At 39.1% G+C, this 122,753-nt stretch overlaps 4 protein-coding genes across 10 annotated transcripts in view; 1 reads left to right on the top strand and 3 right to left on the bottom strand.

Moving 5' to 3' along the window:
- Positions 1-1,447: 1,447 nt before the first annotated feature.
- Positions 1,448-64,626, bottom strand: LOC129779919 (227 kDa spindle- and centromere-associated protein-like). 4 transcript variants are annotated; one of them, XM_055787692.1, is made up of 27 exons: positions 63,889-64,626; positions 63,298-63,689; positions 63,080-63,242; positions 62,838-63,020; positions 62,603-62,770; positions 51,513-51,869; positions 51,326-51,436; positions 46,537-46,741; positions 46,341-46,474; positions 46,190-46,267; positions 35,725-35,931; positions 35,532-35,636; positions 35,406-35,468; positions 27,745-27,819; positions 27,061-27,144; positions 26,863-26,994; positions 6,337-6,489; positions 6,168-6,251; positions 5,944-6,099; positions 5,702-5,863; positions 5,461-5,634; positions 3,015-3,169; positions 2,763-2,955; positions 2,568-2,699; positions 2,165-2,514; positions 1,978-2,065; positions 1,448-1,912 (listed from the first exon to the last, which is right to left on the bottom strand). In XM_055787692.1, the coding sequence occupies exons 1-27, from the start codon at positions 64,087-64,089 to the stop codon at positions 1,811-1,813; spliced, it is 4,407 nt and encodes a 1,468-aa protein (XP_055643667.1). In that variant the 5' UTR covers positions 64,090-64,626; the 3' UTR covers positions 1,448-1,810. The 4 variants fall into 4 exon arrangements, with proteins under 4 accessions (XP_055643667.1, XP_055643668.1, XP_055643670.1 ...); XM_055787693.1 differs by lacking the exon at positions 62,603-62,770; XM_055787695.1 differs by lacking the exons at positions 35,406-35,468; positions 35,532-35,636; positions 35,725-35,931.
- A 13,290-nt stretch (positions 64,627-77,916) lies between these two features.
- On the bottom strand, positions 77,917-102,893 carry LOC129779920 (cullin-3). Of its 4 annotated transcripts, none has more exons than XM_055787697.1 (11): positions 102,624-102,893; positions 101,295-101,900; positions 85,663-86,046; positions 84,829-85,584; positions 84,594-84,764; positions 84,362-84,532; positions 84,182-84,296; positions 83,961-84,118; positions 83,674-83,891; positions 78,978-79,116; positions 77,917-78,893 (listed from the first exon to the last, which is right to left on the bottom strand). In XM_055787697.1, exons 2-11 carry the CDS (start codon positions 101,349-101,351, stop codon positions 78,741-78,743), a joined length of 2,322 nt encoding a protein of 773 aa, XP_055643672.1. In that variant the 5' UTR covers positions 101,352-101,900; positions 102,624-102,893; the 3' UTR covers positions 77,917-78,740. The 4 variants fall into 4 exon arrangements, with proteins under 4 accessions (XP_055643672.1, XP_055643673.1, XP_055643671.1 ...); XM_055787698.1 differs by having other exon boundaries at positions 102,660-102,893; XM_055787696.1 differs by having other exon boundaries at positions 102,672-102,893.
- A 13,635-nt stretch (positions 102,894-116,528) lies between these two features.
- On the bottom strand, positions 116,529-117,409 carry LOC129775864 (trafficking protein particle complex subunit 4). Its single transcript, XM_055781028.1, has 2 exons — positions 117,126-117,409; positions 116,529-117,031 (listed from the first exon to the last, which is right to left on the bottom strand). Exons 1-2 carry the CDS (start codon positions 117,298-117,300, stop codon positions 116,553-116,555), a joined length of 654 nt encoding a protein of 217 aa, XP_055637003.1. The 5' UTR covers positions 117,301-117,409; the 3' UTR covers positions 116,529-116,552.
- A 121-nt stretch (positions 117,410-117,530) lies between these two features.
- LOC129775863 (etoposide-induced protein 2.4 homolog) overlaps positions 117,531-122,753 on the top strand; it is a 6,585-nt gene continuing 1,362 nt past the window's right edge. The window contains exons 1-3 of the mRNA XM_055781027.1: positions 117,531-117,792; positions 117,862-118,103; positions 122,600-122,753. The exon at positions 122,600-122,753 is cut by the window's right edge and continues 524 nt beyond it. Coding sequence (XP_055637002.1) covers positions 117,778-117,792; positions 117,862-118,103; positions 122,600-122,753 — 411 coding nt within the window. The 5' untranslated portion in view covers positions 117,531-117,777. The remainder of the gene's footprint in view (positions 117,793-117,861; positions 118,104-122,599) is intronic.

The following is a 122,753-nucleotide window of genomic DNA, read 5'->3' as shown; positions in this document are numbered from 1 at the left end:
CGGAGATCCCCGTCCGGGATATCTTAGGTAGCCGTGATCCTGATCTTCTGCTTCATCTATACCTGTTCCTCAGAAACGCCGATGTCAACGTTTAATGATGTTTCCTTCGTTGTGTCCCCGTTTCATAACCCTCCTATCCGATCGATAAACTTTTACTTAGTCGCGGCAATACATACACACACTCTTTACAGACACACGGGCCAAAGGTTGTGCAGTCCACTGATCATTCAACAAGAGCCAAAGGTTGTACCGCTCATGACAACTCTACACGAACTGATGATTGCGCCGGCTAGTGACCATTCTATCCTGGATTCCTCGAGTCGAAAAAGACGCACCACGCTAGATATGAGGTACAGACTAGGGGGACGTTGCTGATTAATGGTCAGCTGCATCCCAATAGGAAGTATCCCGTGTCGGGCACACATACAGAGCATTGGAGACAGCAACATCCCAATTACGAAAACACTTGTAATACTAACCTCGAGCCAACCGCGAGTAATCGGTTACATATTACTAACATAGATAATAAGAAAAATTGTCAAAGTATTGAACTCCCGGCCCCGTGAGGCTAACGCCATATGAGCCTTTATAAAAATATATATTTTGGAAAAAAAAGAGCGTTTGCACAATATCAGTGTATTTATTGTATAAATAGTGAATAGTCAGCAATTCGACTATAAAGTCGTCACATATTGTAAAACATCCGAAAACAAACTGTATATATTTTTATTTTATTTTTTTGTAACTGACAGTCCCAGTCAGTCAGCACTTCACTACCAAAAAGCTTTAAGATGGCCCCTAGGGACCGACGCTGGGCCTAACGTGTTAAGGGGAGGATATCATATAAATGAAACACAAATTTCTGCATATCCCGAGAGCTAATCAAGCAAAAACAAACCGTATATATTTTTATTTTATTATTTTGTAACTGTCAGTCCCAGTCAGTCAGCACTTTACTACCAAAAAGCTCTAAGATGGCCCCTAGGGACCGACGCTGGGCCTAACGTGTTAAGGGGAGGATATCATATAAATGAAACACAAATTTCTGCATATCCCGAGAGCTAATGAAGCAAAAAGGTAAGCACAAAACTCGAGGAATGAATCGTCATATTTGAGATGTCATAATTTTATTATATTTTCTGTATCAAATGTTTTCCAGAGAAACATGTTATTTGCAAGTGGTTGAAAAAACTTGAACGAGAATTGTGTATGAAAATAATTTGATATCACAATGACGAGTTTTGGTAGAAGTACTAGGAAATTTATAGTAAGAGGAAATTGTAAAGGGTTTATTAGAAGAATTATCAAACAAAAGCTCTGCGATTGGACCAATGAACGTTCGCTTAGCAAGAAAACGTGACTGTTTGAGGGTATTGATAACAAAAAATCTACTTTGGACGGAACGAAGTTTGTCGGGTCAGCTAGTATCATATAAAACTACTATAAATTATGACAAAGTCAATTTTATTTATATGTTTTGAAACATTTGAATACCTGATTTGACACATTGACGCATTCAAAAAAGTGGACAAACCAAGATCATATTCATTTACCTTAATCCTGTTCGAAAAAAAAATCCTATGTGTTATAAGTAGCCTCGTGTAAACTCTTTCATGACATTCAAGTAACAAAATCTTTTGGATGAAATGAAACGTGACAAGTAATATGTTTTTATATCAAAAACCGAATAACTTAGTTATACACAATATAACACAGATAGCACAGGACTATATCAAAAATACAAATGCCTCCATAAACCCTTGAACACGAATTGAACATTTGCTCCAGAGATGCTAGCTTTGGCCCAAGTTTATTTACGTGGCAGAATATCCTTTATTCCCTGACGCCAGAATTCTCTGGTACGGTGTATTCTTTCCCTAGTGTATTGCGTCCGCCGAAATAGTTCATCACTCTGAAACGAAAATTATCAATCGAATAGTTCGACTGGTACACACGGAAGCACAGAAAAACACTTACATCCTTACAATTCGGGTCACTACTCGAACGAACCAACTTGTATGCCTCTGACGGATAAAACGTCTGGTGCAGTGAAGTACTCGTGTTTCTACGACAATACCAATAGCAAATAAAAATCATTATCATGAACTTCAAGTTCATCACAATCACTAATTCAGCATTTCCAACAGAATTGTTAAATAATCACCTCCTCCTGTCGTCATACGCTTGTTGGTCCAATTTTTGATTGAGAATTAACAAGTCCCGGTGATAGTCCTGGAGCTTTTCTATTAACCTAACTCTATCTTCCTTGAGTTGCACGATGAACGCAGTCTGCTCAGCGACCTTCTGTTCATAAATCCGCTCTCTTTGACGAGATTCCACTGCACACTTCCTCGCTTCTTCAATAGTTGTCGTTGCTTGACGCTTGAAATCCGCCAACTTGTTATAATCCATTAAATACCTCTTTGCCATCTGATACTGCTTCGTAACATCTTCATTATAACTCTTCAAATTTCGATATGCCTGGCTGACCTTCCGATAATTTTCTTCAACTTCCTGAAATTAGATTTTACTTTATGTAAATTCAGCGGTGTAAACTATACTCGTACCCCTAAACAACTCGTTTTGGAAGACAAATCTTCCTGAAGTTGCTTCAGCATTTCACAAAGTGCACTTTCTTTCCCAATCGAACCAAACAGTTGGCGATTCAACTCCGTTGTTTCATCTTTCAGTGTATTTTTCTAGAACATCCGGAAAATGTGAAAAATGTTAGAAGAAAAAACCATTATTCCACGAGCCCACACCTCCGTCAATAAACTCTCGCATTTCCCCCGAAGCGTCTCGATTTCCTCCCGGAGCAAGGCGAGCTGGTTTTCCGTTTGCTGCAATTTGTTCCGCTGATCCTGTGAACTTCTCCGGGTGTTGTTTAACTCCTCTGCCAGTTTTTTCTCCCGCACGGTCGAATCCTCTTGGAATTTCTCCAACATTTTGGATAGACTAGAAATAGGGAGAAACTATTGCTGCTGGAACCGAGAATGGACTCTGCTCGGTGTTACCTAGCATTCTTGACCTCCGTGGTTTTAGCAATCTCCGACTTGTCCGCTAGACTCCGATTGACGTCTCGCAGACTTTGCTGCAATCGCTCGATTAGTTCCTCTTTGTGGAACAAGCTCTGTTCTAAGTTGGAGTTCTTGCCCTTCAGTTCGCCGATCTTGAACGATAGAGAGAGAGAGAAACAAGAAATATTATATAAATACTCAACCGATTTGGGCACTCCATAACTATTCGTCACAATGAATAATATGATATATTCTATGAAACTAACTTTCCAACAATTGGAAAATGCAATCCGAATCAGAAATCCCGCGTTCTGATTGGTCCCGCTCGATTACATTACACGTTTAGTAGGAGGTAGCATTCGTAAAATTCAAGTTAACTTTTAGAGGCGAATGAACTCTCAGAAGTTAAAGCCTCTCTTATCCAACGCAAGACAAGACAAGGATTTCATTCACTGCGCTTTGAATATCGAACCCAGAAGGTCGTATCTTAGCACATAGAGTTTATAGTAATTTTCAAACAGATTGCTTGATGCGTGCCAATGTGATGAAGATGCGCGTTTAGATTGTAGTGATTGGATATGAGCCGCAAATATCACGCGAATGAAATCACGACCTACATGCAATCCCTTGAATCGGACACTCGTCGAGACCTTAGAGATAATCGTGTGTAACCAGCGACAAAGGTCATTTCTACTCCACATGCGCTGCCAACTTATGTGTATGTGCTGACCATCAGATTTTTTGGGTTTTCTACAGAATGTACAGATTTTTTAAATACGTACTAATAATAGTTATGACTTGATGTTAATATTTTTTCCATCTCAACTATCTTTGAATTTGTTTAATTCTGATGCAAACATCTGCGGTATCGGTTAGCGTTATAATGAACAAATAATAATGTTTATCTTTTCCTTACTAAAGCACTGAACTAAAGAGAATGATAATTCCAAAAATGCGCTCATACTGTCGCAAAAAATTTGTTTGCTTTGAATTGAAAATATCTAAAAGAATCATCGAGACGTTTTGACGCAGGATTACGTTTTCGGGCAGCAAATAGATAGTACTTTAAAAAAATTATAGGTCGCGTCACAAAAATTGTCAAATTTTGAGTGCTTTATGCTCAAACATTTTATGATAGATTCATGATGTTTTTGAATCAATCGATTCGAACACTTTCTTATTAAACTATTGCAATACAACTGAGAAAAATCCCTATAGTCAATATGTTAAAATAGCGTTGAAAATAACGCTTCCAATTTCTCACAAATTTGGTTAGAAAAAAGTCCTTAGCTTGCAAGAAAAAATAGATAAAAATATAGCGCCTTCTTGTCCACTGAAAAATAAATCCATTTTTGGCAAGTTCAAGATTTTTTAATAAAAGGCTAGTACTCGGGAATTCTTTAAAAAATCATTTTTGGGTAAAAGTGGAAATAAATGATTTTTCGGACCACCCTAAAATGGTAATGGGCACCCTAATGAAAAAATGAAAAAAAAACGGGTCCAATGTTTTGCGATAAAGTTTCGCTCTTTCTCTCACTAAATCGATACGCCCTTTTCAAAAGTTACACTTGAGTCAAGATTTCCCAAATGCTGTGGAAAACTCATATTAACTTCAACCTAAACTGAATACAAACTTTCATTCGAATCAAAAATACAAGTTTATGAAATCTACATTTTCAGTTCTATATTTGGAATTGCACAGACAGGTTGTTCAGAGTATCTTGCAATGAAAGACGACGGGACTATTTCCAGTGATGGAAATGACTTCATCATCTGCAAGTTGTGTCAACATGCAATTTCCTGATGAACAATCGTCCATATCATTGACGTAAAAACTATACAAGAGGGGGCTTAGACAGGATCCTTGCGGTAGGCCCATAAAACATGAAGTTTCCAAACTACCATGATTGAAATTCATGTGTTTTCTGACAGTAAATTGATTTTTTGATTCAATAAACACCTTGAACGACAATTTATTTTCAGTCAACACTGATCTGGCAAGCGATTTAATTTTTATTTTTTTAATTTTTCTAGAAGCATGCACACAAGTATATCAAAGCGATAGATCGACATGACTTACAAGTACTGCTCTCATAAAAATCTCAATAATGTCAGTTTATTCAGGAAAGTTTATGACGAGCTGAACTCGTCATTTCCGTTCAAGGGGTTAATTTCGAATATTCGAACATAAGTTTTCTTTCGAAAAACACATTCGAGGATGATAATAAATTTCACTTCACTTAATGATGGTATGGAATTTTTTGCGAGTTCGACTGAATAAATTTAAATACTTTTTATTTATTTTGCAAGTAAACTGATTGACCAATCCACATGCTAGGTCAGTTCAATGCCTTGTGGTAGATTAAGTTATTCGAACAAGAGAAGATAACCAATTTCTGTAATCAAAACAAACCGTTTAAGAACTAATAAGATTGAGAAATACCTGTGTGAACAGCTCAGTTGTTTGTTCGGTTAATCGAATTCTCTCCGCAACGTATTGATTTTCCAACTTTTTGAAGTCTAACGATTTTTGTCTTAACGCGTCGGCAGCTTTGGTGGCTTCTAAACTTTTCTGGACGAGTTGTTTCTGCAATGAATGCGACACCGGCGTTTTGGCCTAGAAAATGAGAATCCTGTTACATGAAACAAGGTACCATTTTTTCTCCATAAACACCGTAAATTACCCGTTCTTTCACACTGTTGTTAAATCCACATTTGCACATACGCCTATGCAAATTGAAATCGGCCAACAATTTCTCCCGCTCACTGTTCAAACACGTTATTTTATTGTCTTTCTCGCTGCATGACGCTCTCAGAATCTCGATCTCACGATTGAGATTGCCGCACTGTTTTTCGCCATTCCACAGTGGAAAACCAATCATAAGCTCATATTATTTCCAACGACAGTAATTACATTCATTGTTACCTCAAAATTGAACGAACTGAGCTCCTGCTGTAATTGTTCAATGTTCGCCTCGTAAGACTGGATGGCCTTCTGCAGTACCTCATTCTGATTGCTCAGCTCCAGGATTGTGTTTTGTAACGTATTCGATTCTCGCAACAGTTGTTCGTGCTGATTACTCTACACCACAAATCAGATTAAACTTTCGAGCTAGACCTTCCCCCAGTTGTTTCCCCCACACAACTCACCATCTCACTGCTTCCTACTAGCTGAATGCTCAACGATTCAATCTCGTCCCGCATCCGCTGCAGCTCCTTTTGATGTTCCATTTCCTGTATGGGGAATCAAACGTATATATAAACTTTTGGCTCATCAATTTACAGTCTTTCTTTGCGTATCAAGCGATCAAGTGCTTACCATTTCTGCGCACTTTTCCCGGACGAGCGACAAATAGTCACCGTTACATTGTCTGGTGCTAATAACTTCGCTCCTTATTTTAGCCATCTGGGACCGAAGATAATCTGCTTCATTTCGGAGCAGCGCTGTGTACCGTTTCGTCTCCTCAGCCAGCTGCGAAATGAAGAATGACCAATTCTTAACTTTTTTCACCCTTTCGTCGCCCCGTCACCCAGATATGGGTGACACTTTCCTCGTTCAAATTGAATAGGATTTTCAGAAGGAATTTGACAGAGTAGGCACCTAAATGTAACTATAGGATATGAATAAAAATAATAAAATCATAACCATAATACTATACTGTTTATACTATACTTTTTATTAATTTATAGTACGGATGGTATGTACTGCAGTTTTTTGCAAAACCCATATAATATGGCTTTGGCATGTATTATTGTCATCAATTCGTAATCGGTTACATATTACTAACATAGTTGTAAGACAAAAATTGTCAAAATATTGGACTCCCGGCCCCGTCAGGCTAACGCCACATGTGCCTTAAAAAAATATATTTTGGGAAAAAAAAAAATTCGTCTTCAATTGAAAACAAACATTGCTAGATCATCATTCGTCTTCCTAAGCTCGAAGCCGCCGGACGGTTTTATATCGTTATCGTCCATCGTTGAAGTGATACCGTTATTTTCGTGGCTGGTGAAGTGAGTGTTGGACACTAACGGGATTCCCTGTGAATTCATTGGAGCAGACACAACAAGCGAGAGGAAGAAACGCTGCACGCGAGCGCTGAGTGCTGGTGTGTTATCGCCGTAGCACCGTCTTCGACATCATCACCGCGTGGTGCGATACACGGGTTCAGCTGTACCGAACGATCAACACGCAGCACCGTTATAAATAATCCGCACTGGTGTGCATAATAAGTATACTCAAATTAATAGGTTAAGGTTATTAGGTTAAGGAATTATAAAAAAAAATTGCAAAAATTATAAGAAAGTGTACATCTGCCATTTTAAATGGCAGAAGGGGAAGAAAGCGTTGACATGGATATCGAATCCACTGTCTCCCCCTCCCCAGCTACGGGTGCTGGGAAGTCGCTTAAACGCGTTCCCCCCTCAGAAGATGTCTCTTTACAGGAAGAGTTAACTCACCTCAACAAGCCTCCCTCAAGAAAATTTGCAAACCTTTCCTCTTCACCCCCTCATTCTCCCGCTCCCGTTTCCGCTCAACTCCCGAACTTGCCTCCCAGCCCTACTGATCCCGCCCCCGCTCAACAATCGACCTCGACCTCCCCCTCAGTTGCTTCCTCTCCTCGTGTCAAGGTCTATCCAGAAGATTCACCTGGAGCTGGCCCATGGGTTGTTTTTTTCCGGCCCAAACCGAACGGAAAATCCATCAATGTCATTCAGGTTTCGAAAGATCTGGCAAGATATTATTCCTCCGTGGTCGAAATCTCTAAGGTTAGACCGAACAAACTGCGTGTTGTCGTGAGTGATCGGAAACACGCAAATGCAGTTGTGATCGACGAGAGATTCTCCCTAGAGTATCGTGTCTACGTGCCTTCCCATGACGTAGAAATCTCGGGGGTGATAACTGAAACGGGTCTGACGTGTGAAATGATAAAGGAAGGAGTTGGTAAATTTAAAAGACTCCCGTTGGTGGGCGTTAAAATTTTGGACAGCCGCCAACTAGGGAAAGTATCCCAAGAAAAGGGAAAAACTAAATTCACGCCGTCAGACTCGTTTCGAGTAACTTTTGCTGGTTCCGCTCTCCCTGACTACGTCATGGTGGGCAAATTAAGACTGCCTGTGCGACTCTTCGTGCCAAAGCCCATGACTTGCCAAAAATGCAAGTCAGTTGGTCACACTTCAGATTATTGTGCCAACAAGGAGCGCTGTGCCACTTGCGGAGAGCAACATGAGGGGAAATCCTGCAGTGCGACTGAGCATAAATGTCCATATTGCGGGGGATCCCCACACGAGCTCTCAGTTTGTGAAACTTACAAGAGTCGCTGGGAGAAACAGAAGCGCTCTTTGAAGGAACGCTCGAAACGCACTTTTGCGGATATTTTAAAGGGCGCTTCTCCACTGGCCCAACAACAACAACCAATCATCACACAAAATGTCTTCGCCACGTTACCCGTTGACGAAATGGAAGCGGACACAGCTAACGGGGGCACACCGTTCATTTTCCAAGGGAATCCCCGGCGCAAAAATGTGACCACTCCCAAAGTTCAAGGACAAGCCCCTCCGGTTATACCTCCTGTTAGCATGCCTAAAAAATCGAGTGCAGCGGACAAGCAAAATCAGGTTCCTCCTGGCTTCCGTGGGAATAGTTCACCTTCGAACGACCCAGCACTCGAGGGGACATCAAAAACCCCAAATGTCCCTATTTTTCCGTCCAGCTCAACTCCCCAATCGGGATTTATAAAGTTGTCTGACCTTTTGGACCAAATCTTCAAGTGTTTTAATGTTTCCGACTCCATCAGAACCATTGTCATTTCAATGCTTCCAGTATTAAAGACAATTTTGCAACAATTGATGCAAACATGGCCCCTCCTTGCAATGATTATCTCTCTTGATGTCTAATTCAAATAGAGAGGTCGGAGATATCACTGTTTTACAGTGGAATTGTCGTAGTCTTATCCCTAAATTGGATACATTCAAATTTTTAATTCATAACTTCAATTGTGACGTTTTTGCTCTGTCCGAAACTTGGCTTTCTTCGCGAGATGATATCTCTTTCCACGATTTTAATATTATACGCTTGGACCGTGTTGACAGATACGGAGGGGTGCTATTGGGGATCAATAAGTGCCACTCATTTTTTAGAATTGACCTTCCACCTATTGGGGGGATCGAAGCTGTTGCTTGTCATGCAAACATCAGAGGCAAAGACCTTTGTATTGTCAGCTTGTATTGGCCTCCGAGAGCTGCGGTTAGCCGCAAGCAACTTGTTGACATGTGCTCACTCCTTCCTGAGCCACGATTGATCTTGGGAGACTTCAACTCTCACGGAACTGCCTGGGGGGAACAGTACGACGACAATCGTTCATCGATGATATATGACCTTTGTAACAGCTTCAATATGACCGTTTTGAATACTGGGGAAACAACACGTGTACCTAAACCTCCTGCTAACCCAAGTGCTCTTGACCTCTCGCTTTGCTCGAATTCACTATCGTTAGATTGCAAGTGGAATGTAATCCAGGACCCCAACGGTAGTGATCACTTGCCAATCAAAATTTCCATCACCATTGGTTCGAATTCTTCTGAATCTATAAACATGGCATATGACCTCACAAGACACATTGACTGGAAAAAATATGCGGACGCGATTGCTCTAGCCATCAATTCCAGAGATGGTTTGCCTCCATTGGAGGAGTATAACTTCCTTTCTCGTTTGATATATGACAGCGCGGTTCGCGCTCAAACGAAACCCATCCCAGGCTCCACTTTTCGTCAAAGGCCTCCCAATCCATGGTGGGATAGCCAATGTTCCAAGCTTTATCAGGATAAATCGAACGCATTTAAAGCTTTTCGGAAACGTGGAACCATTGAGAATTTTCAAACGTATTTGGACCTTGAAAATCAATTTAAAAACTTGATCAAAGGGAAAAAACGTGCTTATTGGCGAAATTTCGTGGGAGGTTTGTCACGAGAAACGTCAATGAAAAAATTATGGAAAGTGGCTCGAAACATGAGAAATCGCTCTTCATCGAATGAAAGCGAAGAATATTCACATCGATGGATTTTTAATTTTGCACGGAAGGTTTGTCCCGATTCCGTTCCTGTGCAAAAAATTGTTCGAGATATACCACAAGATAGGTGCGATCTTGATTCCGAGTTTTCGATGGTAGAATTCTCTCTTGCTCTCCTTTCTTGTAACAATTCGGCTCCAGGAACGGATAGAATTAAGTTCAACTTGTTAAAAAACCTCCCTGATGTGGCGAAACATCGCTTGTTGAATTTATTCAATCGGTTTCTGGAGCATAATATTGTTCCAGATGATTGGAGACAAGTGCGAATTATAGCTATTCAAAAACCCGGAAAACCCGCATCCGACTTCAATTCGTACCGTCCAATAGCAATGCTGTCTTGTATACGGAAATTGTTGGAGAAAATGATCTTGTTTCGCCTTGATCGATGGGTCGAAACGAATGGCCTACTCTCAGATACACAATATGGGTTCCGCAGGGGCAAGGGGACGAATGATTGTCTTGCGTTGCTTTCTTCAGAAATTCAAATGGCTTACGCCGAAAAAAAACAAATGGCTTCAGTATTCTTGGACATAAAGGGGGCCTTTGATTCTGTTTCAATAGAGGTTTTGTCAGACAAATTACACTCTCGGGGTCTGCCGCCTCTGTTGAATAATATGTTATATAACTTGCTTTGTGAGAAAAAGTTGAACTTTTCTCACGGGGATTCGACAGTAAATCGGGTCTCCTACATGGGCCTCCCCCAGGGCTCATGTTTAAGCCCCCTTTTGTACAACTTCTATGTAAGCGACATCGACAATTGTCTTACACAAAATTGCAGCCTAAGACAACTTGCAGATGACGGAGTGGTGTCTGTCGTAGGATCAAACGAATCCAACCTGCAAGGACCCTTACAAGATACTTTGAACAATTTTTCAACCTGGGCCATTGGGCTAGGGATCGAATTCTCCACGGAGAAAACAGAGATGGTGGTTTTTTCTAGGAAGCATAGACCAGCAAAACCAAAGCTTCAACTTTTGGGTAAACCGATCACTCATGCTATGTCATTCAAGTATCTTGGGGTCTGGTTCGACTCCAAATGTACTTGGGGGGCCCATATTAGGTATCTGAGTAAAAAATGCCAACAAAGAATAAACTTTCTCCGTACAATTACCGGCACCTGGTGGGGAGCCCATCCCGAAGATCTTATAATGTTGTATCGAACAACTATTCTCTCAGTGATGGAGTATGGCAGTTTCTGTTTTCAATCAGCTGCCAAAACACATCTCATTAAACTCGAGCGAATTCAGTATCTTTGTCTCCGTATTGCGTTGGGATGTATGCCCTCAACGCATACCATGAGTCTCGAGGTTTTGGCAGGCCTACTCCCACTAAAAGATCGCTTCAATTTATTATCGCTTCGGTTCCTCATCCGGTGTAAGGTTATGAACCCATTGGTGATCGGAAATTTTGAGCAGCTTATCGAGCTAAATTTTCATTCAGGATTCATGAGCTCATATCATGAATTCATCTCCATGCAGGTTGATCCTTCTTCGTATACTCCCAACCGTGTTTGTTTTCCTGACTACATCAATTCCTCTGTACATTTTGATCTGTTCATGAAGGAGAAAATCCATGGAATTCCAGATTATCATCGATCGGGGATCGTTCCTACGATCTTCAATGCAAAGTATGGGCGTGTCAATTGTGATAATATGTACTTTACTGATGGGTCCTCTATGAATGAGTCCACAGGATTTGGAGTGTTCAACGAAATTTTTAGCACCTCCCACAGTCTTCAGAATCCTTGCTCTGTGTATATTGCTGAATTGGCAGCAATACATTGGGCGCTGGACAGCGTCGCCTCACGACCTGTTGAACACTATTACATTGTAACGGATAGTCTTAGCTCTGTCGAAGCTATCCGTTCAGTGAGGCCGGAAAAGCACTCGCCGTACTTCCTTGAGAGAATACGAGAAAATTTGAGTGCTTTAACCAGACGCTGTTATGTCATTACCTTTGTCTGGGTCCCTTCACATTGCTCAATTCCGGGTAACGAGAGGGCTGACTCATTGGCAAAGGTAGGTGCAATTGAAGGCGATATTTATCAGCGTCAAATCGCCTTCAATGAATTTTATTCTTTAGTCCGTAAAAATACCATCGTTAACTGGCAACGTAAGTGGAACGAAGATGAATTGGGTCGGTGGCTTCACTCGATTATCCCTAAGGTTAGCCTCAAACCATGGTTCAAAAGTCTGGACTTAAGTCGGGACTTTATTCGCACCTTCTCTCGACTCATGTCCAATCACTGTTCGTTAGACGCGCTACTCTTTCGTTTTAATCTTGCCGATGGCAATATCTGTGCTTGTGGCCAAGGTTACCACGACATCGAACACGTTGTTTGGTCGTGCGAGGAGTATCTTGTTGCCAGATCGAATTTAGAAAACTTTCTTCGGGCTAGAGGAAGGCAGCCCAATGTGCCGGTGAGAGATGTGTTGGCTCGGTTAGACCTTGATTACATGTCCCAAATATATGTCTTCCTAAAAGCTATCGATCTTCGTGTGTGATTGTCCTTATATCCTTATATTCTCCTTTTCCTTTTCCTTCGCGAGAAATCAAATCCCTTCTTACTAACAATAGAATAAGGTGAAATGTAAATACATGTTAGATATAAGATAGGCTTAAGAATTGAGTATGATGAATGTGAGTGCGAATGTGAGTGTGAACATTGTCAACATATCCTTATATCCCATCCTTTTCCTGAAACAAAATGTCACCCTTCTAAACTCGAGCAAGCCGCGAGTAATCGGTTCTCTACCTCATTAACATTAGAATTAATAAAAAATGTTTATGTATACTTGTAACTATACAGATAGGAGTTTGGCTCCTTTAAACTTATGTAACTGAGCCTGTAAAAATAAACGATTTAATAAAAAAAAAAAAAAAAATTGCTAGATCATGTGAAAGTTAGCTACAAACTAAGTTTGATCTTCATTTAATAATTAATTCGCAAGTTGGGTCCTGCAAGAAACTCAAAAACGTCGCGTTGGGCGACGAACGTGTTAAACCTCGATGCAAAATTTCGCCAAAAAGGCTGTATAGCCTCGTATGAGTTTCCAAATTGCCTTCAGAAGTTTTGCACGTATGATTGAAGGCATATTGTAATATCATATAACTCCTCTGCTCTGAATAGTCCACAATTTCTGAACAATAACACAAGATTGAAAAAGAACGTTCGCCGTCGATGTAAACTTGAGGAAAAATAAAATAATATTCCTAGCACCGTTTTCCATGTAATGCTTGCAATTTCAAACTCTTCCAAACTCTGGTCCAAGATAAACCGAAATTACAGACGGAACCGTTCGGCGCCAGTTTCCGACTGATGATGAAGTCATTCAGTGTGAACCAGCCGAAAAACGACCGATGACTCATGGAACAAATATAAAATCGTCTGTGGCAACAGTAAGTATCTAGAAATAGAGATACAATCTAGAAATAAGGATACAAATATCGAGTATTGTTCTCACGAGAACAAGAAAGGATCATGTATCATCTTCAGCTGCTTATACAAAGCCACGCAAACTCATTGATCCTTTCTAGGATCCCCAACCAGTTCAAAAGAGAGTTAAATTTTATTTTATCCCAGTATAAATAATAATTCAATACTAATGCTCATCCACTCACACTAGGGTGACAATGAATGTATAGGAAAAAAAATCGACCCTAAAATTTCGAAAAGTTACCATATACAAAATGTTCACCACCTCGAAAAAACATCCTGTGCCTAATATCAGCTCAATCGGACTTAAGGGAGAGTGGCGCAAAGCGGTCAAAGATTGTGTTTTTTGAAAATCGAAAAATCACCCAAGGGGGAAGTAAAGGAAATCGGGGGTTTCGGAAAAAAATGTTGATGCCAATTGTCTTAAAATTGCATGAAACGTCGAGATGTGGTGTCATCTCGAAAATTTTTTTTTTTTCAAAATTCGACACTCTGGGAGTTTTTTTTCGGAATACGAGACGAAACGTATGGTTTTAAGTGCCAATAAAAATAGTTATCTCGATTTTCCATTCGGAACTTGCTGCGAAATGTTGACTTGCACAATAATATACCATATGCAAAATATTCACTCATTCGAACTTCATTTATTAGTGTCACAGATGTTGAAATTTAAGTTTTTTTGAAAAACGAAAAATCATCGAAAATCGGAGTTTTCAAAAAAAAATTGTTGGTGCCAAATGCCTTAAAATTGCATTACTCGTCGATATTTACTGTTATCTCGAAAACAAAATTTTGTCAAAAAAAAAATTTCGTTTTTGCAATTGGTCGTTTTTTCGTCTGAAAAGTTGATTTTTGACCAAAACAATTTTTTTTAGATAACTGTTAGTTTAAAAAATAGATTCGTTTTTAGCCCCAAGTTAACGGTAGTACAACGAATATTTTCAATGGTACAAATTTTAGGAAGAAAAAGTACAGATGAGTAAGATTTTTAGCCCCTCTGGCACAGATTAAAATGTGGCAATACTGCTTGCATCTATATCACGGACTGGACTGGAACTTAAATTCAAATTCAAAAATGAAGGACGAAGTTTCCCAAACATTGCTTCTGATACAGCTGAAGGAACACAACACCATTTCGAAAAACGAGTTACAAAAATGCTTCATAAGTTGAATACAGCAAGCAGGGGTATATTTTTTCTTAACACTAGCTTTTAGGGACACGTCTTCTTGACGCATTTCGAATTGTACAGGGTTTTCCATTTCGGGCTTCCGAAAGTATACAGCCCTGCGCTGACAACCGTTCGTCATAACTGTCAACCAAAGCGTCATATCGTTAGTTGAATGTCTGCCATTTTACAATATGGATCGTTTTAGCATCGCACAACGTGTTAATTTTGTTAAATTATACTATAACAATGATGAAACCCCGGCAAATGTTTTTCGAGCATTACGGACGGATTTTGGTCGTCATGGACGGCCTACAGAGCACACAATCGCTAATGTAGTGCGTAAATTCGAACAAACTGGATCCGTAGCGAATATTGTGAAACCTCTGCATCATCGTAATGTGCGTTCGGCCGAAAATATTGCTGCTGTTGCTGCCAGTGTGGAGGATGACCCGAATGTTTCGATTCCACGGCGTGCCCAGCAATTGGGCTTGTCAAACACATCATTGTGGCGAATTTTGCATTTGGACTTGCACCTACATCCATATAAAGTCCAACTGGTACAAAAATTAGAGCGTGGTGACCATGGAATGCGTCGGGCATACGTCGATTGGGTGAACGAACAACAGCAGCAAAATGCTGAATTTTCGCATCAAATTTTCTTCAGCGATGAGGCACATTTCGAGCTCGGTGGCTATGTGAACACCCAAAATTTGCATATATGGGGCTCAGGAAATCCACACGTGATTGTTGAGAGGCCATTGCATCCGCCAAAAGTCACTGTTTGGTGCGCATTATGGTCTGGTGGAGTCATCGGGCCGTATTTCTTTGAAAATGAGGACGGCGAGACGGTAACTGTGAATGGTGAGCGCTATGGCCGCATGTTAACCGATTTTTTTTGCCACAAATTGAAGATATGGATACGGATGACATGTGGTTTCAGCAGGACGGCGCCACGTGCCACACAACACGACCTAACATGGCCATATTGCGAACGAAATTTGAGGGACGCATAATTTCGCGTTTTGGTGATGCCAATTGGCCGTCCAGATCATACGATTTGAACCCGCTAGACTTTTTTTTGTGGGATTATGCGAAAGACCGTGTCTATGCCAACTCTCCGCAAACTCTTGAACATTTGAAAGACAACATTCGTGAAGTTATGACCGAGATACCGCCCCATATGTGCTGAATAGTCATCGAAAATTACCTGTTCCGGATCAAGGTGTGCGAGGAAGCCCTAGGTGGACATTTGAATGATGTTGTATTTCACACATCATGGCATAAACCAAACATTAATTTGAAATAAAAGTTTCATCGAAATTCGAATTCTAAGTGTGTTTTATTTCAATTTACTTTCGGAATTTAAAGTTGGAATTTAGTGTTGTCCATTTTCTTCAAAATTGTTGAAGTATTGAAATTATCTATGTGGTATACCTATCTCTGCGGATATGCGTCACTTTAACAAGATAGTAAACATGCAAACATCACAACAATAATAAATAGGAATGTACCGACAATACTTCGATCCATTATCTTCGTTATCCAATATCGTTATCTCAAACTAAACAAGTGATAAACAACTGTTGCCGAGAAGCAACAATAGAAAGTATGTCAGAGTGCGAAGAGATTTAAAAAAAATTCAGTTGCTTAGCTCGAGTATTGAAAAATGAAATACTAGAATATTTTTTGAATCATTATAAATTATTATGTTTTTGTACCTCAATCATAAGGTAAGTTTCTTCGTTTTTTTCTAAAAAAAAATAATGCTTTATTCTGCAAAAAAGTTTACAAATTTAATATTCAAAGTATTGCCCATCGCTAGTCACAATCTTTCTGGCAATTCACGGAGCCCTTTGCGGAAATAATCGGCCGGTTTGTCGGCTAACCACGAATCGTGCCAATTGTTTCATCGATCGAAGAAAGTAGTAATCGGTTCCGCCGGTTTCGCGAAATGCGGCCGAGCGTTGTCGTGTTGCAAAATAACTTTATCGTGTCTTTGCTTGTATTGTGGCCGTTTCTCCTTCAGTGCACGTCTCAAACGCATCAATTGTCGTCGATAGAAGTCCACCGTAATGGTTTCAGCTCATAGTACACCACACCCAGCTGGTTTCACCAAATAGACAGCAAAACCTTCTGGCCGTCTGGCAAATTGACGCGTGTTCGTAGAGATAGGTATATAATAAACGTCCGTAAACCTAGTGTTAAGGAAGCTTTTTTAAAGAGGACAATCAATACTAAATAAATAATTATCTTTGCTCTTTGAACAAACCTCGTATGTTCGAGGCTCTGACAAACAGTTCCGCAAATGATTCTTCCATCAGCTAACATTATTATACAGTACCACTATGAAGAGAGAAAAAATCCATACGAAAAATCCTTCAAATATCTAAAATTAATACCGCTTAAAATTTACACAAAACAGACAGTTATAACGAGTGTTCGCTAGAGAAAATACCATTTAAAAAAAACAGTCATAAGTCGGTCAATGATAAGTTTTTTATGTTGATGCATGATCATTGTCATACAACAAACGTTATTTCTTCCTTCACGTTATTTCTTCCTTCACGTTATACAGGCCTAACGATACATCCAACGCCTCCAGACACCAACAATGAACACTAAACAAAACGTTTGGCAAGCTCACTTACTCCTTGTGAATATTTTCTTCGGAGTATAGAAACAAATCAACGTTGTCATAACTGTTAACTTCTCAAAACGGTTTGTTTGGAGGGTTCCATTCTGCACTGGAGAACTGGGTTCTTGGATCAAATAATAAGTCACTGAAAGTTTCGATCTATTCTAACATCTCGATAATATCCTACGAATATGGTGGTCGTTCTTTAGAGAAAGCACAATTTTAACGATGATTTAGATGAACCTGGGTCCCAATGGGACCAATTGAAACAAACTCACGTACACTTTTCGGCAGTAACTTCGAAGATCACAAATATCGATTAGTCAACATGTTGATGGTCACATCTCCATCTCTCCTAGCAAATCATCCGCATCGCAAAAGTATCGGTGATTCGCTTTTTAACATCTGTTATTCATGGTAAAAATCCGAACGTTATTTGGAACGTGTATCACACATCTTTAAACATGAGACATGACAGTTTTCACAAATCACACAAACGATCTTCATGGAACTACGCGCGAAGACAGTACATATCCATCCGGGGCCACCAAGGAACCAACAATCGCAACAGTTGAGTTCTAAACTTATTTGAAATCAATTACACATTTATCCTTTCACTGTATGAAAAATGCAGCAATGTAAATAACCTGTTCCCACTACTGTAACAGGAATATCACAACAAACAAAAATCGATACAATCCACGCTGCCAATCAAGGAGTAATCCGTTTAATTTTATCGTCGAAAATATACACACCTCCCATTGTAACCTTCTTTTTTTATTCGTCGCACCAGCAGTTATGTCCTAATTCGAGGATCTAAACCTCGCCCGCACTGAGGTTCATTAGCTCAACGCGAGACGATAAAATCAAAATCTTCCGTCAGCCACAAATCGGGACCCATTTCCCAGCACATCTAAATCGGAACTAACCGTTTCCATTCGTGCGACCAATGAGGTATCCCACCCGCAAGGACTGCGACTGCAGGTGGTTTCACACATTCTTTTATGTCGTGTTTGATTCGCCCCATGTATCGCAATTTTCTTCGAGCCTCTGTTCCGTCAACATAAATCCGTCTACCCAGACAAACACGCGAGGGGGAAACAACGGGTGGACCGAGCGATCCACCCGCACACCCCACATGCTCGATTAAGTTGTGTACATCAACAACAAATCGTTCGTGTCCGGGGAAGCGCGCCAGCACGTGACTTCTTTCTTCATTTGGCGCAAGTTATAGGCTAACACTAACACTTATATGGCGTTGCATTCGCACAGTCATTCATCACAGCGTCAAATTGGGGCTCGTTAGAATACGACACTGATGTATGTTCGAATACATTTTGGGTTCTAATTCAGTTTCTATCGTCGCAAGTCGGAGCCGCCTTATTATATCCGACTGTGAGACAGTGTTGCAGTGGAAAACTGTCAGGTTTTGTTCTCTTTTTTTCCTTTTCATGTTTATTATGTTTATATGTTTCCGTGTTTCCACTTTTCCATGTTCAGGCCGCGGATCTTCAATTCAAGCTGAGGCGTGATGATTTCTAGAACATCGTGTCTAATATATTCTCATACAAATTAAAATTAAATTAATTACGTATCAGTTATTCACGTATTGTTGGTAACTAGTAGACTTCGTATTGTTACAAATCGAAGAAAAAATGTTATGGAGCTGAATCTCCTATTGCCTTTCCATAGATGCATTAGAAAAAATAACTCAATTCAGAGAAAAACTACATGAAATAATTTTATGGACCAAATTTTCCTTCAATTCTACGTTTGTGAAGCCTTCTTCAAAAATACTCTGGCGGTCTTATCAGTTCTTTGCTTGACGCTTAGTTCTCACTGCCAAATCCACCCGGAGCGAAAAAGCTGAACATCGTGTCCGCCCGATATAGCCGATCCGACATTTACAACATCCTCTCCCTTCTGCAGAAAAGTGAGTACGTTGAACGGAAGCCTGATTCCGGCCGCCCGACAGTGCTTCACGAACGAAAAAAAACAGCAGACGCCGTTCTGCGGTTTGGACCGGAAGGTACGAGCAACCGGTTAAACAGTGAAGATGTACCTGACTAAAATGAACATTTTTAATAGGGAGGGTCAGCCGAGACCATCCTTGCTGGAGCAGCAGATCATCACAACAGACACAGTTTTTCGGCGCAACGTCGTGGTCATAATGGATGACGAGACCTATTGAACACTGGCGGCAGCAACTGGCAGGGAACCGAATAAATTACGTCCCTCACCAAGAAGATAAGCGATGACGTCAAATATATCTTCCACACCAATTTCCCGAGAAAGGTCTTCCAGTGGCTGACGATCAGCGAGAAGGGAACATCCACTACGATGTTCTTTCCTTAGAGACCTATGGTAAACAGGGAAATGTACAGTACGAAGTGCCTGCCGGAAGTTGTCGCCTGGGGTAAGGCCGGACATTTTTTAGAGAAGCTAATAAAAGTATGATTTGAGGAAAATTTGGACCATTGAATTGTATTATGTAGATTTTTTCTATCACCATCCGAAGTCAGACTGTTTGTTTCACAGCAGCGCTCTTAGTGGTCGAATCTGGACAAAAACCCCAGGATATCTGAACAAACAGGACTATGGACTCCAAATGTACAAGCAGAAGAGTCTGAAAAAACGTATTCATTATAGCTCACAATGGACTTGCGAAGTTTCGGCCTGATTTGGCAAGTTACCACCACAGCAAAAAATGTACAACAGTAGTATCGAGACAACAAGGAATCCAAAAAAAAATCATCCACACAACCACTCAATTCCTCAAGAGAGGCCTCTGTTTCAGTTCACTGAGCACTTTTTTGCTTAACTCCAATTGTTCCATCTACGAAAAATGAATCCTCGTGTTCACTACGCTTTACTTGATGTTTGGTAGCCCCAGTATCTTCATGTCAGAAAGGTTTCGGAAACACTTCGTGGGGTGTGGGATACAAGTAGTGCAGAATGCTGCTGTTGGACTTGAAGTACAGTTGCCAGTCGACTTGTTGTCTACAACATCTACCTCTTGAATAGAGATGGATGGCAAAGTCACCCTCGATTGGCCTTGCGTAGACTACGTGAATCCGCTGTGATGGTTTTGATGTTTTAAGCCATATCACTGGAGTGCTATGTGAAGCTATTTGGCTGCGGATTTGCAGTATTGACTTTGGCTCAAAGTCTACAACATGGCCTGGTTCACATGGCCAAAACTGTTCTACTTGGTCTGACAACTTTGCTCGCTGCGATCCTCGTCGCGTCGTACCCGCAAGATTCCCGATGAACACCATTTTTGCTGGATAGTGGTCCGGCATTCCTGCAATATGTCCTGTCCAGCGAACCCTTCAAACATTAACCACTTTATGAATACTGGGTCCACAGGTGAGTTACGTGAGCTCGTAGTTCATCTTTCGCATCCATATGCCGTCTTACCGCTCACCGCCGAAGATGATTCATAACACACGTCGTTCAAAGTGGGCGAGAACTTTGTCCACGTTTCGTGTCCGTAGAGGACAACCGGTCTTATGAATGTTTTGTACAGAACACAATTCGCACGATTGCTAAGCCTCAAGTGTTTGGTATTGCATGTATTGAGTTTTAGACGCATTAATCCATAGCCCAGCTCTCTCTACTTCGTGCTTAAGTCTGGTGTAATGTTTGGCTACCGTCTCAAATGTTTTGCCGACAACGTTTAGTCATCAGCGAAGCAGATGAATCGACTGGACCTGTTGAAAATCTTGCCATGCAAGTTAAACGCCACTCGTCTCATAAAACCCTGTATCGCAATGTTGAATAGCTGGCAAGAGAGACCATCACCTTGGTGAAGTCTCTTTCCGGACTTGAATGAATCAGATAATCCACCCGATATTCGCCGTATTATATCTATCGTAGCCTTAATCAGTCTAGTCAGCTTCCTGGGGAAGCCGTTTTCATCCATGATTCTCCATAGCTCTTTTCGTGTTATTGAATCATAAGCGGCTTTGAAGCAGAGATCCAAATTCTCGCTCAGCTGCGAGATAAGTATTCAGTCAATCAATCTAGTTTCCGATGAGTTTTGCAATGTTGAAATTTTCGTCTTTTCCTTTTGACCTAAAAATCTTTTTCAGAGAGAAAGAGATGTGGGAAAATCTGGGAAGGGATAACCTAGACGTCGAGTGAGGATCTCACCCACAAAAACCAAGCCCTCTTCTCGTAGCCTCATTCCCCCTGGGACCACATCTAGGCGAATACTTCAGGGGGCGGCTGTGCTCATGCACTTCACGATTCTTCAACGCTGACTAGCGTTGATCCTTCCCTTTTTCTCTATGTTCTTATCCACCATTCGTTGCTTTCCGCTGCACTTATGACCGTTTTAAGGCATCCATTTACCCGTCGAGACGTGAACCGATTAGGAAGCGCCCTCCAATTTGACGAGCGCCCCGTCACAGTCACCCTCGCAGGATTTCTCTTCCCAGCGGAGCGCCGATTAGGTAGTGCCCTCCAACATGACGCGCACTCCGTCACAGCTACTCTCGTGGGGTATGCGCAGTTTTCTTCCTTCCATCCACCATGAGGCATTGCCAGCATTTTGTCGTTCCGTCTCGCCAGATTCCGCTTACCCGTCGAGACGTGTACCGATTAGGAATTGCCCTCCAACTTGACGCGCAACCCGTCACACCCACCCTCGCAAGATTTCTCACCTGTCGAAACGTGAACCGATTAGGAAACGCCCTCCAACGTAACGCGCGCCCGTCACAGTCACCCTCGCAGGATTTCTCTTCCCAGCGGAGCGCCGATTAGGTAGTACCCTCCAACATAACGCGCACTCCGTCATGGCCGCTCTCGTGGGGTACTATCCGGTGCTTCAGATCTCGTTGTGGTTTATCTCTTATAGTCAGGTGTTATCCGCAAGCTGGTCGGTCCTCCACTTCCGCTGTAGCATGATGTGGACGATTGCACTGTTCACTGCGTTCCAGGTGCCCTCGTCACGACACATTTCCTCCACGATGTTCCCAGCATGAAGGGTAGGCAGCCCCTCGCGCCTTGCGGTGAATCTGGGACATACGAATACGACGTGTTCCGGTGTTTCCTCCACATCTCCACACTCTGGACAAAAAGGCGATCTTGCATGTCCAAACCGATGCAGATACTGCCTGAAGCAGCCATGACTAGACAAAAACTGCGTTAGGTGGAAATTCATCTCACCATGTTTCCTGTTTACCCAGCCCATTAGTGTCGGTATGAGCCTGTGCGTCCATCGGCCGTTTTGAGGCGCACTCCACTTTTGCTGCCACCTAGCTATCGACTCCACCCTCATTAGCTTCCGGATTCCTCTGGTTCCCCTCCTCCTATAGCACTCGCTGACTTCCGCCAAGATGATGTCGATGGGGGCCAACCTGGCTATGACGCTGACCGCTTCTGTTGATATTGTTCTGTACGCACTCACAACTCGCATCGCCATGAGCCGGTACGTACTATTCAGGCTCCTCGTGTTCCGCTGATTTTCTAACACCGCGATCCAGGCTGGACCCCCGTATCGTAATATCGATGAGGAGACACTAGCCAAAAGGTGCCTCTTGCTGCTGCTTGGGCCAGAATTGTTGGGCATGATTCTTGTTAGTGCATTGATTGTCTTCGTTGCTTTTTTACAAGCGTAGTCGACGTGACTGTTGAAGTTCAGTCGATCATCGATCTGCACCTCTAGGTATTTTAAGTCTCGCTTCGAAGTTATCAAGTGCTCTCCGATGGTGATTTCTGCACGCTGCACCGCCCTGCGATTGCTGACAATTAACATTTCCGTCTTGTGGTGGGCTATCTGCAGTTTCACACTTTGCATCCACCTTTCGATCATGTCTATCGACTCGGTCGCGAGCATTTCGACCCGTTCCAAGGATTCACCTGTCACGAGAATAACGATGTTATCCGCGAAGCCAATGATCTCCACACCTCTGGGAAGATTCAGTTTTAGTACGCCATCGTACATACTGTTCCAGAGCGATGGGTCCAGGATAAATCCCTGCGGAACTCCCGCCGAAGTTTTAATCTGCGCGTGGCCCGTGTTTGTCTCGTACACCAGCACACGGTTCTCGAAGTAGCTTCTAAGTATTCTACACAGGTAGTCTGGGACTCTCATCATGTGGAGCGCAGTCGCGATGGCCTCCCAGCTGGCACCATTGTACGCGTTTTTTACGTCGATCGTTATCTGCGCAGTATCGATTTCCACTGAGCTTCTGTTTGGATGCAACAAGGCTCTTTCGACCACTATGCGAATGGCATCTACCGTGGATCTCCCTTTTCGAAATCCGAACTGACTATCGGACAGCCCACGAACTCCCTCCGTGCATTCCGTCAGCCTATTGAGGATGATTCTCTCCAGAAGTTTCCCAAGAGTGTCCAACAGGCATATGGGTCTATACGATACTGGATCACCCGGCGTCTTTCCTGGTTTGGGCAGTAGTACTAGCTTTTGTACCTTCCTTCGATCCGGAAAGTAGCATTCATCTAGACACTTCTGCATTGCTGTCCTGAACATATCAGGGAATGCTAGGACTGCCGTTTTTAAAGCTACATTGGGGATTCCATCTGGGCCAGGCGCTTTCTTCGTTTTGAGGCGTTTCATAGCTACAACTAGCTCGTCGTTCGACACCTCTCTGCGTTCGATGTTATCCTCATCCTCTCCATATGGCATGGGTGGGCAGGTCGTTGGGTCGTGCTGCACTCTTCTCTGGTGTCTATGCTTGACCGTTGGAAGCGTCTTCTGGCGCTAACGCAGTTGGCCCGAAGCACGCCAAGTGCCTCACTCCACCAGTAGGCTGGAAGTCGCTTATACCTGGGTTCCCTTTTTCTTAGCATTATTATTTCGCATGCTTTGGCTAGCGTTTCCGTCAGTTCATCCGCGTTCATGTTCAAGACGCCGCTCTCCACGCGTAGTGCTTCGATGAAAAGGTCCTTGTTAAAGGTTTGGTGTTTGTCTTCTCTCTTTGTCCCTCACTCTCTCTCTCTCTCTCTCTCTCTCTATCTATCTCTCACTCTTTCTCTCTCTGTCTCTCACTCTCTCTCTCTGTCTCTCGGCGAGCTATTCGATCTATGATCTATCTTCGAAGTCTATGAATAGATGGTGCACAGCACTCTGGAGGATCTCCTGCAACGAGTTGAAAAATGGTCCGTAGTACACCGACTTTCGTTGACAACGTGTTAATTTCCCACGACTCTAAAATATAATCAAGTGTAATGTAATTTTCGTCCCAAAAATTACAAAATAAAGTGTCCGAAATTTGAATTCAATCTGTCCAAAATTTGATTTAGTGGCCGAAGTTTGATTCTTTTTCGCTTCATTTGAAAAGCATTTTATTCGACAATTTTTTTATGTTTTATGTTTATGTTTTTATGTTTCAAACCTATTTAAGGTACCAAAGTAGAAAGCTTATTAATTCAATATGCTAATTTATTAAAAATATCAACCAAATAATACCTGTGCATAAAGTTTAGATCTGTTTTCTGCATCATATGCCTTAAGCGTGCGAAATATGATCCAGAACGGTAATTTTGAAAGCACTTTGTAGGTGGCCTTCATTATGGTGATTGTATGAAAGTTTTCTCAATCTATACCAACGCTGCATCCACCTCTCGGTCACTAAACGATCGTTCATCAAGACACATTTTTGCTCGTTTCACGAAGCCCTTTCGGGGTACATTGAGTTTCCGTCTCATGAAAGCGGCATCGAACCACTCGTTCCACAAGGGTCACTGTGTATTTCATTTAGCTTTTAGAAAATGCCAGTACAAGAAATTCTTCAGCCACTTTTGTATGTATTGTATTGTATTGTATTGGCCACTTTTCAAAAACTCTACATGGCAATTGAGTTGGAATGTTACCAATGATGCATTCATTGGTATTTTTAGACCGGTGCTCAATGTGAACTCCACCATGTACCTGGAATATGTTTTCGAAAGCTTCCTAAAGTCGTGAGTATGTGGCCCACCTGATTTCCTAAATCCGCTGCTTTACCAGACTGCAGTTCGTGCAGAGGATGAAATTCAAAATAAAATCTGTACCGTATTTATACCTAAACAACACTATGATTTTGAAAAGTATGAGAATAAATTGGGCACGGTGTAATAATTTCAATTACTTCCAAAAATCATAAGAATAGCACGTTTATCGGTGTTCAATAAACAACACTGGTTAATTGAAAATAAAACACAACATTTTGATGCAACTTGAAATAATCGAAAAAAGTAGTTCATTGTAGAATTTAAATCTTCAAATTTGAATTGCGAAAACATGGATGAATATGTTTCACACACCTTTACTGCTGAACACGTGCAATGTAACTATTTGTCAAGTAAAAGAAACCACAGAAAAAAAATCAACGCGAATGTCGTCGGCTAGTCTGGTGACGATAAATTCGGTAACGATTCAAATAGATCCATATTGGCAAACAAAAAAGTGTGGAAAACCGAAACGGAACCGCTCACATGTAAGCGAACCAGATTGTGCATGTGTCGGGAAATCGCTTTCGGTACACAAAGTCATTAAAAAGTAATAACTAGAAAACTTTTCCCAATCTTTCGTGCGTCCGAATCAAACTGCTGCAATTGAAAAACTTACGGCATAATAGATTCGATTTCGTTGACTTGTTGCTGGATCCAACGGTTAGAAATGCCAAACATATCAACTAATCACAGAAGACAATCATCGTAACCAATACAGGACGCGGAAGTCAACGATGATCTATCAACCCCATCTAGTGTGTCATTATCACATATTCATTGGAAAGGGTGGGAAATTCACCCCGTCGACCTGATTTCGTCGCCTTTTCTTTAATAATAATCGCTTACCTTCCCACGAGGAGGGAATGATGGATTGCGTGTAACAAGTTCACACTTTGTCGACGAGGATGAGAGAGAGTGGGAATCATGACAATGAAAGTGTAGTTAAAACTTTCTGTCATTATTTCGTGTCTACTGGTGTTTCCTTCTTCCTGCTGAGAAACAGCTAATTTGATCACATTATACACGGGGAATGGCGACTGAAGTTAAAATGGCCGTTAAGATATTTCAAATTTAATAGCTTCATTTACCGGTGAACGATAAAAATACTGGTAATAGGAAACTGATACTGATGTACAAACATCCTTGAAGTAACGGATTGTATTGGAAGCACTCAATAGAGAATGGATTACAGTCAATAAAAACAAGGCTTGAGCGACTAAAATTGACATAAACATAGTCCCGATTTTGTTTACTTTTATAGTTCCCTAATAACATTTCCGATAGAAATTTATGTGCACGATGCTTTGACACTTCCACCTCTGCCAAACCCATCATTGCACGACAATACGCCTTATAAAATAACCAACCACAAGTCACGATGATGACACGTAATCAAGACATATAAAACAATTCTTCTTTTTTTATTGCGAGAAACTAAAAACTCAAAGCGACATTTTCCTCTTCCCGACCTGCATCCCGCGGCAGTAGGTAATAAATATGTGTGAAGCAAATTTATTTCCGGGCCGCGCAAGCTTTGCATAAAACATGCTTCAGTTAGAAAAAATCTTCCTACCTCCCGCCTCACATCCACTAGAGCGGTTATCTCCTTCAGCTGATCGAGATCCTGGCTCATGTGAGATATTTGGCAGCGCAACTGAAGATTCGCATCTCGGCAATTATCCAGATCACTTTCCTTTGCGAGGTTCTACAAGAAAACAAGTATTTAGTATTTGAAACCGGATACGACGAAGTGATGCTGATTGATGTTTACCTCTCGAAAAGCGTAGTTTAACTGCTCACTAAGAACTGCTACCTCCGAGTGCAGTGCTTGTATGACATCACTCAAATGATCAATCTGTTTGCCGAAAGACGAAATTACAAATTAGTCTGACTTTCACTAATTCTATTTTTTTACTGTTCGTCGACTTACCGATATAGTATTAGTTTTTGAAACCAGCAGAATTTGTTAACAATCTTCTGATAGATAAAAAACACACTTTTACAAACAAATTAAGAAATGTTTTTATTTAAGTACATAAAATATTTTTGTATAACAATAATACTGTCATGTTCAAAAGAAAAATGATTTACAAGATTCTGGCACTTGGGTTAAGTTAAAATCATGCAAGATTAGTACGGCATCATGCAACTCTTATAACCTATGGTTCACAATGTGGGAAATGAACTTTTATGAAACTTTTTTTTAATGGAAGAAATGAAACTTTTCTGACAAGGATGCATTTCTTAGAAAAAAAAACTCCGAAGAACTCACGAATCATGCATTACGCGCAATCAGGCACTTTAATGGGAGGAGGTTTTTTCGGCAGTACTGTTCCTGCTAACTGTATTAGTAATTTTGGCTGCTATTTCGGGAGTTATGTCGCTATTAAAAGTTGTACCCTCGTCCCGAGTGATTCGGGCTGGCTGCACTTCCGCGTAAGAAAGGAAAACTCACCGAAGCACTCCCGCTGCGCTTAGTCTCCTCGAGAGCAGTACGCAGATTGGAGATGGTCACTAGCCGATTTTTGCACTGATGGTGACAAGAAAAAAAACAGGATTGAAGTCTCTTCCGAGTTACGAATTGCACGGAATATTCGCCACACACAATGAAAGCATCGTCTATGGTCCCTGTTCCATGCATTACACATAAGATTATGATGATGATGATGATGATGAATATAATAATGATGATAAGTGCGAAATAAGAAAGGCTGTTGTGTGATTTTATTATTAACTAACCCGGCAAACTTTGTCCCGCCCAAAATTGATTTTTTGATATCTTTGATATCAAATTAAAAAATTAATCTACCGAATCATAATTTTCTTAATCAAGTTTGATCCTAGGGCGCCTTGATCATGCTGAAGCATGTGAATACAGTGATCCAATGTACGTTGCAGTTCGTTTAGGAAGGCACTGTTCTTCGAGGGTGTACGAACTGCCTGAGTTCCAAATTATTCAGCATCAAGGTATATTTAGGCCAGTTCATAATTCATAAATATTGTTGTTCAGTCTGGCAGCAAAGATCAAGTTGCGTTGGACTGTATATTCGAGAACTTCTGAGCTAGGGACCAATTGGCTGAACGGGTTGATTTGATCGATCGGAAGCCTTGATAAAGGCTGTAACTCTCTCGGAATGTTTGCAGAGAAGAAAGATGATGGAAAAACAGTACCTCTGACATATTTCTTTCTTCTTCTACAACTATTTATGTATTCGGTGTTGGTCGGCTGAAGCTTCTTCTTATTCTTCTTCTTTGGCAATTTACGAGTGACTGACTGATTTGTTGAATTATAGAGACGCTCCTCAACAGACCGTGTCCGCTTTTAACAACATCAAACGAAGATCTGTTGGGCAATTTTCAGTCAGTGCACATCGCCTCCATAGCGAGCTCGATTGTTGTTGTCGTTGATTTTTCTCGTTTGTGGCTTCCTATGGGTGTGGCATAAGTCGTCGATTTTGTTCTTCCGTGGAGACGGAACGAATGTCGATGAAGAACCAGACGAGAACCACGTCTTTCGCATGTAGTGAAATGTAACATCAAGAACTGTTGCATTAAACCAAGAAATAGTTACTTTTGTACAAATCAACATCAATTTATACCAGCTCATGTTCCACTCAGCTGAACGCCAGATAACAGCAACATGTTTGTTCGAAATTCTATGAACTTGTTGCATATAAGGATATTTTCGATTTATCATTTTAATCAATTGAGTCTTGATGCAATTATCGTTGCTACAAATGTTACAGGACGCCACTTTCAGAGTTCTACTTTCAACAGGGTTGACCGTCAGGTGGCTCCTCTTTCACGGTAGTTAGCAGGTTCAATACTACCTCATGGCGGATCTCACTTGGATGAAAAGCTCAAAACAAGGGACCCGGAACTGGAAACGAAACATTTTGAGTATGCATGGGAATCGTTAGCTGAGGTGTGAAACAACCTAGCAATCGATAGATGTCCCATTAAAGCAGAAAATGTTGAGGCCACCAACTCCCAAATCGATGAAGTGGAATTAGTAGGATATTCAGCCGAGTTATTTGCTAGTCAGTATCTTTCGCAAGTAGTGTAATGTAACGTCAAGAACTGCTGCATTGACCAAGAAATATTTACTTTTGTACAAATCAACATCAATTTATACCAGCTCATGTTCCTCTCAGCTGAACGCCAGATTGTGTGAAAGCAGCATGTGAGCATTAATTTTTTGTCTCTGTTTGTTCAAAATTCTATGATCTTGTTCCGAAGTCACAACTTGCATATAAGGAACTTCTGTGTGAACGTTTGATTCCTACCTGAACAGATGTATGATTTTTTATGTTACTATTTTCATTATACCCAGATTTTTTTTTACGCGGGGGATACGTACCCCGTAAGAAACCGCCGTAATTGTAAAATCCTTCCATATATTCAATTTAGAATTCTATTATTCACGTCCTCCGTATTGTTTTTTGCCATACCCATTATAAAATTGTTTCAATACAAAACGTAGAACGGAAGTAAAAAGTGTTGTTTTGTATTGCTGTTGGACCGTCCAGAGCTAAGTAGACAAGGAAAGACATTCACGAATCGCTGCCCGTAATAATCCCGTCCCGTTGTACCGCCCGGTGAGTTCCCCGTTACTCAACACCTAAAATCCAATTCCAACCCTCCAACGTAAGAATCTGAGTGAGCTGAGGGAGAGATGTGACATTGCGAAGGTCTTTTTTTAAACCGCGTAAATTGGGAAGAAACCGCGTAAAAAACCTGGGTGTACTTAATAAAATCTAAAACATTATAATAATTTTTCAAACGATTTTGACTTTTTGTACAGATTGTGTTAGCGTGTGTAACCTAACACTAGGTTTACGGGACGCGTTATTTTGACGCATTTCGAATTTTGTAAAGAAAATTACAAACCCCCGTTTGCATTTTTATTGTATCTCTTGTAATGACTTTTATCCATTGATCGAAGTGGATATATATTGAATTCAATTTCCTTCGAAAATATTGAAATATCGAAATACTGTATGTGGTATACTTATCTCTACGAATATTTGACACGCTCGTTATGTAGACAACATTTTGAGTAAACATGCAAAAACCAATAATACAGCGTCTTTCAGATTAAACACTCACGCAACAAATTTTAATAATTTCTACAAAAGAGAATTGATTTTTATTTGAAAAATACGAAAATAAAGCTTATTTTAGGAAATTTTCGATGTGACATCCCCTTTTTCCGATAACGCGTTTTAAACGGTTAACAAAATTCTTCATGTTCAACTCTAACATTACGACTTCGATGCTGTTGAAAATAAAAACCATCCGATCAGACTGAACGAGTAGCCGAATATTATCGTCCCGAAATGGGGAATGCAGTGTTACCATCAACGGAAATTTTTATAAGGAGCTATTCGATTATTTTGCGTGAGCGTTTAAGCTGAAAGACCCTGTATGTGAATAATAAATGTATAGGAATGTACCGACATTTTGATCCGCTATTTCCGTTATCCGATGCCGTTATATCAAATGAAACAAGCGATAAATAACTGTTGCCGAAAAGCAACAATAGAAAGAATGGGACCTAGAATGTCAATTGATGTCAGAGTGCGAAGAGATTTTAAAAGTTTCAGTTGCTTAGATCGAGTTGAAAAATGAAATACTAGAACATTTTTTGGATAAGTAATATTATTGTGAAGCTCAATTTTAAATATTTTCATTTTTTACTTATAGTATATAATTAAATTGCTATCTAAGTGTTGTTAAACGTGTGTTGCGTCAAAATGACGCGTGTTCATAAAGATAGGTATATGAGAAACGTCCGTAAGCCTAGTGTTAAGTTGAAGGAGGGTTTATCTTGCGTTACTTGTTGTTACATAGAGGTTCCAAAAACGGCATTTTAGCGTTACGTAATTTGTATACCACGCCTGAGCCAACGGTAGTCCTACGTCTAAAGTTTATATTCTTCTTTGCCTCTCACTCTCTACATGTTGAACCTCTCCATGTATCATGAAGCAGCAGAATCATACGGACTACACGAGACGAATTAGTCATATTCTATTATCACAACTGTATCTGACCTATAGTTACAACAGAAATCTGTCATAAAATGCAACACTAGATCGAACAGCTAGCTACACTCTCACACTGGAGAAAAACATTAGTAAACGCAGCTACCAAATCTTTAGTAACCGAAACATTGATAAAATGTACACATTTTTTGTACATATTACCGAATCCTTGTAAAACTAATGTCAAATGCAATGTACACCCCTACAAACGATTCGTATATTTTACTTCATAGCATGAGTAAATTTGAGTATTTTCATGCTTAGCAACTGTGTTTGTGCATGCGCCATTTCTCTTGAGGAAGCGATGCAATTCGAAGGTGAAGGCGCGTCCACATTATGGTTCGTTATGTAATGTGGACGCCACATCGGGTGCACGAAGCCGAAGTCCCATCGGATGTACGAAGCCGTCACGAACACACGAAGCACATTGTCGTCAACGCTAATTTACTTCGTTTTGTTTTGATTCGACTTTCTCAAACCGGACCCACTTGTTTCGGGTTAGGTTCGGTTTGTTTCGAGTCGGTTTTCGATACGTCGGCAAGCCCGGGCGCAGGGTTGCCAATACTATTTTTCAAAAAACTGGAAGATTGCTCTCAAAAAAACTGGAAGAAAACTGAATCCTGAAGAACCGTTTTATTTTAAGAAGATTGGCTATGAATTATATAAAATAATTTTTTTTATCCATTCCAATGCTAAAGAAATAAAATAATCTTTGAAGCTTCGTGTAGTAATTATATGGAGTTCATAAAACTGTAACTGTAATTACTGTGAAACGATATTTGAGGGACGGTTTTATTTGAGCTAAACTTGAAGAGTCTCGCATTTATCGCTTCATATCCATAGAATCGCTGATAGAAGATCGTCGCAAAACTGCAAACAGTTCGAAACCCAAAAAGGTACGGATTAGCATAAGATACGAGGTAAAATACCAAAGAAAAATGCCATAAACAAATTCCCATAATTTTATTTCTATACTCAAATTAGCACATTCAATGCCAAAACAACACTTCTCAAGTATTACTTTGATATTGAAATTATCAAGTTTTGGTATTGAGAAGCTATTTCTCTCATTTTTTGGTATTATTCATTGGTAATTTACTTCTTATATAAGGCTTGTCCAAACCAAATTTTAGTATGAAATTCAAAATGAGGTATCCTTAAACATTACCTCTTATGGTAGATCAATTGGTCTGAACTTCAAAATGGTTTGGAAGACCTACAACATCTGAAATTTATATAAATTGAAACAAAGTGTAGCACATTGGGTAGGCTGTTAAATAATATAGAAATTGAGTGATAGCCTGTTTTTGAAGTAGTATGATAAGTTTCCAGCATTCGGTTTGCTCTTCGTTTTAGCATTTTCGACAAAACACCGACGAATTAAACGAAATGGGAAGAACCAAACAACAATCTCGCCTGTCACAGAAGTCCATGAGGTACATGAAACACGACTGAAAAACAGTATATTTTCACTAAACGCACTGCGCACTAACCGTATTGAATTCGAAAATGTAAGCAATACTGAGTTGACTATGTAAGAAAAGAGAGATCGATCCAAGGTCGAACGATAAATGTAAACAAAAATTGCTCAAGGAATAGGTAGGTGGAGGGAGAGATAATATTTATCATTGTAAATTTATTTTACATAAAATGGATAAAACTAGAGCACACATATAGAAAACTGGATAAAACTGGACGATATTCCAAAAAACTGGAAGATTTTAGGGTTCAACTGGATGACTGGATCGAAGAAAAAAAAACTGGAAGAATCCAGTTTAAACTGGAACATTGGCAACGCTGCCCGGGTGGTACGTCCACATTTAGTCAGGGGTACGACTAAAACGTCAAATCCCTCATATTGCCAGTGTACCCAATATTGCTGCGGTTCACTGACATTTTGGTTCAATCAATTACTGTTGTTTACAACTCGGTCCGGTTATATAGTCGAATAGTGGCTGACTTTAAACTCCATGTTAAATGTGAACACCTCCATGTGAAACCGAAATAAGAAAATCGCTCATGCAGTCAGAATAAAGCAGCGCATTTTTCGATTTCAATCCTCGTAAATGATATGTTGATAAACAAATTACGCCATATTGATTTTGATTTTGGGTAGCCTATATTCAATTGATGTCTAACCCCTGCATTTAGTCGGCTTTACCGGCGTAATGTGGACGCGTCTTAAGCAGTTCGTGTTATTTTAATTATAATTATACTTATATATTTCTTTTAAGACGCGAAGCTATTTTCGCTGGAAGAAATGCAGGGCCACACAGAATACAGCCCTCAAAAGGAACGCTATTATGTCGCCCAGCAGCAGCGGTGGTTCAAAACGGAGTAGATGTGTTCCGCAGTTTGTACTAGCACTTATTCAATTGAACCTCAAACTCGATAAAAATACATTCCTGCGCCCATCGATGGTGAAACCATTGGCATATCTCTTAAACTAGGTAAATTTTAAACGTACTTATCATTCCCTCGAACGAAACGAAATCAAATCTGTCTTTTTTTTCTTTCTAGGTTAACTTAAAGAGTTTCCGGGAGCCGGTTATGTAAACTTCTTCAGTAAGTTTTCAGCCGGTCCATTCCGTAAATTGCACAAATATTATGCCAGCGAACTTTACGAACAATTCATGTTCTAAGAAAACACCAGATGGCATCGGCAACAAAATACCAGCACAGATATCAATTACAAAATTGCCAATCATCCAGCAGGAAAATTCACGGATCCCTTCGCGAAAATAATCGACCGGTTTGTCGGCTAACCACGAATCGATCCAATTTTTGACTTCATCAAAATTGGAGAAGTGCTGGTCAACCAGACCATGTTGCATCGATCGAAAAAGGTAGTAATTGGACGGAGCAATTTCTGGAGAACCTCCCATTTCCGCGTTTCCACGTATGTTTTGACCGGTTTCGCGACGTGCGGCCGAGCATTGTAGTGCTGCAAAATAAAGTTATTATCGTGTCTTTGTTCGTATTGTGGTCGTTTTTCCTTCAGTGCACGACTCAAACGCATCAATAACCATCGGAAGAGGTCCTCCGTAATGGTTTCATTCGGTTTTAGCAGCTCATAGTACACCACCCAACTGGTCCCACCAAATAGACAGCATAACCTTCTGGCCGAGAATATTCAACGCGGTCGTTGATGTTGATGCATGGCCGGGGTATCCATACGTTGCCCGACATTCAGGATTGTCGTAATGGACCCACTTTTCAACGCCAGTAACGATTCGATACAAAAAAAAACCCTTTCTTTTATGCCGTTGGAGCAGTTGTACGCACGTGAAAAAACGGCGTTCGACGTCTCGTGGCTTCAATTCGTACAGCACCCAATGTCATATCTTTCGTATCATTCCCATTGTTTTTAAACGATCGGATATGGTTTGCTGAGCTACTCCAAGTGTATCTGCATGTCATTGTTGCGTTTATGACCGATCTCGATCGAGTAAAGCCTCCAATTTTTCATCTTCAAGCTTTTTTGGCGATCCAGATTTTTTGATATTTTTATCTTTTTGTGTAGCGGGCAACAATGTCGGGAATAAATGAAAAATAGATTTTCCTCTGTATTCTCAAAGATTTTGTGGGCTAACACAATGTTTTGCTAACCAACACAACAGCAAATCCAATTAACCTCATCAACCCACTTTCATTTGATTCCTAGAACGTTCCTGTAGGACCATTCCATACAGAGATATTTCAGTTTGAATGAAAAATTATCCCGTCGTCTTTGATGATGAATTATTCATTAAACAATTAGTGGCGCAATCGAAATGCAGTTTTGGAAACTCCAATAAATTCTGCAAAGGGATAATTTGTTACTTTGACGAACAAAAAAAATTATTAAATTTTTTGCATCGATTTCAAAAAAGTGCCAAAAAATTATTTTTATAGTACTTTATAAAATCTACTGTAATTCTTCATTTGATATTGATAGATTTCCTGCCACTGGTTGGCATAGAAGAACTCAAAGAGTCATACTGACAGTAGTTGCAAGATTAGGCGAATAAATTTTCAATGTTGAATGTTCGAATGAATTACAATTATAGAGAGGAAAGAATCTAAATCTTACCTCTTCTTCTAGGTAGTTATTCTCTTCAATTAGCGTCCGGTTACTGTTTTCGCTTGTTTGCAACTGTTCACAAGATAAGAAAAGAATGAGCTATCGATAAAACAACAAAAAACAAGTATCCCCTACCATTTCCTTGAAATCATCAAGCTGATGATTGAGTGTCCCATTCTTCTCCTTGAGCGATACAATCAATGTTTCATAGTCTTGGAGCGTTTGCTGCAGTTTCTCCAGCTGTAATAATCCAAACATTCCGCTTTAGATTGCGACAAATCTTGCGCCAACCAAAACTGTTGGCGCAAGAAACTGTTCGCAAGTTTACCTTTCTACTGTAGCTCTGTTGATGTTGCAAATCTTTCTCTTTGGCCGAAATCTGCTGCTCCAAACGCTCGGTGTAGTCAGTTTTTTCTTGAAGTAACGCATCTTTCGCCCCGATTTCCCTCTTGAGGTTCTCGATTAAAAAGTGCAGTGGGGTTGCGTCCAATTCCGAAAATGCACTCAAGGAATCGTCCGACAAATCCTTTCCTATCTGGATAATTCCCATTGTTGTACTATTTTTTTTTTGTAATATTTGTTTCTTTGGTTAGTTGTGGTGGAAGAACGTCTCTTTTGTTCCACATGGAACTTTTTTTCTCCCGAAATTCACACGTCGCACACGAAGTGACTCTTCCGAGCAATATAGCAAAACTGAACTCTGAGGTTGGAAAATTCAACTGAGTTTCCTCTCCCGAGAATTACGGAAATCATGCCCATCAACTGAGACGACATTCGGCGCATCTCACTGTGGACAGTGAACAAAAATTTCAAATGCACACGGTACCATTCGAAAAAACCTTACTAGGGGATAGAGTTTTTTCAGAACCAAACCTTCACTTCCTCACACCGAAACTGAAGCATTTGAGCGATGCGCCAGTCGTGCGGCATCAACACCCGTGTGGAACGGCTACTGCAACATGAAACACCCACCGCCACACGGCTGCCCCGCTAGCTGGTGGAAACCGTGTAGACATTTTCAAACAATCATTATGCTCGATGACGATAAGTGTCTGGCCGCGTAGTTTACAAACAGTCGGCCGAAAGCCGGCCCATATTCGTGAGAGAGCAAAGAGAAAGAACAAATAAGATTAGCGTTAGATTATTTCGAAAGATTTCCACGATTTCTGAGTGGGTTCTATGTTGCATGAGAGCGGTGAAATTATGGATCCAAAAATAGATTATGGCACATTGAAAATAGAGAAGCACAGAAGGAGAAGCGATTTAGCGCTAAATTAATGAATGCTATTGGAAGCTTAATGGGTTCGTTGCATTCTACTCTCATCGGCAGTACGGAAATGTTCAACCGATTTTTGAAACATTATTTTATAACATAGTGCGACTTCTATCAGGGATGTAAAATGAAAATTTAAAAATTCAACATGTAGAAAAAATTAAAAATTTTGAACCCTATTAAAGTGTTGTTCACAAATTTAGCATAAACCTATATAAACTCTTCAAGGGAAATTAAACCACTAAATATCGACTACACCCATACCTCGCTATACTGCCGCTCTTTATACAGCATTTCGTTATAACTGCCCTCTGCAATTCAGGCACGTTTTTGATTTACAGCCTAATATGTTATAACGGCAAAAAAATTGTGGATTGGTTCAAAAATCACTTTTTTACAGGAGTGGAAAAATATTTGACTTGAGCAACATATTCCATGTAACATGAAGTTGTTTCATTTTTGTTTATAGGTTATTGTTGGTTCCTATGTATGTATGTATGTTGTTTGTATTGTATGTTTTGTGTTTAAGTTATGTAGGTATTTTTGATTTAAATGAAATAAATTTAACTGAACTCAATTTTTGATTCAAATAAAATAAATATAAAAAGATAAAAAATACATTTTGAATGATAAACCATGTTACATATTTAACAAATTTTCAATCGATCTGATTGAATTTGTATGAATTGGAATTAGAATAATTGATTCTTTATACGGCTTTTCGCTTTGCGGCCAAATTTCGTGGAACGTATCTAGGCCGTAAAGCGAGGTATGGGTGTATACTTAAACATTAAGCTACAAGTGATTGAAAAAATAAAGTGCCCGCTCATTTTTTTTCATTTCTATCATTTTTTTGTTGGTTAAAATGAAAAGTGAACACATCGTAATCATGTTTAAAATCTAATTTATTATGTTCTTTTTGAATTTCATTCATGTTGCACTTAGAAAAATAAACAATTTTGACGTAGGACTATCTTTTTCATTTCTATGCTAGGGTGTTAGTTCATATATTCGAAAACGAAAGCGTTACATTGGAGAAACAAGATTTTGAGCGTTGATACCTTTTTGCCTGCGAACGAAATGGTATGATAACCACTTCATCCGAAAGATCAAATGTCTACGCGTTATATGCTTGTTACTTATTGATCCAAAAACTTGTTTCAATAACTCAAAAATTGCTATAAAAGCTATTGAATTCATAACAATCTATCTCATATACGACGTTTACATTTGTGCTGATCGGAATATGTGTTCCCGAACACGGACGCAAATTCAAAGCGCCTGGGAAAATCGTAGTAGCAGATACATGCAAGCTGCGATTTTTTTTACTTGCATTTGTGGTGATCGGCATGTGTTCCCAACACGGACGCAAAATCAAAGCGCCTGAAGATATCATCATAGCAAATACATTTAAGATGCGAGTACTTTTTTACTCGTTTGCATTTGTTGTGATCGAAATGTGTTCCAAACACGGACTCAAAATCAAGTCACCTGGGAAAATCGTAGTAGCAGATACATGCAAGCTGCGAGTATTTTTATACTCGCTTGCATTTATGGTGATCGGAATATGTGTTCCCGAACACGGACGCAACATCAACGCACCTGAAGATATCGTCATAGCAGATATATGCAAGCTGCGAGCACTTTTTTACTAGCCTGCATTTGTGGGCATCGTAATGTGTTCCCAAACACGGACGCAAAATCAAAACGCACGGATATATCGTCATAACATATACATGCAAGCTGTGAGTATTTTCTCACATGCATTTATGGAGATCTGCATGTGTTCCCAAACATGGATGCAAGATCAAGGCGGCTGGGAAAATCATAGTAGCAGACGCACGTAAACTGTGAGTGTTTTTTTACTCGCTTGCATTCATTGTGATCGACATATATGTCCCGAACATAGACGCGGGTCTTTTCAGGAACACCAACGAGTTCAAGAGTTGAATTTCATATGTATCCCAGAATATATAATTCCATCACTCACACACTAACAAGAGAAACTTTCAGCGTTCTTTCAAAATGTTCATTCATTGAAAATTAACGGAATTTGGATTCCTCTTTCCATAGCACCTTTTTCCAGTACTCCAACGTCTTATCAGCGTACTCTTTGTTTAATTTGAGCCTTGTTCGCCTTGCTAATGAATGGCCGTTTCAAAGCCATCATGCTGCTGAACCCATGCGCTTCGATGCGACGACGGATAGTCCGATGCGAAACTGGAAGCTGAAACTCTTCCCGGATCTACCGGATGGTAACTTTCGAATTTCCTTCCCGGATAATCTCCTTGTCTGTTCTGGCATCTGTCTCTGGACTTTCCTTTTTTGGGATCAATTTTCGGTTGCACAAAGGAATCGTTTCTGAAATAACTGCATTCTCTATTTTTCTCGATTCCACCAAGTGCGAAAACGTGTACAAATGCTCCAGAGCCAGGCCCGTTGTTTCTAAACGTCAAAATACTCGAAACATAAACAATCGATGGGTCTCACGATGGATTTTCGCAGGGGACACTTTATTTTGTCACTGTTTTTTTTTAAATACAGGTCGGACTCGATTAAATACAGATTTGATTATATATATAATTCTATTACGTACAATTTTGGAATCGATTTTATACAGTTTGAAAAAAAAAGACTTATGTTTTAAATAAGTTTTATTTCAAGAAAAAATGTAACCTTTTAACATCAAGGAGATATTTAAGAGGCTATTATATGTACAGTGGGGTACAAATCGTGATTTTTGAAGATTTTGCTTGAATTATCACCAAAAATTGTTTATATCGATATTGAAGCGAAATTAGGAAACATAAAAGTTGGGTGACAAAAAACAAATTCTAGAGCGGTTAGAGGGCTTTAAATTAATTGATAGAAATTATCAAGTTTAATATGAATTTTTAGGATAAAATTTAAATAATAAATCAAAAATTACTAACTTTTAGGTTTTTCACTTCCAAAATGTTATTTAAATTCACTAATTCCACTAGTATATCCTGTACTAAACTTTCTTATCTTTCAAATGAAAGCAACAGAATCGTCTTCCGTAGCGTTCTTTATAATATAAAGTCAGTTTAAGACAACAGAGTCCGAAGCAAATTTTCTATAAGTATGTTAATGTTGAAATTCGAACATATGCGTAGAAGGTTTGTTTTTCGTCAAAAATGATCGTCTGTCACCTCCTGAGAGATTCTGGATAAATTAATTTTTTTCATGTGAGAAAGGTATTTTCTGACTCTAAGGGGATGAATATCAGAGATTAATCATTGCTTCGCCAACTCGCAAGCAGATCGGTCGAACCTATATTTGATCCGATACAGGTGTTTTTTTTTACATCCGTTACTAGTGTGTATTTTTTCATCTGGTGCGCTGCGAGCGAGTAAAGCTCATAAAAAGTGGTGCGCTATCGAGACAATCCGGCAGCAAGTCACATCATCACACACGCTACACAGCAGCGGGGCAAGTAGAAGTTTATTTTCCTCTTACCTCTTCCATCATTCTGTATAGCTTCTGTGCTCGATTTATACCATTGTTTATCTTTGTGTTTATCATATCGGCAAGCGTTGGCATTAGGGGTGTTCATTTCTTACATCACCGTTGAACATTTATTGGAACTTTTTTCATTTTCAAATTACACATAATAACAAAAATTGAAATAAATAAAATTTTCAACAATAACTAATATAGAAATATAATTTCTTTTACTAATTTATATTTTCCAAATTATTATATTCTGTTCATATCGAACAGTTGTCTACTTCTTCGTTTTTATTAATATGGCAAAGGGCGGGGAGGATCCCCCACCCACGCCAAAGAATATCTCAGATAATGAACCTCCTCCTGAAGAGCAGGAGGATGAAACAGAAGATGAGGAGGAAAATTCTGTGTACGAAATAGAAAGCTCTGAAGATGAGGAAAAAGACGAGAAGCAGGATTTTCGTCTAAAAGAATACCCTGATGGCGCCAAAGGCCCATTTATCGTATACTTTAGACGAAAATCCAAACCTCTTAACGTCATTCGCATCTCAAAAGAGTTGACACAGAAATTTTCCGAAGTTACCGAGATTACTCGGATGGGGCCAGACAAATTACGAGTTGTCGTCTCCAGCAGAACCCAAGCGAATGAAATAACGCGCTGTGATCTCTTTGCGATCGAGTATCGCGTATACGTACCCTGTTGCAACGTTGAAATAGACGGTGTAATAAACGAAAAGGGTTTGACTCGAAAAGAGATACTCGATGGTGTCGGTCGCTTCAAGAACTCTTCACTTAAAAGTGTGAAGATTCTTGCATACGATCGACTGAAATCTGTGTCACTTAAAAATGACAAAATAGTTCTCAATCGGACAAACTCTTTTCGTGTGACATTTGAGGGGCAAGCAAGCCAGCCACAATCTGGCTTGCTTGCGCTTTCTGACCTGGTGGACAACATTTTAAATGCTTTAAATATAAACGACCCTCTTAAAAGCATAGTATTATGTTTGCTTCCGATTGTGAGAACATTTTTGAAAGAAAAATGTGGTTTTTTGGCAGCGTTCATTTCCCTCGATGCCTGATTCAGGGCAAGAGGTCAAGGATTTGACCACTGTAATACAGTGGAATTGCAGAAGCATCATTCCTAAACTAGATCAGTTTAAATTTTTAGTTCACAGCTCTAACTGTGATGTATTTTCTCTCTGTGAAACATGGCTTTCTTCAGCCGATGAGCTGAATTTCCACGATTTCAACATTATTCGCCTCGATCGAAATGACTCGTTTGGTGGCGTACTATTGGGGATTAAAAAATGTCACTCCTTCTATAGAGTCACTCTCCCATCGATGACAGGCATTGAAGTTGTTGCTTGCCAGACACAAATCAATGGCAAAGACCTCTGCATTGCTTCGATATATATCCCTCCCAGAACTACGGTAGGTCGCCATCAGTTCTTTGATACTATCGAGGCAATGCCGGAGCCGCGGTTAATCTTAGGTGATTTCAACTCCCATGGAACAGCATGGGGATCACTCTACGATGACAACCGTGCCACTTTGATTTATGATCTGTGCGACAACTTCAAATTGACAGTTTTGAATACTGGGGAAGCAACCAGAATAGCCAACCCTCCTGCACGGGCAAGCATGCTAGACATATCTCTATGCTCTTCTTCGTTATCCCTGGATTGCATGTGGAAGGTAATCCAAGATCCCCACGGTAGTGATCACCTACCAATAATTTTATCGATCGCTAATGAATCAAGCTTTCGTGAGTCAGTCAATATTTCGTATGACCTCACAAAGAATATTGACTGGAGAACATTTGCGGAAATAATATCTGAAGCAATTGTTTCAATGCATGAACTTCCTCCACTCGAAGAGTATAACTTTATATCGAGTTTGATTTACGAAAGCGCACTTCAAGCTCAAAAGAAACGTGTACCGGCTACCACTTTCCGACGTCGTCCTCCATCACTTTGGTGGGACAGGGAGTGTTCAAAGGTCTACCTTAAAAAATCATCCGCTTTCAAAAAAATCAGGAAAACTGGATTAGTGGAATGGTTTCTAAAGTACCAAGCTCTAGAAGCCAAACTAAAAGGTTTGATTAAAGCAAAAAAGCGTGGATATTGGCGGAAGTTCGTCAATGGTTTGTCAAGGGAGACCGCTATGAGCACTCTTTGGAATACGGCTAGGAAAATGCGTGGCTGGAACCATACAAACGAAAGTGAGGAATACTCTGACCGTTGGATTTTTAACTTTGCAAGGAAGGTTTGCCCCGACACCGTTCCTGCACAAAACGTCGTACGCGACATTCCACATCAAAGCGATTATGAGAATTTTTCGATGGTGGAATTCTCAATTGCCCTTCTCTCATGTAACAATTCAGCTCCGGGGTCGGACAAGATTAAATTCAACTTGTTGAAGAATCTTCCCGACTTGGCAAAACAGCGTTTGCTGAACTTGTTCAACAAGTTTCTGGAGCTGAATATTGTCCCGCATGACTGGAGACAAGTGAGAGTGATAGCCATACGGAAACCCAACAAGCCGGCTAGCGATCACAACTCGTATAGGCCGATTTCAATGTTATCCTGTATTCGTAAATTGTTAGAGAAAATGATTCTACTTCGTTTGGACAAGTGGGTCGAAACGAACAATTTGCTGTCAAATACGCAGTTTGGCTTCCGCCGAGGTAAAGGGACAAATGATTGTCTCGCGCTGCTATCTTCTGAAATCCAAATCGCATTTGCTCGCAAAGAACAAATGGCTTCCGTTTTTCTCGATATCAAAGGGGCATTTGATTCAGTTTCCATGGAAATTCTCTCAGAGAAGCTTCATAATCGTGGACTTTCACCAATTCTCAATAATTTCCTGTACAATTTACTGTCAGAAAAGCACATGATTTTCTCTCATGGCAGCTCGAAATCTTCTCGTTACAGTTTTATGGGCCTACCACAAGGCTCCTGCCTAAGCCCCCTTTTGTACAGTTTTTACGTCAATGATATGGATGATTGTCTAACTAGAGACTGCACGCTGAGACAACTTGCAGACGATGGAGTTATTTCCATCACGGGTACTAATCCCGTCGTTCTGCAAAAGTCGTTGCAAGATACCCTGAACAATCTGTTCACGTGGGCCCTCAAGCTGGGTATCGAATTCTCTACGGAGAAAACTGAAATGGTCGTTTTTTCTAGGAAGCACGAACCCGCCCAATTCCAGCTTCACCTATCCGGCAAAACGATCCAACACTCTATGTTTTTCAAATACCTGGGTGTATATTTTGATTCTAAGTGTACCTGGGGGAGACACATTGCGTATTTGAAACAGAAATGCCAGCAAAGAATCAATTTTCTCCAAACAATTACCGGAACATGGTGGGGTGCCCATCCAGGAGACCTCATTCAGTTGTACAAAACAACGATATTATCAGTGTTAGAATATGGCAGTTTTTGCTTCCGATCAGCTGCCAGGATTCATATTCTCAAGCTGGAGAGAATACAATATCGTTGCTTGCGTATAGCCATGGGGTGTTTGCATTCGACACATACGACGAGTCTCGAAGTTTTGGCAGGAGTACCCCCGCTTAGTCTTCGGTTCACAGAATTATCCTACAGATTTCTCATCCGTTGCAAGATCATGAATCCATTGGTGATTGATAACTTCGAAAATCTACTCCAACTGACTCCTCAGTCAAGTTTTATGTCTTTATACCATGAGTACCTTACCCACGACGTGCACCCTTCACCAGGCACCTCCAACCAAGTTTGCTTCCCATACTTCTGCAATTCCTCTGTCATTTTTTATCTGTCCATGCGACAAAAAATCCATGGAATCCCAGATCACCTACGCTCCGATTCTATTCCGCCGATATTTTCGGCAGAATATGGGAAAGTTAGATCTGATAAAATGTTCTTTACTGACGGTTCATACATAAACGGGTCCACTGGCTTCGGCATCTTCAATGAAAATTCCAGTGCCTCTTTCAAACTCAAAGATCCTTGTTCCGTGTATGTCGCTGAACTGCGTGCGATATATTACGCATTAGGGATCATTGAAACATTGCCCATCGACCACTATTTTATTTTTTCAGACAGTCTCAGCTCAATAAAGGCAATCCGCTCAATGAAAGTTGATAAATGCTCATCTTATTTCCTAACAAGAATAAGACAACTATTGAGTGTTTTGGTCGAAAAATTATTCAAGATTACCTTAGCATGGGTTCCCTCTCATTGCTCGATACCGGGGAATGAGAAAGCGGACTCGCTAGCTAAGGTGGGCGCTTCAGAAGGCACACTTTTTGAAAGGCAAATTGCTTATAATGAATTTTTCCACATTCCTCGTCAGAATACGCTCGTAAGTTGGCAGCGCATGTGGAGTGAAGATGAGTTCGGTCGTTGGTTACACACGATTATCCCTAAGGTCTCGACGAGTGCATGGTTCAAGGGATTGAATGTAGGTCGTGATTTCATTCGCGTGATATCTCGGCTTATGTCCAATCACTACAACCTAAACGCGCATCTCTATCGCATTGGGCTCGCAGCAAACAATCTTTGTGATTGTGGCGATGGCTACCACGACATCGAGCATGTTGTCTGGTCGTGTATCCGGTTCCATGCTGCTCGCTCTCAGCTCTCTAGAGTACTGAGAGCACAAGGCAGACAATCGGATATCCCCGTCCGGGATATCTTAGGTAGCCGTGATCCTGATCTTCTGCTTCATCTATACCTGTTCCTCAGAAACGCCGATGTCAACGTTTAATGATGTTTCCTTCGTTGTGTCCCCGTTTCATATCCCTCCTATCCAAACGATAAACTTTTACTTAGTCGCGGCAATACATACACACACTCTTTACAGATACACGGGCCAAAGGTTGTGCAGTCCACTGATCATTCAACAAGAGCCAAAGGTTGTACCGCTTATGACAACTCTACACGAGCTGATGATTGCGCCGGCTAGTGACCATTCTATCCTGGATTCCTCGAGTCGAGAAAGACGCACCACGCTTGATATGGGGTACAGACTAGGGGGGCGTTGCTGATTAATGGTCAGCTGCATCCCAATAGCAGGTATCCCGTGTCGGGCACACGTACAGAGCATCGAAGACTGCAACATACCAATTATGAGAACACTTGTAATACTAACCTCGAGCCAACCGCGAGTAATCGGTTACATATTACTAACATAGTTGTAAGCAAACATTGTAGAAAAATTGAACTCCCGGCCCCGTTAGGCTGACGCCATATGAGCCTTAATAAAAATATATATTTTGGATAAAAAAAAACCAGCCTTCGACTGAAAACCTCTCTAATAAAGAGTTAAACTCTTTTTTTATACTAAAAAAAACGAAAAAATATGCATAAAATAAATAAGAAAAAATTTACTCCATTATAAACAGAGGAAAGAAATCTGAGACTGTATATATTCGAGTCCGTCCTGTACATTGATTTTGGAATTGTTTTTTCCTATAAGAAGAACTTTTATTTTTCTCAGTGTAAAATGAATGAAACTTGAAAAGCACATAATAAATAAAACTTCAAGAAAGATTTCGATGTGTTTACTTTATGTTTTAACCAGAAAAGTGAAAGAAATAAAAATAAAATGAGTGGGCACTTTATTTTGCCAATCACTGTGAATTAGTATTTTTTCTGCGAAATTACATTTACATGGGCATAACGCAATCGAAACACAAAAATGTATTTTATAACAGATAAAACAGAAGAATGATAAAAACAAAGCAAGACGACCAAACATTGGGAATTGCAAAATAAAATGCAAAAACAAAATCAAGTTGCAATCGAACGAATCATGAAGTGCAAGATGCTAAAAATAGCAATATTGTACTCCAAATGTGGGTTGAATACAATGCTTACGCACGTTCATCCCACCTAACTGATTGTTGCAGTTCCAATAACGTCCCACCGAGGATCCGACAGTACAAGTGTATGTTTATATCTATTTAAATTACACTCTTCCCTAAATAAACAGTACCGCGTGGATAAACGATAGCAAGGAGCTGAAATACTAGATGTAAACAGGTGTAAACAAGTGGTCATACCAAATTGGAGATTTCCTTCGCCACATCGCGAAGAGTCTGTTGCATAAGCTGTCGCTGTTGGGTGAGTGTTTCAGACGCCTAAAAGAACAAGAGAAAATAAAAACAAATGGATATAGTAGGGGAAAGCGGGGTCTACTTGAATGATTCATACAATCTCACCGCTAGACATAGTCATGATATCGGAATCAATTGAGGTTTCCTTGTCTTCCGCAGTACATTCCGATAGATCGCGTTTTTGAAATACTTCAATGAGATCTTCACAGCGCCTTTTTTCTTTTTGTAGTACTGTTGATAAAATTGAAAATGAAACACCTGTTCTTGACACCAGCTTCAATATATCTTTTTACCACTAATCTCTTTCTTCCTGATATCTAACATTTTGTTGATTTCGCTTTTTTCTGCGTTTGCAAGAAGACAACCCGCCGTTATTGCTTCCATGTGTTGCTTCAATGATCCAATAACCATTTTGTCCTGCTCGAAAACGTTCGCCGGTAAGTCGGTCCCGCTGATGGAATACGGCGGAGAAACGAATTCTTCCACTGGTTTGAGGTTCTGTTTTTCATAATTAAATGATTTTTTTTTTCCAATTAATACACATACATGTGATCATAGCGCATATCGCCAGTTAATCGCAAACGGCGAACCTTTTAATGTATGTAAATGTACTAATCTGAACCCATATCGTACCGAGTGTTCGAAAAACCAAACAGCAACTTCGATAATTTTTCATGGCATTGGAAGACAACTGTTTTCGCCCAGATAGGTTTCTAAGCGAAGTTCCAGGGATGAGTAGAGATTAGAGTAGACTGGCTACCCGATGATTGAATAAAGATGAGATCGAATATAGCCAAAGCTGACCTATACTGATCGATGATGTATTTGCGACTGACTGATACTGACTAAACTTAAATGCATTTTTATTCAGATGTTTTGCTATTTGAATACATATTTTACAGTTCAAGTGACACAGTCTGGGCTTTACATCTTTGGTTCAGCTTTTGGATTTAAAATCATATAGTTGAGCAAAAGTTCCTTATTTCAAATTTGACAGTTGTTCACCATTTTAATGGTATTGTTCTGACTGATACTGAACATGCTTTGCCCTATTTATACGGTCCCGCTGTCCTTATATCTATAGCTTCTTTTGTTTGGGTTGTGTCTCGAATATTCGCTATAAAACTGTTGGGTTTGTATTCTCCGTTTCCTATAGCGATATTGTTCCTGCCTCTGACAATTCGCTTTGTTGTGATTGTTGTTTTGTGTTGTGATTGTTGTTTTTGTTTTGATTTGCTGAATTGTGAGTGGTAAGTACTGTGTGTTATGTATTGTTAGTTCTTGTACAGATAATTGTTGCGTGAGAAAAAGGTAGGTGAACAATGAATATTATTGTTAATAATTTTGATAATTGTTATTGTTTTCAGGTGCCGTTTTTTTTTGTAAAGTGTCTGTAGTGTATTTGTATATTTTTTTGTCTATGAAAATAAAATGTAGAATACAACATAAAATAAAATAAAATCCGTTACAGTTATGGTGAATTCAAAGATGGTTTATAATTTTTTTAATAGTTATTGGATGAAATGAAAAAAACATGAACTCCGCTTGCGAATGCCGGGTCCCTTTAAAAGCATGTCCGAAAAAGAACCTGAACCAGAGCAGAGGGTCCAAAGCCCCCAAGGAGGATTGTTGTAATAGTTGTTATCCATGGTTATTATGGAAAAAAATAAATGGATAAACTGCTAATCACATCACTCACCACAGTGTTCCATCTGCTGGGAACTGTGGGGTGAACTGTATAGTTTAAATGTTGTTACAATCATGGAGACAACGGGTGCGTGGAAGAACTCGTGTTCCTCACGCTTTATTCGACAGGTGGGAGCCCTTGTGGCCCCGCTCCGTTCTGTGAAGGCCTAACCTTTGAAAAACATGTTCAAACACAATTCATATTGATAAAAATGAATTAATTCAATATTTCACAACAATTCTGAATTTCCACCGTGGAATCGAGATGTTGGTGAACTCACCATAGTTCACCGACTTCGGTGAACGTGAACGTGAAAACAGTGGTGAATATAGACGTCAAAATATTTCCACGTTCATGTTCACGTTCGAATGTCTCAAGGCATTCTGAAAATTATTTCACCGCGAACTGTAAAAGGATATGTTTAGCAATTCTCAAGTTTTCAATGAAAATTTTGATATGGATGCAATTTCAATCAATCGGATCTCTGCGCGGGTTAAAAAACTTCGTTGGTTTGGGTTGATTCGTGAACAACTGTATATTTTATCCGAATTACTTTATTGAAGATCGATGTTTATTTACTTCACGTTCACTGTTTAAAATGGACGTGAACGTGAACAAAATCATTCTATTCGCCACGACTTTTTGAATTGTTTGTTCGCAATGTAGTTCACCGTGAAATGATCGTCCTATTCCACCGCCTGTTCAAGTTCACGTTCACGGGTACTCTAAACCGGCCTTTATTAATGTTATTAATAATCATTGAATGCTAAAATATACATATTATTTACACTTATGAGATTAATGCGCATGCGAATGCGGCATCAATCCCCTGCTGGTGAAATTAACTGCACTACTGTAGAAACTCTGCTGCTGATGTTACTGGTACTCTTGTAATAAGCTGCTACTCTGAATCTGAAAAAGGGGTGTGGACTTACGATTCAAGTTTTTCCCCTCTCTCTTTCTGTTTTCAGTGCGTTAGACGGACTGAACACCACAGTCAATCCTGATTTTTACCTCCCCCTCACTAACACTATCCCTTCCTTGATAAACGCTAGGGAACCAAGCTATAGAGGCGACCCTTCTGTACTTCGGACGACGAATATCATACTAGCATTCCTTCCCTCCCCCTGGTGAATGTAAGGACGTGGCCGGTTATTGACTATAGTGTTCAGGAAGAAAAGCACACGATATATCCTGTGTTTGAAAATTGTCTCAGAAAGTGTTTATTTGAGCTTATTTGATTATTCTGATAAGGCTGTCATTGGACAGGGCTACGTTTACTGTATCGCCAAATTAACGAATTTTGTTCCATTACCAACAACCCTCAAAACCACACTCACGTCTAAATTTGCCGAGTTGCTTAGCTCCGGCACCGTTCTTCAAAATTGCCCTTTCCCTTGTAATTTCCCGCTATCCGCCTAGATGGACCAAGTCGCTTCGTACCAGAACGCACAAGAACGACCAGTTGTGATAGCACGTCAGTTTTTGCTCCGGAAGTAGCATAAGACAGCGGTAGCAAATCCAGGGCACCTGTTCTGGACATTACACAAATATTCTTGCGAATTTGTTTCCCTTTTGTAATCACAGGCAGGGCTGGGCAAAGTCATACTCAACTGAGGACTGTCAGGGGACTATGGAGCTATCAGCCTTCGCATTCAATAGGGAATGAGTTTCTGCTTCTTCCATCAGTTGTTTTGTCAACATGAATCAACAGTCATTCGACCGTTTAGTTGCTATCTCCTCTTCGTGCTCATTTCATTCTTCATCTTCACGACTTCGCGGCATATTGAAGTTACTTCCACCAGACTGAATTCATTTCTCTCTCTCTCTCTCATGTATCATGTATGCATGTATCGATGTTTGAGTTCACAGTGAGTTAACAATAGAGATTGAAGTCAAGTTGAATGAAGAGGCAAATTAGTATTCATTCGTCACGTCAACTAAAATAACCATTTGCTAGAATTGAATTGACTAGAGATGATTTGACGAACATTAAGAGCGAGGATACCTGATGAATTAGTCATTTTGGCGGCGAATGCCGGAGTAGTCCTACTCGATGCGACTGAGAGAAGAGTCGATTTTCATGCTTGGTCCTGGAAAATGTTGGACCCTGATCACCGTCCACCGTCGGAGAAAATCTGCCGTTCTGATCGTTATCAGCTGATTGAGTATAGGCCACGAAAGAAGTAGTTGAATTTTGCCTCAAGCGTACGAATAAACTTTCTAACAAAGCAATTGTTTGTTCCCATAAATTTACGTAATGCTTTTTCCAAAAACCACATAAAAAAAAGTTCACAAAACCTCTTCGGTCCCATTTTGACGGTTAATATGTATTAAATTGACAGATTATTTTATGTAACTTTTTTCATCGTCATGACTTCTCCGCAAAAAAAACAAGAAAAATGCTTCTTTCGTCCCTGAGGGGTGTTGGTGGTTACTTCAACCATGTATATTTGGGCCAAAACTTCACCGGACCTATGTGAGCCTGAATAAACAGAATAAAACGTTTCTGCAGGCCCTCTTCCCTATACATTTCGAGTTCATTTTCTTGTTTGTGACTGTAACGTTGTTTTTCTGTCCACAGCTGCAAATCCTGTGCCAAATCAAAACTTCCGGGCAAATTTATCAGCCAAAAAGAAATTAAATTTTCTGGGGAAATCTCCTTTGGCAGTAGTCTTATAGAATTTCTTTCTTTTCTCGAACTTTTCGTCAACCATCAGCATGCATTCTTCGTACTTCGTCAAAACCTTGTTGTACAACTTTCGAGCCCGTCTTTTCACCGCTAGATTTTGCTTCAGCGGGCTGTTTGGTTGGTTCAAGGCACGGAAATTACGATAACTTTCTCGCATACGGATTTTCTGGATAATACTTTTGTTAGAGCTGTATTTTTTGACGATGTCGTAGTCTGAGAGTCCCGGGTTTGCTTTAATTGTTCTCAATACCTTCAACCTCAGCTTCCGATCGTAAGTTCCACTACAACGCGTCCTCTGATCCATCCGAACAACAGTTGTACGTACACGGAAACGTTTCAGCATATCATACACGCTCAATATAGTCTCTGTTATAAAATGAAGAATGATTCCGAATTCTAAATGATTGAATTTCCTGCGAAAAAGGAACAAACCGGATTTTGGCTAATTTCCGAATTTTCGTCATTTTCCGGAGAATGGAAGATTGAAAAAAAAATCTTGAACATTGGAGTTTCTTTATCGTTAGTGATCAAAATTACATCAATGGCTTTCGTCAAAGAAATATTTTTACAGCTCGGTATGATATGGATTAATTACATTACATTATTTCGAATAATATAAATATTCAATTTTTTAGCCGCTGAGAATATCTAAAGAGCAGACTGGAACAATATGAATGTCATGCATGGGTTCTATTGAACTCACCTGAGGCAAATGAAGTTGACCTTTCAAGCTTTCCCGAACAGCCTTGATAAGCTTCACGATCTCCGTTCGTATTAAAAACAGCATTTTATTGTTGTTCTCATACTCATCGCGCTGAAATATGACAAATTATGATACCACGAAACTATGATCGGCTCGAAAGCATCTTTCGATTTACAAACAAGCGTACCAACACTTTGATTTCGCTTTCTTTAGCATCCAGTCGAGCGGTTAGTGCAACAATGATATCGTTCTGTGCTTGTTTGGTCGCATGAAACCGTTCCAACTCTTCAGCCATAGCATTCAACTCACTCCTGAGACACTCTATCTGTTCTGTTTCGGCATTGCTGTCTTTCGCTAAACGATCGAGACTGGATCGCATGCCGTCGACGCTTGCAGAAGAAATTACCGGTGCGGCGATCACTGAGACGACTGATGAGCCAGAATTGGCACTGCCGAATGAGCCAATAGATCCGGAGGAATGTGACTCCTGCACTGCATTGGACGAGGGAGCAGTGCTGTTGGCACATGTCTCTTTAAGAGAGCCCTGCGGAAAGGAATACACGAAGGAGATAATTAGGGAACATATCAACGTCAATAGCAGAAAAAAATCAATACAATTAAAGCGAAACAAATGATAATACATGACATAAAATTAAACTGAGACTTTGATTAACCAGATGAACACTATGATTGGAACTAGGATTAGGTGATCTCGGATCAATTTACAGAAGATCGATCTTTTCCATTCTGATTTCCGATTTTTTGGATCGATCTTTTGTACTCTAGAAAGTCGTTTTTTTTTGCTTTTGACTTTTTTCGATCTTAAATAATGTAGATTTGTTTTTCATTTTACATCGTTCCTATTCTCATCAAAGACCACCTAAAAATTTTTTTAAACATAATGTTAACATTTCAATCGCACATTCTACGATTTACTTCCGTACAAATGTTGATAGAGGCAGAACTGGCGGCAGCTACTGAGGGGATTCCAGGCGATAAGTGTTGTTTTAGAACTGGTGCCAAAATCAAGAATTGGTTTCGACTAAGTGACAGACTTTTGGCACGATTGGCTTTCATTCGTTGTCAGCTGAGTTCTGGACAGATACCAGTTGACGGCACAAGATGAATGCCCTGGAAAATGTTTTTTTCTGGACTTTAAATGCACTCATGCTGAGGAACAGAATGCTTTTAATGTTTGAATAGAAACATGAATTCAAAGAAAAGACGACACACCTATATAATAAGCAGGTAAATTGTAAAAAAGATTTTTATTTTGTAAAGATCGATTCGACAAAGATCGATTCTTTGGTATCGGTTTAAATAATGGATCAATCCTTAAGCCGTTTACAAAATCGATTCGACAAGATCGATCTTTTTATAAAGATCTCCCAATCCTAATTGAGTGAACCGAAAATGAAATACCGTGATGCTTCCTTATTTGAACAAGGTACCTAATTTCTTTCACTTGACATCAAAAACTGTGGGATCAGGCCCACATGAAGTGTATACAACCTTGCATACAAATCATTTCCGTAATTGATTTCCGTTCGTGATCAGGCCTTGTATTTCACACTGACTAGCTGATTTCTATTGATAAATAATGTTACAGCTAATTGAAAATAGAGACTCAAAACGAGATGCGAATGAACTGAGGAAGTTTAAAACCGCTATAATTCAACACATTATAGTCACCACCACCACCAATCAGTCCGAACACACGTTCCACCACCACCATTAGCTACATTTGACAATGCATAAAATCAATAAAGCTAACGTGTGGTTCAAGCATACCCAAACACACATATTAAAACCTATCTTTTCATCGATTCTCCATCGGAGTCGAGCTTTTTTTTTCTCTATTATAGTGACTTTCAACACATTTCGGCTGGTTCGTCACTTTTACTTCCATTTTTGGAAGAATGTCGGGAGTGAGAATTGAACTCGTGATCTCTGCGAGAGAGGTATGGATGTTACCACTACGCCAGATCGCCTCCAGATCGGAGTCGAGCAAACAAAAGTTTAAAAGAGACAAAAATTGCACTGCGGAGTGATTTCTTTCATTCACAACCATCTATCAACACTTCATCGGGCAAAACCTCCGTGTGCGGAAGTTGACTGCTCGTTGGCTGAAGCAGGACTAGAATTAAATTGTAGACGATACTACTTTCATACGTGTCTAGTTAATATTTCACTTCCGCTTGCTGCAGCGCATCAGTGCAAGCTCTGCACTATGCTTGTTTCGTGTATATTCTGAGGAGAGGCGGTAACAAAACAGAAACTGGGGTTGGCCAGGGCGAGCACAACATTAAGAGCCCCCGCACACTGCAGACTTTTTTTCAGCCGATAGTTTAGTCGGATTGGGTTGCTAGTGCGCACATCGAGCCAACCAAACAGTCAGGTTGGTCAAGAGTGCGCACACTAGCCAACTGTCGGCCGAATATTCTCGAAAGACAGTATTTAATGTGTATTTGACAACGGAGAACGAAAATCAAAAAGAGATTCCGAGAGCATTGGGTGCATCTCATTCTCAGTGATTCGTACGGCACGTATGTCGGATGCCAAAAATGAGAGCGAATTGAGCTATCGGCCAATAAGCAATCGTCGTGAGTGCGTAGATCGATGCTACCCAGTACTGATTAAACGGACGGTCGATAGTTGACCGACCGAATGGTTTGAATGCAATCGGGAAGCCTATCAAACTATTTTATCGGCCGGTACTGAATCGGTGTAGTGTGCGCATACGCATACGCTCCATACTGAATAAGTCGTCCGACCAATCTATCGGCCGACTAAAGTTTGAAGTCTACGGGAGTTCTAATAGTACGTTTTCTGCCAGCCGACGAAATGCATCAATCGCCGACCAATCACGTCTGAATGGATTTTCAACCAAGTCAACACGAATGAACAGTCAGAAGTGCAACAAAATACTTCAGAATTATTTACTGCTGTTTTTGCAACAATTTAATCATTGGGTAATTTGACATCAATTCATAAAATCTGGATGGTCATGACATGGTTTAATGAATAGGGGCTTCAGATTCTGGAATGTTCAGCTTGTTTATCAAATCAAAACCCTGTCAGGAGCTAATGATGAGTGATCGGACGAATAGTAGATGCAGCTTACAAGCCGTATGAGTCATTTGCCAAAGTCAAAGCATAAATTCAGCGAATGTTGTCGAGTAGCAACTGCGTGGACACTGATGCAGCGTAAAACAAGAGAAATTCTCAACGGTTGACGAACTTTATCTTTCTCGCAATTGTTAAGGCCTGCGCTAGGGAATATGCAGACAACACAGAGAATAAGCATTTTAAATTTGCTCGTCGTTTATATAAAACACATACATAGAACCGAAGGAGCCATAAATTTATTAGCGCTTGAGAATGAATTGAATAATGAAATGTAAACATGTATATCTGTAAATAATATTTAACAATAAATTGACAATGAATTGACAAAAAAAAATTGAAGAGCTTAAACGGACAGTATCCTCTGCGTAGAACGAGATACACACTAGATCATAGCGCAGCTTGATCAAAACCACCCCAAATGGGTTATTTGAACTGATTGAGAACTAAAGATAACCTACGAATTAGAAACTTATCGTAATTCATGTTCAATTGACGATAATTTTGTAAAGGAGTGAGTGTTTTTGCATCTAGTTCTATAGTTATGAAACACTGGAATTTTAATTTTTTGAATGTTTCGTGCCTGAACACAACAATAAAGTTTAAATGGCCAGTCTTATAAATAAAGATAGATATTATACCCTACACCATGTACTTCAATTCAACCGACTTCTTACATATCTCTGCAAACTCAGAAAAAAATAAGTAGTTCTATAGTTGTGAAATGCAGTGTTTTAACAAATTCACCTTTTAAATCCACACATTGGTCCTATGACCAGTGTTTGTCGACTGGCCGTTTCACTGAATAACTCACTTTCGTTTGTTCAAATATGATCTTGCAGAAGTCATTTCCTCCAGTGACATTCTTTTGTTGTTACATGCTACAAATCATGACACAAAAGAGAACGAAATATCTCTGCTTCGATTCGCGCTTCATGATACACGAGCATGCGAACCAAAACCGTCACGATAGGTTTCGGTGCAGAAAGTTTATGGTCTTCTTTCTCATTAAATATCGAACCTCTCCATGCATCTCCATGCGAAATTCACAGAAGCTCTTTTCCAGCAAAAAAAAATGTAAAAATCATCGCTTTTGATTACTTCGGATATTAATTTAGAATGCATCGAAATTATCAAAAATACTCAAGAGAAACTTTTTATTCTCAAAGTATTACATTGACTTTGAAAAAAACTAGAAGTGGGTTATATCTTTGATATAACCGCAAGGTGAACATAGGACTATCACTGACTTAGCAATCAATAAGTGAAAAGCATATAAATCATAGACATTTCATCTTTCAAATAAAGTGATTACCATACCACTCCGTTCAGCCGGAAAAGAGGTACCAACGTTCAAAGCCTTGCAGCCCAGCGTCACTCTCTCGTTTTCGAAACTTTGAACATACACCCGGTACAGAAATGAAAGACGTAGTCAAACGTCAAAAAACTTTTTAATCGAAAGTTTGCGTGGTTTTGTAGAATCAGCATCCACGATTCATCATCTGAATGACTGATGAATGGTGAATGCTGTGGAATCACGAATTGCTTGTTTATACTCTATAAATTGGAAAGGGACGGAGCTTAAATTGCAATATTTTTCTCTGTCCACGTTGCGTAGAACGAGAACGAATGCTGCATTTGCTACTTCTATTTCATAAAAATGTGCCCTGCTTTCTAATTTAGTACACTTACTGATAGACGTAGTCCAACGTCAAAAAGAAACGAAAGAAACGTCAAAAAGAAAGAAGTTTCGAAAACGAGAGCGTGACGCTTGGAGTGCAAGGTTTTGAACGTTAATAACTATTTGCCGATTGAACGGAGTGGTATGCTAATCACTTCATTCGAAAAATAAAATGTCCAAGAGTTATATGCTTGTTAATTATTGACCCGTAAACTAGTTTCAATAGCTTAAAAATTGCTTTGAAAATAGACTATCGAAATCAGACAAATCTATATATAAACAAATACCCGCTCGGAAATCCAGATTTCAAAACTAATGAGCCTGGGGAAATCGGCGTTGCGGGTACTTTTGTACACGCATGCATTTCTGCAGACCGGAATGCGTTTCCCCAACACAGATTTCAAAACCAATGAACCTGGGGAAATCGACATTGCCAATTTTTTGTATTCGCATGTATTACTTTCGTATTCGCATGTATTACTGCAGACCGGAATGTGTTTCCCTAACATAAATTTCAGATCTCATGAGCCTGGAGAAATCAAGGTTGTAAAACAGATGCAAGGTGCGGGTACTTTTGTACCCGCATGCATTTCTGCAGACCGGAATGAGTTTCAAAACCAAGTAGTCTGGGGAAATCGGCATTGTATGAACACTATGCTTTGGCTCGGTTATTCAAGACTGCATTGGAAGATATCCCTTAAACTCACTGAATTTCTACGTATACCGTTTGGCAAAATGTTGATAACAATTTGATGCGATAACGTCGATAGAACAATATGCGTTCATCTCACGAGGGCAGTCCAATAAGTACATAGCCTATAAAAAAAATCAAATTTTTTGGAAAAGTGGCGATTTATTTCTCAACACAGTCTTCTTTTAACTCGGTACTCTTGATCCCGCGATGCTCCAACTTCATTAATCCATCTGAAAAATACGTTTTCTCGAGGTCTGCAAAGTAGACCTCCGTGGCGGCGATGACCTCCTCATTCGACTCAAATTTCTGCTCGGCGAGTGACTTTCTCAAGTTTGGAAACAAAAAAAAAGTCGCACGGGGCCAAATCTGGAGAAAACTGTGGATGGGGCAGCAATTCGTAGTGCACTTCGACCAATTTGGCCGTGGCGACGGCGGAATTTCCATTTTTCTGAAATCCGCGGATACGCCCGCTTCCACACACGGTCGAAACAAAACTACGATACTACTACGATTCGGTTGAAATTTTGACAGTAGCCGTTTACGAGAATGTACTACACGATAAGTAATCTCTCCTGCGATACTGACACCATCGGGCGATGAGGCTAAGTACTTATCGGACCGCCCTCGTACATGTCAAAATCAAAATCAATCAACTGAAGTACATTAAATACAACAAATTTTTCGGTTCGAGAACTACGAACTACTTGTACACTTGAGATGCAAAAACTCCAGAAGGAGATGTTGATTTCAAAACTAATGAGCCTGGGGAAATCGACGTTGCAAAATAGATGCATGATGCTAGTACTTTTGTACTCGTATGCATTCCTGCGGATCGGAATGAGTTTCCCCATTACAGACTTCAAATCCAAGGCGTCTGGGGACTTTTGACATACATGTCAAAATCAAAACTGAGTGTAAGTGTAAGTTGATCAAATCAAGTAAATTTGAAGTTCGAGAAGTACGTACACTTGGGAGATGCAATAACTTCAGAGGGAAATGTAAAATACATTGATCGTTTTGTAAATCTTCCGTTCACATATTTTGAAAGCCCACGATTAATGAATGTAATGAAAAAGGAATCATGCCATACATTAGATTTCGGACGAAGAACGTAATCTATCACAATGCATAGATTGACCTAAATTGGGATTTATTCGCTATTGAATTCGGAAATTGTTTCATTCAATCACTGGTTTAATCAATAATATTGATTAAATTATATCAGTTATATGGGTATGCCCCAAGGCTCATGTCTAAGCCCTTTTCTTTATAACTTTTATGTTAAAGATATTGACAGTTGTTTGGCAGAACAATGCACGATAAGACAGCTTGCAAATGACGGTGTGGTTTCCGTCAGAGGTCCACATGCCGAAAACTTGCACACCATTGCAAAATTCCTTATGGCGGGTTTACATTAGGGAGATCTATAGCTATAGATGGATTTATTCACGTGAAAATAGGTGTAAACGGGTGAGAATAAATATGATACACTTATTCGAGGTATATATAACTTGAATAAATTCAGCATATGTAAACGCTTGTGAATTTCTCACTGGTGAGAAATCACTAAAGTTGGATGCAGTTCTACTTCAGGTGAATAAATTCACCGAAGATATGAATATATTCATTGATGCGATTTCTATAAATCTCATCATATTTCTTCACATGAATATATCACTAGTCTAAACCCACCCTTAGATACCTTGTCTTCTTGAGCAAGGAATTTAGAAATCGAATTTTCGTCGCAGAAAACAGAATTGGTAGTAATGCAAAAATGTCAATAGAGAGTCAACATTCTCCGTTCGATTTGCGGCACATGATGGGGAGCTCATCCAAGAGATCTCATATGGCTTTATAAAACAATTATTCTATCTATTCTCGAGTACGGCTTTTTCTACTTTCTCTCAGCAGCTAAAAGTCACCTTCGGAAATTGGAATGAATATCATTGTCTGCTGGCAATGAGAATGCGGACATTCACGCAAAGGTGGGTGCCCAGGAAGACGAATTGTTTGATAGACAGATTTCATACGATGAATACGAGTTGGCAATCCGATTGGGACACTAGAAGTCTTGGGCGGTGGTTATATTCAATTATTCCGAATGTTTCTTCGAGAGCGTGGTTCAAAGGTTTGGACGTAAATCGTGACTTCATTCGTGTAATGAGAAGACTTATGTCCAACAACTAGTCGCTAGATGTATATCTCTACAGAATAAATATTGTCCAAAGCAATGTCTGTCGGTGTGTAAACGATTACGGTGACATCGATCACGCAGTTTGGCAATGTGCGGATAATTACGCGTCTTTTAAATACCCTTGAGGCTCAAGAAAGACAACCCTATGTTTCTATCAGAGACGTGTTGGGAACTCGCGACATCTGCTATATGCAGACGATCTGTATTTATGAAACGGTCTAGTATAAGAATTGATTGCCTTTGTGTTCTTCTTTTTCGTTATTAATTTGTTTGTCTTGTCACCTCATCTCACCGTCGCCCACTTTCGACAGCCAGTCGAACATCAGATACCTCATCTCTGGTCCTAATGCACAATGCTACAGTTGTGTTGTTGTTCTCCCCTTAACCTCGAGTAAACCGCAAGTAATCGGTCGAATCCTTCTAACTATAGATTTAAGATTAAATAATGTAAACAAAACTTAATTAGCGGCTCCGCAAAACTTCTGCGATTGAGCCTTACAAAAAAAATTCAATACAATCAAATGATTACTCAGCCAACATGTTAATAGTTGCGTAAAATGATCAAACATTTAAAAATTAGTTTCTATTTCTCTTGTTACAAAATCTGTATAAAATCTGCATGAATATCCAACATTCTGTAATCTGTATATACAGATTCTTGGTAAAAAACTTGCTTCTGAGAACTTCAACAAGATTACCCACGGCTGAGAACGAGATATTGTTTTCCACTGCCCACGAACAGAATTTCACCTCCGCCTCCATGACTTTTTGGGGGATAGCATATTTCTCCATGCTTTCTATCGACTCATTCAAAATCCTCAAAACAGCTTTCTGATGCCTTTTTGTTTGCAGGTGAGTTGTCAGGTTTGATTTCCACCGCGTCCAAAGTCTGTTTTGCCATTTTTTCCTGAATATCTTGGTTTAATTTTTGGAATAACTTCACAAGCCATGACAGCGTTCGATGAGTAAATTCTCGCGGGAAACTAATGTCATTCATTGGCACAAGGGGGCTTCCATCACTACTATCATCACTACTGTATTTGACACATTTGACAGAAACCAAAATAGTCCAAGGTAGTTCAAACTGTTCGAATTTGTCTGATTAAGTTTGTTAATTGTTGCGTAAAATGATCAAACATTTAAAAATTAGTTTCTATTTCTCTTGTTACAAAATCTGTATAAAATCTGCATGAATATCCAACATTCTGTAATCTGTATATACAGATTCTTGGTAAAAAAAATGATGAAAATCTGTATCATTACAAAAAAAATCTGTATGTGTGGCAACACTGGCTGTGACGATTTCCCAAGGCGCCTTAATTTTGAAGTCTGTGTTAGGGACAAACATTCCGATGATCGTATACACGAAGTACCGATGCTATGCTTCATCTATGGTCTTTTACCAAGAATATTTTGGACATGTCTAAAAAAATCCTTTCATCGATCCAGCCATAATCACCAGATCATAGGGCGTTCCTCGAGGGCCATCTAATGTCCATTATTCACATAATATCCCAGCCTTGAAAAGCAAGTATAATGGCAACAGTTTTTCGGTTTCACTACCGCAAAACATAACGAAAGTGCCAGTCTTAGTGATCCCAGATAATCGTTCGATTAATCGATTAATCGAATACTTCCCACAGAAATCGATTATTATTCGAACGAATACTGCGCAACCAATAATCGAAGCGAACGAATAATTTACGTCGATTAATCGATCCAAACCCAGAGAAAAAAACATACGGCTGCAGCAGTTTTATCCTGAAATTCGATCATTATCTTTGACGCTCCCCTAAAAACGCAAATGAAACTCAATGCAGTCAGCGCGAATTGAGCTTCGTTTACGAGTTTAGGGGAGCGTAAAAGATAATAATTGATTTTCAGACGGAATGAACATTTTTCATTTTCTAGCAAATGAGAAATATTAGTCCAACTAATTATTTCTCTCAGTTTGACGATTAATCGATTAATCGATTAATCGATTATTTGGAGCGATTAATCGCATAGAATAACAATCTGCTGAAAAGTATTCGATTAGCTGATGAACGATTAATTTAAAAAATTGGGGATCACTAGCCAGACTTACTTTTCACGTTTTCAAAATATCTTAATCTTGTCGTAAGCTACATATATATCCGCAATCTGGACACCCAAAAATTGCAATGAAACAGCCAATTTTACTTGTTATCCTTGCTCGGTTGAAGTGTATACTAGGTTTTTGGTTATTACATACAAATATTTTGAAATGTGGTAGAGGGTCATATTTGATGAGAAATATCGTTCTATGCAGAGCCCAATTTATTACCTTATCAAAAGAATATGCTTCTTAGAACGATTCTGTTGCATCATTTCAAGGATGACACAATTTAGTATAGAATGAAGTTGTAAGCATTCCAATTGTGGAATTGTTCTTAATTAAAAAGTAAAAACATAAAAGTTAGTATTTTAGAGGCTTTTATTAATTTTCTCCTAAAATTGTATGATAAACTTGATTGTTTATATCAAATTACACTGATTCGTGTCCGCTTTAGCTAATTCGTTGAAAGCGTATACAAATCGGTTGTAGATTCTCCTAAATTACTGGCAGTGACCGGAAAATCTGTTCCGCAAATGGAATTCCTCTCGGCACATAAGTTTACAATATTTTTCTATTGGGTGAAATGAGGCTTATGATTCTTCGAGCTCAAAATTTGATTTGTTTTGGTTCCAATCTCCATATTCCTAGTCAGACCGCGAGCTTTTTAGGAAATGTATCAGCAAATCCAAATAGTTGCATCTCCCCGGTCCGTGACCTTGTAGAATTTTTGCTCGAGTAGCTGTCCATAATCCACCTTCACGTACATTTTCTTGTCCGTTATAAAGCATATAAGGCAACTTCCGGACGCGTGTTTTGAACGGTAAGTACTACTTCAACGTACGATTAAGATATTTGCTGACGTGATAAATATGACAAATTTTCTCAGATGAATCCTCAAGACGATACATATGCAATTTGTGTTTGCATATTTTTTCCAGCTTTCATCTGTCACAACTTTATCAAATCTAAATGTATCATATCAAAACTTTCACTGCCGAAAGAGGAGTATTTTTCAAACAAGCTGCCGTCAAAATTTTCCAGAACATGTAAGAGCGCTCTTATGAAATGAGCTATGCGTAAGAATTCTTATTGAAGCAAGCTTTTGTAGCAATTTTGGAATAATCATAAGCAATTAAAGATTTAGTGTGAGTGTATTTCAATCGAAAAATAACAAGATAAATAAAACTTCTATTGCCTCATTTTATATTCAGTAATAAGATAAATAAATAAAAATGTATCAGCTAGGCTATTGCTACATGTCACCAATAATTTCGTCTCCATGCGATTTTCTCCTAACTCGATTTATAATCGATTCTGAATTACATGACTCCTTGCTAGAAACGCTTTCTGAATTAAAACTGTCACCGTATTCAATAAATTTTCCGGTTTGCTTCAAAATCTATATAGAAAATGTAATACTCTGTTAGTTCACCCTACTCAAGCCATCCAAATAAACACAAACGATTAAACCGACACCAGTTAAGGAACATGAAATTGCAATATACCTTTTTAATGTCCTCTCGAAGTTTCTCGATCACACAATCTCTGTGCTCCACGGCGGCATTCGCCTTCCGTAGAGATTGTTCATACTGTCGCAATTTGTTCTCGAGCCGACGATTTTTATCATAGTGATCTTGGACCTCGTTAACCAGAGACTGGCTATCGACACTCGACTATTCATACGGGACATACAATCGATTGCATACCAAAGGTGAATGTTTATGTAACAAAAAAACTCACCTGGTCGCCGACTTGATTCTTCAAAGTGCAGATTTGCTCCCGGAGGGCTTCATTTTCCTTCAACAAAGCCTTGTACTGATCTGACTTAGCCCGCGAATTATTTTGCAGCCGCTGCAATGATATCTTGTTCTGGGACTCTAAACTATTCAGATCATTCAAATAGCGGTCAACATCGATGTCTACCTATAGAAACGAAGAAATTCACAAAAGTTTAAAAAAACATGAGCCTAATGTAACGCTACCTGTGACAAATTTTCACGTGACTCAAGTTTAGCCTTCAACATGCTTAATCCCGTTCGCAAGTTATTGATAGCATCATTTTGTAGTTTAGCATCCTCAACTTCCATTTCTGAAGAGCGCTCACTAATCATCTGATCCAAAAGAAACTCCAAATCAGCTATCTGCCTATCGAAAGATTTCAATTCAGAAATATACAAGCATTTATACATAATTTTCATACCTGTTCTTCTCTTCCAACTCCCGGTGTAGCTGTTCCATTTGAACATTTTCAATGTCAAAATTTGATGAGAGCGCAAGGCTGACCGCTATTGTTTGTCCATCGTTGTTACCGTTTTCACTGTGGGTTGATGCGCTTCCCTCGCCAAATATTTCATGGATGGAAGCATCATGAAACTGAACTCCGCTGATATCCCACCGGTTTGTCTTATAGGCTTTCCTAACAATGTCACGCAACTTGTTCCTATCATGTTCCGCACGACGGAGTGATGCGCGGATATTTTTCGACAATAGCGGTATCCTATTCTGGAAGGTAGTTTCCATTTTCTTGATAACTTCTACCATTTCAAGATTGATCATTCTCAGGTTAGTCACCCAATCCTCATACACATCAATCTGTGAAATATAAATGTTCACCGTTTAATTACTGAAGTATATGGTCATCGAAGCACGCTTGATTTGTAATATTTCTGCCTAATTTGCGTGAGAATGCGCGAAGCCTTGCTGATGCCAACGGCACCATCCAAGGTTCTTCCCCCCAATGAATTCACCTGTTACTTCTCTTCAACCTGAGCTGACCCTGACTCATACTTACTTTCGCATGGTCCTTGTTTCCATTGTCCCGAACATACTGCAGACGATTTTCAAACAGTTCGTTGACCTTCTCCACCAAAACGGTATCGAGCGAGCGGGTTTCACCGCATATGGTGCAATCGCCACCGTTCCGTTCGGGACAGCTGACATGACTTTCTTCTGGCCTGGGTGGCGCGTCGCGCGTTGCGGTCGGATTTTCCATCGGAGAATGTTGCACAGATGATGATGAAAGGCAGATATGATTTGATTCGAACGTTAATCACGACTGTTTAGCTCGAAGATCGAGAAGAATAAAAAAGTTGAGTTTGATACGATAAAACTGCAGCCTACTTTGTTTACGTTTGAAGTTTGTTTGGCGAAACCAGACTTTGAGACGAGATTTCTGCTGTATGAAATCAGGTTTGTATGCGTGTAAAGGTGATACTTAAATGTGATTGATTCTTGAAATATTGCTGCTTCAAATAAAAGTAAAGTAGTGTAGCGTATGAGAATTGCGCATGTTAACCCTCCTGTGTCATTCGGTAATCGGTAGTCATTCGTATCGGATGTATTTATTGATAGCTCCTGCGGTGGTTAGAACGAAAACGTCCATCATCGTTCTTTCTTAAGTCAAAGTGATTTCTTTTGTTGTGGTTTCTTTTCTTTCGCATCAGACTGTGTTAGAACAATTGAGTTGGTGAATTGAGTTAGCCAGTGGTGCGTTCCGTACACGAAAGCGAAAACGCGCCCCGACTGCGTGCACCGGACCACATACGTGAATAAATGGAGTGCGCAAGCAAATCTCAGTCAACGAGAGGAGAAATTATTCCACAGCGAGCGCTGTAATCTTTTGTTCGTGCATCGGCATTGATTGCCCGTTCGACACCAATACACTGACGATAGTGTGGAGAGCGTGGTCAGCGGAAGCAGTCATTGAATCATACGCACTGTGTGCAAATTTAGGTATAGTCATAAAAAAATAATTATAAGATATAGTTTTTTTTTTGTTTTTTTTCATTATTTTTATTTCATTATTATTTTCTATATATTATATACAAAAATCATAATTAGAATTAAAGTTCCACGTAATGGCAGAGGGTGGTGGGGAGTCTCCTTATATGGAGATCTCCGACATGGAAACAAGTGACTCCCCCTTATGTATGAAAAAGGAAACAGGAAGAGCACTCAAACGCGATAACTCTTCCGGGGACGAGTCAACTCACCCTACTAAGCCCCCCTCGAAAAAACTCGCAAGTCTCCCTCCCCAACTTTCCGATTCTCCCACTCTCCCTCCTCAGCCCTCCAATACTCCCACTCTTCCTCCCCCTCCCTCGGTTTCGCTTCCTCCTTCTGATATTACCGTTACAACTCAATCCTCGTCCTCGTCTTCTCCCTCTGTTGTCTCCGCTCCACGTATCAGAGTCTATCCAGAAGATGCACCTGGAACTGGCCCGTGGGTTGTTTTCTTCCGGCCAAAACCAAATGGAAAAGGCCTTAACGTGATTCAGATCATGAAAGATCTGACCAGATACACTTCCGTAGAAGAAATTTTCAAGGTCAGACCGAACAAATTACGAGTTGTCGTGTCTGAACGGAAGGATGCAAACGAGATTGTTGCTGATAAGCATTTCATCCTCGAATATCGCGTATGGATTCCCTCCAATGACGTAGAAATCGGGGGGTGATAACTGAAACGGGTCTGACGTGCGAAAAAATTAGAAGTGAAGGAGTTGGCAAGTTCAAGAAGCTCCCTTCGGCGGAGGTCATAATCTTGGACTGTCGCCAACTCGGTAAAGTCTCCCAAGAAAAGGAAATAACAAAATTCACGCCGTCCGACTCGTTTAGAATAACTTTTGCTGGTTCCGCTCTCCCGGACTACGTTATGGTGGACAAATTGAGGCTACCGGTGCGACTCTTCGTGCCAAAGCCCATGACTTGCCAAAAATGCAAGTCAGTCGGCCACACTTCAGCTTATTGTGGCAACAAGGAGCGCTGTGCAACTTGCGGAGAGCAACATGTGGGCGAATCTTGCAGTGCGACTGAGCATAAGTGTCCATATTGTGGGGGGACTCCACATGTGCTCTCAGCTTGTGAAACTTACAAGAGTCGCTGGGAGAAACAGAAGCGCTCTTTAAAGGAACGCTCGAAGCGCACTTTTGAGGAAATTTTGAAGGGCGCTTCTCCACTGGCCCAACAACAACAACAATCAATATCGACACACAATACCTTTTCCACGTTGCCAGTTGACGAAATGGAAGCGGACACAGCTAGCGGGGGCACACCGTGTATTTTCAAAGGGAATCCCCGGCGCAAAAATGTGACCACTCCCAAATTTCAAGAACAAGTCCCCCCGGTGAAAACCCCTGTTAGCTTGCCTAAAAAATCGAGTGCAGCGGACAAGCCAAATCAGGTTCCTCCTGGCTTCCGTGGGAATAGTTCACCTTCGAACGACCCAGCACTCGAGGGGACATCAAAAACCCCAAATGTCCCTTTTTTTGCGTCCAGCTCAACTTCCCAATCGGGATTTATAAAGTTGACTGACCTTGTGGATCAAATCTTCACGTGTTTTAATGTTTCCGACTCCATCAGAACCATTGTCATCTCAATGCTTCCAGTATTAAAGACAATTCTGCAACAATTGATGCAAACATGGCCCCTCCTTGCAATGATTATCTCTCTTGATGTCTAATTCAAATAGAGAGGTCGGAGATATCACTGTTTTACAGTGGAATTGTCGTAGTCTTATACCTAAATTGGATACGTTCAAATTTTTAATTCATAACTTCAACTGTGATGTTTTTGCTCTGTCCGAAACTTGGCTCTCTTCTCAAAATGATCTCTCTTTCCACGATTTTAATATTATACGCTTGGACCGTGATGACAGATACGGAGGGGTGCTATTGGGGATCAATAAATGCCACTCATTTTTTCGAATTGACCTTCCACCTATTGGAGGGATCGAAGCTGTTGCTTGTCATGCAAACATCAGAGGCAAAGACCTCTGTATTGTCAGCTTGTATTGGCCTCCGAGAGCTGCGGTTTGCCGCAAGCAACTTGCTGACATGTGCTCACTCCTTCCTGAGCCACGATTGATCTTGGGAGACTTCAACTCTCACGGAACTGCCTGGGGGGAACAGTACGATGACAATCGTTCATTGTTGATATATGACCTTTGTAACAGCTTCAATATGACCGTTTTAAACACTGGGGAAACAACACGTGTACCTAAACCTCCTGCTAAACCAAGTGCTCTTTACCTCTCGCTTTGCTCGAATTCACTATCGTTAGATTGCAAGTGGAATGTAATCCAGGACCCCAACGGTAGTGATCACTTGCCAATCAAAATTTCCATCACCATTGGGTCGAATTCTTCAGAATCTATAAACATGGCATATGACCTCACAAGACACATTGACTGGAAAAAATATGCGGACGCGATTGCTCTAGCCATCAATTCCAGAGATGGTTTGCCTCCATTGGAGGAGTATAACTTCATTTCTCGTTTGATATATGACAGCGCGGTTCGCGCTCAAACGAAACCCATCCCAGGCTCCACTATTCGTCGAAGGCCTCCCAATCCATGGTGGGATAGCCAATGTTCCAAGCTTTATCAGGATAAATCGAATGCATTTAAAGCTTTTCGGAAACGTGGAACCCCTGAAAATTTTCAAACGTATTTAGCCCTTGAGAATCAGTTCAAAAATTTGATCAAAGGGAAAAAACGTGCTTATTGGCGAAATTTCGTGGGAGGTTTATCACGAGAAACGTCAATGAAAAAATTATGGAAAGTGGCTCGAAACATGAGAAATCGCTCTTCATCGAATGAAAGCGAGGAATATTCACATCGATGGATTTTTAATTTTGCACGGAAGGTTTGTCCCGATTCCGTTCCTGTGCAAAAAATTGTTCGAGATATACCACAAGATAGGTGCGATCTTGATTCCGAGTTTTCGATGGTAGAATTCTCTCTTGCTCTCCTTTCTTGTAACAATTCTGCTCCGGGATCGGATAGAATTAAGTTCAACTTGCTGAAAAACCTCCCTGATGTGGCGAAACATCGCTTGTTGAATTTATTCAATCAGTTTCTGGAGCATAATATTGTTCCAGATGATTGGAGACAAGTGCGAGTTATAGCTATTAAAAAACCCGGAAAACCCGCGTCCGACTTCAATTCGTACCGCCCAATAGCAATGCTGTCTTGTATACGGAAATTGTTGGAGAAAATGATCTTGTTTCGCCTTGATCGTTGGGTTGAAACGAATGGCCTACTCTCAGATACACAATATGGGTTCCGCAGGGGCAAGGGGACGAATGATTGTCTTGCGTTGCTTTCTTCAGAAATTCAAATGGCTTACGCCGGAAAAAAACAAATGGCTTCAGTATTCTTGGACATAAAGGGGGCCTTTGATTCTGTTTCAATAGAGGTTTTGTCAGACAAATTACACTCTCGGGGTCTGCCGCCTCTATTGAATAATATGTTATATAACTTGCTTTGTGAGAAGCATTTGAACTTTTCTCACGGAGATTCGGCAGTAAGTCGGGTCTCTTACATGGGCCTCCCCCAGGGCTCATGTTTAAGCCCCCTTTTGTACAACTTCTATGTAAGCGACATCGACAATTGCCTTACACAAAATTGCAGCCTAAGACAACTTGCAGATGATGGAGTGGTGTCTGTCGTAGGATCAAACGAATCCGACCTGCAAGGACCCTTACAAGATACTTTGAACAATTTTTCAACCTGGGCCATTGGGCTAGGGATCGAATTCTCCACGGAGAAAACAGAGATGGTGGTTTTTTCTAGGAAGCATAGACCAGCAAAACCAAAGCTTCAACTTTTGGGTAAACCGATCACTCATGCTATGTCATTCAAGTATCTTGGGGTCTGGTTCGACTCCAAATGTACTTGGGGGGCCCATATTAGGTATCTGAGTAAAAAATGCCAACAAAGAATAAACTTTCTCCGTACAATTACCGGCACCTGGTGGGGAGCCCATCCCGAAGATCTTATAATGTTGTATCGAACAACTATTCTCTCAGTGATGGAGTATGGCAGTTTCTGTTTTCAATCAGCTGCCAAAACACACCTCATTAAACTCGAGCGAATTCAGTATCTTTGTCTCCGTATCGCGTTGGGATGTATGCCCTCAACGCATACCATGAGTCTCGAGGTTTTGGCAGGCCTACTCCCACTAAAAGATCGCTTCAAATTATTATCTCTTCGGTTCTTCATCCGGTGTAAGGTCATGAACCCATTGGTGATCGGAAATTTTGAGCAGCTGATCGAGCTAAATTTTCACTCCGGATTCATGAGTTCATATCATGAATTCATCTCCATGCAGGTTGATCCTTCTTCGTATATTCCCAACCGTGTTTGTTTCCCTGACTACATCAATTCCTCTGTGAATTTTGATCTGTCCATGAAGCAAGATATCCATGGATATTCAGATTACCAACGATCGAGGATCGCTCCAACGATCTTCGATGAAAAGTATGGGGGTATCAATTGTGATAATATGTACTTTACTGATGGGTCCACTATAAACGAGTCCACAGGATTTGGAGTGTTCAACGAATTTTTTAGCACCTCACACAGTCTTCAGAATCCTTGCTCAGTGTATATTGCTGAATTGGCAGCAATTCATTGGGCGCTGGACAGCGTCGCCTCACGACCTGTTGAACACTATTACATTGTAACGGATAGTCTTAGTTCTGTCGAAGCTATCCGTTCAGTGAGGCCGGAAAAGCACTCGCCGTACTTCCTTGAGAGAATACGTGAAATTTTGAGTGCTTTAACCAGACGCTGTTACGTCATTACCTTTGTCTGGGTCCCTTCTCATTGCTCAATTCCGGGTAATGAGAGGGCTGACTCATTAGCAAAGGTAGGTGCAATTGAAGGCGATATTTATCAGCGTCAAATCGCCTTCAATGAATTTTATTCTTTAGTCCGCAAAAATACCATCGCTAACTGGCAACGCAAGTGGAATGAAGATGAATTGGGCCGTTGGTTTCACTCGATTATCCCTAAGGTTAGCCTCAATCCGTGGTTCAAAAGTCTGGAATTGAGTCGGGACTTTATTCGCACCTTCTCCCGACTCATGTCCAATCACTGTTCTTTAGATGCACTACTCTTTCGTTTCAATCTTGCCAGCAGCAATCTCTGTGTTTGTGGCCAAGGCTATCGCGACATCGAGCACGTTGTTTGGTCGTGCGAGGTGTATCTGGTCGCCAGATCGAATTTAGAAAACTCCCTTCGGGCCCGAGGAAGACAGCCCAATGTGCCGGTGAGAGATGTGTTGGCTCGGTTAGACCTTGATTACATGTCCCATATATATGTTTTCCTTAAAGCTATCGATCTTCGTGTGTGATTGTCCTATGTCCTTATACCCTCCTTTCCTTCCTTTGCGGGTAATTCGTCCCCTTGCTATAAATAGTATAATAAATTGAAATGTAAAAACACTATAGATATACAAACAGATTTAAGAATTGAGTGTTCATTAACATTGTTACAGTTTTCTTATACCCCATCCTTCTCCTAAAAATATGTCACCCTTCTAAACTCGAGTACACCGCGAGTAATCGGTTTTCCACCTTACTAACCATAGATGTAAGAAAATTGTTTATATATATAGTTTTAAAATTATATTTAAGAATTCGGCTCCTTTAAACTTAAGTTACTGAGCCTGCAAAAATAAACGAATTAATAAAAAAAAAAAAACCCTCCTGTGCTCGCGTGCAAAATCATAACACGTATACTCGCGCACGGTGTCACAGACCGAAAATTGAACTTCTTTGTAATGTTGCCATTGTGTATTTTTCAGGCTTCGTTGGCATTTATTTGAAGAAGAGGGTATGATTGAATGAAAAAACTCCAAAATATATGTTTTCTTCGTCTTTGTTATGTTTTAACAGTCATCTAATTCAGCCTCTTCAAAATAAAGTAATTTTTGATACTCCAACACAAATAACGAAATTCGAATTTTTCACTGTTATTAATTAAAAGTAAGCAACTGAATATAATTCATGGAAGTATAAAGAGCTATTAAATAACATAAAAACGTATTAATCGATTGTGGTTTCATTGGAGTAAGAATCAGAACATAGCATAACTGCATGCTCGAAACAAACATATTTTTTACATTTCATTCAGTTGTTGCGTGTTTTTCGTGGTCTTTTGTCGAAGAGAAGAATGTATAACGACCTTCTAGATAATTACCAGATGATAAAGGTTCTGGAATATAAAGTTTGCATATTTCTAATATTCTTTGTCTCTGTATTCTTGGTAAACTAAGAAGTAATGCCTTTTTTTAGATGGGGCATAAAAAGATGATATAAAAGGATTTCTAGGAACTTCTTTTTCTTTTTCTTGTTTTCTTGTCGATGTCGAATGGACAATTCCATTATAAGAAAAATATCCCCGAAAATGTAGCTGTTAAAAATTACCATAAACCACCGATTAGTTTATAGTTTACTGTTTACAATTTTTCCACAAATGAAATTCTTTCACAAATGTGTATATGTATGAGCACCATATTTAGCGAATAACTAAACGAAAGTTTATATTTTTATTTTGCTTTTGAACGTAGTTACAATAGGGACTGAAATCAAAAGAGAATAGTCCGGTAATGATCTTATGCATCATATTCATTAAATATTACACGTCACTAACATTAATTTATACATTTCATTGAACAATATCCCAAAATAGGAAAAAAGGTTCTTGTCCAAAAAAGTTACACCTACACTCACGTCGGCGTGTCATACCAAAAGGGTTAAAAAATATGGTACGCGTCCCTTTTGTACCAACACATGCGATACGCTAAACGACGACGAACGACGAATAACGAAGCTAGAGAGAATCGCAAAATCGTAGTGTTGATATTTTCTGAGAAATGGACGAATTATTGATTCTTCGGTCTGACAGACCAATGCGCGAGTATAGGAGTGTTAAAATGCTGCTTGAAACGTTCATTGTGACTATGATTTTGTTAGATGTTTTTCAATTGATTTATTTATTGCAGATTTGGCTTCCTTTTTCTTCAATAATACCATGTAGGGGAACCGCGAGTAATACGAATAGTGGGGGTAATATGGACAAGGTGTTGATTTGTACAGTTACATTTTGAATTTCAGATTTATGTTAATGAGAACACCATCTACATGTTATTCTACAATATTCAAGCCATCCTTCAGTCTGTTTATTCAATTCCTAAGGAATGTAACCGGTAGGTTCCATCCCAAATGTGTCTTCAACACATTACAGCACACCCACATCACAACACCACACCATACACCAAATACATCGTACAAGATAAACACTGCAGCGTGTCAGGTCCGCACAGTGGGCCTTTTTTAATATATATATATATATATATATATATATATATATATATATATATATATATATATATATATATATATATATATATATATATATATTCTAAAACAGGTCGACATCAACTACCACTTTCTGGGCAGAAAGTGCAGAGAGCCACCAACGAACTCTGGTGAGCCGCTTTTTCGTTGTTGTTAACTGCAGCCAGCCGTATAAATGTCAAATTCATGAGATTTTCTGGTACTCATTCAACGCGCGATTGTCGGTTTATTCTTTATTTTCCTGTATTTGCGTTCCCGAACGGAACAATGTCTGACTTAGTTCGCATGCATCTTTATAATGTCTCAATTAAACCTCCAAGTGTCGGATGTGTAAAGTCGTTTATTTTGTTTACGATCACATAATCTGACGGGCCATGTTAAGAGTAAAGTGGGTTTTCGGCGGAATTTTGGATGGGCACGGATAAACGAATGATTTCTGACTTTTATACTGTGCCGGTAGATCTTTTCAAGTTTTTTTAGTGACAAAATGGAAAACTTTCATTTAATACATCCTCAATCGTCATTTGGAATTTTTACCTGTCCATCTTACCCCCACCCCATCACAAAAATAGTCTATTTTTCGGTGTTTCGAACTGGTCTGTTCGGAAAACACTTTTATGTGGAACATTTGACCGATTCGAGAAAATATTGAAATGGCAAGAAACTGTACTTGAGTTTCGAGAAACATAGATTCACAAAGGTACAATCCAATCTCCGTTTTAACCCCACCTCTACTTCTTTTCTATAAACATACATAGCTAGCATAGGCTAGCGTTCAGATATCAAAATTCATTTGTACTAAAAAAAAATGTGTATGTGATTATCTCTAAACTATGGTTTGGCAGGAAGCGTGAGCCATCGCCAGCCTTTGAGAAAGTTGGAAAACGGCTGAGGGTTCTGTCCCTTGTACACTCCCAGAAATTTTACCCCGAGCTCCCGATTGACAGCTTGATGCTGCCGGTGAGTGCTGGGGGAACGACTCTGTGGTGAGAACGTCGTGCGTTTTGAGCTAGACACTCACGAGTAACAAACAGGAAGTTACAGGAATGTCCTGCGTCTATAAATGGAAACTAAATTCGCCAAATGTGGACTGTTTAAAAGCTGACTGGAACCAAAAGCAAAATAGTTGAGGGTCTGTCCGTTTATACTGTCTAAAAACACGAACTGCATGAGCGATTTTCATATTTCGGTTTCACTTGGAGGTGTTCACATTTAACATGGAGTTTAAAGTTAGCCTCTATTCCACTATATAACCTGACCGAGCTGTAAGCAACAGTAATTGACAGAATCAAAATGTCAGTAAACCGCAGCAATATTGGGTATACTGGCAATATGAGGGATTTGACGTTCTAGTCATACCCCTGCATTGATATGAGCAATCCGTCTAAATACCATCCATCGTGTATGGATGAGAAGGTGGATGTATGTGTGCAGGTACAGTTGAAAGCAGAATGAATAGAGAGAAAGAATGCGTGTCACGGAATGTGGAATGACATTAAAACTACAGTCAAATTAGCCGGAATCAAAGGATGGTAACGAATGGTAGAATGAAAATAGCGTATTTTCACCGCTTTTCTGTGTACGTTCAGAAACAGAAAACATATAAACGTCCAAATGATGATCGTGTTTGCGGGTATGCATTTATTTCTGATGTGACTGTTGGAACCGAGCAATGCATTCTTGGTCACATTCATAGTATATATTGAGCCGTAACTCTCGCGCAAGGGCAGTATGCGATGGTTACTAAAAATGCCGACCGTTTACAACACTGGTCTGGAGAGCGAGCCGGACAGTCCAAAATATTAAATTTCTAGTCCTTAATCCATTGTTGACTCAAAACAAAAGCACAACAGCTTTGGGCACACATTAAACTACGTACATCGACCAATGGAATTCCTCAGAACATTTTCTACAAGACAGTACATCGTACATCGTCATCATCAGTTGACTCAGCAAAATTATTCTCGTCCTTCTTTCGAAGTGTGTTGAGTAATAACTCGCCACCTTCATCTGAACGGTACATGAATAGTCTGCAGTCATAAAGCCTGAACATGCCGCTTATTTCATTCACCGAAGGAGACATATACAGGAAGCTGAGCTGCCTCGAAAGGAGCCGGACCGGATAAGCTGCAACCTTCTTCCATCAAGGCATGCAGCTCTTCGTTGGCTTTGCCGTCTACCTTGCTTTTCAACCGTTCGCTGAGAGAAGGGCATTATGGAAAACTGCATCGATAATCCCTATTCATAAAGCAGGTGACGTCCACGATGTGCAAAACTACAGAGGAATATAGATTCTGAGCAGCATCCCGAAAATTTTTGAAAATGTGCTACTGGATCTCATTAACCCATCTGTCCGCCACATCATCGCAAACTAACAACATGGGTTTGTTAAAAAACGGTCTACTACAACAAACCTCATGGGCTACGCGTTTCAGCTAATTGAAAAAACAGGAAGTGGGTTATATCTATGGTATAACCGCAAGGGTGACGTACGACTATCGTTGATTTAGAGATCATTTGTTTGGAGTTGAATCTAAATCCATTCTGAATGAATGAATAAATGAATATTTGGGGGACTTCGAAAACGAGAGCGTTACGTTGGAAGCTCAAGGTTTTATGCATCCAATATTGCATACAAAAATCCTTGTTCTGAAGAATAATCTTCAGAAGCTTTTCTGCTAACTGCACTTCATTGACAAATCACAAAACCAAATGTATGGGTCGCAGTATTATATGGATATAAAACATTAAAATAAACTCGCATGAATGTATTTTTCAATTACCAGGGGAACTGGCAGATTATTTTTCAGCAACGATTAGATCTTTCCGGAATTTTCTCGATGCTGAATGGCATCCAAACGAAGCGTTCCGCGCGTGTATGTGTGTGTGTGGTGGCTGCTCCAATCTCTTCCCGGGGAACCGTTTGTGGCATCACTCTCCTCCTGGTGGATTCCCTTCTGGCCTAAGGTGCACAAACAGGCTCTTGGTGACAGCGTTCATCCGCGCTTTCATGATAAACGAAGAGCTTCACCACAACAGCGACAACATGCTCCAATCGCTGTTCAATTATAGCTGAGTGGGTTTCCGAGCGGCGCTCGCTTATATACCGATTGGTGATTTCAATAGCCTGTTTTGAAAGCAATTTTAAAGCTATTGAAACAAGTTTTTGGATGAAAAAGTAACAAGTATATAACGCGTAGACATTTTATCTTTCGAAGTTGTTTAGAAGCTATTAACGCTCAAAATCTCGGTCTCCAGCGTAACGCTTCCGTTTTCGAAACTTTGATTTTACACCCCGGTTTAGAAATGAAAGACGTAGTCCTACGTAAAAAAAAATTAAGAAAAGGCAGCAGGGTTGACGCCATTTATGTTGACTTTTCGAAAGCCTTCGACCGCGTTCCTCACATCCTTGCTATGGAAAAACTTAAGTGATACGGGTTTCCACTTTCGTTAACCGATTGGATTAATTCGTATCTGACTGATCGTTGTGCATACGTACGGATTAGCTCGGCAGTTTCATCGCCCTTTTCAGTCACCTCCGGCGTGCCGCAGGGCAGTCACTTCTATTTGTAATCTTCATTCGCGATATTTGCGCTGTTCTTAAATCGCCTAAGTTGATGTATGCAGATGACCTTAAATTATTTGGAGTAGTAACATCATTGATGAACTGCTGTGCTCTTCAAATGGACCTAGATGCTCTGCTGGACTGGTGCTCAATAAATGGCATGTAAGTGAACATCAGGAAATGTCACGCGATAACATTTTCGCGGCTTTGACCTATCACCTCTGAATGTACAATGGGATCGATCGAAATGGAAAGAGTTGCATCTGTCAAAGATCTAGGTGTCGTGCTCGACAACTAACTTGAATTTACGGAGCATATTGCAACAGTTACCGCTAAGGCTTTTTCCGTTCTCGGATTCATTAGACGCCACATTCAGGAAATTTAGAAATGTCTCAAAGCGTTGTATGTGCACCCGTGGCCGAGTGGTTAGCGTCTCACATTGTCATGCCGGGTGTTCGGGTTCGATTCCCGTTATGGCCGGGGTCACGCGTATTCTAGAGCTTGCCCCTCGGAATACATTCAAGACGTGTTATTTGGCTTAAGAAATCTTAACTAAGTATTAATAAATGACGCTAGTTGATACCTACGTTGAGACAACAAAAGTTCCATATGGAAAAATTAACGCCATTCAATATATCAAAGCGTTGTATGTATCTCTCTAACGCAGTATATTGGAATACGGTGTTACTGTTTGGGCCCCATACCACGCTGTTCACATCACTCACCTGGAACGTGCCCAGAAAAGTTTCATTCGATATGCTCTTCGACATCTCCCTTTGCGTAGCGACCTACATCTGACCTCATATGAAGAACGCTGCGCGCTGATTCACTTACCGACACTGCAAAAACGACGTGAGTTTCTCAAGAAACTGCTGATTTTCGACCTTCTCAGCAATAATCTTGACTGTGGAGAACCTTTGGGCAAGCCTCGAACCAACGCTCCAGGTAGATCAACCAGACAATCTGTTTTCTTTCGGCAAGCATCGTACTCTATACGGACAAAATAACCCTTTGGATGTTTTTTGTCAACGTTTTAATGAAGTGTTTTATTTGTTTAAATTTGATATGACCAGAAATGTGTTTAGCATAAGGATCAATAATTGGTTTCAGTCTGCTCAGCATTTTTTTGAATGAAGTACATAACCTCATCATACATCCTAACAAAAAACAAAACCTTCTAAAATTCGAAAAATTGTGAAATTTTCTTTTTGTGATGAAAGATCACAAATTGTGATGTAGGGAAAAAAATCATTGGATTGGACCTCTTACAGGAACAAAAATGTAGGTTTTGGCCAATGTTTTTGTTCGGCGATTTTTCGATGTTTTGTTATTTTCCGGAAAACGGAAGAACAGAAGAAATTAATTCTTGAAGATTGGTGTTACTTGACGAACAAAAAATGAATTGGTATCTATTGGACTGTCCTCTGAATAGCCGCAACCGGTTTGATGAGCCTTATAAACTGGCGGGAGTTCTACAAGTGTTTGTAGTGGACCCATTTCAACCTATGATTTTTTTTTACGTAATCTTGGATATATTTCTTGTCATCGTACGTAGGATTTTTTCAAAATATTGATTTTTGATGAAATAGCGACATTTTTCGTAAAAAAATGCGTTTTTGCCTCAAAAACCGGGACAAAAATATTCAGAAAATAATTATTTTCCCAAATATCCTAAAAATCCTATGTACGATGACAGAAAATTTAGTGAAGAGTCTGGGAAAAACTATTTCATCAAAATCGGATGAACCGTTACGGAGGTAGAACTCACACCAGTTTGTAAAACTTAGTTTCAAGAAAAACGTGTTTTAAATTTTGGATCCGCGCTCCTTACGCAAAGACCTAGGTCCATAAATTGGTTTGTAACTTTGAAACGGAGCATCGGACAAACTTGGGACAAAAACTACAGTAGACATCCCAGAGAACATTTTAAGCCAGAAATATTTTAATGAGTTGTATATTTTAATGGGTTAAATTATCTGTTGTCGTTTTTTTTTATCGCCATCCGCAAGTGTTATTTTATGTCAAGTGAACGGGGAATTAGACACTGATCGAAATAAGGGAGCATGAAAGTATTTTATTTTCGGATATAATATTGAAAAGCAACCCATAATATAGTGTTTTTTCCTCGTTTTGTGTATATTCTCTATATTTAGCAATAGGGGTTCCAGTTTCTCAAATATAATAATTAATTTACTTTAATTACTATATAATATGCGTTCTTCTTCTTCTTCTTCGCGTTTTTAATCCTGTGGTGCGCAAAACCATTTCATTTTTCAATTCAACGCCCTTCTACTCATACTCTACTGTTAATCGGCCGAGGATTGGAGCCTCGATTTCTGTTTCTTCAGTTCACAGTGTTACCACAATTCAGGCTTGCAATCCTTGCGTTACTGCTACTAGAGCAAACAGGCATTCGAGTAGCCTGAACAATCTCTAACGCGCCAGGAAAAACTGAACACAGTAAAAATAATGAACGACAAGTTGATTTTCTTTGTACAAACCCAAGTTTATATAGACAAACCGTAGTTCGCTTCAATGTATTCTTTTCTCTTGCCCCAGATGTATTGTTAAGATTCATTTTATTTACGATACATTGACATTCATTTAATTTGTTTGGAAGAAAACGAAACAAACAATTTGACAACAAAGCAATGTTACAGAGACCATCAAAAGAGTTTCAATTAATTTCTGTCTATCTTCGATAGGGATGCATCGAGACAAGAGCATCATCCTACAGCGCGATCATTTTCAAATGCTGCATGCGTCGGGGAGTCTAAAAGGATACTCCAGTTAACTTTCATTATATAAAGAGTGATTTTAATTCAATCGCTTTGTTTTTGAATCATTTGGGAGTGGTTTGAATGGGTGTATGGTTTAACAGCAGGGCGATTCCATCTACACTTCACTTCGAACCCTCTCACACACACACTTGCAGTTTAAGCTAGATACACATAAACTTTCCTATCATCCGGCGTTCGCGCCAGATACTCGCGCTCGATGAGTCCCTCTATTCTCTTTTTGATGATTACCGGTGAGGGCATAAACCGACTCTTTAGCTGGGTTGTAACATCCGACACAAGCAAATTGTGCTATAAACAGTTAATAGAAATATGACGTAAATAGTTGGGAATAAATTAATTTGCTATTGTTAAGCAGCAGGTGCAACTACTTACAGCCATTTTCTTGCGCGCCTTCATGATTCTTACGATCGCGGCTTCTATCTCATGTTTTCTATCTTCGTCCACCTTGCTTCGGGTTTCCTTTCGTTCTGGCTCTGATTCACCCTTCGCTGCAACCGTCTGAATTTTAATCCTGGATGGAGAAAAAAATGTGGTTACTCATCTTTTTCGAATTAACAATCGAGATAGTAAACTATATGTTTGTGGTATAGGTTATCACAACATGTATCGCATATGTATGGTTTGTACGTTCTGCCAGGAATTTGTAATTTTAAATCTTTCGAACATTTCCATTTTTTTGAAAACCGGTTCTATTGTCAGTGATCTTAATGTCAATTTTGAGCGCGATCTGCCATTTAGTCTGTTTACAACGTAATTAAGATAAAGTTTTTTTTTTTTGCTCTGCGATTTTTGATATGTATAATTCTATCGGTCAAAAATATTGTGTGAAATTTTGGGTTGAAAATGGTGACCCTTCTTGGATGGCACTAACGTTCCCAGTAGGTATTATTTGCATCATTTTTATTAGTAGTACTTAGTTGATGTGTGACGCTAATCACTCGGTCACGGGAGCACTGAAAATGGTGACTCAACTATGTCGAAAACACGGGTGTATGAATTTAAAGGCATTCGAAGTCGTTCGAGAAAAGATGAACGATTCGCCAAGTCAAGTGCAACTATCCACCTCTTCAACTGATGAAAAAGATCGACAAAATAAAAGGACTGGTGTTCGGAAATTAAGAGGGCTAGCCCGTGAATTAAATAGTTCTCACGAGACCTTCCGCAATATTATGGTTGATGTTTTAAGCATGAGAAAAGTCGCAGGACGACTAGTGTCAAATGAGCCCAATTTTCTTCAAACGTTTCATCGCAATCAAGTGACTGAAGACATGCTTGAACGATCAAATTCGGATCCCAAAGTTCATCCAAAGCATAATTACTGGCGATATGAACCAGTGTAACTTTTTCCTATTTCCGAAACCTAAATTACCGCTTCGTGGGACCTGTTTTGACAGCATTGAAGCATAAAAACGAATTCATTGCGTGAACTGAATTCCTGAATACAGCTATAAAAAGTGTTGTAATGACCGGATACACGATGCTTTTTACACTGATATGCGACTTGACCCGACAATGCTATATAAAGTGAATAGAATGTGCGTATATAATACTGCATACCGCGATACTAGGATGATCGTCATACCGATATACGACTTCCAAACTAACCAGGCAAAAGAAGGCAACCAGTGGAATACAGGTTTGCCTGCGAGAGACCGCCGCTTCCGACGCCGGGTCGGCAGCCGACATGGATCGTGTCACCTAAGTATTTGGTCTGTTCGATAGGAATGACTTCCCACCAAACATTAAATCGTATAACTTTGCACATGCTAAGTCGCACATAAATTCGTATCAAATTACAATCGTATAAAATATCAATCAAAACATCTGAGACATTTTATTCATTTAATATAGCATTGCCTGATCATATCGCATATCAGTGTAAAAGCATCGTATATCGTAATATACGGGTTTATATGCGTATGAAAGATGGCACATACGTATATCGCCTCCACTTTTACCAGTTTTATTCATCATAGATCATCCAAATGTGTCTTGGATGTATGTATATCACCTCCAATTATGGCTGTTCATACGATTTAATGTTTGCTGGGTTCCTTTTCCTTAAGACACAGTTGAATAGGAAAAATCGGCAACCAGAAATTGTGTATCCTGAAGCTTTCTTTTCTAGAACTGGAACTACCTGCAAGATTTCGACTAAATTCCAGACGCATGACACGGTTGGATTCAACGACATTATTGTCAGCGGAATTCTAGATGAATATCAGTTGTTCAATTTCTAATAATAATTTTCAATAAATTCATTTAATTTCATAATTCCTTGACTGTACAAGACGAATGCCCTGAAAAATGTATTTTTTCTGGGCTTTCAAGTTTTTTGTGACCTTTATTTTGAGAATCAAAATGAAATGTTTTTGATGTCTGAATGTCAAATGTTTATTCCATGTTTAACGAAAAGTAAAAATTTATATACTGCCGTTCTACGCACAGTTGTCCCATGTTACTTTTTGACAATTTTCTGGTTTGGAAAAACGAACTAATTCTCAAACAAACGAAAAAAAAAGTTTAACAGAACACGTGCACACCTTGTTACCGAATCCCTAATAGCAATGAGATTTATATTCTGTAAAGGAGTTACAGTTCACTCGCTTCTTCATTAAACGATGTTTTTATGCATAATCTTTCGAGAAAACACAAAAAAAAAGTGTATTCCCAGTTTAATTGTCCCATGTTGATATTCTAGGCATAATTGTCCCACCATGAATTTTTAAACCCCTAATCAAGCTTGATTGATTCGGGTAAGAGAAACTCTTCACACTTCATTAAACAATAGTATCTTGCATATAAAACACCCGGTGTATTGCTAAATTAAAATCCATGAAGCTTCCAGTGAACAAATATGCTGGGAATCTTTGATTGCGTTTTTCTCAGTTGCTAATTTTGAAACATGGGACAACTATACTTAGAACAGCAGTATACTGCCGTTCTACGCATAGTTGTCCCATGTTCCAAAATCAGCAACTGAGAAAAACGCAATCAAAGTTTTCCCGCATATTTGTCTACCAAAAGCTTTAGGCATTTCAATTTAGCAATACACCGGGTTTTTTATAAGCACTATACTGTTGTTGAATGAAATGTGATGAGATCCCCTCACTGAACCAATCAAGCTTGATTACGGGTTTAAAAATACATGGTGGGACTGTTATGCCTGGAATATCAACATGGGACAATTTTATGTATTTTTCCGTAAGATTAGGCATAAAAACAACGTTTTATGACAAAAAGTGAAAATCGTCAAAAAGTAACATGGGACAACTATGCGTAGAACGGCAGTATAGGTGTGGGAATTTCTTCAAATCATGGTTCAATAGTTTTGAATTGAAATGAATGATTTATTTTGAAACAAAAAATAGCCGGGCAAACGTGTGCCGGCCGACGCACGCTAAAGCTAAGTCGGACCTTACTAAACGATCGTATCCTAAGTTTAAAATTACCCAGTCAATCAGTGGAATACAGGTTTGCGGAAGATTTGAATCGCGTCACCTAAGTATTCGGTTTGTTCGATAGGGTATCCGATTGCATCTGTTCCGTATCATGTGAATATTCGTAAGACAATAGTCCGACATATTTATCCAAACCAATTCACAAGCCTTTGTCATGAATGTATATCTCTTCCATTGTTGCATGTATATGCTAGTTAGGCGCATCATATATCACCCTAAATATGGGGTATATGACGACGTATATGCGTCAGTTATACCATTTAATGTTTGCTGGGTGGTACGGGCTGAAACTGGCCCAATTTGTTTCAAAAATCCTCAACTCTCCAATTGTCCTCAGCTCAGACCAATTGAGAAATACTGGGCAATTATGAAGAGAAAATAGAAGTCGAATGGTAAAGTGACTAAAAACATCACTCAAAATAATATATAGTGGAATAAGATGCCCAAAACAATAGACGATAGGATTGTGCGCCACTTAATGAGCGTGAAAACTAAGAGAATTCCTCCGAAACCGTGACAATTTTTTTGAAACCCCAGCAAATGCTCCGTTATTACTAAGCCGATATCTTTCGACTATAGGCTGGGAGGTACGGATCTTCAACGAGTAGAGTATGTTCGAGACTTAGGCGTGACGATGGATCAATCCCTCACGTTTAACTTCCACCTAGAACGAATAGTCCAGGAAGCGTTGAAACTATTTGCTCTAACCCGTCGCTTTGGACAAGAATTCACTGATCCCCATGTAATTTTGTGGATTTATACCCGCCTTGTACGGTCCAAACGACTTTGCGAGTGTGGTATGGCGACCGCATTACGATCTGCATATATAAAGATTAGAGAACGTACAAAAAAGTTAATGAAGTTTGCGCAAATACCTGCCAGCATACCAAGATCTCTGCTATTTGGTAGTCCTGGATACTGTCAGAAGCAGACGCAGAATCGCGAATATCACATTCTCCTATAAATTGTTGAGAAGTCTGTGTCTCTACGAACGGATCAATTTAAATACCAGCCTCGTTTCTCTTCGCCGCCGGAGGAAGTTTGATCCACCCCTGAGGGCCAAGAATTATACCCAGCACGTACCCACAACTAGATTCATGCGTGAGTTTAACATGCTGCACGACGTGATTTCTATAAATATGACACCAGAAGAAATTCAAGTAAGACTAAGATTATATTTAAAAGGACAACTCAATGTATAAGTAGATAAGTGTTTTTATGTTTCCATGTTTAGTTTTTGAGCTGAGTTTATTCCTTTGTTTCCATGTTTAGTATCTAAGAAGGATAACGGGCTTACTGCCTATAGTCTAATAAACATAAACACAGATTCCCGAAAATGTAAAGAAAAACGAAAAACAGTTGAGAATAAATGCGTCAATTTAAATCCAAAGTACATGTAAATGTTGTTCTTCCATTACTAACCCCAAGTTGCTATAAATCAACTTTTGATAAATAAATATAAAAAAAATGGATAAGCGATAAAAAAGGATGTGGGATAGCTCATTCTATTCGACTCTCGAGACACTCTGTTCACGTTCAAAAATTATACGATTTCCCCCCGAATAGACACGTAGCCTAGTCGCCCGCAAGATTGTTTGTATACTCACTTGTGGAATTTGGAGACGAAAGCATCGTTCACGAAGAATATGTTATTGGGCTCGACATCCTTCGTCTTCGGCGTCCGCAGCAGCAAACGCTGCTGCTGTTTGCCCATCGCAAGCGATTGCAACGCCCGTATCAGATCCTTTCCAGGAATGTCCGTTTCCTGCTGGATCTCCTCGTAGGATAGAGCTTCGCGATTATTGAACAGCATCAGAACGCACATCTAAAATTGGGATTTAAACGACAAGTGTGAGCGGATAACAGTACCCCATATGATTCATATTGAGATAACCTGATAAGTAGAAAGTTGCAGGACATGTTTTCTGGCGGCTCCCATGATCATCGGAGGTGGCACCGTGGTTGACGCCACGGTGGTGCTGCTGGAAGCACCATCGGCGCTTTCCTTATCGATTTTAACACCGTAGAATTCTGCGTTCATGTAGACTGTGCCTGTTGAGGAGAAGCAAAATTGTAAAAAAACATCCTTTCCCCCTCAACGATTTCATGATCTACCCAGTTGTGGTTGTAGTGTGAGCTGTCTACCAGAATGCTTAGCCAAGTAAAAACGTTTGAACGTTTCGAATGCTCGTCTGGGCGCTACTGGTATATTGCAGTTTGGCGTTGCCGACTGGAAAAACATGATTGGATAAAAACTTACAAATTGTATCACACGAATCTAAATGAGAAAATAACCTGCGTTGGCCAGAAACCAGTGGTGAGAATTCTCACCGACAGTTCTACTCCATCGAGGGCAGACGCATCGTTACTTATATGATTCTTGAATTCTTCCATTACAGTGTTAGAAACGGACATATCCTTGAACATGCCCTCCAATTTTGAGGTAAATTGACAACCGCATTCAGTCTGAAAGACAGGAACAAAAAGTGTTAGCCCAAATAATCTTATCACTCGCTAATAGTTGCACCTTTAATTTAGATATCATATTCTTCTCAGAATCATCGCTGACCGATTTGTTTAGCAACAAACGTTTCGCCAGATGTGCCTTGTAATATCGTTCAAACACGTCCTTTTCGAGTAAATATCTGAATAATACCATGGTTTTGTCCAGAATCGTCTCGATTTCTTGTTCAGACATCTAGAATAGAATGGTGAGAATTGGTGAATTACCTTATCTATCTTTCCCAGAGGGCAACACTCACTCCTTTGCATCCCTTCTTCAGTTTATCATCGATGAACAGCGATAAATATTCCGGCGATTTACTGTTCAAGTTAAGGAAATGCTCGAAGTCTGACGATATCATGTTCTTAAAAATCTTGTCATTATTGAACGAATGATGCAGGAAATGATCGAACCGGTCTTTCAAATCCAACAAATTTTGCACGAACGTGATCGGATTCGTTCCACTCTCTTCCTCCTTCACCAGATTCTTGCCCATCGCACGCAGGTGTTGGGACACGCAATCGGCAATCGTCTTCAGCCCACCGGTGACCCTCGAGAACAACTTATACATACAGGCCAGATCCTCGGTTTTGGTGTTCTTCAACATATACACCACGCCAGAGTTTTCCATTTCGACGATCGTCCGCATATGCTTCTTAATGAGCTCGTCCTCGACGACTTCAACGATACGAATCTCGGTACTTTCGTCCAGATACAGTTTAGCCCGCTCGGCCTCCTCTGTGATGCGAACCTCGACTCGCCGGATGTAAACACTGGCACTGTTCTCCGAGAGGAACTTTTGAGATTCGAGCTTATAGAAAGCGGCCGACTGCGTCAGGAACGGTCGCTCAAAATCCTCCTCGTAAACCCAGCGACTATTGATGCCGAGAACCATCAACATCTGGCAAGCATTCTTGATGGCGATGTGATCGATCGCCTCACCCTTTCGCTCGCACATTACCATATTCAAAAGTGTTTCGCGCATGTGGTCCCGAATGCGTCCAAATCGAACCACCTAAAACGACAACAGACGAACATGTGTGAGGATTAATAATACCTCAATAATACCTCAATGTGAAATACTTTGCCCTACCTGATCGCGAAATATTATCAGCCCCAAATTGTAAACATTGTCGACATCGTTCTGCTGCACATACACCCGGTCCATGTACATCAAGATATCCCGAATCATCACCATCGACGTTTGATGGTCGTTCCACGCCTGGTTCAGTGTCTGCAGGAAGTTACAGTTGAAACTTCGCAATACTTCCTCCCGCACTTTCGTCTCCAAGTGTTGCGTCACGACATCCTTCAGGCCGGTATATAGCCGTTCGCCGTGTTTGTGCAGAACCATGGTGTATGCATTGCGGTACAGTTCCTCGAACGAAAGGCCCGAGTTGTTCTTTTTCTGGATCTCCTGGATGGCATTTTTCAGCAGCGACCAAATGGACTCGACATATTTCTCGTCCATGGTCATCTGGAAAGAGATAGAAATCAAACAATCGCTATGAGTAAGGGAGGACGCTCGCTAAATGCAGTTGGTTTGTACATAGATAAATGGAAATTCGCCGAAAATATCTGCCCAAATTAGATGCGAGTAATTTAGCGCGATACTAGTGTGCTTGGTAGATAGTTTTATCATATCCGTAATTTTTCGACCTTTTCCCATTGTCGCGGACACACAGTAGGGAATGCATTAACGTGCTAGCGATCGAACAAGAGCTTTAATTTTGAGGTTTGACAAATTTGGGGTAAAACAAACTTGATAAATAAATTTATACTAGAAGTGGAAGCAGCTGTCAGAAATCCTGTGCATCGGAGTAGGCATATTGGAAAATCTCGTGTGCGAAACAGGGGCTCTGTGATTCGTGATTTTTTTTTTCGTTTAAAAGTATTAAGTTCTCTACTTTCTTATGGACGAATATGGCCTGTTCGGTAAGCTGACCCGACTCATCTAGGTAATGATGGACGGAGTGAGTGAGGCAGTGAGACTTGCCGATAGATTCTTCTGACTACCACTCAACGCGGTGCTTTAACGAGTTGCGCGAAGTCCAGTCAGTTTATCAGTTCCATCGATGGGGTGGAAATTTTCGAAAGAACATTGCGAAAAAAGGCTCACAAAGAAAAGGAATTCAGGGTAGAACCGACACCCTCGAACTTTTCCAGTTAAAAGTTTTTTGCAAATTTTCCAATGCCACTTTTGTAGTGCTATGTGCTACGATATGTTCACGTGAACACGTTGAAAAAATATTTTAAAAAACACTTTTGTATTTAACAATATATGAAATCTATTCAAGAAAACTATCCGTATTTTTCAGTAAAATTGTGCTTTTCGTTCGAACATTCATATTTTTGACGTAGAACTACGTCTTCCAGGAAGGGTGCCGAATCAGAAAACAGGTCACGTTTATATGAAATAAAGTTGACGTTAATAACTATTTTCACTGTGAACGAATTCTCATGATTTGCATACCAATCGAATCGGAAATTCTCTACGATTTGTTTGATATGCTATACATTACAATTCGCTAATCTCTAAACGGTTTAAATTTATGAAAACTGGAAGAACTTCCTTTTTTCCCATACATTTGTTCTGCCGATTTGTGAGCTTACTCTACCCGTATTTCGAATGCTTATAACTCGAACATTTCTTAATAGATTGGAAAGATATTTGCATCAATTGATAGGAAATATTTCTACGCGTCTATCACAACTAATAAGATGTTATTTTTCATGAGATGAACAATTGAATAATTGTAAAATGTCAAGCGTTATCTAAACGCCCCAACTGCCAAGGGTTGATTTGCCCGATTTACGGTTTCCCCAACACAGACTTCTAAATCGACGTACCTGTGGAAATCCGCTTTGCAAATATACATGCAAGTTGCGGGTATTTTTGTTCCCACCGAGCTGTGTTTCCCTAACACGTTGAGGTCCGTTGTGCCTGGAGGAATCCGCTTTGTCAAAACATGCAAGTCGGGGGTATTTTTTCCCACTGAGCTGTGTTACCCTAACACGGACTTCAAAATTAATGTGCCTGGGGGAATCCGCTTTGCAAACACATGCAAGTCGGGGGTATTTTTTGGTGTTGAGTACTTTTGTACTCGTTTGTCGTTGTCCATCACTTTTCTTCATAAAACGATGTTTTTATGCCTCATCTTCAAGAAAACCACAAAAAAAGTTATTGTTTATTTCCAGCTTCTCAAAAAACAACATCAAGCTCAATTGTGCCATGTTGATATTCTAGGCATAACTATCCCGCTATGTATTTTTTGTAGATGCATAATAAATGAATCGATTTAGGTACAAGAATTTGATGTTACGCTTTCAGCAGGGCTAATGTACTGATTTCTGGTTGGAAGAACGAACTAATTCTCAAATAAATAAAAAAAAACAGAACACCTGTACACCTTGTTAGCAAATGCTCAATAACAATGTGATTCATATTCTGCAGAGATGTTGCAGATCACTCCTTTCTTCATAAAATGAAGTGTTTATGCATAATCTTTCGGGAAAAAATCTTATTGTATGTTCCCAGTATTTCGAAAAACAACATCAAATTCAATTGCCCTATGTTGTTATTCTAGGCATAACTGTCCCACCATGTATTTATAAACCGTAATCATCCTTGATTGATTCAAGTGAGGGGAACTTTTCAGATTTCTTTAAACAATAGGTTACTGCATATTAAAAACCCGGTGTATTGCCAAACTGAAATGCTTAAAGCTTCTGGTAGACAAATATGCTAGAAAATGTTGATAGCGTTTTTCTCAGTTGCTGATTTTGGAACATGGGACAACTATGCGTAGAATGGCAGAGAGGTGAATGAACTTTTGCGGTTCGAGAACTACGTAAACATGAGATGTGCAATAATTTCATAGTAAAATGTAATACACAATGATCGTTTGACAAATTTTCCGTTCACATATTTTGATAGTCCCAGATATCATATCAAACGTAAAAGGACGTTCATCAAATTTATTTGTAACGAAGAACATAATCTATAACAAAAATTTCGATACATTCTAAAATAATATTCGAAGTGGTAAACAAGTGAATTGCATAACATAGTTGCGTAGCTCTACGTCGAAAATATGCGGTCGTATCCCAGATACAATCCCTCACAATTTTTTTCATATCGTTGAACTTCTTTACTGAAATGTGTATTCTTGGAGCAAAGCACATGAACCGAGACCGATCGATTTGTTTTCATCGGTTTTACAGAATCATACATTCTGGCGGAATGAAGACGCCACCAAAGTATGTTAGAATGTTATATTATTAAAAATACACGACATAGGTTTCTTATCTGCGGGTTTCGATTCAGCTTTCAGCGATTCAGTCAAATTTTTTGAGAACTCCTAAGATTTTGCGGAACATGAACAAGAAATTCCTTCATGGGTATCTCTCGACAAGTGTTTTAGCAGCGAAGATGATCTTGGTTGAAATGAAATGTAATACTGAAAGGTAATAATTGGTGCCACCGATAAACAAATCGTGACGCTGATCAAGAATAATCAGACGAATAAGCAAATCCATTACAAATATTTTTATTAGGGTGGCAATGGATGTACCCCCAGGTTTTTTACGCGGTTTTTTACAAGACATTTTTTACGCGGATTCTCCAATTAATGCGGGTTTTTTTATGCGTATACCCCGCCTAAAAAAATCCCGGGTGTATGGAAAAAATCATCATCGAATTTCTAAAACCGACCATGTACATTTTGTTTATTGGCCCAAAAAATGACCTGTGCAAAGTTTCAGCCACTCAGGCTATGTCCCAAACAGTCGATTTTCAGCCAAAAATTTTTTTTCGAGTTATTGATATTTCCTATTAAAAAAGTACGCTATCTTCATTTGTTTGTCATTCTTTCTGGGGCAAACATAAAAAATGTTTTTTGGCTACTGGGGCTATTTTGAGTGGGGTTAAGATATTGCCAAGTTCTGCATCGCAAAATGTTAGTATTAATAAGCTCTAAAAGTCTTTGAAGACAGTTTGCATGTAGAATTTGAGCTTGAGCTTGAGCTTGGGTAGACTGTACAATTCGTAGTTGCTCTCCGTGATTGACCTGAACCAACCAAATTGCACAAAGAACACACAGAATGACGCTTGGGACTAGCAAATCATTCTCGTTGTGCAATTTTCGGTGATTCAAGCTTTCAATGGTCAAAAACGACGCCGGCCACGTCCTTACAGTCACCAGGGGAAGGGAAGGAATGTTAGTATGATATTCGCCGCCCGAAGGCCAGAAGGGTCGCCTCTATAGCGTGGTTCCCTAGCGTTTATCATGGGAAGGATGTGTGTTAGTGGGTAGGGTAAAAAATCAGGATTCACTGTGGTAGGTGATGAGATGTGTATGTGTATGCGGACTTTCAACCACTCGACGAAGCGATATCCTGAAAATCGATTATGTTTCGATTACCCGAAGGCCCAACGATATATTTTGGGTTCATTGTGTGTCTAACTTTTCAATTATTCATATATTTTGACACCCAACGACGGAGGTTATCCATAAGAAACCTAAGAAGGCACCGGAAAAACCTATGTACTAAAGCAAACATCGCATACTTTCTGATTCTTCGAATTTTTCATACTAGGAGACGAGGAATCCATGAGAAACCTGAGAAGGTCACCGGGAAACTCCTCTATAATAAAAATGAACTTACAATACACCTATAGTTTCTAATTATGAAATATTTTTATTCCCGACGACGGAGGATTCATGGGAAACATGAGAAGGTCACTGGGAAACTTCTCTACAATAATGCTAACCTACAATATATTTCGTGAACGCTCACGTCGCATATATTCTATTTTTTTACATATTTTTATAACCAATGACGGAGGATCTAAGAGAAACCTGAGAAGGTCAACGGAAAATACCTCTGCACTAAAGCAAACATTGCATACTTTCTGATTCTTTGAATTTTTCATACTAGACACGACAGTTTGCATGTAGAATTTGAAATATAAAAGTAAGAGCAAAAATAAACAGTTTTTTTTTCATGGTGACCCTAACGCAACCTAGAAAAAAGGCGCTGTATCGGTTATTTCAAGAGATAGCAAAAAAAACTTTGATGTCTCAAATAACTGGCCCTACAATATTGTCGAACTATGTTCACCTCTATCTATAAAGATAAGAAAGTTATATTTTGTCTTTCATCGACATTTTTAGTCACCCTATGTTTGATAACATAAAAATGAACACTCTATCATATGTAACAAGTTTGTGGAAGACAGTTTCTGTCTAGAGAATAACTGTCGAGCTCTAAATGCTAATTTCTACTCAAATGCACCCCCTGGACCATTGTGCAGCGTTTTATTCCAGGAACCAAAAAATTCATGTTATAATTTTCCTTCGTGTGATATCTTTCGAAACAGTCCCTAACTGTGTTGCTGTTTGAGTAAGGTTAATGAATAAATTCAACTAGAAAACGAAGCCAATCTTTCTAATGATGTTTCCCTTCGTACTGTTGATTAAAGTTCGATTCATTCAGAATCCGGAATCACAAAGCAGTTGTATTTCGGGATTGATTAAAGGTACAGAACAAGCTTCAGTTCAATAAAAAACAAGTTGAGCAATAAAAATACAGATAATTTATTGTTCTTTCAGAAAAAAAAAATTCAAAAAATTATTCCTTTGGACTTTGAAAATGTGTACGTTATATCGAAGTTCCCCTGTACCGTATCTATTATCCATAGGAGCACCGTTTTGATTCGTGAACAAGTTCACTAAATATTAAAATTCATTTAAAAAATGGATGGATTGATATATTGTTCCATAAAGTATAAGATTAGTATACTTCCTTGCAGTGGTGGCTGAGCAAACGACTGCAAAGGGTTAATCTTCTTATGCAAAAATAAATAAATGACAAAAAATATTCAAAATGAAAACAAGAGATAGAGAAATGTGTAGGAAAATGTTCATACCAAATTGAAAAAAAAAATCGGTTCAGTAGAACTTGAGATATCGTGTACGCCAGTTTGGAAAAAGTAGTTTCGAGAAAGTAAAACGTGTTAGATCCAAAAACGTGACGCAATAGCCTCACTAAAATGGCTATTACTCGGTAAATAATGAAAATCCTTCTAAGGACATATTCTGCAATGTCTAAACTTCAAACATATGAAGAAATAATATTTAGATTTTTTTGAATTTCTAGAATGTATGGGAACAATTTTGCATAGGGTATATTATCGTGCAAATCAACATTTCGTAGCAAGTTCCGAATGAAAAATCGAGATAACTATTTTTATTGGCACTCAAAACCATGCTTTTAGTTTCGTATTCCAAAAATAACTAAGTCCCAGAGTGCCGTTTTTTAACAATTTTTTTTTCGAGATGTCACTAGGTTTCGACATTTCATACAATTTTAAGACAAGACATTTAACATTAAACAAAATTTTTCGAAAACTCAAACTTTGACCGCTTTGCGCCACTCTCCCTTAAGTCCGACTGAGCTGAAATTTGACATAGGTTGTTTTTTCGAGTGGTGAACATTTTGTATAGGGTAACTTTTTGAAATTCGAGATGACCATTTTCATTGGCACCCTAATATACACCCTCAGAAACTTAAACCCGAAAGTCATCCGTCTCCAATGGGTTGCATCTCTATGACCAACTCGTTTTTTAAACGCAACGAAAACTTGTAGATTTGAGAATATGGAAATATGGAATATGCTATTCAATCGGTTGCGAAGATTCTGTGAATATATCATATCAAGAATGTAACGAAACCACAGGGCAGTCTCGTTTGACAGCTGGATGAGTTCCGCACAACCCTGTTTTTTCATGCCAAACGTCAAGCGGTGCATAGTAGAGAACTTCATTGAAACGTGACAAAGTGCAGATAGAGTTTGAAAACGTGTTACGACTTGATTTGAATAATTTCGTTTTTAAAAATTTGGAAAGTTTAGTGACATTATTTTGTTTGTGGTAATCTTAAAGTGAAGTTTACTAAAGTCAGTAAAGGTAAACAATCAAGTAGAGTCAAGTTTATGCTAAAGTCTCATTTTATTTCTGTTAGCAGTTCAGTCATTATCATTTCAAGTAGATAAGACTAGTCAGATAGTCAGAAAATAAGGTTTCGGGTAGAATATTGGAAAAGGAACACGACAATGTGAGTGTATAAGTTTATCGAGAAAACATTGAACCAAAACAAATATATTTCAGCTTTGAAGCTGCGTAAAAACTGCCATCGAATTGCGTTTCGTCTGCCTGAAAACCTATCCGAACAAAGAACCTGCCACTTTTGTGGGGAAATAATAGTCATAAACTAGATCACATTTGGCAACTCCGATGTTTCACGTGATTCGTTTTCATTGTTCTTTGCGCTCGGTAGATGAAAAAGGTAAAAGAAGCAAGCTGCAGGTTTTTTTTTCTGAGAATGAGAATAATAATTGCACAACTCGGATAGGCTCCAAAAAATTTTTTTATAGACGCACGTTTTTTTATCCTCAAAATATTCACCGAGCGGCGTAATAGTAAATCTGAAAGCGAGGGAAGTAGTGACGACGAAATAGTGCGTAGCGTTAGAAGAAAAGTTTCGAGTATTACGTGTTCTGATTCGGATATTCAGGAACTGTACGCAAGTGAAGACCTGGACGATATGTTAGAAGAACTTACTATAGACGACATAAAGATATAAAAGTTTTTAATATTATTTTTGAGAATGATTTTTCAACAGTACATTCAAAATGAGATTTTTCTCAAACGGTTTATTGATTTTCCAATAACATGATTTTGAGTTACAATTTTTTGAAAGAAAGATCAAATCGGTCATATAATAATAAAAATTGTGATTTAGGTAGTTTTGTACCAATTTTCAAAAAAATCGTAGATGTCTGGATCAGCCGCTTTGGGCTGGAATTGCTCTGTACGAGAGCTGTAGAAATAAAATTAATTGACAATTTTGAATTCAGATTTTTCATGATCTAATGTGCTTACAGGGGGTCTCCGTAGCCACATTGGTTGCGCGTTCGCTTAGTAAGCGATCGATCGTAAGTTCAAAACTCAGGGCCCCCATTGACCATCTTTGTGTTGTTACAGAATAACTACGTCCACGCAACAATCATCAGCGATGGAGATCGATCCACGGTCGAAATAAGATCGATTCATCCATACAACTGCTCTGCTCTGCAAGAAACATCGGGCTACTGTTCTATAAATAACTCAACAATGGATCAACGACTGTCTGCGCTGTCCAGTCTTAACTGGATAATGGAAGAACAGATAGAAAACTCTTACGCCTAAATGGCTACTGTGTAAATTTGTACCATTTGCAATGGTATAGAAGGGAATACTCTAACGCCGAAAAATGGCAACTGTGTAATGTGCTAATTATAGATATGATAAATATGTGACATGTACACGATTAAAATTCGGCTCTGTTACAGCTAAAATGCCAATGAGCCTAAAATAAACAAAAGGGATAAATAAAAAAAAATGTGCTTACAAGTCAGGCTTTTTTCACTTGAAATCCATATTAATGAGGTTTTGAAAAAAAACATATCGCCATTTTGGATTTGCATTTTCACAAATAACTATGTTCTACTAGTCAAGCATTTTCGTTTGATACCCATATTGATGACATGCGTTGAATTGTTGACCCAGATCTGGGTGACGGGGCGATGAAAGTGTTAAAGGAAATTTTGACGGCAGTAGGACACAAAAAAATGAAGTCCGATTGAGCTGATATTTTGCACAGGGTAGCTTTTCGAGAGAATCAACATTTATAAGAATGTTCCGTTCAAAAATTCGAGATGGCCATTTTCGTTGGCACTCTAATATGAACCTATCTAGATATATCGACATCGAAAAAAAAATTTGCCGTTATAGTGAAACATTTTAGGCCGTAAATCGAAAACGTGCCCTGATTCAAGAGGGCCGCTGTAGCGAAATGCCGTATAAAGAGCGGCCGTATAGCGAGGTATGGGTGTACTCTTTTCAAATGCACATTAGTCTACCCTCCCGTTCACCAATAATTTGCGTTAATGCGTCATGTCATTGAAATAGTACACAGGAAACAACTCGAATTAAACTATCTACCTATATTTTACTGCCGCGATCGAGGCTTTAATAATTGCTATTTGAGTGAAAAACGAATGATTTTACAGAGACACCCGCTGACTCAAGCAAAAGTTCTCAATTCGATTCTCTCACCATCTAACGTCATTCCGAGAGGCAAATGAGGGAATTCAAAATTCTCTGAGGATAGATGAGCGGAATCGAGACAGTATTTTTCCGTTCAAATCGAGAATGAACTTTGCGAAGATGATAGGTGAATGTTTGATGAAGTGCTGTTGAACGAATTCCGATGCGATTTTGCTCATACTTGTAGTGGTTATTATATTAACCATTGTTAGTATGTAACTTGACGAAGTTATAACGGATATTTGTGTTTCTTTTCTTAAGACTATGACTTATTGTTTTCTCCTTTACTCGTCGACTTAAGTTTAACTTTAAACAATAGTTTGAGCCCGCGCACGTTGACACACATAGAGAAGCATGAGATTGAACATAAACAAAAGCGATTTTCCGCGAATAACATAAAAGCATTCCAACGGATTTAATGCGGCAAGCAGAGTGAAACTAGGGATAGCTCATCCGGAATACTCGTTAGGCGTCGTGCACAAATTGCGTAACGCTAAAAATCCGGATTTTGGACGCCCTCCCTCCCCCTACGTAACGCAATTTCCTTTCTCTAATACACAGAAAGTAACACAACCTCGACCCACCTCTCCCCCCTCCTCTTATCACGTTACGAGATTTGTGCACGATCTTCTCAACAGATAATTGTAACGAGATATTTCTGTGTTGTGGCAGATATCATTGCAGATTCAGGTTGATACGTTTTTACTCCAGGTTGAATGTAGGGCCTGAAGTATTGGCTGGAATTAGGCTTAGGTTCGCTCAGCTGTCTAGTCTCGAAAACGATTGTTAGGTATCAAGTAGGGCAGCCACGGGTAAGACGGACAGTGGGGGTATAATGGACAGGTGGTTGATTTGTATGGTTGCATTATGAACTGTAAATTTCTGTTGATGGGAACCCCTCCTACATGCTATTCTAGAATATTTAAACCATCCTATGACAATGAATACTGATCGAAAGTGAAAAGGGGAAACAAAACCCGAAAATCAATCATGATTCCGCGTGTGGATGTATTTTTTGCGGCTTCGATATTAAGCATTTTGAGTGGTTTAGTTGCAAAATTGAATTCGCTGATGGTTATATTTCGGTTCGTGAGTTGACAGAAAAGCGATATTAGGTATGTACGGAAAACTAAATTCATTCGTAAGTGGTAAATTTAAATTATTGAAATAATTGCACTGGTGGGGTTGAAATGGACAGTCACATCCATAATCACATCCAATATTCCTTTTTTTTGTTCTATTTCAGTTACTGGACGCCTAACACTTAGAGAGTGAAATTATTCCTCTCGCGAGCGATAAACCTCTACGCTTCGTATATTATGAACCTGTCCATATTCCCCCCACTACATGTCCATTACACCCGCATCGATAACAATGTTCTACTTTTCGGCTTGTTTTCATTTCAGTAGAAAACATTAAAAGAAGACGGTGGGTAATGTCGGGGACATAACCGGAAAGACGTAGGACTACACCAAGGGGTGTCCATTATTCGAATATCATGGAGCACAGATCCCAGAATGACCAACTTTTCATGTACAAAATTACAGAAAAAAAATCAAAGGATAGAATAAAACCTCAGCACTCAGCAAACACTCAAACGTTTAGATTCAAATACGAATAAAACAAAATATGTCGTGCAAATGTCGTGCGGTGCAAATGTTTTAGGGGACAGGGCACGGCATAGTCATAGATAACTGAGGATAGTCGGCTGACTAACCGACTGACTATAACCGTAGTCAATTAGTAAGGGCTTTTGGCTTCTTCACGCAATTTCTCCGCCAAAACGACTGAACAGTCAGTCGGTCGTTTAATAGCTTTCTCCCTCTAGCGACTCGACTATATCATTTCATTCTTCCCAGTCAAATTGTCCTCATTGCATTTTGAAGTGACTTCCCCCAAAACGAATTCGTTCCTCTCTCTCTTTCCCACATATCTTTATGCATGCATCGATGTTTGAGTCCACCGTGGTTTGACAAACGCTACAGGTGAGCTAGATTTTTTTGTATCGTACACGAAAATTACTCACACGTATAAAATAGCGTGCTGTGTATGACCTATTTTGCACGCCTAACTAATACTAACGCGAGGAGCTTTATAGCATACTTGATAAATGTCTAAGTTCGTTGGTTTGAGTTCACGATGGGTAGAAATAAACCGTCCATTGATGGGGTAACTTCTTTTTTGCATCAGGAGTCAAGTTTTCGTTCCTCTTTATATGGACGTGCGTACGCGTGTACAAAATAAGTTTCAGGGAAAAATGGAAATGTGGATTGAAGTCAGTTGAATGAAGAGGCAGATTTGTATTCATTAGTCGAGTCAGTTAAAATAACCACTGACTGCACTAGTTCACCAGTCATCCTCGCTAGTCAACGCTAGTCAATTCATTTTCTAGTCAAGTCATTTTTTTGCTGGCGGTGACTGCCGAAGCAGCTCTAGTCAAATCGGAGCTACTGGGAGTAGAGTCGGTCTTCATTTTTCACCGTCGAAGATATCGGGCCCTGGCAGGGGATGTTGTTCAGCCGGCAACGAACACACACTTGATGGCAATTATATCGTAATAGGAATTTACCGTCTGGTATCGTGATATAATTAGGCTTTGTACTCCTCATGAATAACTATATTCTACTAGTCAAGTCCTTCATTTGAGACCCATATCAATGGGGTTTAGAGAAAATATGTAATCCGCCATTTTGTGGTGGCGGCCATTTCGGATTTGCATTTTTCATAAATAACTGTGTTCTACTAGTCAATCCCTTTCATTTGATACCCATACTGATGGGGCTTTGAGAAAAAATGTAATCCGCCATTTTGTAGCGGTCGCCATCTTGGATTTTCAAGATCATGAAAGACGCAGTTTTATAATAACTGCAGAGATGTGTGTGTTCCAAATTTCAGATCAACCGGTCAACAGAAAAGGGGTCAAATTTCAATTAATGTGGTAACGCGCCATAGACAAACATGTTACATACAAACATTCAAATATGTCACAGCTAAATAAAACCGTTTGAAAACTCCAGCATACTATCAAATCGAGCGCGATTAGCCACTCATTCACCTGGCGCGACGCTTCCACCGCTTTCAACACACTTCGATAGGCTCTCCTGCTCCACATCCCATTGAAACTCCTGTCTCTCACTCTTGCGGTATCGCGCCACTTACATCCCCGGCAAATACAGTGATATCTCTTATGCTGAAAATCAATTTCAAGATAGCGTCTTTCCTGCTTGAATAGCTGTTTGCTGCGGGAGCATAGACAAAATGTATGGGAAAGTAGGGAATTCTTTCTTCCAATTTTTCATCAATTTGAACTTTATATGAGCCCAAAAACCGTAATGTGTAGCATATAAACAATTGCTGAGGATATTTCCTATCAATGTGTGTATTTGGAAATAAAATCCATTCATTAATTGAGGAGGAGGCGTTCAAAAATTGGACACTTTTTCACACCGAAAAATATTTAAATGGGCCCCTATATTGAAAGGTTAGGCGTAGTTCTACGTCAAAAACACGTTTTTATAAAACATTTGGCCAGTTATTTCGAAAACCAGTATATTGAACTGTAAGAAACTGCTTTTAAATCGTTGAAAACATGAGTTTCCAAAGATACAATTGAAGTTTTCCTTAACATGTCCGTCTTACCCCCATCTCCCCTATTATGTTTTGAGTGAAACCTTTTTTATTGAAGCCCAAAGTTTTGTGAGCATGTAGATAGTAGCAGTTGGATCTTTCAACTATTTTCTTTTAGAGGTTTTGTTGAACTGGTCACGGTTTTTGTGTTTTGTCTCGATATTCCAAGTTAATTCCAAGTAAAGTAATAAATATTTTCACAAAAAAAACTTAAGGATTATGAGGCTAACGCTGCAAATGTGATTCACAAATGTCGGTGGCTCATAGAGCTATTTATATTTTGTCATTTTGTTGAAACAGAAAGTTGAAATCAACTATGAAACACTACTGGTAGATCTGATTAAGAAAAGCATATCCAAACACCGAAATATTGCTAGAATATTCGATTGACATCCACTTCCAAAAACATGCTGAACTATGTGATGTAGAAATCCAAGCGCTCAGAAAATTTGGGTTGCAGAGGGAGCTCTTGCGTTTCATACTCGTGGCTCGTTCTTCGGCACTTGATGTTTGATGACTCTGAAACCGTCAAGCAATCTCTTGTGCTCGTAAAAAGACAGAAGCCCTTATCTCCGGTGTATTTTTGCCGCATGGATCACTCAAGAAATATGTTATACAGTCAACTCTCCCTAACTCGATGTTCTGTATCTCGATATTTTCCCTAACTCGATGGATTTCATGGCACCTTCGATATTACAAGCATTCTTCTCTCTATAACACGATACCTCCCTAACTCGATGCCTCTCTTACTCGATGTGTATTGATTCATTTTTCCATGGATTTTCACCTCCCTAACTCGATTGATTTTCGCGTACATGTTTTTGTGCGTTATTACCTCAGATTTCAATTGCCCTTGAAAGTGAAGACGGAGTGTTCGTGTCATCAAATAATTTCTTTTCAAGTATGGAAAACCACGAGAAACCTTTCAAGCGAACAATCAAAACGCTAACCATTGCGCAAGGTTTGAGCATCATCGAGCAGGTCGAAAAATATGGACGGAAGGGGTCTGAAGCTGCAAATAATTTCAGTATTGCACAAAGTGCGGTATCAACACTACTCAAACTAAAGTAAAAATGGAATCGGAATGGAAAATTGTATCTAGACCAAAAGCATATAAGGTTGGTCAGAATCGAGAAGCTGGAATTCAATGAATTTTTGTCTTGTCAAGCTAGACAAAATAATTTACCCCTCTTCTATTCTTCAGGATATGGCTTGAGAATTTGTCCAGAAACTGGGAAATCCTAACTTTAAAGCACAACCAACATGGACGGGAGTGATATTCCGCTGGCATAATTAATGTGTCGTGAGCGATGTCGACGGTACAATACCGTTCGATTGCTCAATGTCTTTTAATAATTAGTGCAAAAAGGACCAAAACGTGATTTGCTGTGATCTGATGCCAGATACCGATATACTGGAAAATGTTGAAAAACCTGAGAAAAACGCTGAAGATAGTAGTTCTATTGAGATGTTAATTCGAACGTTTAATCAAACCTGAAGAATATGTCCGGAATATTGAAATCAACTGAAAATGTTCCTGTGAAACTATTCGAACATTTCTTTGTGATTGAACAGTTCCTGCGTGATCGTTACAATTCCGTTTGAGTAACATACTTAATCAATATTTTCATTGTTAACCTAGTGCCTCATGCAAGTCGGACTCGATAATATACAAACTCGATTATATATGATTCGATTATTTAAAATTTAGGACTCGATTGTATACAGTTTGAAAAAAAAAAGTTTTTTTTATAATTCAAATATGAATAATTCCAAGAAAAAAAATTAACCTTTCAGCATTAAGGTGAAATTTAAGTGGCTTTTATAAGTACAGTGGGTTAAAAATCGCGATTTGTGAAAATTTTTATTGAATCTTCATCAGGAATTGTTTATATCGATATTGCAGCGAAATTAAGAGAGATAGAAGTTGGACGTCAAAGAACAAATTGTAGAGAGGTTAGAGAGTTTCAATTTAATTGATAGAAACAATCAAGTTTAGTATGAATTTTTAGGATAAAATTAATAATTACAAATAAAAAAAAACTTTTAAATTTTCCACTTCAAAAATGTTTAATCCACTAATTTAGATGTTCCACTACTATATCCTGTACTAAATTTTCTCATCTTTCAAATGAAAGCAACAAAATCGGATTACGTAGCATACTTTTCAATGTAGAGTCAGTTTGAGCCAACAGAATCCGAAACAAAGAAAAAGTTCTATAAGTCTGTCATCGTTGAAATTCTAACATATGCGTAGAAGGATTTTTTTCGTGAAATATAACCGTCTATCACCTCCTGAAAGATTCTGGAAAAAAAAAAATTTTTATATGAGAAAGGTGTTTTTTCACTTTAAGGGAATGAATCAAAAATTCAAATTCATACCATAATTGGGACACTTACCCTAATATATGACAATTTGAGACATAAAAAAAAATTAGGAAAAAATGTTCTGTATCTCGATACCTCCCTAACTCGATGGTCCCTTTGGATATCGAGTTAGGGAGAGTTGACTGTATTAATGAATGTTACGTATTTTTCTTTATTTATATCTCAAAAAATCACAATGGTTTGGTCATAATCGTAACTGTGACAGGTGTCCTAATAAAACTCCGACCAGATGGTATCCCTACCCATAACACTCCATTATTAGCAACACACAACAAAGAATTTCAAAAAGTTAATAAATTTAGACAAAGAACAGGCCAGTAATAAACCTTTTTTGTGTGTGAAAATCCTCCATTGCTGAATATGAAACTGACCATGGAATCAAACCAAAGCAATTCCCAACTTGTTTTGACACAAACCTAAGTGTCACAAAAAAGGAGGAAAATAATGAAAATTGTCAACCGAAGGTTGAAAGTTCTCCACGAGACAGCTGTGCAAAACGATGGCTCTCATTGCGGCGTTATTTCAATCAAGCAAAAGTTTACAATCACATCACACTTACCGGGAAGGCCCGAATCCGCATTTTGCCTTCTTTCTTCTGCGTCGATATGCGACTCATTTTGAAAGCAAATCTCCTCCTGGTCTCCGCCTCCTCCGTTCGATTTCACCTTCGTTGCGACAGACGAGAAAAAGGCCGACACGAAAACGACGTATGTGCACTAACCGCACAGACGGGAAAATCTGCCCGATGTTCCTTTGCTCCTCCACTAGCAGCAATTAGTGTCTTCTTGCTACCGCACTTCGCTCACCCCCTTTTTTCTTTGCTCTTTAATTCGATTATCAATCAATTTGCATCTGATTTTGTTTCTTTTTTCCTCACTTCACCACCACCACACACACATTCACAAGCGAGCGGCAACACTGCTATTTCGGCGAAACTTGATTACCCTCCACACTCGGACAATTGATCGAGTCGGCGGAAGGGGTAACTCAATGTTGACGATTATGATTGTGGTGCATTGCTGTGTTGATTACCACTACTCTGTGAATGAATTGCTGCTGCTCGCTCTCGATTAAATACATTATTTCACTTAACATTGCTTTCACGGCACGACTAGTGTCGGTCTATTGTTTATGATCTTTCAATGCTTATTTGCTCCATAAGTAACTTTTTTTTGAGGAAAGGATTCATAAAAAAAAATTAAATCTTCATTAATTGCTCTTTGTCATATCTGTTCTCGACACACAAGATTATTATATTGGAAAAAAAAAAAAAGATTCAAGCCATGTTTCAACATTACTGTGAATTAGATAACTAAAATAATACGAAACGACGAATAATGAGATGTTCTTTTGTGTCACATATTTCCTTCCGTTTTTTTTTTAATTTTCGCTTTTGTTTCATACAGCTGGCACTGATTTCGCCACCGGAACAAAATAGAGAATCTTGACCGCCAAACTCGGAAACCTCGAAACCTCAAGGTGATGGCGGATTCAATCAGAGATTGGTCGTGGCTTGTTTGGTGGCGAAACACGAAACAATTCGTGCATCCAAAAGCGAGTGCCGAAGTAAACACAAGAGCGGTGCCAGATGTAATGATGACAAGATGAGTTTCCAAATACAGTCGTACGCGCACCGAGAAAAGAAACAGAAGAAAAAAAACTTTAACACGTATGTAACTATACTAGACGGAAGAAATCCTCATTCAGAAGCGCAAGGTCTCCCAAAAAAAAAATAAACTCGTCGCATTTTAGCTATTCTATCACACTATTGCTTTAGCAATCATGCGGAACCCAGCCAATCAATCATTGACCAGCGGATGACGGCATCGATGACGATGACGATGATCGTAATATGGCACATCGAGCCGAATTAGTGGAGAAAAAAAACCTTTTCCAATCTTCACACAACTGAGACGAGACGAACTGAAACAAATACCCGATTTTCAATGGCCAATTCCGAACCCAGTGGGGCCCATTCCGTCACGATAACACTCGCAAAAAGCAAACCGAGACACGGCGCGTAGAATTCACCATGAAAATTGCATAATTGGAAAGTTTTCAGCACGATAGAACCGTAAAAGACACTGGATTTTATCAAACTCCGATCGTACTCTCGTTGTTGCCCCGTAATGGCGACCATGTATTTTCTATCTCTGCTCGTTGGTGTACTGCCAGCTCGAATCGGGAACCGATGGATGTCAAATAGCGCAATATTCGAGTACTTTTGACAGATGATGTTGAAAAGAAGAACAAAAAACAAACGAGAATTCAAATACAGGGTGTTTCTACACGCAATCGAATACAAAATTACGACTATGTCTAAATTGAGGGAGTTTTTGTAGCCTAAGGGTGCGCATACACTGTTTGACCGAAGCCAAATATTTGACTCTTTTTGACAGATAAAATTTGGTCAACGTGTACTGATCAAATATATTCTACACAAAACACGACAAGCAAATATTCAATTATTGGATGCCTAAAATATGTTTTCAGTCTGTTCTTCGAACCTGTCGGTACATGGTTAGGTTACCTTGAATATTTCAGTTGATTTTTTCCATGTTCGGTGTTTGATATTGTTTACTACTGTTGAAAATTGAAGAGTGGCAAACAAAATAGTGTTTGTACAAATATCAAATCAAACCTTATCTGTCAAAAAATATCAAATATTTGACCTCCGGGCAAACAGTGTACGGCCACCTTAATTGATAGCGTGTTCGCTACTAAGGGGCCGTCCACATACCACGTGGACAGAAAAGCATGATTTTAAACACCCCCTCCCCCTCCGTGGACAAGCGTGGACATTCCTTATACCCCTCCCCCTGTTGTCCACGTGGACATTCCACCGGTTTTGAGGAAGAAATTCTATTTTTTTCGCTTAAATTTCATTTCAAGTTTATTTCTATTTTCTATTCCATATTTTTATTGATAAAAATTATAGCCTTACCAATGGTAACGATTTGCCTTGAAATCTGTCCGGGAGCTCATTATTTTCTTCCGAATTCCATTTACGTTATCTCCATATCCATTTTAAAATATCGATAGTGAACTTATTCTCGATTATTTTTATTAAAGCTGGCTGGCTGTTTGAGTTTTCAAAAAATCAGACATTGAAATCAAGCACTTTGTTTGAAAACAGAATTTTCTCGTCTAAACATCAATAACTTTTGCTTTCACAGGTTCGGTAGTGTCTGATGGTTCTAATGAACTTGGTAATAACAAAACATCTGCAGTATCATCGTGATCGATGATTCCGTTGACCTGCAACTCTTAATTGTTAAATCATGCTAAATATTGTCCTGAAAAATTCGTGCCGATTCTAAGGAAGAAACCAAAAGCATATTTTTGTAGACATACATCTTTTCGATCATAGATGCACCGTTTTTTCCTGAATATTTCAGCATCTTTCATGGAACTTGAGAATTCCATTCTCTCAGAATTTATGCTATGCAGTAAGTTGAAGTTCTTACAAGAATCTTAACAGTTAATAATCTGAAGATGCAATATCTGGTGAGTAAGGCGGGTGGAGTTTTAGAAGTGCCCTGGAAGCGTTCTGGATCGTTGATTTTAATACGTTCAGCTGCTAGCAGTACTTGTTGGAATTCAACGAAACTAGTTGCTTGGTAGAAGCTTTGATACAGATTTTCTTTCAGTCCTATCAGACCCAGCCATAACTTTCTTCAAGCGAAAACCTGCTTCGGGGTTCCATTCACTTGCTAAGATTTTTTTAAACTTAACATTCTTGTGAACGATTTGCTTTTTTACAATTCGCTACAAATATGTATTTTCGTCGCGTTTATCGCAGTATGAGATAAGTGCCTTCAAGTGTTTCTCGGTAAAATAAACCCTTATTCCGGAATCTGCTCGGATTTGAAATTAGCACAATGTTGCGTTCTTTAAGAGGGAATTCTAGTCTAGAAATTTGAAAAAAAAAATTCTTCATATTTCTCTAATTCAGACATTTAAGAATATACCATAGTAGAGACTTTTCGAAAATCTCATTATTTACCAAGTTATAGCCATTTTAGTGATGCGATATCTTATCTAGTACGGCCATAACAATTAACTTCAAACGCGTTTTTCTCGAAACATGTTTTTTCAAACTGGCTTACACGATATCTCAAGTTCTACTTATCCGATCTATGTTTATATGAATAAAATCTATATGCATCTCTCTATCGTCGCATGAACCTATAAAAAATAATAATTTCGTAACTTTACTATTTTGAAAAAATCAAGAAACTTAAAAAAAATGTTTTAAACAGCATTTTTTCTTCAAATTTCCGCCATTTTATCAAAAAAACACGTCTTTGACTTGTCCGAAGTTCATGCGATAGTGGCATCTTTACTGATTCAGAATCTATTCAATTTGTTTGTTTCAGATAACCAGAAGGGCTGGAATCGTGTACGCCATGGCACAACTTTGAGTACTCAGGGCGGGCGTGAAGTTCAAAAAATCGTGTAAATACAAAACAGATCTCATTCAATTTCGACTATTAACTTGAATGTTTTACTTTAAAAAATACTTAACGTGTCCACGTGGACATTATGAAAACCTCCTCCTCCCCTTATCGTGGACAAGCGTGGACATATTCGTAACCCCTATCCCCCCTAAAGTTGTCCAAGTGGTATGTGGACAGCCCCTAAGCGAACGATCATGAGCTCATAACTCAGGGCCCTCAACTGATTATCTTTGTGGGTTATTCTAGCTACTACGTCCACGCAACAATCATCATGTAATGGTGATTCCAGCCTTTCACTTCACATATAATCTGCTGCATCGGTAATTGGTACTATTAATAACACAACAATGTCTCACATCAAGGCTAGGCGCAAATTGAGACGCGTATAGCGCGAGTAGCTCCACGCGACATAGCGCCTGTTTTTGTGGCTAATGAAAACAGATAGAACAGCGCATATTGGGCACGCAACGCGAGATAGTGAAGTGCTCGTAAGACGCTGTGGCTGAACCACAGTTTCTTGGGTGGTCGTGCCGGGCGCGGTGGTTGTGTTGGTGAACAATTATGTAGCGCCGTGGGTCTGACATTGTATGGTTGTGCTGATCGAGTGGTTGTGTTACTAAATAAATATATCGCGCAACTAAGTGTGAGTCAGACATTGTATACGAGTGGCGCGTTATTTACACCAAGCGTAGACTCAATATGCGCACCACCACGCAACCTGTGTAACACATATGAGTCGTGTTGGTAGTTTTGTGTTAGCTCACGAGTGCTATACGCTTCTCAATTTGCGCCTAGCCTAACAGTCCCGCTGTGTTTGGTCCAACTGTGAACATTCGAACAATAGGAATATTCTTACTTCTTATAAATTTCGCGAAAAAGTACCATTTTGAGTAATGAGACACTGTTTAATGGCCAACAAAACTTAAGTGTTCGGAATTTGAGACAAAACGGTATCAATAATATAGGAATACTCTTACGCCTATATGGTTACTGTGTAATATACAACAAATTATCGGGACATAAAATGTACACGAATAAATTCGGCTCTGTCACAGCTGAATTGCTAAATGAGCCCAATAAAATAAATAGATGCGATAAAAAAAATACGTCTAACTTTACTTATTCGCTCTACTCAATTTTCTGGAGTAAAATACAAACAATGCCAATATTAGAATAATTGGAAAATTTTACGAATGAAATAGAAATGATTTTTCAATTTTCTCTCACTACAACACTACAAGTAATATTTTTGCATATTGTTCGGACATGCTGCTTTGTCGAACATTCATATTTTCCTCAAGTCGAGAAGCTCCTGACGCACATAAACTGAGAGCGAGCGATTCATTTTCATTGGTAGTAGAGTACCATTCATTCCTACGGGATGAACACACCACCAAAGAACATTAATCATTGAGTTTCGTTTATATCATTTCAAAACATAGGAAATAATATGTAAATTTCAATTCATCGTTGAATTATTGAACAAAAACAGGAAGTGGGTTATATCTATGGTATAACCGCAAGGGTGACGTAGGACTATCGTTGATTTAGAGATCATTTGTATGAAGTTGAATCTGAATTCATTCTGAATGAATGAATATTTGGAGAACTTCGAAAACGAGAGCGTTACGTTGGAGGCACAAGGTTTTATGCATCTAATATTGGATACGGAAATATCCTACTGATGGGGAAGAATAATCTTCAGAAGCTATCCTGTTGATTGCGATTGATTGAAAAATCACAAAACCTAATGTATTTGGTCACAGTGTTACATGGATAGAAAACATTAAAATAAACACTTTCATATGAATGTAATTTTAAATTCCCAGAGGAACTGGCAGATTATTTTCAGTAACGATTAGATATTTCCACATTTTCCTCGATACTGGAAGCCCACCAGTGGTTAATGCTAACTCGATAACCATCTGTTAATAGCACTTGATTGAAACATATTTGGTCACAGTGTTACATGGATAGAAAACATTCAAATAAACTCTTTCACATGAATGTATTTTTAAATTCCTAGAGGAACTGGCAGATTATTTTCCGGATCTTTCTCGATCCAAACGGAAAGAATTCCGTGCGTGTATGTGTGTGTGTGTAGCGGCTGCTTCGAGATCTTCCCGGGGAACCGTTTGTAGCATCACTCTCCTCCTGATGAATTCCCTTCTGGCCTAAGGTGCACAAACAGGCTCTTGGTGACACCGTTCATCCGCGCTTTCATGATAAATGAAGAGCTTCACCACAACAGCGACAACATGCTCCAATCGCTGTTCAATTAGAACTGAGTGGATTTCCGAGCGGCGCTCGCTTATATACCGATTGGTGATTTCAATAGCCTATTTTGAAAGCATATTTAAGACTATTGAAACAAGTTTTTGGATCAGAAAGTAACAAGTATAGAACGCGTAGACATTTTATCTTTCGAATGAAGTGTTTATCATACCATTTCGTTCAGTTGTTTAGGAACTATTAACACTCAAAATCTCGGTCTCCGGCGTAACGCTTTCGTTTTCGAAACTTTGATTTTACACCCCGGTATAGAAATGAAAGACGTAGTCCTACGTCAAAAATTAGAATTAAACAGGAAAAATAATTTTTAAGTATTCATACCGCCTCTAGTGATCATTCGTGTTTACGTAGCATGCGAAAAGTTTTTTACAGTGAGATTTGTAGCGAATATTGCGTTTTTTTTCGTACTATTTCATAAGCACAGAATCAACAACTATGGATGATTCTGAGCAACTTTCTCTATAATTGTTTCGAATGAGATGTACGGCCAGTACCGTTTCTCAAAATTCATCTGTGTAAGAAGTAGTGGTTCAGTATTTTATTTTGTCAATGGTTGAAATTCTATTAGAATGTAGTCGGCGATACATTTTTATGAGGGAGGCGATCTGGCGTAGCGGTAACATCCATGTCTCTCACGCTAAAGCTCACGAGTTCAATTCTCACTCCCGACATTCTTCCAAAAATGGAAGTAAAAGTGACGAACCAGCCAAATGAGTTGAAAGCCATTAAAACAGATAAAAAAAAACATTTTTATGATAACTTTTGCAAATTGAAGTTTTTATTTATTCATTTGAAACGACAATTAGATGAGACAAAAAAAATGCTCCGAGACGTGAATCGGTGGTATGTTTTAATAAATGTGTGCTTTGAATAGTTTCTCAACACGTGTTACGTGTCACGTCAATGTCAATTCCGATCAATGTTATTTATGATGGGAAAGAATCCGAAAGCGAAGCAGAAGCTTTCGATTTCTTTCCGTTTTTCGAAGAGAGCCAACGTCCGATAGAGAGGCAGATAATGCCGCATCAAATGTTCCCCTAGATGCAGTAGCTATTAACACATTTGAAATATCGCCCGCAATAATTATCGATGCGCCCAAAAAGTTGAACAGTTCCTATCCCCCTGGTCCAGATGGCATACCCGCTGTTGTTTTCCGTCATTGTGCGAGAACAATAGCCGAACCACTAGCTTTCGTTTTCAGCTGTTCTTTCGAGTGAGGAGTGTTCCCAATGTGTTGGAAAATGTCTTATATGTTTCCTGGACACGAAAGTGACGACCGGCGTGATGTAAAAAAAGTATCGTGGGATAACTAGCCTCTTTTCAGCATCAAAACTTTTCGAAATTTTATTCAGCGAAAAATTCTGAGAGCCACGAAGACGTTTATTTTGTCCGATCAACATGGATTCATCCCTGACAGGTTATATTGTTTTATTCGACTAAAAGCTTTCTTTCAACTCACATTATGCATCGATGACTTCGAAGGCAAATCGTCAACTTGGTTTCATCGCTGAAATTGCCAAGGATTTCACGGAAGCAAACTGCATGAAGGTGTTGTATTGCTCTATCGTACGACCAATTCCAGAAAATGCTTCAAACGATGTAACGTGGAATCTAAGAATCGAGAGAGTCCATAAAAGGTTCATACGTATGCCCTTGCGGAATCTATCATGGCACGATCCTTTGAACCTTCTAGCGTATCCAACAGCTTGGTCTTGAAACGCTCGAACGGTGACACAAGATACAACAGGCTATTTTTTGTAAACTGCTAGTCAGTGAAGTTGATTGCTGTCATGATTTGTCGCTGCTTCGTGCGTCAAGCAAGATGCTGAAACAACAGCCCCTTATGTAACCGAGCTTCCATCGTACTCGGTATGGATATATCCACAAATGAATTTCTGAGTAGAATAAGAAGACTAAACTTTAATTGAGTAACGGAATATGTAGTTTATTAAGACAATTTATGTCAGATAAATTTAATGTAAACAATAAACAATAAAGAGTATCCAACTTGTACGCTATAGGAAGTGACCACTTCTAGTGATCCCCGATAATCGTTCGATTAATCGATTAATCGAATACTTCCTACAAAAATCGATTATTAATCGAACGAATACTACACAACCAATAATCGAACGAACGAATAATTTACGTCGATTAATCGATCCAAACTCAGAGAGAAAAAAACGTACGGCCGCTGTAGTTTTATCCAAGGCGCCTAGAAGTATATACTAAGGTGGGCCAACTTGCTAAAACTACTCTTCAGCCATCTTGGAAGTCTACTGTGTTTTGTTTGTAAACAAAACACAATACGCTATTGCCGAAGCTCGCTCGTGATCAGTCTGTCTCTTTCACGCTACAAGCAAATAATTCCCCTTCTACTTTCTTCCGTGCTGTTTTCATATACCGCTCCCCTAGCCAACTTAGTGACGAAACGGCCTCACCTAGTACCATAGACCCGTCTTGGTTTTATCCTGAAAACAGAACATTATCTTTGACGCTTCCCTAAGTTCGTAAACGAAGCTCAATGCCATTAACGTGAACTTTCGGGGTGAGTAAAAGATAATAATTGATTTTCAGGCGGAATGAACACTTGATGATTCCGAATGATACCATATGGCTTTCTAGTAAATGAAAAATATTAATGTAACTAATTATTTCTCTCAGTGTGGCGATTAATCGATTAATCGATTATTTGGGTCGATTAATCGTATCGAATAACAAACTGCTGAAAACTATTCGATTAGCTGATGAACGATTAATTTCAAAAATCGGGGATCACTAACCACTTCCATGTCATGACTTACGTGACCAGAGAAGAAAGTTAGACATAATATTATAATTTATTTAAGTTTAGGAAACTAAAATATTATTCATTTGCAAACTAAGAAATTTGTAAGTAGTTTTGGAGCACATGCGTCGTTCTAGTTTAGTAGTGTCTTATTTTTAAAAAGAGTTTCGGCATTCCTAAGTTTAAAATATTGCATATGACGTAAAGTTTTCGGACGATTTTCAGGTAATAGATAGATTCAACCAGGTATATAATTGCAACGAATCTAGTTTACTTTTCAAAATCTTAAAACTTAACATTAACTTATTCGGAGAAAATAAAAGGAATCAATACTAGCAAACCAAATAACTCTCATATTGTGTTCCTACCCAGCAAACATTAAATCGCATAACAAGCGTATATATAACATCATATGCCCTAAATTTTGGTTGGCATATAATGCGCCTAACTGGCATATGCATGCAAAAGTGGAGGCCATATACATACATGGCAAATGCTTACCGAATTAGTTTGGATGAATATGCAACTTTGACCGACTATAATAGCGATTATGTTGAAATTGAATTGCGATCTAATATGAATATATTCATGAATTGTCAACGCACCTAATATGACTTTTGCCATACTCATATACGATTTATTACAGTCATAAAAAAAACAAATGTTTGCAAAATATTTTCGTTTCATGTTTAAAATGGCACATATTGATGTTTGGTGGAAACTGATCCGATGTGGGTTCGAACTCCTGTCGTCTGGATTATCATATACCAGCTATCTCGCGCGGCTATCTGAAATTTAATTCAACAGCGGTTAAAACTCATACATATGATTTGATATGATATAACCTAATACATTCTATGCAGTAGGATCAGTCATTCCTGGTTTCCGAGCCATATAAGAGCCACTTTTTTGACGTAGAACTACGTCTTTCATTAAGGGTGCCAAATCAGAAAACAGGTCACGTTTTTATGAAATAAAGTTAACGTTAATAACTATTTTTACCGCGAACGGATTTTAGCGATTTACATACTAAACGAATCGGAAATTCCCTAAGATTTGTTTAATATGCTATACATTAGAATCCCCTGGCTTGTAAATGGTTAAAATTCATGAAAACTTTAGGCGTTTCCATTTTTCCATACATTTGTTCTGTACATTTGTGTGCTTTCCCGAACAGACCTGTCAATAACGAGCAACTTATCGACGACCAACGAAGGGGAAATCGTAGGATTTGAAGTCGCCGTGAACAAAGGAAAAGTAGAAGAATGAAGGGGAATATTTGCCTTGAGTATAACCCTTTCAGGACCATAAGGTTACGGTACCTTATTAAATCAATTTAGCTATATGTTATGAATCAATAGGCACCCTAAAAACATAATTTATACTAAAAATTCAAAAAACTTTTACCTTTTTTTTTGTTAAATTTATGGCACAAATATGTCCCTATGGTCGCTATTATGTATTGCCAGTAAAAATAATAAAAAGGTACATTCCGAAATATTAAAATAAAAAAATAATTTACAATGGTTACGTGAATATTTAATTAATCCATGATTTTTGCTTGGGACATCGGCGTCCCCGTGGTCGTGAAAGGGATAAACAGTGGATCTCGCTGAGGCAAACTTTCATTCGGCATCGGACTGTTGAGCAATCCAGTTCACTTTGCTTTCGCTGCGCTTCGATCTAATACTTATGACAGACATACAGCTGTACTTGCGTTGTACTTCGAAAATTGTATGTCTGTCACCATGTACAGCGCTAAAACCATGCAAGCAACTCGGTACAATCGCTGTACCTGTACCGACCTATTTTACCGCTGTACATGGCTACAGTTGTACTGTGCGCAGCGCCATAGACGATTAGTGGTGGGTAGCATGAACAAAACGAATCAAAACATTTGGTATACAATCTTTTCATTGACTTTCTCTTGAGTTAATAACTCAGATTGGAAACATATTTGTTGTGTTCGATAGTTTAGACGCTAAATAAAAACCTTTTTCATTGAAATATTGGTGAAAATACAATGCAATAAATTCAAACTTCTGATTGTCAGTCTGACATGCGGTACAATGTACAACCAAAGTATGTGTGTCATGTTATCGTGGTACCTGTACAACGCTGTACACGTACAGCGCTAGTACAGTTGTATGTCTGTCCATGGTATAAGATTGGACCCCACCAGTGGTAATCCAACTTGGATATCGTCGTTTGCTTTTTCTGTTCGTTATTCGTATCGTGTGTTTTTCTTCCCGCGTCATAAATTAGACGTTTCGCGTAGTGTGTCATGAGCAAGAAGAAGAGGGAGGCAGGCTCTAGTCCTGCAAAAAACGAACGCATTGCCAGGGGCAATGAAATTTCGAGGCAAGCGTCATCTAATGATGCACGCGATGTTGGTGTAGTGAAAAGCGCTCGCACTGAACCGAGCCTTCGCGAGTGTGACACCGCATCGAACAACAGCAAAATAAGCGATTTCTTCGCGTCGGTCGAAAATGTAAACGGCTTCTATGGTGCCTTTGAGAATGCATCAATGCATTAAACTGACGTTATGGCGAAGCAGGCGTTAGGGTTATGCTCCAAAAAAATATTTGGGGAATGCCAAGCATCTTGAATGTCTTACTGGAATGTTACAAGTTATTTAGGTTCGCGTGCCAGTCGCAAAACTGCCTTCAACTAGGATTGCATTTGCGCTAATATTGATCATAATGAAGCATTGCTACTGTTTTCGAGGGTATTGATGTTAACAAAAAGAGTTTATTTCGCTTGTTTAGTCACCAAGAAAGTAAATGTCGTTCTGGAATTTTGTATGTGATTAGGTTTCGCTTACCAGTAGCAAAAATTCCTCCACTAAGGGTGACAGCTGCGCTTCTCTCGAGCATGAGAAAGTAATGTAACTTTTTCCGTCAATATCGTCAACTGATTTTACAATGAAAAACCATTTCAAAGATTATTCTACTAAGCAGTTGTTTCGAAAATTTCACAGCATTATAGAATAACATCCGAAGATATAAACAAGCGACTTATATAAAATAAAAGCATAGCTCTACGTCAACAATGCGGTCGTATCTTGAACACAAACTCCTATGATTTTTAAATTTAATTATTTTATTCTTTCGTATGTCAGACATTGCTGTTATGAAATGAAACTTGTAGATGTTAAAGCATTTCATTGACATTTCAATATGATGTAATATGTTCTTTATTAGGAGCTAATATGATTTACTGTTTCATGGTTTTCTTCAACATGCAACACGATTTACTGCAGTACTGAATCGATTTAAATTATACGCTTATACGACACACAAACTGCATCAGCGTAATATACGCATATGATGCGGATTAAATATATTTTATGACAATGTACATCATAAAACTGATGTTTATTATACCGAATTGCGACTTAATTTGATAATGATATATAAAATCGAGTTTTTATATTTTATGCGAATTGAAATATACACGATACATACTTTGATTGATATTAGATGCGATTATGATTTATTCTGATTTCTGATAGCACGTGCAAAATTATACGATTTAATGTTTGCTGGGTATTTCTCGGATACTCTTAAACTGCCATTGATAATAATGGGAAGAACGAATATTACTCGGTGTTTCAAAGATTTGTCACTTCTAGTGTACTATTGAGGTTCTACTGTTGCTTCGATGAACCGGCAACTATTTTATGAATGATTCCAAAATCAGTTTCCTCCGGATTTCGTCAGTTTTTAACAAAAAAAAAACTACAACCTAAAGCCCTTTTATTAATATGGCGGATAACTGCTCTTCATTGAGCGGATTAAATTTTCTCTCATAATAGTCTAATATGAGCTTTTTCTACAAATGCGGAATGCAGAGTCTGTTGCTCAACCGATGGACCAGGGAACAACTCAAAACATAAAAATAATCTACCGAGAAAAATTAGAAATGACAATCATGCTAAATTCAGAAACCCTTATCAAGGCTAAAGAGCGGCTGAACAATAACTAGAGAATGTTGAAAGGTATATTGCTTCCGATTTTTTTCGAATATTCGAGTCTTGGCACCATGTTTTATCAACCACCCAGCAACCATCAAATCGCATAAAATGCCATAATCGGAGGGTATATACATATATCCAAGGCACATTTGGATGATGTATGATGCATATAACTGGAATATACTCGCAAAAAGGGAGGCGATATACGTATATGACATATTTTATACGCATATAAAGCCGTATATAACGATATACGATGCTTTCTTCACTGATATCCGATTAGACCTAACAATGCTATATGAACAGAATGAATAGAATGTGCGTTTATATTACTGCATATCACGATACTAGGATGATCGTTATACTGATGTACGACTTAATCCATCAATGATATAGAAAATCGTGTTTTCGCATTCTATACGATTTCTGATATACAAGATGCATATTGATATTTTATACAATTGTAATTTGATATGAATTTATATGCGACCTAACATGTGCAAAAGTTAATCGGTTTAATGTTTGCTGGGTATGCTGAATCAATATAAGCGAGCGGATTTAATTATTTTATTTTTTCGTATGTGTTCAGACATTGCTGTTATGAAATGAAACTTGTCAATGTTAAAGCATTTCATTGACATTTCAATATGATGTAATATGTTCTTTATTAAGAGCTAATATGATTTACTGTTTCATGATTTTCTTCAGCATGCAACACGATTTACTGCAGTACTGAATCGATTTAAATTATACGCTTATACGACACACAAACTGCATCAGCGTAATATACGCATATGATGCGAATTAAATATATTTTACGACAATGTACATCATAAAATTGATGTTTATTATACCGAATTGCGACTTAATTTGATAATGGTATATAAAATCGAGTTTTTACATTTTATGCGATTTCAAATATACACGATACATACTTTGATTGATATTATTTGCGATTATGATTTATTCGGATTTCTTGTAAGACATGGCACGTGCAAAATTATACGATTTAATGTTTGCTGGGTATGATTTAACGTTTGCTGGATTTCGTTTGGATGAACAAACTATTCATATTTGCATCTTATACGACTATTATCATATGAATACACGATTAATTACAGACATAGAAAAAACATTGTCGGAAAATATTTGTTAGGTTATAATTACATTTATAACCTCACGAATCCCCATTTCTGTACACCCATACCTCGGTTTACGGCCTAGATTCGTTCCACGAAAATCGGCCGCAGAGCGAAAAGCCGTATAAGGAATCAACTATTCTAATATAAGTTCATACGATTACAATCGGATCGGTTCCAAATTTGTTTGTAACATGGTTTATCATTCTAAATGCAATTTATATTTCTATTTCTATTAAATTTACAAAAAAAACTCAAACTTTGACGGCTGTGCGACACAAATAAATGAAGTCCGATTGAGCTGATATTTTGTACTGGATAGCTTTTCGGGGGAATCAACATTTTTAAGAAAGTTCCGTTTAAAAATTCCAGATGGTCATTTTCATTGGCACTCTAATATGAGCCCACCTAGATATATCGACATAAAGAAAAATGTTTGCCATTATAGCGAAACATTTTAGGCCGTAAATCGGAAACGTGCCCTAATTCAAGAGGGCCGCTGTAGTGAAATGCCGTATAAAGAGCGGCCGTATAGCGAGGTATGGGTGTATATGGGAATATTTATATTTGTAGGAATGAAAACTATCAAGTGTTTAACATGAGTGGTGATTAAGAAAATTTGATAAATTGCTTCGATGGAATTCGAAGCCTCATATCAACAGTCCCGCTGTGAACAGTTCAATTGTGAACATTCGAACAATAGGAATATTCTTACGCCGAAAAAGGCGACATGTATGTCGATAGAATAAGAATACTCTTACGCCTAAAAATGGCCACAGTGTAATAAATAACAAAAATTATTTCAAGATAAAAAATGTACACGAATAAATTCGGCTTCATTACAGCAGAATTGCTAAGTGAGTATAATAAAATAAACAGATGGGATAAAACAAAATTTTGGCGCTCACGTCACTTTGCGAGATTGCGGTAGCACCGAACTGTATATATATGGGTCCCAAAAGGCTGCGACATTCAGATTTTTTTTCTTCAATGGCAGCAACATTCAACGTATTGTTGATTAAGATTTCTCTAATGTTGTTCTAGCGCATGGGAACGCTTGAAGCAAATACCACGAAGAGGAAGTAATTCTTGTATCCTAATTTTATGTTATTCTCTAGGGTTTTGAAGCTGAATTAAAAACGTTTTTACTTTTTTGTTTTATTTAAATACTCACAATACCATTTTTCTCAACTTGTTCAAGCAATAATTGAAGATTTGTATCAAATAACTCACATCTGATGGGCATTTCTAGAGAGTAAAATGGATTTTTTAGCACATAATCCGCGTACAGCTCATAAATGCGCCTCAGCAGAATATCCATTGCTAATTGGTTATTCTCTGCTACGACCATGAATTTAACGCCGGTCAGTGTTTGGAAACAGTGCAATCGGAATGTATCAGCTTCCAGCACCTCTATGCCGCTGCTCTTGGGTTCCGGACTCAGTTGGCTCGCGATGGCAAACAGTGGGTAGAACATACTGGCCAGAAAAATCTTCTCATTGGTCGTCATCTTGGGTCGACTGAATTTGAGCGTTAGTGGATAGTTGTCTTTGTTTTCGATCAGCTCTTTGATGTCTCGTCCGTCCTCCAAAGTGGAGCCATTCGCCAGAATACCGTTCACACTGATCAGCAGGTGGCCAACTAAAATCAACGCGTGTTTCAATTATTAGTGCATAAATTCTATTTTTATCTAATACTGTTATCTATGCATATCGGCGATAAATCATTTTATTACCATTAATGCCATCCTTCTGCCCAAAGGCTACCGAAACTTTTTTCGGTTCGTAATCCAGACTGATCCCCAAGGGGTATTTGAACGTCCTCTCAGTTTCAATTTTCGGCACATTATGATCTAGATTAAATATCAGCCCTCCTGACTTGCTTACGATATAGACACCGTAAATTACCATCGCTTAATCTAGATTATAATAATCTTCTATTTTTCGTATGAGATCAATATTGGGATTCTGTGAACTCGAACCAAATCAAAACAAATTTGACGTTTGCGGTGGTCTCTTCGCACCCAGCTGACAAGTAGCTCAGTAAATCGAGCAATATGTTTTTGTGTGTGTTTACAATCGAAAGTGGGAGTGTAGTGTACACCACTAGGATCCTGTCATTCATAAAACAGATGATTGGAGTCTTCAAGCTTATTCATAACTTGTGTGGAAAGTTGAGTTTGAGTGTAATACGAGAGCTAACAATACTAACTGCTACCTGTTCTGCGGAGTCACTCGCCAGGATGAGACGTATTTTTGTATAGCTCGAAGCAGGAATATACACTCAGTACAGCACCGTAGTACATCCTACCTTTCTTCACCACAAAATATATTTTTTATGTTTTATTTAACGTAGTTATCTATTTACATGCGATTTTCATTTACGAAATGAATAGTTTATACGTGAGTATTTGGAAGCATGACTCGTGGGTATGTGTATTCGGAGTGTTTACCCAATTTTCTCTTCCGTAGAAAATACTGACCGCAATATTGCTCGGAACGATAGAAAGCATTAAGGGCATAGCCGTCTTATTTTACCTGGATAATGAATCAAATCCGAAATCAAGCCGTTTAGAGCCGGGTCGTGCGACCAAGGAGAGTTTATCTACGCCTACGGCCACAGCAGGCGTCCACCAGCATGGAACATCCTCTACAACAACAACAACAACAACGAAGTCGACGAGTGTAAACAAAGACAATGCCAATCGGAAAAAGTGCGTATATTTATTTTTTGCGTTGTTTATATTTTGGTTTATTTTAAATATGTGACATGAATATCTATTGCTATGTGATATATAAATCACCTGAATTGTATGAAAATTTCTGGTGTGCCCCACGATATTTGGATGAATTGCTATTTTTGGTAAACGATTATCCTTGCAATAGAAGTTAACTAACATTGTGGGGGATCGGAGAGGGAACAAAATGGAGTGATGAATTGTTCGGTAGAGTAGTAGCAAGAATTGAATGAACAACGAACGTAATGCGATGTGCACAGGAGAGAGAAAATAGGTGAAAAGAATGAACAGATAAAAGTATAGGAACACATTTGAGTAATCACAATATTTTTATTTGTTCAAATTTCGTAAGGTCACTTATGACTAAAGAAGGAGAATGAAACAACAGAACATATTTGACCATAAAGAAATCGTTGATTTTTACAACTTACAAACACCAGCCAAAGGTCAAAGTGAAGATTATTTAGCATGAAATTGATACGTGCGATAATGGTTCTGTTCTGTATACCAGTTAAACGTTTTGACTCATACATTTGACTCATATAGAGTCGAGTTTTAAGACAACTAGTCTGTTAGGAAAAAGGAATCTGCAATCGTATCGTAGTTGTTTTGAAACAAGATCATTTGATTTTGGCTTAATAAATGAGGATCTCAGCTTAGCGGAAAAAGCTGAGAGGAAGCATTCATTAGGATATAACTAAACAAGTTATTGAATGAAAATATTTTCCATCAGTTAAAAAAAAAATCTGAAAACTGGGAGATATCATCGATATTGGTAGTCCCTTTCCTTTGAATCTTACCCATGGCGCAGATGTCGTTCGATGCGTCATGAAGCTACTGGGTGGCTATCGGTTGCAGTTTCATGTTCGGAGTTTTCCATCATGGTACCTATTTCGTAGCCGGTTGTTCCCGTTCGTATTTTCTTCATCCCTCATATCGATTTGTATGCTCCAGCTCGCTGTCTTGCCGAAGGATAGCCACCCTGCATAGCTTTGTTTGGATTTTCACGCTGGTATAAGGACAATGTTCGACCATCCCTGTTTACTCCTACACCACGCTGAACTGATATGAGGAGGGGATAGCAAATACTGAACAAGAGTGTGACACTTAGCAGATTCACTATAAATATCCCCCCTAAGCGAGTTTCTGATGAAGTTTAGGTACGTAAATACAATCTTCATTCGCTACTCGCTTTAAAAAAGCAAAGTAAATAAGCTAATCGTGATGAGCAATGAAAAATGGAATATTCACAACAATGTTGAGGGAGAAAATTTTCGGGATAAGATAAATGAACGATCATTACTTACCACCGAAGACGTTTTCTCCCGAACAAAGTTATGCGCTGTGTCTGGAGAAGTTGGAGTCGAATTCTGTATTATAGGCTTCCTTGCTGGTTCCCTGCAGTCGTTGCCTTCCCACAATAAATTCGGCTCGTCGTCCATAACAACCGCGACGTTCCGCTTCACCGGGAAAAAAACATCACTTTCAGCCTTCGTTTCTGGGTCACAGCTTGCTGTTCCGGCACGGCCGGTGTAGACTTACGTTTCCGCATGATGATGTCCATCTCCGCTAGGTATGTTTGTTTTCACTGTCTGGTGTGTTCCCCGTGTTCCGATCTCCCGACCCAAAGCCCGGAACGTTGTAGCCACCTTTCTTTCCTTCTTCTGCTTTAGCTTTAGCTGCAGTTCACGATCACGTAGCACCGTCGGACAACCAGAACCAGGCTTCCATTCAATGGTCTCATTCTTCTCCAGAAGTTTAATGATATTATAGATACCGGAACGGGTGTATCCGGTGGACTCAAAGTATATAATCAATCATTTCTCAATAAAACATAATAAATCATATTTTTTTTCAAAATTAAATTAACATAAACTCATAATATTAATTCATCAACACTAGGACTTTTATTACATACTAACTGACCCGGCAAACTTAGGCTCGCCCAAAATTTATTTTTCGTTATCACATTCACGTTTTCTTACTAAGCGCACATACATGGGTCCAATCGCAGAACTGTTCATTGAATGATCTTCTAATCTACCTTTTAAACATATTTTTACTAAAAAATAACAGTACTTCTACCAAAACTCGACATTATAATATCAGTTTATTTTCAGACACAATCCTCGTACAAGATTTTTCATCCACTTGCAAATACCATGTTTTTCCGTTACATGGAGTAAGTGTTTGATACAGAAAATATGATAGAATGAAGACAGCCCTGTATCGGACAATTCCTTTCTCGAGTTTTGCTCTTATCAACACATTCGGCGATCCATTTTCACTTATATAGATAGAAGACGACATAGGAGTGCGTTTTATCACATTAAAATCCATTTCCACTTTCGAAGGAAGATCAATTTCGTTACCGCAAACATCAAATGGACTAACAACGCTTTTCAATATATAATTTTAGAACACATGCGAATTGAATTTTTCGAGTTTTCTCATTTTCTTTCAGAGTTTTCCGAAAATTTTCAATTGTCATGTTTGGTTGGAATATGTTTGGTTGAAATATGTGCATTATTTTTATGGGACCACCTCTCCTTTCCAGAGAAGGAAGGGGTGTCCTACCATCATAGAAACATTTCTCGTACCCAAAAACCTTCACATCCAAAATTTGGCTCCATTTGCTTGATAGTTCTCGAGTTATACAGAAGTTTGTGTTTCATTTGTATGGCAGCTCCCATGCCCTTAGAGAGAGAGAGGGTAGGTGTGTAGAATCACCATAGGAACGTTTATCGATCCCTAAAACCTCTGTATGCTAATTTTGATTCCATTTGTTTAATTAGTTCTCGGGTTGATCAGCAATCTCCTCTCCCCCTCTTTAGAGAGGTGAAGAGAGTTTCAAATCACCATAAAAACATTTATTACTCTCTGAAACCTCCATATGCCACATTTGGTTCCATTTGCTTGATTAGTTCTCGAGTTATGCAGATTTTTTTTTTCATTTCTATGGCAGTCCCCTTTTAACCACTCCAGGGGGGAGGAGTGTTGAATTACCATAGAAACGTTTATCGATCCCTAGAACTTCTATACGCTAAGTTTGATTCGATTTGTTTGATTAGTTCTCGAGTTGTTCACAACCTCCTCCCGCTCTTTAGAGAGGAGAAATCAGTGTCGAACCACCATAAAAACATTTATTGCTCCCTAAAACCTACATATGTCAAATTTGGTTCTATTTGCTTGATTAGTTCTCGAGTTATGGAGAAATTTGTGTTTCATTTCTATGGCAGCTCCCCTTTAGAGAGGGGGTAGAGCTCCCCTTTTAGAGAAAAGTGCAGATAATGTATTGTTTTTTTTTCAGAAAAAAAATTCGAAAAAATCGTTCAGTTACATGTTGATGAATTTTCGTTTCGTTCTCTTCGGACACCCTTCATCAAAGTTTGAACTATTTGCTGGTCAACGTCAGCGGCCATTTCGTTCCACGATCTCTTCATGTCTGCAACATCCCGAGTCACTTTGGAACCCTTCTTCAATTTCTGCTTATCAATTGCTCAATATTTTTCGATTGGATGGGCAATTGAGGACAAATTGGGAGGATTGAGGTCTTTTTCAATGTAATCGACCCCATTGTCACGGTACCTCTGAAGCATCTCTCGACTGTGGTGGCAGTTTGCCATATCTGACCAAAACTTCACCGGACCTTTATGAGCCTTATAAAACGGAAGGGAACGTTTCAACATTGTCTTGTTTGTGATGAAAACCTTGAAAAATTACGACAATCTTCTCGCATACGGATTCTCCGAATGGTACTTTGGTTAGAGTTGTGTTTTTTTTGGCGATGTCGTAGTTCGATAGTCTCGGGTTTGCCTTGATTGTTTTCAACACCTTCCGAACAAGAGTTGCACGTTCACGGAAAAGTTTTTCAGCAAATCATACACGGTCGATTTAGCCACTTTCAGCGATTTTAGTATCTGACCACGCCGGATTTTTAATGTGGATATTCAAAATCAAAATTTTTCTCTCGGCTTCCATACTACACACATTTTTTAAAACAGTGAAAAAATTTAAAAATTTGAACGAAAAATTTTTCTCGTCCATAGATGTAGGTTTTCCAAACAATTTGCTGTCAAAAGATTTCAGATCTGCCTTCTACGACCGTTGCTATAAAATGAAGAATGATTCCGGATTCTAACTGAACCTTATGTTCAGCTTGATAGTCCCGGGGGCGATAAAATATATCGCTTTTCCAGCCAGCAGCAGATGCAGATGGTTTGTCAAACCAGGTATTTTTGAGAAACTTGGATAGTTTCATAGTCTTGAAGATATCTGCCAACTAGTCACTTCCCGTCGCCATGTACAACTCTCATCTTGAAAGCTGTTTAATGTCCGATATATTATCGCGTGCGAGAAACTTGGATTGGACGTCATTTTGTTTTCTATATTAGAACGGAAGAACTAAACAACAACATTTTACAATAACATTTGACTTATTTTAATGTATTTTGTAATGCCTTTCTTTACAGAGAATTCAAAGTACTGCACCGAGTGATCCAGTGCTGTCTGCTGAACGGAGGTGTCTTTATGTTCAGCATCATGGTGTTCGAGTACGGAATCCTGCCGGGCCTGTTCTATATCCTGTCCTATTTGTCCACCAACTCCGACGCCGAAGCCAACGTT

The sequence above is a fragment of the Toxorhynchites rutilus genome, chromosome 3 (genome assembly GCF_029784135.1).
Source record: "Toxorhynchites rutilus septentrionalis strain SRP chromosome 3, ASM2978413v1, whole genome shotgun sequence".
NCBI lineage: Eukaryota > Metazoa > Arthropoda > Insecta > Diptera > Culicidae > Toxorhynchites > Toxorhynchites rutilus.
Note: the sequence above shows the minus strand (reverse complement) of the source record. Positions and strands in the feature narration are given on the sequence as shown.

What these genes read in the sequence shown, in the direction of transcription:
- LOC129779919 (XM_055787692.1), bottom strand. Translation starts at nt 64,089, where the DNA reads ATGGAAAATCCGACCGCAACGCGCGACGCGCCACCCAGGCCAGAAGAA. An exon ending in ACAACAGTGTGAAAGAACGG is followed by an intron (nt 5,635 to 5,701) that starts GTAATTTACGGT and finishes CTCATTTTCTAG; the next exon opens with GCCAAAACGCCGGTGTCGCA. An exon ending in CCAAAACGAGTTGTTTAGGG is followed by an intron (nt 2,515 to 2,567) that starts GTACGAGTATAG and finishes ATCTAATTTCAG; the next exon opens with GAAGTTGAAGAAAATTATCG.
- LOC129779920 (XM_055787697.1), bottom strand. Translation starts at nt 101,351, where the DNA reads ATGAGTCGCATATCGACGCAGAAGAAAGAAGGCAAAATGCGGATTCGG. An exon ending in CACACTACAACCACAACTGG is followed by an intron (nt 84,119 to 84,181) that starts GTAGATCATGAA and finishes TCTCCTCAACAG; the next exon opens with GCACAGTCTACATGAACGCA. An exon ending in TTCGTCTCCAAATTCCACAA is followed by an intron (nt 79,117 to 83,673) that starts GTGAGTATACAA and finishes TTCTCCATCCAG; the next exon opens with GATTAAAATTCAGACGGTTG.
- LOC129775864 (XM_055781028.1), bottom strand. Translation starts at nt 117,300, where the DNA reads ATGGTAATTTACGGTGTCTATATCGTAAGCAAGTCAGGAGGGCTGATA. An exon ending in GCAGAAGGATGGCATTAATG is followed by an intron (nt 117,032 to 117,125) that starts GTAATAAAATGA and finishes CGTTGATTTTAG; the next exon opens with TTGGCCACCTGCTGATCAGT.